Here is a 144,179-nt window from a genome sequence, read left to right as displayed (position 1 = left end):
TTGCTTAATGGGAATCACAGTTCCTATAATGCAAGGTAGACTTGGCAGGAAGAGAAAAAAATTTCCTAAATGCAGGGCATTCTGAGAATTGAAGTTATTCATATACTTATTATTATTATTTTTTATCCTAGTGTAGCATGGTTCCCGGAAATGAGTGAGTGAAGACCCCATGTTAATCCAACACAGATGCCAAAGAAGAAAGTCTTTTGGATGCACGGCATGGGCTGAGTCAGCAATTTCCCAAGTACATAAATTCTAAATAACTACTATACGTAGTAAATACTACACAAAAGTAATCAAATATAATACAAGATCCTGTGCTAGAGTGACTGAGAAAAAGAGGTTAGTTATTAAAAGCAGTTTTTTTAAACCCAAGATTTGTCCATTTTTAATACATTGATGTCCATTGTAATAAGGGCCATGGGGCAGCAAGCAGCATAGCTTGAAGCATTTACAAAAAAGTATACCATAAATGGCACCCCTTTCCACGACTAGAATTACCCCAAAGAGGAGACAGTTGTTAGAAACTACCTATGTCAGCCTGTCCTCAATCTTCAGATGTGAGAACCTGTGCAAGCCCGACTACCTAAACACGAGGAATTAATGCAAGTACGAGTGAAATGAAACAGGCAAGCCTTGGTAACCGGGGCAGACTGGGAACAAAACACTTGTTTTCATTGCCTGCAGTATCTCTGTTGATAACCCACTGTCTTCTCCCTACTAACTGGCCAACTCTTTCCCAACAGACTTGTCAGTCTCCTCTATTCCCTGGTTCAAATTCAGGATGAGCCAGTGTGTGTCACTTGATTAATTAGCATGCATATTAGGCAGAGCTCTTAGGCCTTGCCAGTTCACTGACCTCTGGGTGGAGTCACCTTTGGCACGAGGGTCTACCCAGTGTCCAGTTAGAGTGCAACTCAGCCTATAGTGTTTTCCTGACCAAGAGGGTACTGGAAAAGAAAACTGAGCAGGACCAAAACTCTGATGGACGATTCTATAATTATGAAATAAAATCACAGAATTAAGGTGGGGGAGGAGGACATCATTCTGAAAATACAGAGGAGAAGCACACCTCTAAAATTGACCTTCTGAAAAAAGCCAAGACAAGTAATGAAAAGCATTGGGCAATCTCAATAGATTCCAGAAGCCATTATTTATTGGTAAAAGCAGAAATCCTTAAGAAGTGAAAATGTCAAAACAGGGATAAAGCAGGATGAGTTAAAGAGAGAGGGTGTCAAGAAATAAAAAAATACAACAGGATAATTCAAATATACATTACAAGGAGTACAAAGCAGAATTAGTGTTATAGAAATTTAAATATTTGCTGTGACAGTCAAAAACATGCAATGATGAAAACAGAAAAAGATGATATTTATGTCAGAGAAACACTGGTTCAAGCCGAAGCCCTCTCAGATCTTCCCTTTCTGCCCTCTGGAATTCGTTGTTAATTACCAAAATCTTCCCTACATGTAGTCTTTACCGAAAATTTTCCCTAGGGCGACCCATAACTTACGAATCTCTCATGATGAGCCTGCTTTTAAAAAGAAAAATTTTATTGAATTTATTGGGGTGACGTTGGTTAATAAAATTATATAGGTTTCAAGTGTGCAATTCTATAATACATCATCTGTTTATTGTATTGTGCTCATCACACACAGGTAAGTCTCCTTCCAGCCTTTTTGTTTCCTATAACAAAAGTATCCCCATACCTAGAGATAAGCAAATTTGCACATTGCCATTTGCAAACAATATTTAGCTCTTTTTCTTTCATGAATCTCAACCTCTCTGTAAATCATGTTCTGCAACTCTGCCATTTACTACCCTTCCTTGTGTTCCATCTACCTCCATGTGAGAGAGACACATCGATTGGTTGCCTCCTGCACACGCCCAGACAGGGGCCAGGGATTGAACCTGCAACCCAGGTATGTGCCCTTGACTGGAGATAGAACCCAAGATCCTTCAGTGCACAGGCTGACGTTCCAGCCACTGAGTCACACCAGCCAGGGCTATGGGATTATTCTTGATGCTATGAAAACTCATTTGGATCATTTCTTCTGACCTTTCATTTTGTTGATCTTTTTTCTCTCTTTTTTAAAATCCCACATTGGCCAAGCACATGGTCATACACTTGATTTTGTTAAAATGACAACCACCTCAAATTCAAAATTACAGTAAGTATCCCTTTTGCTGATGAACACTTCTAATTCTTTCAGTTCACCCAACTTAGAATCTGCATGCCGCCAATCCTTCAAAAACGCGGAGAGTGCCAACCTGTTAGTCCAGCTACAAGTTCAGTTTCTCATCTCATCTCACCACTCCCCTCCATACTCTGTCCAGATTCCTGAACTCTTCATTCTCCATCCACCCAAACTTTTTCCTCCTAGCGCCTGCACTACCCACCCCTTTGCACAAATAAACAACCAACTATCAATATTTAATTCGTTTTTACTCACCTCCCACAGTCAATCTATCAGCAACAGATATCCCAAATCGATCCGCCGCTCTCTCTTCTCCACTGTCACCCAGGTTCAATCCACCATGACTCGTCATCGGAACTGCTGCAGGAGAGCCCTGACCAGACTGCCTGCTTTCATGCTTGCCTCTGTGATCATTTATGACATAGTAATCAAGGTAAATATTCAGAAAATGTGGACTGAATCACACCTTTCCACTCTGTAAATGTCTTCAAGGGCTTTCCATTTTTTCCACTTCAAACTCTCCAGGTCTCGTTAGATTCTCTGTGGACGGGACCCATCCTCCCTCTCTGACCTCAGGTCCCAGAACTTGTGGTTTTCTTTCATTTTCTTTGAACAGTCCACCACAAACCTCATATTTCCACTCAAATGTTACCTTTCAAAGAGAATTGTTCAAATGATTCTTTAAAATTAAGTGGATAAAAAATAAAATAATACAAAAACATCAGCAGTGAATAAAAAGTCAGGATCCAAAATACACACGCTTGCTTTTATTTTTTTAAACTTCACAAGCTCACTCGAACTACACGTTATTGGTGCATTCTATAGCTTTACAAAATATGGCTCAGAGTGCTTATATGAGCATCTTATCTTTTCCTATAACCTCTTTTGCATGTCAGAAAGTATGTATCTCATTCCACATGGTTTAGATTTCAAATGAAATATCGTGTCTACCTCAGTAACCAATTAAAACAGTAATTGGCTCCATTCAGTTTCAAACGCTGAAGTCTGTTTCCACTGTGACTGTGTTGGGAGCAGGCAAAGTGAAATCAATCTCCCACCCACCCTGCACTAAGAACAGTCATAGGACTTTACAACAGCAATTTCCATTACCTAAAAACTTAAGTAATAATGTTTATTATCTTTAAATGACCTCAAACACTAAGTTATTTTTAATTTTTTAACTCTATTTTTGTTTAAAGTATTATAGATATACCTCCATTGACCCCCACCCCAGGCCTTCACTATTGTCCGTGTCCATGGGCTATGCATATATGCATGTAAGTTCTTTGGCTAATTTCTTCTTGCCTCCCCCACACCCCTTCCTTCTGAGATTGCTCAGTCTGTTGCATGCTTCTGGATGCATGTCTCTGGATCTATTTTGCTTATCAGTTTATTTTGAGGTCATGTGGTACTTGTCTTTCTCTGACTGGCTTATTTTGTTTAGCATAATCTACGCCAGATGCCTCCATGTCATCTGTCTCAAAGGATAAGAGATCTTTCTTTCTTATAGCTGCATAGTGTTCCATTGTGTACATGTACCACAGCTGTTTTATCCACTCATCTATTGATAGACACTTGGGCTGTTTCCAGATCTTAGCTATTCTAAATAGTGCTGCTAAGAACATATGTGTGTGTGTGTGTGTGTGTGTGTGTGTGTGTGTGTATATTATTAATTTGTTTTTGTTACAGATGTTTCTCCTTTTTCTCCCATTGACACCCTTCTTCCCATTTCCTCCGCCTCATCCCCAGCTTTGATGTCTATGTCCATTGGTCATGCATATATGCATATAAGTTCTGTGGTTTATCTCTTCCTCCCCAACCCTCCTCCTCTGAGGCTTGACAGTCTGTACCACCACCTCTATGTCTCTGTGTCAATTTTGTTCATCAGTTTGTTTAGTTCATTATATTCCATAAATAAGTGAGATCAGGTAATATTTGTCTTTGTCTGCTTGGCTTGTTTAGCTTAGGATAATACTTTCTAGTTCCCTCTATGTCATCTCAAATTATAAGGGGTCTTTCTTTCCTATAGCTGCATAGTATTTCATTGTGCACATGTACCACAGCTTTTTTATCCACTCATCTACTGATGGTAACATGGGTTGTTTCCAGATCTTAGCAACCATAAATAGTGCTGCTGTGAACATAGGTATACATATGTTCTTTCTGATTGGTGCTTCAGGTCTCTTAGCGTATATTCCTAGAAGTCAGATCACAGTTTATATGGAACCAAAAAAGACCTCGAATAGCCACAGCAATCTTGAAAAAAAGAACAAAGTAGGAGGGATCACATTACCAGACTTCAGGTTACACTACAAAGTCACTATAATCAAAACAGCCTGGTACTAGCACAAGAACAGGCAGATAGATCAATGGAACAGAATAGAGAACCCAGAAGTAGACCCAAGACAATATGCTCAATTAATATTTGACAAAGGTGGCAAGAGCATACCATGGAGTCAAGACAGTCTCTTCAATAAATGGTGCTAGGAAAATTGGACAGCTACTTGCAAAAAAATAAAGTTAGAACACCAACTTACACCATACATGAGAATAAACTCAAAATGGATAAAAGACTTAAAAAGTAACTCATGAATCCATAAAAATTCTAGAAGAAAATGCAGGCAACAAAATTTTGGACATCATATGCAGCAGAATTTTCACTGATACAACACCTAAGGCAACAGAAACAAAGAAAAAAAAAATGAACACGTGGGACTACATCAAACTAAAAAGCTTTTGCACAGCAAAAGAAGCAACCATCAAAACAGAAAGGGATCCCACTATATGGAAGACCATAATCGCCAATGATGCATCAGATAAGGGGTTAATTTCCAAAATATATAGAGTGCTCATACAACTCAACAAAAGGAAGACGAAGAACCTAGGGCAGAGGACCTACATAAACACCTCTCCAACCAGGACATACAAATGGCCAAGAGACATATGAAGAAATGCTCAGCATCATTAATCATCAGAGAGATGCAAATTAAAACAACTATGAGGTATCACCTCACATTTGTCAGAATGGTCACCTGCCATCAACAAATCATCAAACAACAGGTGTTGGCGAGGGTGTGGAGAAAAGGGGACTCTAGTACACTGCTGGTGGTAATGCAGACTGGTGCAGCCACTGTGGAAAACCTTATGGTGTTACCTCAAAAAGTTAAAAATTGAACTGCCATATATTCTTTTTTTTTTTTTGTCCTCACCTTAGGACATTTTTTTTTTTGCATTTATCTTCAGATAGAGCGGGAGAGAGAGAGGGAGGGAGAGAGAGAGAGAGGGAGGGAGAGACAGAGAGAAACATCAATATGAGAGAGACACACTGACTGGCTACCACCAATTGACCCTAACCAGGGCTGGGGACAAACTTCAACCGATGTTTGTGCCCTTAGTGGGAACCAAACTCAGGTCTCTCTGGTTTGTGGGCCAGCACTCTAACCACTGAGAAAAACAGGCCAGGGCAGGGGTGTATATATTCTTTCTGATTAGTGTTTCAGGCTTCTTAGGATATATTCCTAGTAGTGGGATCACTGGATCAAATGGTAGTTCCATTTTTCACTTTTTAAGGAAAATCCAGTGTTTTCCATAGTGGCTGCACCAGTCTACGTTCCCACCAGCAGCATACTAGAGTCCCCTTTTCTCCACACCCTCGCCAGCACTTGTTTGATGATTTGTTGATGGCGGCCATTCTGGCAGGTGTGAAGTGATACCTCATTGTTGATTTAATTTGCACTATTTTTATTTTAACTTGGGAAGACCAATAAATCATTCTGTGTCAGATGTTAGCTATCATCAACCAGTCTTTCTTTATATCGCTTGCTATGTGTTTGATTATGAATATTCCTTCCTTGACAATACTGAATGAAAATGATCTCAGCCATGTTAAATATATAAGACAAAAAGGCTGCAAGAAAATCAGCTAAAATATATTACTGCTGAATAATAAGATTATGCATGATTTTCTTCTTTACATATTTCTGAATTTTTATATTCTATGACTAGAACAGTGTCTGATGAGTTGGAAGTCTTATATATGGTGTAATATATACTATTTGATCATAATCAGGTAGAAAAATGGATAGCAGGAGATTGAGAGAAAATGAACCAGTGTTAATGGTAGTCATCTCTGGCTATATATATGCTTTTTTTCTTCCTTTTAATCTAATACTTTTTTAAAAATCAAAATAAACATGTTTTAATTTTATAATAGGAATGATTAAACTTTGATTTTAAAATTCATGCATTCCTTAGAATAGTTAACATAAGTTGTAGTCAGCTGCTTTATAGTAGGGGTTGGGACATGGAAGTAACTATAATAAATATTTCCAGAGATACTTATTTTTACATACTTTTAAACACAGTTGAGCTATTTATCTACTTTGCAATTTTGCTTGTGACTGACTTAGCCCAGCCAGTGTGGCTCAGTGGATTGAGCATTGCCCCATGGACTGAGAGGTCCCAGTTTGGTTCCCGGGTTGTGGGTTCTATCCCCAGTGGGGGGGGGGGTGCAAGGGATGGCCAATCGATGTGTCTCTCTCACATCAATGTTTCTATCTCTTTCTCCATTCCTCCCTCTCTAAAAATTCAATAAAAACATATTTTAAAAAAAGAGAGACTGACTTAACTTTGAGTAAATCAAAACAACCTGAGCTGCAACATTGTCAGATTGATACGTTTGACATTAGAAGTAAATTTTAGAACAATCCATTATCTCATTCATCCATTCTTTTGATTGTTTATTTGCAATCTACTCCTAGGCACTAGAGCACAATACTGAACAGGACAGGTGCAGATGTGAAACACCAGTGCAAATGTGTGAGGGAGGGATGGGTAATAAAAGGTAAGCACCTAATCAAGATAATTTTAGATATTGATAAATGCTATGAAAAAATAAAACAGGTTTCCCTGGCCAGTTTGGCCCTGTATTTAGAGGTCAGCCTGTAGACCAGAGGGTCGCAGGTCGATTTCTGGTCACAGGCATACAGCAGGGTTGCAGGTTCAATCCCCAGCCCCGGTCAGGGTGATGTCTCTCTCACATCGGTGTTGTCTCTCTCTTTCTCTCTTTTTTTTTTCCTCCCTCCCTCCCTCCCTCCCTCTCTCCTTCCCTCCCTCTCTATCTGAAAATCAATGAAAAAAATATCCTCAGGTGAGGATAAACAAAAATGAATAAATAAATAAAATAAAAGAGGAGAAATTTTGGTTAGTAATTGATTTATTCAATCATTTCACAATGTTTTGGTGAGTATCTGTGCTGTGCCCGGGCTGGGCTGCAGGAGCACATGGGGTCCTCACTCTCAGTCTCCCATGTTGCTCGCAGACTTGCAGTGAGACAGAAGGGACCACTGAGTGTTTTCAGCCGTGGGATGGGCATGGTTTTATTGAGGGATGGAAGGTTAAGCTGACACCAAAGGGTGAAGTCCAGTTGGCCAGGTCAAGGAGGGTGGAATTAGGAGAGATACAAGTAGAAGGGCACCAGGGGCACAGACGAGGGGGATACATTCCAGAAACAGTGAAAAGGGTTCCCAAGTTTTCCTGGTATTTAAATTTCAGCTCTTTCCATGCAGTTGCCATTGAAGGACTGCTGGCATTAGAGAAGCAAAACCAAGCCTAAACTAAAACCAAAGATTTGCATCCAAAGTGAATCTGGAATGAACTGAATTCACAAGTAGAAATCTCATTGTCTCTCTCATTTTCACTGAATTACAGACTTAAGTAGGAAAGAGTGGGCAGGAAGCTCTGAACCCACCTGAACTGAAACTCATCTATATCCAGGCTTGTTCAGTGTGGAGCCTGAGGGTAAATCAGCGCAGAGTGTCGGGGTTCATGGCGTCGTGTTTGTATTGTATTATTGAAGTGACAGAGAAGAGGGTAACACGTTTCCACCACCAAGGGTTTGGGAACTCTCCCTGTGTTGAGGAGGAGATTGGCCTTGGGGAACTAAAAGTTTCTAACTCATTTTCTAAAATAAGAACATTAGACTAGTCTCAGAACTGAACTGTTGAACACAACTATTTTGTTACATCTGAGTACATCTCTCTCTCCCCCTCCCTGCCACTCTATCCTAAAAAAAAAAATCAGTGGAAACAATATCCTTGGGTGAGGATTAACAACAAAAACAAAACAGGTTAATATAATAGAGGCAAAATGGGGAAAATTGATTCTAGCCGGTGTGGCTTAGTGGATTGAGGTTGCCCCATGGACTGAGAGGTCCGAGTTCTATTTCCGGTCAGGGCCCATGCCTGGGTTTCGGGTTGGATCCCCAGTAGGGGGCATGCAGGAGGCAGCTGATGGATGTTTCTCACACGGATGTTTCTCTCTCTCTCTCTCTCTCTTAAAAATCAATAAAAACAGCCCTGGCCAGTTTGGCTCAGCGGTTAGAGCGTCGGCCTGCGGTCCGGAGAGACCCGGGTTCGGTTCCCGCTAAGGGCGCGTACCTCGGTTGCAGTTTGTCCCCGGCCCTGGTTGGTCGTGCGGGTGGCAGCCACTCGATGTGTCCCTTCGCGTCGATGTTTCTCTCTCTCTCTCTCCCTTCCTCTCTCTCCCTCCCACTCTATCTGTATAAAAAATGGAAAAATGTCCTCGGGTGAGGATAAAAAATAAAATAAAAAATCAGTAAAAACATATTTTAAAAAAATGATCTCACTTATATACGGAATATAATGAACATAACAGTCTGAGGAATACGGTAGACCCAGAAACATGGAAGTAGGGCACAGACTGACATTCGTCAGAAGAGAGAGGGGGGTGGGAATAGATAAACCACAGAACTTATATGCATGTATACATAACCAATAGACGTGGACAACAAAGCCGTGGACGGGGCAGGTGTGGGGTAGGGAGGGGGGTGCCATTGGGGTAAAAAAGGAGAAACATCTGTAACAAAAAAATAAATAAATAAATTTTTTTAATTGGGGGAAATTGTAATTTCATATGAATCTAGGGGTGACCCACATAACACCTCAATTACATGTTTAGTGAACATTGATTTATTGAGAATTTATGTTCAATACACTGTGTATAGTGATAAAAACACTGCTCTTTTGGGACCCACAATAGAGTTAGAAAGAGAGAGAAACATGGATGGATTGCTTCCCATACATACCCCAACCAGGGATTGAACCTGCAACCTAAGTATGTGCTCTGACCAGGAATCCAACCCTCAACGTTTTTTGGTGTAGGAGATTATGCTCAACCAACTGAGCCACACAGGCCAGAGCTATAGAGTGCCTACTTTGTCATGCAATGGTTCTCAAAATACGTTGCTCAGACCAGCAGCATCAGAATCACCAGGTATCTTTGAGAAATGTAATTCCTTAGACTCCCGAGTCAAAAAGTTTAGGGATAGCCCAGACATCTGTATTCTAACAGCCCTCCAGGAGATTCTGAGGCTTAAGTTTGACAACCACTACCTTCCTTTCTTCTCAGCTGAATCTGAACGTTAAAACCAATTTTCTCGGCTAACTGGAAATTACTAACAATTCAAACATGTGTTCTTTTCTCCCTCCTTGTCTAGGACTTCTCAGAAAGTCATGGATACTGCATATTGGCTCAAATAGTCTAAAAAAGCATAGTCTCTTGCCCAATTGGTGTGGTTTAGTGGATTGAGCATCCTCCCATGGACTGACAGGTGCTGGTTCGATTCCCAGTCAGGGCACATGTCCAAGTTGCAGGCTTGATCCCTGGTGCAGGGGGGTGGAGGCAGCAGCCAGGCCTTGATCCCTGGGGGGTGGGGGGGCATGTGGAGGCAGCAGATCGATGTTTCTCTCTCATGTCAATGTATCTATCTCTCTCTCTCTCTCCCTTCCTCTCTCTCTAAAAAATCAAAACATATTTTTATAAAATAGCATAGTTTCCTCTCTGAATCTATAGAGAACACTGACTTCCTCTCACAAATAACTCTGCAAAGTGACTGATTACCGTGCTGAAAGAGAAGCCCTGCAGGAGAGGCAACCCCACTTGGTCTCAACACACTGGGGGGAAAAAGAGGAGAATTATTTTGTTTTGTTTAAAGCCCCTAACCAAGGGGAAAGCATGCTCCTCTTTGTTCCTAAGAAAAAGTGTGGCTCATAGAATGTAGGTAAATTGATCTCAGGACAAATAGCTCATTCTTATAGTTTGTTAGCACTTTGTGAATAGCTATGGAAAAGAAAACTGTAAGAGACAATATAATTTTTGTGAGCACAAGTGACTATACCAGAAAAATCACTAAGATGTTGACACACCAGTCTCAAATATTCAACATTTATTATGCTGAATTCATATTGCACTTTCTCTGAAAAGACTTCTTTATGCTTTATATGTTATATAACCCATAGTGTATATGTTATGACAGGAACAGCTGGGAAGCTGCTAGTTCATCTGCAGAAATTCTCTTCCAGGTCACTAGAGCTACCATCAATTCTCTGTATCATAAACAAGGTTAGGTGGTATGTCTGCTCCCTAGCAACATATCTAACTATTTTAGAGAAAGAAAGAGAGGATGAGGGAAGAAGGAAAGAGAGAATATGATGTCATCCTCTCAGGTACAGGGCTTAATGAAACTTCCCTCAAAGCAAAATAAAAGTCAAGTTAAATATACTTTTCAGTGAAGAAAATAAGAACCAACCTCAATATTTTCTTCTTCTAGGTTTTTAGTTCTAAAAAGACATCTAAACTGCCCTGGCAGGTTTGGCTCAGCGGTTAGAGTGTCAGCCCGCAGACCAATGAGTCACAGGTTCAATTCCAGTCAAGGGCACACAGGTTCAATTCCAGTCAAGGGCACATATCTCGGTTGCAGTTCGTCCCCCAACCTGGTCGGGGTTGTGCGGGAGGCAACTAGTTTATGTGTCTCTCTCACATGAATGTTTCTCTCTCTCTCTCCATTTCTCTCCCTCCTGCTCAGTCTGAAAATAAATAGAAAAATATCCTCAGGTGAGGATTGAAAAAAAACAACAAAAAAGCCCTGGCTGATTTGGCTTCGTAGTTAGAGCATTGGCTTGCAAGAAAAAGGGTTGCAGATTTGATTCCAGTCAAGGGCATGTACCTCAGTTGTGGTTCATCCCTGGCCCTGGTCGGGGTCATGCAGAAGGCAACCAATTGATGTGTCTCTCTCACATGGATGTTTCTCTCTATCTCTCTCTCTCTCTCTCTTGCTCTCTCACCCCCTATCCCTCCCTTCCACTCTATCTAAAGATAAATGAAAAAAAAAAAAATATATATATATATCCTCAGCGAGGATTTTTAAAAAAAGACATTTAAACTAAAAGTCAAAGGGCTACAAATAATACAACTCTAGGAAACATATTCACCAGATATGAACACTGCAGTTGAATTTGCAAACCAATCATTAGTCCTCCAAAATAATGCTTTAAGATTTATTTACAAATTAAACTCAGCATCATGCTACTTTCTCATTCTATTATTTTCAACATCCACATAATTCTGAGCTGTTGTGTTTTGTTCCAGTTTTTAATATTATACCCGCTGTTCTTCCAAGTGGTAAGGAGCAGGACACTTAGCCAGAATTATCTTCGTTCTGCCCAACTGATAGGGCTGTCACAGACTTGTTATTACTCTTGGTGAGCTCTGTTCTTTCACGTCTAAAACGTGGCTGTGATGAAGCCAAGCTAATTACACAATTTCAATCCCAAATCATTCCAAATTTCTGGTAAATTAGAGTGTAGAGAGTGCACAAGTTTTATTCATTCACTCATGGATGTAGAATGTACTGCTAACACTACATGAAATCCACTTTAACAAAATGCAGTTATTCAGTCAAAAATAATAAGCAGATAATGAAAACACTTTTATCTTTAAAATATTTAGTACTTAAGACATACCAATTCATTTGGGGAACATATCTGTAAAATAATGCATCAGGATATATAGCAATTTGGGGCAAATTAACAATTATTACAATTCCATATTTTATACCATCTTATCGGATATCTTGATTCATTGACAAAGGTATCTTAAAATGGAACATAGTAAATAAACTCCAAATTATAAAAGGTGGGATTATTGTATTAAATAAAATAAAGTACATATAGAAAATGACAATGAGTGTATAAGGATCGCAAAAAGAAGGAAATATCATGAAAGTTTGGGTGAGAAAATAATGCTTTAAGTGGGTAGCTTGTGAAGAAAGCAAATAGAAAACTGTTACCTTAAAAGGAAGAAAGAAGAAGACGGGAAGGCCATTATAAGATCAGAAGCACTGTGAGGTCATGATTTCTAAGCTCTTTTCCAGCTCCCAGACTCAAGCTCAGGTTTCCTCCACAGTCCGAAAGCAGAGTGTGTCTCTGAGACCCTTAGACTGACACAGCATCAGGCAAGAAGTGCTCCTCACTTTCTGAAAGTTCTACTTAAGCCACTTCACTGTTACGAAGGACCCACATTAGCAGCTGTGTTTGCTACCCGAAGACATCCAGAGAGGACTTTGTTTTCAGGGGGAAAGCTGCCAAAGAACTAATGAAGGTCTTTCACCAAAGCCAAGTGGAGTAGGGCCGCCTCGCAGAAAGCAGGGATGCAATGTCACACTGCCTACCGATGGTATGACTGACAATTCTATCTGCACCCCTAACACCACTAAAAAAAGGAGAACAAAGGGAGAGGCTGAGCCCATGTCATGCTTCATGGAAAATTCAAGGTGGACCAGAAAAAGCAAGAATCTTTTCAGGGATCTCAAAGGTACTGCTGAAAGGGAAAGAAGCCATGTCACTCTTTCAGATTTTGACACTCAATGAAAAGGAGTAATTATAATGAAATGAAACAAGTGGAGTCTGTGAGAAGCCATTAATCCAAGAGGACACCCAAAGGGGGAATAAATGCCACATGTTTCAGCAATTATTTTTCATGCAAAAGAATGGCAACTCTTACCTGATTATATTAATTTTATTTGAGATGCTCCCTCTAATCCCCAAAGTCCATTGAAAAGTATATGCTGCCTATTAATCCCCAATTCCTAACTTTTCATTTCTGTAGATCTCTTATTCCCTACCTGATATCAATTAAGATTCTTGGGTGCAGACAACAGAAATTCTGGCTAACTTAGTTTCTAACAATTATTTTCTAACCATAGAAAAACCATACGCACGCGCGCGCGCGCACACACACACACACATACATGTATATATACATATAAATGTGTGTGTGTGTGTGTGTGTGTGTGTGTGTATACATATACAGGAGTAGACAAGTGTCAGAACCCAAGGGAGGTTATGCAGTGAGAACCATAACCCAAAGCCAAGGAAAGGGTTCGATGAGACAGCTCTGGTCCTGCCACCATGATGCTACAAGACTTCGCAGCCACCAAAGCAGAGACTTAAAATCATCATTTTATATATTTGATGCCACTACTGTTGCTATAAATTATATCTAAATTTCTGATACCTTTTCCTCCAATTCCAAACTCCTTGGCAAGACTGTTCTCTGGCTGTACCTAGGTTGCCTGCTCATGACCTTGATGTCAGGTATGGAAACAGAGACTATTACCCCTCTTTGGCTTCCCTAGTAAGAGGAAGCCATTGTGTCCCAACAAGTTTGAATTATCAAGTGTATACTGTGTGCCAGTTTAGGCACTGGGGTACAATAATGAACAAAGCAGGCAAAACCCTTGCCCTCGTAGACATGCAGGGTATGAGTTTAGGAATGTTTCTCACATGCCTTTCCCTGAAGCTTTTTTTCAGTGTTATGAATTAGTCTTGCAAAGATCCAAACTTGAGACAAATGCTTGACAAATTTTCTCAAGTGTTTGTTTCCTTAAGAATGTAGGTGAGCTTCAAGGTTAGAAAAACAATCTAATAATAGGTATGTCCTAAAAGTTTGTGATTCTGAAAGGCAGCTAAATCTCTATTTAATTTCTCAGATTGGCACTTTTTAAAATATGTTGATTTTAGACAGAGAGGAAAGGAGAAAGAGAGAGAGAAACATCAATTTTTAGTTATACTTAATTATTCATTCATTGGTTGATTCATTCATTAGTTGATTCTATGTGCCCTGACCAGGGACTGAACCCACAACCTTGGCATATATCAGCACAATGCTCTAAGCAACTGAGCTACCTGGCCAGGGCTCAGATCTGCACTTTAAACAAGCTTAGCCCCCTCAACTCCCTACTCCATGTCTCCCCCTGGCCCCATGTTTCTGTTCAACTTGTATGACACAATTAAAATTTGTACCAGTCAGTGTTACTCCTCTTGGATCTGTGACAATTTTTTTTTATTCTAATTTTATATGCATGGGCAAATCCTCAAATATTATACAAACAATGATTACTTATCTATGTAGGTTCAAATCTAGACCTTCCATCAAAGATACTCCCACCTGCAGCCATCTCTCACCCAATCTCCTAGTTGGGAATAAAAAATGTGATTGGTATATTAATTAATTTAGAACACCCAGTATTCTTTATACAGATATGAGGGATAAACACCTAAAATGTTTTATGCAAGAGTTTCTAATTCCAGCCCCCTGCAGCCCACATGAAGGAAGTTGAAGAGCTTGATACTGAAATTTATAATTAGCAACAAAATATCCCACAGAAGCAATATAATGAATGGGGTCAAGTAAACGTTAAAACATAGCCATAACGGGTCAGGTACTTAAGGATTAGGAGGGTTCTGGAGCCTGGGCTATGCACCTAATCAGCATGTTTATCTTGTCTATTTGGGGAAAAGTATTCCAGTTTTGAAACAACTCAATTTACAAATGAACTTTGTAAAGTCAGTCTTATATAATGCCACCATTCTTTGTTTCAAGACTGGTTTTACAAAATTCACTTTATTTTTTATCCTCACCCAAAGATATATTTTTATTGATTTTTAGAAAGAGAAGAAGGGATGAAGGGGAAGAGATACCAATGTGAGAGAGAAACATTGATTGGTTGCCTCCCCTACATGCCCCGATTCAGAATCAAACCTGCAACCTAGTTATGTGACCTGACTGGGGATTACACCCTCAACCTTTCTTGATGCATGGGATAACACTTCAACCAACAGAGCCACCTGGCCAGCGCAGTTCTCATTGTTACTAAACTCATGACCATTCCCTTCAGATTTTCAAATTCACGGGTTTTATGGAGGCAATGATTTGAAAAAAAAACACAAAACAATAAAAACCAATACAAGGGTTTATTGGTATTAGCACTCTGGGCTCCTCACTGTAAATAAGAACTGGACTGCCCAACCCTTAACAAGGAGAAAAGAACCTTTCCCAGGTCTAGAGGTCAAAATGACAGCAGACGCTCCAACTGCGATTCAACCACGTTGCTGAAGAAAAGACCAGTCTCCGGGGAAAGTGACAGGAACCAGAATCTGGGCACTCTTTCACGGCAGAAAATGTTCCTAGACGACTCACCAATGTTCACCTTGTAGTAAAATTGTACTTTCAAAACCCTAAAAATTAAAATTAAGTGATAGATTAAAATGAATATTGTAAATTATGAATATTTAGGTCTGGGGGGGGCAGACTTCAAGGATGAAGAGCTGTGAGTTGGGTCAGGCTAATTCCATTGGGTGGACCTGGAAGGTGACTCAGCAAATGAAACTAGAGCGAGACTCCTGCAGTGGAGGGAGTCAGGGAGCAAGCCCAGGGGGCATTTAAGGAGGACAAGTAGCAGGGCATGTGAAGGCTGCATGGCATGGCCCACGTGTTAGGTGGCAGGTGTAGTTTTAGCAGAGTGAGAGAGTGAGCAGGATGGAGGTATCAGCTCCACTGGAGAAGTAACAGGGTCAGAAAGGACTAAGTGAGATGAGAAATGAGTCAGGGGAGGGTCTGTTGAGCGAACAATCTGACTTTATTTTGAAATGAACCACACTAATGCTTCTGTGCAGGGATGCAAAAGATCTCTTACGATGTAAAAATATAAGAAATATTGCGTGATATCATTTATATGTAGAATCCAAAAAAGCCAAACTCATAGAAACAGTAGGATGTGGTTACCAGGGGCTGCTGTTTGGTTTGGGGGGTGGTCCCTGGGGAGATTTAGGTCAAAGGGTACAATCTTGAAGTTGGAAGATGAATAAATTCTTGAGACCTGCTGCTCAACTTGGTGATTATATTCCACAATACTGTATAATATGCTTCAGAGTTGCTAAGAGACAAGATCTTAAATGTTCTCACCGAAAAAAAAAAAAGAGAGAGAGAGAGAGAGATAATTATATGATATGATGGAAGTGTTAGCTATTACTGTGGTAGTAATCATAGTGAAATATATAAGTGTATCAAATCAATACATTGTACACCTTAAATGTACACAATATTATATGTCAATTATACATTAATACAAAGATTTAAGAATATGCCCATAGAACAATGTTTTTTGTTTTTGTTTTTCAAATCAGTGAGTTATCACTTCTGATTATTTAATTTTGTTAATCTTTCCATATAGATATTTTTAGCATGAGGGATCCTAAAGCTTATATGATATTCTATTGCATTTTTTCTAAAACTGCCACTCATATAATTATTTTTTACACTCCCAAAATTCTTGCATTTAAACTCTAGTCCTTAGCAATTTTTAAGAAAGCATCACAGAAAAAAAAATCATAAACAAAAATTTCTGTTCTATGAAAACCTTACCTCTAAATAGTATATACAACAAAGAACATCTTATTTTTTGCATTCAACTAGAAAAAGCATCAGAAATATTGGTAACTTTTGGTCTGAAAAGATAAAAATTAAAGATCAAGTAAAGAAGGTCTATTTTCTAAAACCCTCAGCCATCTTCTGATTAGTGCACATGGGAGAGGCACCTCTATTTTTTGTGTAAGATTCATCTTCAGCAATCAGTTCATCAAGTGTTCTGACGGGAACACTTCCTAGCTCAGCTCCCAGCATGGACTCTTGGGCCTGACTTAGCACTGAGTCCTTAGCATTCTGTGGCCATAATGATGGGTTCGGATATGGACTCATGATCCCAGTCAGAGCATCCAGAGCAGATCTCAGGGTTTATGGGAAGCTAAGCAAAAGGATGCTTTCTCTTTCCACTAGACATGGAGGAAGTGTGAGTTTGTATGATTAGACTTCCTGCAATGAGGCAGAGCCTCTTTGAGAAAGGAGCCAAGTCAGAAGAAATGAAACTGAAAGTGAGAAACTAGACTCCTGTTTCCACTGAAAACTTCGCTTTAGGCTACACCTGTAACACATCTTCCTCTCAAATCGTCCCTTTTTGTGAACTACAATACCCATTTTCTTTAAACTAGTTTCAGCTGGGTTTTTGTCACTTGAAACTAAAAATGTGGTAAGGGATATATTTTGAGTTCAAATAATCTTGAAATGTGCATGGATACTAAATTTAATAATATAGCACTAGATATCAGAATTTTGTTCTTCTAAATAGTAGGCAACATCTCTTCTCTCCTCATGAATGAAGATTTGTATATTAACATATAAAATCAAATGAGCAATCTCTGTCCAAACACGCAAAGAAATAGGAACTCAGAGACCCACTCTTGGGTTGGGGTGCTGGGTGGGACCTGAGCTGGACACAGAGGTGGGCTGGGATTGATATGGACTCTGGGCACAGAGCCGAGGAAGAACCTGAATGTCAAAGCCTAGGAGACAGTCAGCGGAAGCATCAAGTCACAGAGTCTAGTTAGTCAGTCAGAACCCAGGCAAGAGGCAAAAGACCACAAGGACCCCCAAACCAGGAAGAAGATTTAAAACTGGTACTAACAAGGCCAGACTCAGAGCGGTGCCTGATGACTTAGGGATTAAAAGCTGCCATGCTTTTTATAGGTCACCTTTCTAGTTAGCACAGGTGGAAAGGGAATTACCGAAGGCCCTGAATAGACACGAATACTCTTGACAAAATAAAATATTCAGTTATGCATCCAGGTCAAGTAAAATATTCAGAATTCAGTAGACCTTCAAATCCCCAAGGCAACATTAGTTTGAAAGGAAAAATATCTTCATGTAGAGAAACACTCCCTATTGATGAAATGGTAATTCTCTATGACCTGTAACTGAATCGCTGAAAGGAAAGTACAAGAATTCTCACCCACTCACCCACTCCCCCCAATTTCGAATGCGTTTGCCTCACAATAAAAAATCAAGGCATGAATTACACTTACTGTAAACGTATATGAGATTAAGGAAAGAGGTGAATATTTAAAGGTATAGCTGCATCGAGAGAACCTGGAGAGTCCACCTGCACCACAGCTGCAGGTCAAGGCTAGGCCCAGACAAAATAGTGAAATGAAAATCCTTACCCAGTGAGTTATCACAGCACCTCCTGGACCAGCAGTATCTCGGTGTCACCAGGGAACTGCTTAGGCTGACCTCCAGGATCAGAAACTCTGGGGAGTAGGCACAATGGGCTGTAGGTTAACAAGCACCCCAGGTGATTCTGATTTGCACTCAAGTTTATGACCCACTGCCTTAGCCCAGCCTCCCCTCAGCTGGAGTCACGGAAGCCTTTCTCAAGCAAGTCAACCAGGACCAGTGTGGTCTGAGCGCCCACTGACCACAAACGAAAAGATAGAGAAAAGGTTCTGGCTATTATACAAATGTCCTCAAGCACGTACAAATGAAAAACAAAAACAAAAACTAACATGAACAAATATGAAAAACAGAAAAAGAAGCAGAAGATGGATAGGGTCTTACTAAGAGAAGAAAAAAAAAACCTTTTTCCTGGTATCTTTTCTCTTTATGAAAAACGAATGTGCTGACAATCACAAAAGCTTTTGGCAATGTGGCTGTTCCAGTGCATCTGCCTACCTTGTGGAAAGATACCGGATCGCATTTGTTAGCATTTTTTATTTATTTTTAATTTTCTGGCAGAAATATATCTGAGACACGCATTGGTGATTACACTGGAAATGAATACTAACTACACTGAAAAACGATACTAATCATAGACTCTTCATTAAGGGAGGGATATTAATGGTCATGAAATTGAGTCTCTTAGCCAATGCAGGAACCTCTTTTCTAGCATCCATAGTAAGCAATCCTCAAGCCTCTGGTTGAATATTTATAGGAAGAAGAGACTAAGACTAATGATCGGGGGGGGGAAATTGTTGCACTTTTTTTAACTTTAGCTGATAGAGCGACCTTGATATATCATTTTGTCAGCATCAAGCCCCATTTTATGCACCTGTCAATGTCAGGTTACATGTGGAATTTCGTATAAGATGGTATTTAGACAAGGGGACTGTATGCACGCCCCATGTGGCTATGATTTACTCAACTCTCATGTAATTTAGCCACAAACGCTTGAGAGTTGCTGATATTTTGGAAGTTCTCATAAATCTCATGGCACTAACATTCTTGAACCCATATTTTAATGCAACAGTCATCTGGCATCAATAATATTAGTCATATATCAAATTCCAGATAAATAAAAAAAATTCCCTATTAGTAATAACACTGAAAAAGTTGTAGTGCAAACTTTTACACCCTGAAATTAGCAGCCCTCTTATAAAAAGCCATTGGCTTGCAGAGCTGATCTTTGGGGAAGAGATAGATCCATTTGCTGAGGCATTTTCGAAAAGTCCAAGACTTTGAGTCATGCTGTAAGATTCAGTATCAGTGAGTGCTAATTGAGTGAATTCATTCATGTATTCATTTATTCATTCTTCCATCTATTAAAGACCAAGCACAAATCTAGGTGCTAGGGACACAGCTGTAAATGATTTGCCTGCCATCAGCTCCTGGCCAAGTTGGCTGGCAGAGGATTCTGAGAATGTACTTGAAGAACAGCAAGTCTGAACTCTAAGGACCAAAGTGCACAGTAGGAGAGATGCCATTAGCACACCAGCCTCCTGGCATAGTGACTGTGTTTTATTGTTTTTGGAGCAATAACCAAGCATGGGAGTGGGAATAAAAAGGGTTTTAATTTTGGTACTCATTGTGGAACATCACTGTGGTGCTCTAGGGCCAACAGGAATATTTCTGCTGCTATGGAGCATCACCATCCCACGTATTATGTCATCCATCAGCTTCCATGCTGTTTGAGAGGAAGGAATGAATGGCAACTATCGATCGATTATTTTGCTGTCTACTTTGTGTCTGAAAATAGTACTAACCTTCTTTTGAATGGAATAAGCTCCTGGGTTTTTTGAACAATAGGAGTTGGTAGGCAGGTTTCTCAAGAGGGAGATAATGGATTTACGGCTAATGCATAAGCGAATGATTGAATGGCTAACTGGAAAAAAAAATCAAGTGGTTGTATACTTATAAAAGCAGAAAAATCAGGAAGGTTGGCCACAGAGGTGATTACTACAACAATAATGCCTGCGGTGTACATCACTGTACCCCGCAGCTACTTATATACATTATATCCAACCCTCCCAGCAATTATGCATTATAGAGGGTACTTTAATAACTTACACAACATCACACATCTATTTCATAGAAACTAAATAATATTATATACCACTGTTTGTATATCTTAAGAGTTCTCTTATTAAACCAAGAGGTTTATAATGCACATAGTGCAGCCTTATGAAATAGAAACTACCCAAAATAAAGCCTTGTCAACAACCTCATTGCAAAACCAATTAATATATAGAAGCATAATAATACCATATGAAGTTCATATACTCTAAGAGATTTGAAATTGTTTATGTTGATGGTCAGAAGATTTGATACTCTGTTCCCCCTGCCCCAAATTTCCTCTATATCTGTGTCTTAACTAGGAATCTATAGGAAACTGAATGGACTAGGGTGACCCACCATTTACATAATGATCTTTTTTGGTTCCACCACATTCTGCATTCTTATCTACAATGTTTATAGCTCTTTGGGGAAGTAATCTAGTCCCCCCTAGTATTTTAGGGGGTCCCACAGAGCCACCACCACCCCCTTTTCTTCCTGTTCACTCCATGAATGGAGACTAAGCAACAATACTCTGCCCTGAACCACCTTGTCCTAGTACTAGGATTACTGAGATGAATGAGACATAGCTCCTGACTTTCTCATGGGAAATAGACCAATAAACAGGCCATTCCAATCCTATATGATGGGGGAATGTATTTGCTTATTGGGACTGCCATAACAAATTATCAAAAATTTAGCTTAAAGCAACAGAAATGTATTCACTCACAGTTCTGGAGACTGTGCCAAAACCAAGGTGCCCTCAGGACTGAGTCCTCTCTGGAGGCTCCAGAAGAGGGTCCTTCCTTGCTATTCTAACATCTGGTGTTGCTGGCAGTCCTTGGCCTTCCTTGGTTTGTAGACACATCGCTCCAATCTCAAATGGCCTACTCCCTGAGTGGGCCTGCGTCTCCTCTCTCTTTCTTAGCAGGACATGACTCATAGAGGATTTAGAGTCAACCCTACCCCATTATGACCTCACTTAACTTGTTTACATCTACAAAGACCCTATTTCCAAGTAAGGTCATAGTCACAGGTACCAGGGTTTAGAACTTGAACATTTTTGGGGGGAGGAGGGGAGTGTGCAATTCAATTCATCACAGTGTAAGTACATGAGTGCTTAATGTTCTAGTTCATAGATTTCACCTTTCTCCCTAGTGTTTTTGATTAATGCCTTCTGAACATTGAAAGAACACACATGACATTAAAATATAAAATAGGGGAAGTTTGGAATATTGGAAGATCTTCATAATCCACATGACTCCCTTGGTCTGCCTTAGTCTAGAAAGTCAAAAAGAAGAAAGGGAGGCAGGGCCCCCAACTGACAACATTAGAAGCTTCTCCTATGACTTTCAGTTACAGTAATGTACCTTGGGATATAATTCTTTGTAGTAATGATAAATAACACAGAAAAGTCTTTTATATAGGAAAGGAATCATGTGTAAAATCATCTGTGAAAGACTATTTCCTTGAATTCACCTTGAAGTAGAGCAAAGGCTGTGTTTATAGAACAGCAGGCCATCATTAGAATAACAAGGTCCAAACTCTAGGACATAGAAGAAATTTTATGTTCATTTCCTATTCTAGGACCCTAAATGATCATGACTATAGAGAGGATTCAGCTACAAGTTAAAAAACAAATTAAAAATACTTTCCGCCCGGGTGGTGTTGCTCAGTGGTTGAGCATTGACGCATGCACCAAGAGGTTGCCAGTTTGATTCCCAGTCAAGGCACATGCCCAGGTTGTGGGCCTGATCCTCAGTGGGGAGCATGCTGAAGGCAACCAATAGATGTCCTCTTTCATCAACGTTTCTCTCTCTCTCTCCCTCTCTCCTTTTCCTCTCTCTCTTACATCAATAAAGAAAAAAATTTAAAAATTACTTTCCAACTTTTGTGTTAGACTATTTTTGAATATGTATAACTTGATTTTTTTAATATCTCATTTTTCAGTATCACTCAACATTTCTTCATCTGTTTACATTCTTTTCTTACACAGGTGCCTTGTTGTCTTAACCCACCATTACTCCCATCAGATAAACAACAAGCTTATTTAATGTGGGATCAAATTCAAAACATTGTAGGCAAGACCCCCAAGTAACTTCATATTTTCCCTGCAAAATAAACTTGATGATCTGTATGACAGTTACTTATTCAGTCTTTCCATTTACTTCTGAGAATTCAAAAGGAGAGTAACTAAGAATTTTCTAAATTCTAACCACCGTTTGGATGATATGTCACTGTACTGTGGGCCATCACACTTCTCATGAAAGCCTATTCCAGGGAAAAGACATAGAAAAAGGGATGCTAACCTAGAACACCCAGAGACCAAATACTAATGTGCTTACACACAGGCTTTAGTTCTGTAAATACTAAAAAGAATGACCAACAGATCTAACTGAAATATATTACCTTACAGTTTTAGAAGACTTCACCTACATTTTGTTAAAACATTATTTAACGAGTAGAATTTAAAACACAATATTTATGTGCAATGATACTATAATGTACTGGTGGGACAGCTATTTAATTCATTTCATAAATATTTAGTGAATACCTAATGTATATCAGGGATTATTTGTTTGTCTGAGGATATAGAATGAGTAAGAAAGGCAATGTCATTGAACTCAAGAAATTTATACTCTTTTGAAGCAAAACATTAGAAAAATTAATTAATTTAAAAATTTTAGGTTATGATAAGATGTATGAAGGAAATAAAAATGGATAAGAATATAGATAGGGACTAGACCTGCAATTAAGAGCCTATATGAATAAAGTTGTCAGAGAAAGCCTCTTTGAGGAAGTGTACCTTAGATCAGACCTGATTGCATGTTAAACTTTAAACTAGAATTTGGTGTGAACTAAAAACATTTTGGTAAAGAAAATCTTTAGAAAAAAACAGGGCATACAAAAGAGTTATCAAATTCAAAGGAAATAAAGGTAATTTATTTATTTATCTTTAATTTATCTTTACTGTTAAAAGTATTATAGATGTCCCCCCATAATTTAAAAGACATATTTATGTTGTGTAATAGTAAAAATTCAGGATTTGTTTTTTAAAGCAGATTTCAGTGTATTAATATGCATTCACTGGATGTGATTGAAAGCTCTGGTAAGTTATTACAGGAAGATACGCTCTCTGCACATTTAAATGATGGGAAGAAGATAAAAAGCCGAAGTCTTATTAAAAACCAGCTATCTCTATTTCTGCCCAGGATGGCACACATTTTCTGTTCAGAGCGCGTCCACGTAGGAAAAACGGATTTGTCATGCTGGATTAAAGAACTGCTCTATTACACGTGCAACGCTGATTCCGGCAAGAGCCATACAGTCCTGGTACCAAATGAAAGCAGAAACTTCCAAAGCAGGCTGGCATACTTGCTGTGCTTTCAACGGCAGCCACATTTCGTCAGGAGCTCCAATTTTAGATAGAAGTCATTTTATTCAAGAACTTTAATAATACTATATTGTATATCCGAAAGTGGCTAAGAAGGTAGGTCTTAAAGATTCTAATCACAAGAAAAAAAAATGTAATTATACACAAATGGAAACAAGTGTTAACCAGACTTACTGTGGTGATCATTTCACAATGTATACAGATATCAAATCATTATGTCATACACTGAAATTAATACAATGCTAAATGTCAATTATACCTCAATAAAAAATAAATGAACAAAATAGGAATTTAAGACACCTTATTTTATGAAGGTCTGCATAAATGTTAATATGGTCACATCTTCCAGCTTCCCTTCTCCTGGTCTAAAATAACTTCCCTTTTTCAACATGTGTACTCAAGTTCAGTGTCATGGAAGTTCAGGGAGACATGAGGGTAAAACCCTAGAGAGTTCCATGAGGGGTAGTTGAGGAAACCCCCATGGTCATCTTTTAGGCAGCTCTTTAGAGGTTTTCTTTTTTATTCAAACCAACTTCTTAATGTTTACTTTACTCTAGTGTACATCTATATATTTTAGTATAAGACACACAGAGTGTGATTTGCTGAGGCTCATGAGCCCATAGAAATGGCCTCATTACCATTCTTTAGAATCTACTCTGGCTGAAATGCCATAAAAGTCATGGTGGACCCAGATCCTGGACACAGATGGTTAATTATGCATAGATTCCTTTCATGCCTACTTTATAAAATATATCTTATACCTCCCTACAACCCAACTATGCTTGCCTTACCTTCCCTATTCTCTTGCACGTTGTAGGTTCTGTACTCAAAAAAAATTTTTTTCTTTTTATAACAGCCTGTCAAATTTGATTTCTCAGTTGAAGAGTTTAGGCCATTTACATTTATCAAGATTAACCAACATATTTGGTTTGCTGTATTATCTTATGTTGCATTTACTATGTCACTTTTCATTATTTGCCTTTTTCTGCATTTTTTTTGTCCTTTTACAGTTTTGTAAGTTTAAAATATCTTACTAGCCCTGACCGGTTTGGTTCAGCGGTTAGAGCGTCGGCCTGTGGTCCTGAGAGACCCGGGTTCAGTTCCCGCTAAGGGTGCGTGTCTCAGTTGCAGTTTGTCCCCGGCCCTGGTCGGCTGTGTGGGTGGCAGCCACTCGATGTGTTCCTTTCGCATCGATGTTTCACTCTCTCTCTCTGTTCCTCTCTCTCCCTCCCACTCAACCTGAGCAAAAAATGGAAAAATGTCCTCGGGGGAGGATAAAAAAATAAATAAACAAACAAACAAATAAATAAATAAATAAATAAAATATCTTACTATATTTTAGTGTTAATTTGAGAATTTTAATATTACATTTAAGTTTACAAAGTTTGAAGTCAGTTAATATTTTTACCTACAATCTAAACAGTACAAGGGCATTAGAATGCTGTAACTTCAATCACACATTCCCTCTTATATTCTAATAACTATTATTTTAGGTTTACCTTATTTAATGTTAACTTCAGAAATTAGACACAGTTATTAATGTATACATTCATTTTTTTTTTTTTTTTATTTACTCACATAGAGACCAGTTTTTGCTTACCATTTGTTCTTCCATTATAGGCCTTCCTTCTGGGATCCTTTACATTCTTCTTTAGCTTTTCTTTTAGTGACAATATGTGGATAACAAACTCGTTTTGGTTCATCTAAACTCCCTCAGTGTCTTAAAGTTGTTGTCCTATAGTTTTTTTGGCTTCTGTTATTTTGTTAAAAGGACCCCCATCATTCTAATCACCTCTCCTTTGTAGGTACTCTGTCTTTTCTCTTTGGCATTCTTTACAATTTTCTCTGTATAGGGGATATCCTGCAGGCTTACTCAGATCTATCTACATCTGGATTTCTTTGTATAGATCTTGTTAGAATTCCTTGGACTGCCTGAATCTGTGGATAGATCTAAATGAAATAGACAAATCTCCCCAGCCAGGGTAGTTCAGTGATTGAGCATTGACCCATGTACCAAGAGGTCACCGGTTGATTCCTGGTCAGGGCACATGCCCAGGTTGTGGGCCCAATCCCCAGTGGGTGCCATGCAGGAGGTGGCCAATCGATGTTCTTGCTCATTGATGTTTCTATCTCTCCCTTCCTCTCTCTCTCAAATCAATAAAGAAAGAAAAATTTTTTTAATAGACAAATCCTTTGAAAGACACAAATTTTCAAAACGGATACTGAAAGAAATAGAATATCAAAATATCCCTATGTCATTGAAGAAATTAGATTGTAATTGAAATTTCCTTCAAAGAGAAAACTGCAAGTCCAGATGGCCTCCCTGGCTATTAATTCTATTAAAAATCTAAGAAAGTTATAACAATCCAAAAAAACTATTTCTGAAATTAGGAAAGGAGGAAATACTCCCCAATGTATTTTATGAGGCCAGCATTACCCTAATATGAAAATCAGGCAAAGACTTTACAAGACAAAATAATCACAAACCAATATGCCCTATTAATTCTCTTTACTCTTATTATGTTCATTTTACTGATAAGAAAACTGTGGCTTATAGAAACTTGTCCATAACACATAACCAGTAAGTGGCTAAATTGGGGCTGGAACTCAAGCAGTCTGTACTTTTCATTACAAAACTCTTCCTCCTATAAGGAATTGCCTACATTTTCTAACAGAAGGTGTGATTTCTAGACCCTATCAGATTTTAGACCTAATATCCTGTAAAAGTACTGCTTCATCAAATATCTGGCTCCTTGATAAATTTTGCGGGATAATTATTTTTTACAGGAGTCATCTACCGCTACCCTGGACTGCGAGAAAGACAAACAAGTGGGTCCCAGAGTAAATTAAGCCTGAAACATTACTGGAGGCAAAAATGGCAAAATTGAAAGTGTCCTACTTCAGGTACATTATGAGAAGGCAAGATTCTTTGGAAAAGACAATAATGCTGGGGAAAAAATTGAAGGCAACAGAAAAAGAGGAAATCCAAACATGAGGTGGAGTCATTCTTTAAAAGAACCACAGGCATGAGTTTACAGGAGCTGAGCAGGGCTGTTGGACACAGGGCATTGTGAGCATCACTCTTTCATAGGGTTTCCAGGAGTAGGAGCTGACTCAGTGTCACTTAATACACACCTACAGGAGTGCCTTGAGTTCCCTCGAAATAAAAACAAAAATCTTATTATAAATATATATTTAATTGCATCTATAAATGCTAGCATCTCTTATTTTGGTTATCAGATTTTAAAGGAATTGAAAGATTACAAAGCTTTGCATGCAAAAACACGCACATATTTTAACAATACTTGACAAGAATCATAGAAACCAGAGCTGGAGAAAAATAGAGAGCAGTTATTTTATCCGCTCTACTCGATAATCCCTTCAGGCAGTTCTGCTATAACATTTACAGTAGGTCGTTTTGTTTCATCACTCTTGATTCTGAAAGTTTAATAAGAAATCACAGTTTCCATCAAAAAAGTAAAATTTGCTTGAATTGCTAGATTTGTCCCATTCTTGAATATGCCAACATGTTTGAACACCTGGTCTACACTCATGAAAAAGGAAAAGAAAAAGAAAACCTTTTATTTGTGAAACAAATATAATTTAGAACATTTTCTATACTTGTTATATCATTTGGTACTCAGGTCTGAATTATCCAGAATGGTCACAGTTGTTCTACTTTTCAGAAAAATAAACAGAGACCCAAGAAAATTAAATACTTGTTTAGGATCACATAACTAAGGAGCAAAAAACATGGCAGAAGCCAATCACTTTAATGTTCATTTTTTTTTTATTCTGTAGTGTATGCTTATTGTCTCTTAAATTGATAGAAACATTTCTCATGTTTTTCTTTTCAAACAATATAATTTAATCTGGGTATGGTTGTAGAGGGCTTATAGTTTAGATTTTAAATTCTGAACATGAAGTAAGGCATCAATGGGTCATCATGAAACACACTCTTTCCTTAGAATCCAAAACAGAGTTACAGCTATGGCAAATGTCTCAGTATTCTGGTCACAGCTCTCATATTTAGCAAAAGGCTCATCTATGATAATGCCGGCTACAGTGCTGCACTTCTGAATTTTAAGACTATGTATTATGAGCCAACTTTTGAGTGTGAGTTATGAGCAGTAGTTTATGTACTTTCTAATTGCTATCAACACTGAAGGAACAGACGTACAATTTTGCTGTGTCTGTGAAGACATCAGCACACAGCAAGAGCACACCTGGTGACAAAGAACTAACCCTTTCTCTATATGAAAAGGGCTATGAAATGGAAACATCTCTGCTATAGCCACATGCATGGGGAAAAAGTATTAGCATCATCTACTTAAAATTAGCTTCTACAACACGTCCTGAATAGATTGCGACACAATCTTTTCAAAAATTATTTAACCAAAGCTGGCTAGCTGAATTCAGTTTTGTTGATGCCCCATCCACAGTCTTTTTCTAATATTTCTGGAAGCAAGCTGGGAGAACCTATCTGGTTGCAGCTGAACTAATGAGCAAACTCTCTCAGAAATACCCAGGTGTCTATTTTTGAAAATCCAATCTATTTCAGACATATGAAACATTAAACATAGGTGTCAAATTCGTAGATCAAAAACTAGAAAAATTTATTTAATAACTTTATTTAGCTATTTATTAATTTATTAAAACAATAACCCATTCATTTACATATTAAGTATCTTTTAGGACAGTTATATAGAAGGCACAATAAAAGGATCGAAGATGTATAGGACACTTATCCTGGCCTCCAGAGTTTACAGAAGATTAAGAAATTTGTCAGTATACATCAATTACCATAATATAAGCTGATCCCATTAGAAGTGATGTGTACCAGTGCTGAGTAGGAAGGACTTGCTGTGGAAAGGGATATTTACACTGGGTCTTACAGGATAAGCAGCCTCATTGGGCAAAAATAGAAGGAAATCCAGGGAATGGCATAAAAAAATAAATAATTATTTTAAATGGCCTGAAGAGATGGGAGAGTATAAGGCATTTTTTTAAAAAAATTCTCATCTGAGGATGTTTTTAAATTGATTTTTAGAGAGATAGGAAGGGGGAGAAAAAGAGAGAGAAATATCCATGTTAGAGAAAAACACTGATTGGTTGCTTTCCTAAGCACCACGACCAAGGATCGAACCTGCAACGCAGGTAAGTGCCTTGACTGAGACTCAAACCTGAACACTTTTGGTGTATGGGACAATGCTCCAACTAACTGAGCCACCCAGCCAGGGCAGCATAAAACATTTCTGAGGAATGTTCAGCATAATATTATCTGAACCATTCTTTATGAAGTAATAAATATACTGTATTATTTAACATTATGCAATAATTTATTAAGCATATGATTTACCTGAAAAGATACTTTTTGACAAGTTTTACTAATTTAAAGTGATATCCTGATCCAACATTTTCATGAGCAGAGCAATTACATCTGTACCTAAAAAATATAATTATAATTTTAATTACAGAATTTTACTAAAATATTATGTGGATCACTATTGATGAAGTATGTATAAGCAATCCATGTGTCAAATCAATCTTTCTGCATTCCTGACAAAGTATTTTCAAACTTTGAAAGCTCCCAATTTCAATTTCCTTATAAATATGCTTAATTTAGAAGTATTTCAAAGACAGCAGCAATTTTATCAAGGATAAATAAATATGAATCAAGATGCACTCTATCTTCAATATACACAAAGCAAATATTTATCTTTTTTTTTTTTTTTTATCCTCACCACAGGACATTTTTCCATTTTTTGTTCAGATAGAGTAGGAGGGAGAGAGAGGAAGAGAGAGAGAGAGAAAAACATTGATGTGAAAGGGACACATCAAGTGACTGCCACCCGCACGACCAACCAGGGCCGGGGACAAACTGCAACCGAGGTACATGCCCTTAGCGGGAACCGAACCCGGGCCTGTCTGGACTACAGGCTGACGCTCTAACCGCTGAGCCAAACCGGCCAGAGCCAAATATTTATCTTGATTACAAACAACCAAACTGTACAGCCATTTTTATGGTGAAAATAAATATTCATATTAGATTTTGACATTATAGGAAAATAAAAATGTATGTATCAGGGACCATTTCTAGGCATGCAAGTGAATAGAAGATAGTTTAGATCTGAAACATTGTACAGTTCCTTTGGTACCTCCTGACCCTGCCGGGTGCAGTAGGTGCAGCACCGAATCCCATCCTGGCCTTCCTTGGCTCTAGGGAACCCCCTTCACATCAAGTTCATGAAGCTGGACTCCCTACCTCAAGACTCAACATTCCCCCATTCCACCCTCTCTCCCTTTCTCTACTAAAAGAAAATGGTAATGAGATCATACAGCCTCACACTCCTGAATTAGTCAATCTAAATAAAAATGCCTCAGACCTCAAGTTGAACTTTTTGTGCAATAGGACCCCCTAAGCATTCTGATGTATTCCATGAAACTTTTCCCAGAATAATGTTTTCATATGCACAAAATACAATTCAGAGTACTACGAGGAAGCTAGATAGATTGAGATTCTATTATTAAAATTAAAATGTGGTATAATAATGTTTCCTTATTAACCTATTAAATAGCAATGTTCACGCCATATTTTTGAAGTAAGGATGAGTATAAATGATATTTTTGCAATACTGAAATAATTTTAATTGCTATTAAAATATCTATACTTCTGATGATAAAGTCACAGGTATTGTTAATTCGACTTTGACTTGTTGCCTATATTAAATAACTAATTAACTAATGAAACTGCTAAATTTGAGTCATACGTTAGTAAAAGTTAAGATGTAGGTTTTTTTTTCCTTTATCCAAAATTTCCTTAGTCCTCTATGTAAAATGAGGAATTTGTGTACTACGACAGCTGTGAAGCAGCAACGTGCCTTTATGAAGAACCTGCGTTTCATAATCAATGAGACTCCAACTTCAATGCAGGACATGTCACTTACTTAGTTACAAACTCTGAACAGGTTACTTAAATTTCAGCTCACGTTCCTGTGCAGTGCTAGCAGCCATAACTACCTTGCAGTGTTGCTGAGTAAAGGCTGGCACCTAATGGTTGTCTCCTAGTCGTCCTGGGAAAGCCAACTCCTTCACATATACAAGGTGTCTACCAGAATTTCTTGAATCTCATTATATAAACCAATATAGACCACAACACAACAACTTTTAGAACACTCCCAGCTAAGTCTGAAGAACATTACTTTCCTTTTTGCTCCTTAATGAAATACCTTATATTTATATTTCTTCTTTGACACTTGCCATCTATGACTTGTGTTTGTATGTAGAGGTCAACATGCCCTTTAAAATGTAAGTAAATCTGGTATGTTATCATCTTGCATTCAGTGTGTGGGCTAATAACCCACGTGAAAACTTCTGTGTATTTTCCTAGGGCACATTCTCTGTCATTTCGGCCCAGTCTCTGTTTTTGGTGAACACTTAGCCCATGTGCATCTCTTCCTCTTTCTCCTTTTTCAGTGCGAATGCTAATGAGGGAATGAACCACTTTTCCATGATTCCCCTCTTTTGCGTACCCTCCTCAAAAATTATTTATATATATATATCAACAATGCACCCAGGACCTTTTCTAGGCAGACTTGCCTGATGTTTTAAGTGTCATGGAGGACTCCACACCTGCATGTCGCTTAGCTCGCTCTCTCTTCTCTCCTCACAGCTGTTTGCCCAGACATCAGCACCCTTGGGCTCTGCTATCAAACTCATTCCCTTTCTGCTACTGGGCTGAGTAATTCAGCTCTTCGCCACTTAAAGTGTGCATAGCTTACTTTGGTAGATCCAAAGACATTAATGTCTCCTCTAGAAAAGGAGCCATCTTTTCTTTTAGCAGCAAAGACTTGGCAGAGACATTTCTGGTCTCCTTTCACCACCTGTCTCCAAATAGGAAAGACAGTAAAAACAGAATTGATTTTCTCACTGATGCAAAATTCTCCACCCATCTTAGAAGTCAGAGAGAGGTAAAGTAAGTTCTAGTTTTAGACAATGGGTCCCTCTGTTGCCATCGCTTGGCAGTTATTTGGAATACCATTTTGTCTTTTTCACTGCAGTTCTAGCTCCTTGAGGAGAGGGTTACGGACTTGGCAATACACAACTCCTACTGCACAGCAAGGCATTTTGCACAAGTATTTCTTGAGGAGAAAATGACTGAATGGCTGAATGGATAAATAAGGAGAGAGATTCTGCAGACATATTCTCTGCATGCACTTATATATGTGATTACTGATCTGTGCAAGCCCTAAATTGCTGGGTGCAGGAACCAAGTGATTCTTATGCCAGCAATATGGTCAGTATGAGTTCCCCATGACATCACCTCTTAAATTATTATATTTAAATGGAAAATATGTATACAGAGCTACTAGGAGAAATAACGAAGATGTAAAAATCATACTAAACTTGGAAAGTATTATCCTAAGCGAAACAAGCCAAACAAAGACAAGTATCATATGATCTCACTTATTCGTGGAATATAATAAACATAACAGTCTGAGGAATGGGCTAGTCCCAGAGATGTGGAAGTGGGGTACAGACTGACAATCCCCAGAAGAGGAGGTGGCGGGAGAGAGATAAACCACAGAACTTATATGCATGTATGCATGAACAATGGACATGGACAACAAAGCTGGGGACAGGGCAGGGAGAGAGAGGGAGGGGGGAATCAGTGGGGGGAAAAGGAGAAACATCTGTAACAAAAATAAATTAATTTAAAAATATATATAAAAATAAATAAATAAAATTAAAAAAAATTCATACTAAACTCTCATAATACAAAAGATCTAAATAGAGTTGCCTACATCTGATTAGTATAACAAAGTGATTGAGTACATGTGTTTTAAAATAAAGCAAACCCTGGCCTGTCACATCGAAGCCATGTAACTTTGACAAATTACTTAGCCTCATTTCTCTCTTCAGTAAAATAGTTATTAAAGAAGAGGTGTTGTAAGAATTAAAAGAGAGTATATATAAAGCTCCTGGCTTATTTAACATAATGTTTGCTTCATAATCAGGAAATATAATAAGCTACTTACAATAATACCACGTCTGTTATTATTAAAAAGAAGCAACAGCCCAGCCTGTGTGGCTCAGTGGATTGAGCATTGTCCCATGGACAATTCCCTGGTTCAATTCCCAGTCAGGCCATTTGCCTGGGTTGTGGGGTCGATCCCCATTAGGGGGTGTGCAGGAGGCAACCCATTGATGTTTCTCACATAGATGTTTCTATCTCTTTCTCCCTTCCTCTCTCTCTAAAAAAAAAAAAAAAGTCAATAAAAACATATTCTAAAAAAGCAAAGAAGCAACAATAACTAAATCACTTGACGCTGACGAATGTTCTAGATTTTCTTCAGCTTCATTTTGCAGAATTTGTTGTTTTCTGGTAATTTTAAAGTCAAATGATATTTTATAATAGTCCCCCATTCCAATCAGTTTTAGCTGTGTTCAAGAGGTTCATATGAGATGTCTATAGTTCCGTAAAATCGTAAGGAAAAAAGTATTTCAGTATGTTATTAGCAAAAAGAAGTTGTCAGAGCAGTCCTAATGTAATCCAGCCCATGTACATTTTTACATGTTTTATTCTAAAGAGTGAGGGGAAGCCGGTTGTACGTCAGTTCATGGTAGCTTTTATTGCCCACCCTTGGAAAAATAGAGTATAGAGAAGTTATTTCAATGATGCATTTAACTATCTTAAAATTGTATCCAATAATCGTGGAAACTCTTTTAAGACTATTGTATTAAAAGGATTAAACTCAGTGAGTGGGCTGTTCTTTGATAGTGTGCTGTTCCCAGACTATCACTGGCTTTCAACATTGCCATGTCCATTTGAAGTGGGAACAGCATCTTTTCTATTTCAGTGTTTGTGACTGCCCATGCCATGGTGATTAGTGTTTGTGGGCCTGATTGTGGTTTCTCTGGTCTACTTTTTCCTTTTGTACTCAAGGCCTTATCAACAGCTGTGTGGACGTTTTAGCTCCACATAAATCCTGAGTCCTGTGAGAAACAGAACTTCATCAAAGGGCAAACAGGATCCCATGCTGTTCCCTCGCCTCACATTTATGGGTAATCAATGTCCATTTAGTTGTGTTCTCTAATGCATGGTGTTTGCCCTATTACCTGAAATGAATATTTTGTATGTATGTTAATTGCATTTATTGATCTGTTTCTGGTTTCACAAAGCTGGAAAGACTTTTTTTTTTTAAGTAACGCTTGTGATTGGTTTATTGCAGGAGGTGAGGACTCAAAGGGCCTAACACATGTGGTGTTGCCCCTTAGACACCCAAGACATTCCTGCTCGTGGGTCCCTCCGTGGCCCCACAGGGGGCACCTACATATCTCCACCCCTTCAGGGCATCCCTCTGCACAGCCCTTGTGCCAGGTCCCCTTCTTTTCACCTGGGTACCACTCCTGAGTAGAAGTGATGTACAGAAAGAGAAGATTTCTCTAATTGCTAATACATACAATTCCTTTCATGCCAGGAACATATAAAAATCTTATATTTCTAAATAAATGTAGTCTTAAGGCTATCAAATCCCTAGGAAATGTCTGTATTAGAGCTGAGGTGCAGAGGAGATGAAAGATAGGAAAGACACTGTCTTTGGAAGGGAGTGGAGACCTCTGTATGTAGTCAGCGGCTCCCAGTGAACAGCACATCTCTGGGGAGGGACTTCTGTATTTTTCTTTTCCTTGTAGGAACAATATGGAATATGACTCTTTTCTAGCCCAGTAGATGTCCCCGTACCCAGTTCAAGAGTAGAGAAATCCAGAACAAGATTTGAGGGATGGATTACAGAGAATGTGGGAAGAAATTGGCCTAACAACAAATGAGAAGAAATCGATCTACTAATGTGGCAGGTGGACAGGTAAGAAATAAAAGAGGATAAGAAACAATGAGAGTTCACACTTCCCTTCACACACTCTCCTATGAAGTATTCATGTTTTCATATGAACAATCAAGAAATGGCAAGTGGAAAACAGGTAAAACTGTATGGACACACATTAACATTGGTTATCTCGATTGCCAATAGAGTTTTATATACATTACTGAAGAAATACATCATGGTACCATGGTTTGTCAATAGATATAAATATTTTTATGAGAAGAGTCCAGATCAATTTCACCTAGGGTATAAATATTTGCTAAAATTAAATCTCCCTTGGTTGTTGAGAGAGTTCCTACCCACCCCATCCCCATGCTGCCTCTCTAAAAAGAATGTATTTGAATATTTAAATGAGACCCTTAGGGGCTTGGGAGTGAGGTGACTTGATCCATTTGGGAAATAAACTCAGATTTGTTTGAAACAGGCTCAGTTTCACCCCATAAACTTCAGTTGAGTTGGAAAAATACAGTCAATAGACTGAGGCAAAGACACAGAAATGAGTAGAGGTGGGAGTGGGTAGAGGCAAAAGTAGGCAAATAATTTACCTGTTGTTCCAACTTTGCTCTCTGTGACATCCTTCATTTGCTTGCCCCTCTTCATCCCCTTCTCAATCTGAGCACCTCCTACCATGTTTTTGTTTTTGTATTGTTTTGTTTTTAATCAATTCCCAGTTTGCATGTTTTCTCCATTGCTGGTCTGTCCTGAAAAAAAACCCATCCCACCCTAAAGGAAAATGATTTCTTTATTATAAACACAGAGAATTTTTTATATTCTGAACACTTAATATTTAGATGCAATTATTAGTTTTAATGCCAATTTTCACCTTCACTGGATCTTTAAGTACCTGGTACTTAGCATAAAGTAGTTATTTAATAAATATTCATTAAACAAAACAAATTAAAGCTGGAAGGGCGGGCGGCTGAGCAAGCAGTCTTTCCACCCTCTCATCGTGTTTCTTTTCCATTCCAGTCTCACTCAGCTCCCTCTTCTTCACGTTCAGTCTTTCCTTTCTTTTCTTCCTTCTGGAATCTTTCTTCTTTTGCTCCTTATCTCCTGTCATGTTCTTTCTCTTTTTTTCTGTTTTTCATTAGAGTTGTTTATTTTTTCATGAGTTCTATTAACTTGAGTTTTAAATTTACTATTTAAATTTTTTTTGAAATATGTTTTGACTTTTTTAGAGAGAGAGATAGAGACAGCCATATGAGAGAGGTACATCCATCAACTGCCTCCTGCACGCCCCCTACTGGAATCGAACTGGGACCTCTCAGTCTATGGGACAACGCTCAATCCACTGAACCACACCAGCTGAGCTCAAAACATTTTCAATTTAAAACCTTTAAATTTTTTATTTATATAGGAGAATTTTCTCTTTGATCTGAAAATTTTAAGGAATATAGACAAATGAATATTTTATATTTGTCTCTTTTTCCATTTTCCCTAATCCAGTCCATACTCCCAAGATTTGCTCACAAGAAAGTCTAACTAAAGTTATTTTAATTTGTTTTTAAATGCAACCAATTTTCATTGATGAGGATATAGCTATAAAAAAAAAAAAAAATCAAACAGCCTGAGCAGTGTGGCCAGTGGATTGAGCGAGCATTGTCTCATGGACTGAGAAGTCCCAGTCCGATTCCTGGTCTGGGCATGGGTTGCTGGCTGGGTCCCCAGTGGGGGGCACGCAGGAGGCAGCCAAGCGATGAGGTTCTCTCATATCAATGTTTCTTCTGTCTCTCTCTCTCCCTTCCTCTCTCTTTAAAAAAATCAATAAAAGCATATTTTTAAAAATCAAACAAACAAAAAACTCACAGGATTTCTTCTGCTTAGTGTGGAAGAATGTTTATTGTTGCGATCTATGACAGCTTTAAATTAAGTTGAAAATGTTTCATTCTTTATAGATTAATTGCATCTCTAAACAGAAGAATTTACCAGGAGCCAAGTATAATCCTAAATATATTTTTATCAGTTTGGCAGAAGAATAAAACATCAAATGGAATATTGTCAATTGGCAGTTTTTATTTTAACTTAAGACTTCAAAATTGAAATAAAATAGGATTATATAAAGAACTCTTCAAGTTTTTGTTTTTTCTCATAGGCTACTCAATTTTGCTTTTAATCAGTTTTTACATTCAAATGCACTGCAAAATAATTTCTTTTTTTATTTGATACAGATCATGTTCCCTCATCTTCATAAAAATTATTTAATTTTCAAAACACAATATGGGGTTTTTTCTTGCAGTTTGCTATTTATTATAATATAACAACCATTTCCTTGTTTGCTTTTTTTCTCTTTGAGAAATAGACTTTTGTTTCATGGAGGATGCATTCCTCAAACAAAAGGATAATTTACTTTTTGATACCATAAATATTTTTTAATTTATTGGGGTGACATTGATTATATAGGTTTCAGGTGTACGATTCTATAATATATAATCTGTATATCGTATTGTGTGTTCACCACCCAAGTCAAGTCTCCTTCCATCACCATTTATACCCACCTTTATGCTCTTTCTCCTCCTGCTAACTCCCTCTCTCTCTGGTAGTCTACTTACTGTTGTCTGTGTCAATGAGGCTTTCTGTTTTTTGCTTTTGCTTAATCCTTTCACCTTTTTCACCCAGCCTCCCAACGTGCCTCCCCTCTGACAGCTGCAGTCTGTTCTCTGTATCCATGAGTCTGTTTCTGTTTTGTTAGTTGATGGTGTTAATTAGATTGCACATATCAGTGAAATCATATGGTACCAAGTCCAGCCATGCTGTTGCAAAAGGTAAGATGTCCTTCTTTTTTAGGGCTGAGTAACATCCCATTGTGTAAATGGACCACAGCTCTTTTATCTACTAATCTACTGATGGGCAGTTGGGCTGCTTCCAAAATGGCTATTGTAAATAACTGCAATGAACATAAGGGTGCATATATTCTTTCAAATCAGTGTTTGGAGAATCTTCAGATAAATTCCCAGAAGTGGAATTGCTGGGCCATAATGCAGTTCAATTTTTAATGTTTTGAGGAAACTTCATACTGCTTTCCACAGTGGCTGTACCAATCTGATTCCCACCAACAGTGCACAAGGGTTCCCTTTTTTCCACATCCTCACCAATGCTTGTTTGTTGATTTATTGATGATAGCCATATACTTTGAAAGCCACTTCTCATAACAATGTTCTGATGTGATAGGAAAGAAAAAGAGCTCGGCCAGTGTGGCTCAGTGGATTGAGCATCATCCTATGGACTAAGAGCTCCTAGTTTGATTCCTGGTCAGGGCACATACTTGGGTTCTGCCCACTCTGGCCAACAGAGTTCATTTGCTGGCTTGCACATTTACACACTTGGAGTCTAGTTTGAATCTGTTACTAGAGGATGCATCTTGAACAAATCATTTAAACGTTATATCTTATATTTTCCACAGTGGTGAAAGGGAATCCTGATAGTACATGGCTCTTGCTCCCCAGAATGTTAATAAAACAGAAGAGCATCTATACATGTTTTTTGTCTCTTCCAAAAAATGTATAAGATAGATATTAAACTGTGGTCACCTTTGAGTGAGAGACGAAGGTTCTTCCTGCTGTGTTTCTGTCTACCTTGCATCCTTTCCCCCTTTATTAAGGTAACCTTCTTTGGGGGTATATTTGCTTTCCTTGCTTCACCGATAAGATTCTGGAGAAGCGGGCAAAGCCCTGGGTCAGAGTTATGAACATATACTTCAGGCCAAGCTCATTATAGTTCTCTACTTCTTTGCCTCCAGACATTTATTCAAAGGCTTGAAAGAGAGCATCTTTCCTTTCTTCAGGCTGTGGTTCTCTCAAATTTGAGCATACTTCAGAATCATTTGGAGGATATGTTAAGACACAGATTCAGGATGGGAATCCCAGGTCCAGAGACAACACTTTGAGAACCATGTCTCTTGGGTCACTATGTTACGGTGATGCAAGGCTAAAACCACCAATGACCAACTCCCATACTTTGTAGATAAATTCTGCTTACTATTTTTTTAATGGTATGTGATGAGGCCAAAGCTCAAAGAGGTGAAGAAAAGGAGAGCAATGAAGAGACATATGAGACAGAGAGGGAATGCTGAGGTCATCATTTAGGCTCTAGATCCTATACCTGGTTCCGTCTCTAATTTCCCAGCTATATGGATCAATAAATGTCCTATCTAGCTTCTTCTAATTTGAGATGGTTTTCCATTTTTTGAAAACAAAATATGGCATCCACTGAGTTTCTAAAAAATAAAAAATAAGGAAGCTTTAACAGCATCGTTCAGTGAAATAAGTTTTATTTAGGAAAGGTCCCATAAAAACATATGGTACTGTGCTCATGTTTGAGTCAATAGGAAGATATTCAGAGATCTTTTTTTTTTTTTTTTTTTAATCCTCATCCAAGCACATTTTTCCATTTTTTGTTCAGATAGAGTGGGAGGGAGAGAGAGAAAGAGAAAAAATCAACGTGAAAGGGATACATCGAGTGGCTGCCTCCTGCACAACCTAACCAGGTCCGGGAACAAATTGCAACAAGGTATGTGCCCTTAGAGGGAACCGAACCTGGGTCTCTCTGGACCTCAGGCCGACACTAACTGCTGAGCCAAACCTACCAGGGCTAAACATCTTTATATATAGCAATATTCAGTACCAAAATTTTTCAAACAGGTTGACAATTTCTGTGTCATAGATTGGAAGATACTAGATAGTACAGAGGATCAGTGCTTTGATGATTGGTTTAGTAAGATATAGATACACATAATTACTTTTAATTACCATTAAAGTTGATATTTAATTTCAGCACAGACTTTTCTCTGCTCATCATTCTCAGATGGGTTTTGAGAAAGCTCCTCAACAGAATTTAAATTATAATACTATAGAGGCAGCATAATATTGTACTTATCTACAAATATACTTCCAGTACTCTAGCTTAAGAAACATCCATAATGAAGGGAGAATTCATCATTTTGGGCACATTTGCACTATTTTACTAATTCTTGAGTGACTCTAACCACAAAATCTATTCAGAAGATTAAATTTATTTCCAAAAATGAAAGTAGAAGGACATAAGAGATGGCTGTAGGGAAGGTACAAGAGAAGAATGTTGATGATCCTGTCAGGTAATTAACACAATACGTAAATGCTTTCTTTGTATGAGCTTTCTATTCCCCCCCAGAGCCCAAATCAAAGTCTTTTCATCTTTTATTTCACTCCATTTTCTAAGGACTTTTTTCTTTCTACCTTGCCAAAAGGTCCTTCATTTCTCATTAATGTTTTAAGTACAAAGCTAGTTCTGGTGATGATATAATTTTTAAAGTCTAAACTGGATTTCATACAGAGCATGACAAAGTCAAAAGGCAGGCCTCCTGCTATGCTGCTTTTTACTCAGTGTTGACATGAATGAAGAAGCATGGAGTTTCAGAAGTTAGTTTTCTCTTGTCTTCTCTTTTAAATCAGAGTTTGTAGTTCACTTAGCATTTGTTAGACCAAAAATGGCAGAAGCAGTCAGTTTTGGTTATTCCTGTCATTAGAATGTTTACAGTTTCCCAATTTCAAAAGGGTACATGGAGTTTCATTCAACAGAGAATGTTTGTATATGTAGCCAAGGAGATTTTAGTACACGTGTTCTGTGTATTATCATCATATGCAACTTTATCAAACTTCCTGATGTGATGAAACCCAATTTTTATTGGTTTCCTATTTTCTTGATACTTTGATTAATCTGAATTATGTTATTTTATAGACATTACTGATACTAAACTTGGCCAAACACTGAAATGCTCACCAAAACTTTAAATCAGTTCACTTACATTGTCTGTGTTTTAAAATGTTGGCTATTCATCAGCAAGCATATATTAAATATTTGTTTGAAAACAACATTACATTAAGTCTAATTAAAGACACAAACAGTCCCTGTCAAAAAAATGTTAATCAATGATTAAGATAATGTACCCTAAACACATGCACACAAACTCTCTTTCTCTCTCTCTCTTTATATATATGATATATATGTACCATATATGTATACTATATATCACCCAGAGATACATATGTATGTATACATAAAATAAAAATTTGAATATTTTTACAATACTCTTTTATATATTTTTTAATTTTAATGTAATATTACCCATTTAATATTATGGGTAAATAATATTAGTCAATTCTTGATTAACACAGTCATTTCCATTTCAAAAATAGTTAACTGGGGACTTATCTCTTCCCTGATAGCTTCCTGGGAGGTAGCTAATCCTAGGATTTATTTAGCTTTCAGGGAACATTGCATGGTTGCGGAGAGGAAAACGTATGTTTGGACACATCATTTGCATCTGGTCATACTGGTACATGCTGACATAATGCTCATTCTCCTGTCTGACTTTGGACAAGGTCATCCCTCTGTTCACTGAGACATCCATTTCAGTGTCAATCCCCAGCTCATTCCCATTTTGTGTAATGCATTCACTTAGAGTCCACTCTTGCTATTTTGCTGTCCCTGCGGCAAATGGGAGGCTTGGTCTTTCGTATGTTACCTGAAGACCATGGGAGGCTTAGGGTCATATCAACTTAGCATGTTTTATCTCATCACCTGCTTTTCTTCATTCTTTCACATCTCAGAGAATGACCCTATGATAAACCCACTTGGTCAAGGGATAAAAGCTAAAAATCTTTCCTAATTACAGACCTAAGTCCTCTTTCTTCCCGCTTCTCTTTATCTCCCAGAGCTCAGTTACTGCCCAGATCTGAGCCTCGGTTACCTCTCACTTGAACTACTGCAATAACTTGCTCAGCAATTTTCTTCCCTAATCTTTAGTTCTCTCCAAACTATGTTGCACATAACATGGAAGGATAATAGTTGCCCAATGGCTTCACATTGCACTGAGAATAAAATCCGAGCTCCTTCCTGTGGCCTCCATGTGGATTGTCCTCTGATACTTCTCCAGAAATACCTTAGTCCATCCCCTACACAATCACTCCACCCCACCCAACTATGCTCTGGACATTAGTTCTTCTTTTCAGCTATTTTATCAAATACAGTTCTGCCTCCCTTTGCATAAAAGATTTCCTTTTCCTGAAATTAACTTCCCTCTTTTATTCACCTGGTAATTTACTAATAATTTTAATGTAATTCGCCCCCTCAAAAAAAGAAAAAGAAAAAAAAAAGCCTTCCATTCATGCCCATCCTATCTGGGTGGATCCTCCTTCCTCCATGTCCATTACTTTCCTTATTCTAGCCTGTTTCCTTTATAGCTCTGAACTGTTGAATATACTTGTTTATTTGTTTGTCTTCCCACTAGGCTGACAATAAAATCTATGTCCTTTTTTTTATTTATTGTTATATGACTAGAAGTGTTCTAAATACTCTGCAATAGACTAGGCAATCAAAAGTGTCTGTTGAGCCCTGGCCGGTTTGACTCAGCGGTTAGAGCATCAGCCTGCAGTCCGGAGAGACCGGGGTTCGGTTCCCGCTAAGGGCATGTACCTCGGTTGCAGTTTGTCCCCGGCCCTGGTTGGTTGTGTGGGTGGCAGCCACTCGATGTGTCCCTTTGACGTCGATGTTTCTCTCTCTCTCTCTCTCTCTTCCTCTCTCTCCCTCCCACTCTATCTGTACAAAAAATGGAAAAATGTCCTCAGGTGAGGTTAAAAAAAAAAAAAAAAAAAAAAAGTGTCTGTTGAATTAGATACCAAATAATGAATGCAGAAAAATTACATCCAGCATGTTAACATTCTCCTTAAAGCAGTATTTCAAGTACAAGTTTATGATATCCTGGAGGGTCACTCTGAACATTCTTAAGCTCTAACTCTTTTTAGTTACCAAAACTCTGAAGTCATTCTGGATTCCTCCCTCTCCCCTACTCGTCACCCTTAGTGCTAAATCAAGTCCTGATAATCTTATAATGGAAACACTTTACAAACTTAGACATTTCTCTTCTCCACTTCTTTAGTCCAAATGACTGCCATCTCTCACCTCAAGAGATACAATAGACTGCTAGAAAGTATTCTTTCTCTAGTCTTGCCCACCTCAAATTTACTCTCCAACCAGCAGCCAGAGAGACTTTCCTAATCCTTCCGTAGCTCCCATTGCTTTGGGGATAACAGCAAAACTCTTTAAGTTTCCAAGGCCTCTGCAATCTGCTTGTTGCCTGTATTTCTAGCACCCTCCCCGTTATGCCGTCTCACTTTATAAAGGAACCTGTATAGGATACTCTGCCCTCCGGGTCTCCAGAGAGCATCATTATCCACTACCTAGCTTTTTCTTCCCCTGGGCCAATCCTACTTTTCCTTCAGGTATCAACCTAACCCTTTCGCCTATAGAAGCCTTCACCAACATGCTGAATTCTCCTAATTTCTCCTGCAACAACTTCTAGTCATGTGAACTTCTCCATCAAAATATCTCTCACAATTTATTGCAATTATTTGTCCATTTATTATGCCAGACTGAAAATTATATGAAAGTAGGGCTGATGTCTGACCTTTTGCCCCACATGTCTTCAGTACCCAGCAGAGTCTAACATAGAGCAAGCTCAATCTAAATAAATGTCTATTCAAATAACTTCCAAACTTTGACTCCTACATCCACAGTCCCAAAGTCTGTATGTGCACCTATGTATACGCATGTGCACAAGTGTGTGTATGCGTGTGTGTCCTCACCAGAGAAGCCATCAGATTATTAAAACCACTGGCAACAAATGAGTGGTGTGGCCCTGTTCCCATCAAGCTCTGAGGATCCTGGAAGACGGAGACTTCCATTCCCAGCTCCTAAAATGAGATTATAACTGTTTACTTCCAGATTCTAGCTGCCAATTGGGAACCCTCCGTTTTCTCCCCCTGCCCCGGCAGTCCTTGGAGAAGAACTTGAAAACCCGAGAATTGATTTTATTTATAGGCCTTTCTGCACACAGAAAGGGGCCTAAGTTTTCCAGAGAAGTCATAACATCCAATAGAACGTCCTACTACTTCCCTGACTATATCTGAATTGCAGAATTCCAGCCAGGCATCTTGAAGTTGGTTCAGAAAATATGCACACTGGTCTACACAGAACTACCCTGAGAGCGAGCTGCTTACTCTAACCACTTGTAGACCCAGCTCATCAGGAGAGAGACAGCACCTAGAGCTTGTTTCAAGTTCTGTTCTCTTCCGCCTGCCTCCACCACACCCTGTTACCATGTCAGGACTGGGAGAAGGGTGTCATTAAAGGGGCTGTAATGCTGTCCCCTAAAATGTTACCTTCTTCAGCTGTGCACATCACTTCTGGATTGAGTGAGAGACTGCATCAACAGAGCGTGCCGTACCACTTTACACTTGGCAAAGGCTCCATAAACATTAGTATGATTAGTATGCTAATTTAGTTGAATTTGAACAAATTAAACGACAGAGGTTTAGTGACTTCCCACAGGTCTTAAAGCCACTCGACTTGATCATTTAATATTCATAAGGAGGATTGAGACCTTGTTTTACTGTATTTCATGGGTTTCTTTAACACTATATTAAAATAGTAGAAATGAAATTCTTATTACTTTAAACGTCATCATCTTAATCATTATATAATCCTATTACATACTATTCATATACATGTCAATATGTAAAATATCCTCACAAATAATCAAAATGGGGCTTTTTCTATTTTCAACTATAAAACAGTTTCAATTTTAAACTAATATTTATTCTCGGGGAAAGATATTCATTAAAGATTAATTAATGAATCAAAAGCATAAATTAGACAGAGCTGATTAAATGTTATAGAGATTGTAAATAAGGTAATTGCAATGATAAGAATAAAGCTTACTGCCTTTGAACAAATATCTTTTTTCTTTACTGGGAATGTACCTGTGAATTCAACATACCAAATACTAAAATACCTTAAAGAGAAATATATAGCAAACTACAAAATTGAAAACAGATGTTTAAAGGCCAAAATAATTTATATCTTGGCTAAAGTGTTGTGCTATTTTCTTTTCTTAGTCTCTGTAGAAAACTAGGGGGTTAAAAATGGAATGATCTATAGTTTGTAGTTCTTGAAAAAGAAAATGTTATCACCTGAAATCCAAGAACACTTAACGGCCTGGCCACAGACAGCCCCTTTCCCTGGAAACATGGCTTTCATGAGTAAATGCACCTGTGAAGTAGCCTGTTACAGATTTTCCAATTTCAAATATGTATGAGAGACCTAAGTGACTAAAACATGCTTCCTGCGTCACAGAGTACATCAGTACAGCTAGTTAGTTATCAAATCACATAGTTGGCATATTATGCTATTATATTATTTCTTATTGTATTTGTAAACATTGTACTTGAATAGATATGATCTAAGAAAGTATAATGGTCCTCCCTTATTCATGATTTCATGCTCCTCACTTTCACTTTCCTACAGTCAACCAGTCAGAAAATATGAAATGGTACATTTCAGAAATAAACAATTCATAGGTTTTAAATTGCATACCATTCTGAGTAGCATAATAAATCTCATGTCATCCTGTTTCATCCTGACCAGGATGTAAAACATCCCTTTGTCCATGCCCAGCCAGTGTGGCTCAGTGGTTGAGCATCCACCCATGCATGAAGAGGTCACCAGTTCGATTCCCGGTCAGGACACACACCCAGGTTTTGGCCCGATCCCCAGTGGGGTGCATGCAGGGGGCAGCCAATCAATGTTCTCTCTCATCAATGTTTCTATCTCTCTGTCCTTCTCCCTTCCTCTCTCTCTAAAATCAATAAATACAAAATTTTTTTTTAAAATAAAATAAAAAAATATCCCTTTGTCCAGAGTTTCTCCTTTGTTATCACATCCACTGTAGAGGTATTGCAGTACTTGTAATCAAGGGATCATGATTTTACTTAATAATGACCCAAAGAGCAAGAGTAATGTTGCTGGCTGGCAATTTGAATATGCCAAATAGCAGCCATAAATACTTGCATGTGTATATATAGGAGAGAGGGAGAAAAAAAACATATTCCATACCTATCTGTTCCCTGTATCAATGAGTTTCTCTGTTTTTTAGATTTCATAGGTAAGTGAGATCATCCAGCATTTGTCTTTCTTTGCTTGACTAATGTGACTTAGCATAATTCTCTCAAGGTCCATTCATGTTGTGGCAAACAACAGAATTTCCTTCTTTCTCATGGCCAAATAATATATATACATTATTCATCCTTCAGAAACCCCATATTCTGCCAATTAGAGAAACTGGCCTCTGTCTGAATTCAGAAACATCCTCATGACATTTTCAATGGGTCAGATCTGAATTCTTAACATCCATTGTAGCTTTGCTGCGCAAAGGGGGTGAAGGCCGCTGCACCTGCCCTGTGAACCCAGGACTGTCCTCTGTTGCTTGGCCTGACATTTCAAACAGAGGTGGGGAGGGTGGGGAAAACGGGTGAAGGTGGTCAAAAGATACAAACGTCAAGGTATAAGATAAATAAGTTCTGAGGATTTAATGTATAGAAAGGTGACTATAGTCGTTAATACTATATTGTATTTGAGGTTGCTAAGACAGATCTTAAAAGTTCTCATCACAAGGAAAATAACGTGTAACTAGGTGAGGTTATGAATGTTAACTAAACGTACTATGGTACTCATTTCATAATATATACATTTATCAAATCAATGTTGTACACTTTAAACTAATACAGTGTTACATGACAATTATATCTCAATAAAACTGGAATATTTTTTTAAAAACAGTATGTACAAAGTTTGGGACTCTCCATGGTTTCAGGCATCCATAGGGGTCTTGAAACATATCCCCTCTATGAATAAAAGTGGACTACTATGCATGAGAAATAAACTATAACTAAAATTGATACAATTTTTCTTTTAGTTTTAACTATTTAGAAAACGTGTTTTTTTGTTGTTGTTTTTTTTTTTTTTTTTTTTTACAGCTTTAACTAATTACAACTATGAAGAGCTAAAGGAAGCAATAATTATACTGAGAAATATTATTGAGAAAGTAGTCTACATAAATGCTTCAATTAGAACAGGAAAAAAAAAAGCTCAAAATTAATGAGCTGTGGGTACAATTTAAGAAGTTAGAAAAATATCAAAATAAATTCAAGGAAATTAGAAGTAAATAATTAAGATGAGAGTAGTCATTAGTTAAATAGAAAACAAAAGTATATTAAAGAGTATCAATAAAACCAATCTTTTTCTTTGAAAGGAAAATAAAATAGGAAATTTCTGGTGACATTTTTCAAGAAATTAAAAAAAAAAAATGCACATGTTAAAGAGTAAATAATATTAGGAAGGAAAAGTGAGAAATAAATGCAGACCAAGAAAGATGAAGCTAAAACATTAGTAGTAATAATATGAATAATATAAACTAATATATTTCAATAACATAAAAATAATTATACTGAGAAATATTATTGAGAGAGTAGTATACATAAATGCTTCAATTATAACATACACACACACACACACACACACACACACATATATGTATTGCTATATATGCTACAAATCTTTTCTCCTCATTTGCCCTATTATCTCACTTTTTTTATGTGTTTTTTGATGAACAATGTTCTAAATTTTATGTAGCAAAATTTAGCACAGATTTGTTTCATGGTTAATACTTTGTGTGTCACTATCTAGTCCTTCTTGGGTCACTATATACATATACACACACACATACATACACATATTTGTATATAACTATATATTTACGCATCATGTAATTTACACAACTATATATTATATATTTTATAAAGAACATCTTTACATATATGATTAATGTAATATATCAATGTGAAGGTAAATATATAAAATGTATATGCAGTAGTCAAAGACATAATAAGGAAAGTGAATAGACAAGACAATTAATTCAGTAAACTGAGTAAATAAGGAACTAAATTCCACTAATTTCCAAAAGCTTTACTATGATTAATGACTTTAGCAAATCATTTGTGGCTTACTAAAAGAAAACTATACACTTCTTAATGAGAAAAATTTTAACGTATTTTGTAACTTTTTTTTAAAGCTTCCTCAAAATTTGTCAGCAGAAATGATTTTTTCCAGACTCTGCTTGGACTAGTCATTACAAGACCACATTCCATGCCCCTCAGGAGATGGCATTCTAGTGACAGGTACAGGACAGCGGAGTCTTAATGGCAGTGTGGCATGATAAGTCAAAGCAGTCTTGTTCAGAAATGATGCATCAATATTCATTCACTTGATATTTACCAAATATCTATTGCGCATAAACAGCATTTGTTACTGGGGGTAGAAATACTGAGGAATGAGACATAATCTTCACCTTAGAACAGCTTACAGTTTACTACATATCATCTTGCCAAGCCCTAATGGGTATAAACAGAAAATATGAACCTAATATTGTAGGATTTAAAGTTTGTGGTTTTATAGGTCAATGACTTGTACAATTTTAATATTCCTGATGCTGGGACTTAAATACTGCACACTATGCGCCTGCTGTAGGAGTAACTGTCACTTATGTACTAAAAGAAAGCCACCTACTGATGTTCACCTATAAAATGGGGTGACCAAGAGGAGGACCTAGCTATGTGAGGTATAACTGACTTAAAGAAAAAGGGAACAGTCTAGAAAGGACAGCTCTCAGTCATTAGTCAAAAGCTGTCTATAACTTACACAGCTGAGGATTTGGAATTATCGGTAGCTTTGAGACATGACAAGAATCTTTCCAACATAAGGATCATGAAGTCAATGATGATGTTCTTGATGATAATAGCTGTCATCTATTTACAGTTTACTCTTTGCCAAGATAGTGTAAACAGTTTGCATACTCTTAATTATTACTCATAATAGTCAAAGTTATAAGTATTTATAACTTTAGCTTACAGATTCAGACGTTGAGTCTCAATGACTAATTTGCTGACATGAAACTTCCAGTAGCCATCTTTTGGCCACATACAGAAAATGTACCTGGAAAGAGGTCATATGGAGTCAAAAGGAGCTTAATCCTTGAGAAAAAGGCATTGAACTGATGGGCTCATTTAAACCTCTGGATCAGCCATGCTTAGAACTAAATACCCTTTTGATCACTCCAATATTCCAGGTCAAAGTCATTCATTTCTGGCTTAAGCTAATTTGTCTTGGGGTTCTGTACTATACTATTAAACAAGATCTGTTATGAATGGATGGATGCTCACAAAATTCTTGAGATGTATCCCTCACTGATAATATTTGTCCTTCATAGAATAAGTTCAGGCCATCTTTGAAACAAGCATCACTGAAATGTCGGGCTCTTTTTGAAACACACTTCACTGAAGCATTAAAGCACAGTACCCTGACATACTTTAACAGCACTCATACACAAAACTCTTTGACTTTGTGCCCCAGGGCACTATCATAAGACATTTCAGACTGGCCCCAGAGACTTCCAGCTGTGGCTGCATTCTGACAGTGGCACTGATGTTGATTTGTACATAAAGATAAATCAATGCTCCCTGCAATATCAGAAGTCACAGGTTACAGTAAGAGCTCATTATGGGCCTTCTTATTCAAAATTGTATCTAAGTTAGTATCTGCTGAAGTGTGTTTTACAAAAGAATAATGTGTGAGATAAGACAAGGCAAGCACTGTCTCTTCTATGGGTCCATTTCTCTAGCTAGTGCCTAGCACAGTGTCTAACTGCACGTGGTAGCGTATAAAAAATATTAAATAGATATGTAATTTAATGGGAATATTTTAGGATAAAAAGGTCTTTGGTCATATGTGGAACCACTGTACATAATTGTACCTGTTGATCACCACAGAATAGTACCTACTCCAGATAAGAGAGGATTGAAATCCAGGAAGTGCTTTGCCAAACTGCATTGCAGGACTTCTCAGCAGCCTGAGAAATGTGGATATTTAATATGGTGGAAGTAATACCAGATATATCTTAAATGCTATACAACTAGATACCTTTTCTTCTATAATATCAGGAGAAACCTAGAATTAAGCAGCTTTCCTCACAGGGAGTAGAGGTAACAGTTCTTTGCCAATTCTTTTTCTAACTCATGAGCTTCTTAGTGATAGTGTCTCTGAGGAGAAAGTATATTCACTTTACTGAATAAACCTGTCAGTAATTTTTTGTATGTTTCTATTGATATGTTTCTATTGGTTTTTTAGAGAGAAAGGGAGAGAGAGATAGAAACATCAGTGTGAGAGAGAGAGAGAGATCAATCAGCAGCCTCCTGCATGCCCTCTAGTGGGAGTCAAGCCCACAAGCTGGGCATGTGCCCTGATCCAGAATCCATCTGGAACCTCTCAGTCCATGGGACAATGCTCAACCCACTGAGCCACCTGTCAATAATTTTTAAAGTATTTTTATCAGATATGGTAGCAAAATGATGTATAGCAGTGTTCATGACTGAAGATGGAGAAGCATCTCCCTGCATTCAATCACCCCATGCTTGAGAGTGTCAGATTTTCTCCTTCTTTACTGACATCTCTGAAGGGAGGTCTGTGAGTTCTTTAGAAGCATCCATTCACATACAATAGTATCTAATGAACTGATGCTATTTCTCCCTTAAAATGTTTTATAAAACAGTCATATGTGACATACTATGCTCTTTTTTATTCTTTTGTCTTTTTAAAATAAACTTTCACTCTCCCCCAAAAAATAAAAGTCCTGAGATCACATCATCACAATCCTTTTGATAGATAGTGATGATAAAACATGAGTTTCTGGAAACTACTGTGAATAAAGGAGGAAATGTATTTTTCTATGTAGAGTATAATGCATTCCCTATAGGTCAAAAGACTTTTTATATCTTTATTTATTGATTGATTGATTGAGTGAGTGATTGATTGATTCTTTATTGATTTTAGAGAGAAAGGAAGGGAGAGGGAGAGAGAGATAGAAACATCGATGAGAGAGAACATCAATTGGCCACCTCCTGCATGCCCCCCCCCACTGGGGATTTGGCCCACAACCTGGGCATATGCCCTGACCAGTAATTTAACCAGCAGCCTCTTGGTGCATGAGTCAATGCTCAACCACTGAGCCACACTGCCCAGGCTGGGTCAAAAGACTTTTAATCCCTATCCCCAAAAGGACATGTAATAGCAAACACTGAAGTACTTAAGACATGTGTTAACCCAGGGACTGAGTTCATCAGCTAATCAACCATTGAGAAACTATTCATTTACATACACTTAATTTCCAGAATCTATTTGGGATGAATCAAAAATTTATTTTCTGTGTTTGCCCTCTTATGTAATCCTTGTCTTTATCCTATTATCCTCTGTATCAGATAAAGGGTGGAGGCTGACCCAAACAGCTTAATTTCATAACCTCCTGAATCCATCACCTTTCAGCAGATCAGCCAAAGAGAGGCACTGATGAGAGTGTGTAGGGCATGAGGAAAGAAGAAGCCTCAATATGTCTTCACCTTCCTCTCTGACTCAGTTGGCAAATTCGACAGCACCATGGCTTTTCATGACATCCTCTACCCGACAGGCCACTCATGCTTCCAGCTACCACAGGAAAACACCAGCTCTGATGGCCCAGTAGCCCACCTTTTGACTTCATCCCTTCAGTCTTGATATGATGACAGCTTCCTACTACTGCTCATCTTTGGACCGTTTGACCACTCTCTATTGCTTCTGCACCATCACCTAAGTAGCCAGTTCCTTTCCATACATTCCTTCTGTTGAAAACACTTAAAATGTTTTCTTATTTTCTGGCTGAATACCAACTAACTTCATTCTAGTGTATGCACTTTTAAGAGGATTTGTGAATATGCATTGCAAAAACCTTGGGAAGCATTTTCGTTGTTTGGAATAGAATAAGAAAGAGGAACATTGTACAGCGGGAAAGGGCAGGAGCTCTATCGTCAAGGTCTTTCTATACCTTTCTCATGTACGTTTCCTAAGGACACCTGAAGAAAGAAGCATTCTTCAACAACAAAGTAGTGTGGTCAAGCTTTGATTCAGTGGGCTATATTGGGACTATTGTCTCTTTTCCCAGGAAAAGCTACATACAATAACCGGTTTAAACTGGAACCCATCAAAAGCACGTAAATGGCACATACTTTTGATTGAAAAGGAAGAAAACCAATGTTAGGATTTACAAGGCAATATAATTCTTAACAGCCATTTTGTAGGTTTCCCCACCATGGGAGAACAAAGACCAGAAAGGCTTGTTGAAGCTTCCTGCCTCAGAAGAACAAAGATCAGGAGGATTTGTCAGAAAGAAAATGCCGGACACCAGGAATCAAACCTTGTAAGGAACTACAACAGCCAAAGTAGCACTGGATCACACATCTGCATTTCTGCAGACCCAACCCCATTGCCCAAGCCCATCAACCAAACCCTCAAAACCCATGACTGACAATAGTTTCCGGCCAGTGGATACATATAAGGAAGAAACTTCAGCTCCTAGGGACTGCCATCACCCATCATCCAGCCAATACCCCATGGCTTAGTGCTGTGTAGCCCTTCCCTTTAGATATCCCCATCCCCCATCCTCTTTTCTTGAAATAAATCCAATTTTCCATTATTCATTATCTGAGATTGCTATTTAGTCTGCCCAAGTACCACCAACTTTAACCTTTCACCAAATCTTAGTGCTTACAGCATTGTCCAATTTGAGACACATTGTCCTGGCTGAGTTAAAAAAAAAAAAAAACTGTATAGACAGTTTTGCTTGTATATTCTTAACACAAAACACTAAAATCCCACACATGCAAACAGAGACAGGAACTCTGAAGACATATGCACCAATTGTACAGTCCTTCCCATTGCTCGGCCCAAGCTGAGGTGAGTAGGGCACATGTAAACTAAAAAAATCCACAGTAGGAAGAGACCATCTAGTTATCAGTCGAACTGTTGTGGCAGAAATTTGGATAGAGGGAAGAGATAGACTAGAAAATGACTGTTTAGTGTGCACCGGTGCTGGCCCAGTGGAGTCACCTCCAAAGGCTAAGTCCCAAGCCCGGGTTCCAGTAGCCTTTTATACATGATAAGCTTCCCGGTATTTGGGGGTCTTCTAGTTCCACTGTAAGTTTAGGCAGTTGGCGGAGGTAAGGGGATTACAAAAGCCAGGGGCAGGGTCTCTGCACTGCCTAAGGGGGTTGTCTGCAGAATGCTTGCCTTCTCAGAATCAGTTCTACAAATAGTTACTTAGTCCCTAGAGTGGGCAAAGGAATATGCCAATTAGTATGTCCTGAAGTTTGACAACTCAGGGTCATTGAATAAGGAGAACCAAACATGCTCTTCAAAGTTGTGCAAATAAAAAGCAACATCATTCAAAGGAAGATACCTACCTACTCAACAAGCCAACAGCCTGAATATTTTTCTTATTTCCTTAGACTCTGTCCCAACTAGTCTCTGTCTCTCCTTTAGCTCTTAGTCTGCAATTACTAAACTAACATAGCTTGTGCCTTCCCATGGAGCTTACTATTGTTATATTTTCTTTCTTTTTTCTTCAAATCATTGGGATCCATTTCTTCACCAGTTGGCTAGTTGCAATGGTAAGAAATTTTAAAACAGCAGAATCTAGGCCTACAACCTAGAGCCACACACCGCAATGTGAAAATTAATTTCAACAACTTTTGTCTATTTACATAACACAGACAGGTTGGATCAACCTAATCCCATTAAGTGTTTTTTAAAGCAATGTTAGTCATCTGACATTTTAGTACATTATTATTTATTGCTTCTTCAGTCTTCAGCATCTATGGCATGTTCTGAAAGTGTTTTCACACCTTTAGCAGACACAATGTTGGTACCCTATCCGTATCACCTCACCTGCTCCAGTCGGTGGGCATCAACCTGAAACCAACAACCAGACCTGATTTTCTTTGCCTGTGGGTCTTTTTCATGACACTGGAACCTGCTCTTCCTACCCTATACCAGATCAAACCAACCAGGGAATTCAGGGACTTCTGCAGCAGGCCTCAACCAATAAACTTCTTTCCTGGGTGGCATATACCTGAGGAATGTATGAACAGTCCCCAGAGAGATAAGAACTAGTCACCTGTGGTGGTGCTTTGCTTATTAATGCACCTTTACTGTCCACCTTCACTACCCTGTATCACTGCCCTCCTCCCTTCTCAGTGTTCCCTTCACCCACAATTTGCATTCAAAATCTTATCTCAGGGGCTACTTCTAAAGGAATGCAAACGGAAGCAAAACCAAATTTTTTCTCAACTCTCTGGAGGATCATCAGCCAGTCTCAACAAAGTGAATCAGCCTCCTGTGTATTTTCCAGGGAGGAACCACGTGACTAAAGCTGCCGTGATTAAGGCAGAAAATAACAGTTGCAGCAACACTTCTTCTTCCCGTGCTCGGCCTTCTCCCCTGTGCAGCAGGTCTGGCCTATTTGATCAGGGCACCTTGGGGTACAATGACATAGAAAAGCCCCATATCGAAAATTAAGATGAAAACGTACTCAGAAACAAAGGCCATGGATATCCTGCCCTTGTAATTACAGTTGGCCATGCACACTTACTGATCAGCTTTGTTTCTTCACTTATCAGTTTGCCATTTGAGATGCCAGTGGATGATAAAAACATGATATCCTTTTTCTGACCATTGTGATGACTCTATTTTTGTTTCTCTGACTATATAAAACTAAAAGTTAGGTGCAAATTAGTGCCAATTTAGTTGACTTTAGAATCTCAAGCAGTGAACTGGGAAAGGATCATGATAAAGTGTATCTATTCTGTCTGACTCATGGTATCATGTTGTTGTTTGGGGTGATAAATATGTTATCTTTCCAAATACAATGTAATAGACTTTACACAAAGTCTGGCTTCCAAAATAAGGGGTGTCTATGAGTCAAGACCGTACTTCTATTGTTAGCCTCTAAGATTTTCCATTACTTAGTAACTTCTCCACATTATACACCATTACACAGAACCATAAAGAGTAGTTATTTGCTGTGGAGAGTTCCGTTCCTTTAGTGTTCAGATTTCAAATTAGGTTTAGGCAAATAAAAAGAAACAAAATGTTAGCTTATTGAGAGAAGCAATTAATAATCTATTTCCATTGCTTTAGGCAAAACAAAACAAGCTCTAAATTAAGGAGGCATTATTTGGTTGGTTGAAAAAATCGCAAAGATGGTAAATTGGTGTTTCCATTGTTTTTGTTGTCTAAAGTCCTCATTGGCCAAAGAGAGAAACCATATGGTTTACAAATGAATGCAATGAACTTTCCAGACAAGTGTTGACACACTGTGAACTGTCAAAGTCAAAAAGGACATTGTCAGGAGAGAAAAGCAAAGACAAGCTGAGAACTTGAAAGGCATATAGCTACTCTGCTGTCCTCGCTCAGGGTTGCCATGCACTCAGGGATGTCAAGAAAACAGAAGCATAGAGCCTGGGATAAAACAAGGAAAGAGGCAGATTATAATAACAAGGTGAAGAGGCAAAGAACCCACTGTCACAGAGAACCTCCCATTGCTTAATTTCAATTTAAGGGGTTATTTCAATGCATGGCCTATGGAAATTTAATGATATGTTATGGTTCATCAGAACTTGTCAGTTGGCCCCAAGCTGCGATAATCAACTTTTCAATGTCAGATTCATTTACTCCTCGAAGAATCCTGAAATAGCCGTTCTCTCCCCATGAATGTCCCCAGGAATTGGCAGCAATCTGCAGGAAAACAAAAAAATAAAAAAGCTGAGTAACACACTTTGATATTTTAAAATTCTGCCTATAAATACAAAGGGAATGCATATGTGGTTTGAAATGCGTTTAGACTTATTATCAATTGTAAGTTGTTAAGAATCTAAATACGTTCTAAATGAGAATAAAATGGTTACATTGTTCATCAGTTAAATGAATATGCATGTATATTCACGTTGACAATAACAGAATTGGTGTAACACCTCTGAGTCCCTCAGAAGACAACAGTAACATGCACAAGAGCTCAAAATGTTGCATCAGAAGACACAGCTACAGTCATACTGTCTCCTATGTGACTGGCCCACTGCTAGGCACTTGAGGAACAAGGACAAATAATGCACCATCCTGTGTTCAGGGACCTTGTGATCTAATGAAATGCGACCACATAAAGCGAGTGCTAGGGTAGAAATATGCAGAGGGTGCTTCTGAAGTCAGCAGAGGGGAATCTCACTTATTTCAATGGTTCAGGGAAGTTGTCATTAGTGAAGATAATGTCAAGGTTTTGAGTTGTGTTCAGTGTAAGAACAAGCTGGAAAAAAACTGTATTTTGATTGCATTATTTTGTAGGAAATGAGATGGCTAGATTTAAGAAGGTAGGCAAAAAAGGAAACGAAAATAGTGAACTTGTTATAATTCAGTTGGAAGGCTTAATAGGGGCAGGGAAAATAGGGCAAGGAACAGAGAAATGTTCAGAAAATAAAATCAATAAGAGTGAGAAAATTTCTTGCATATTTTTTATTTTTATTCTTTATAAAAATGAGGATGTTTAGCGAGAGAGCTGAGATAGGTTCAGGATGTCTCCTGGGTTTAGAGCTTGAGGGAATAAGTGTACAGGAAAGCAAAAACATCACTGCAGTGTACAAAGAACAACATGAAGGCGAGGGGCACACAGAAGGGAGTCAGCTGACCACAACTAACGCAACACAACAGCCCAGTAAGATGGCTGAAATTATTCATGGGATTTGGTAAATTAGACACTTCACAACAAGAGCCTCTACACTTGCCTCACACTCGTTACACACTGGGCCTAAGATGGAAAATGTTCTCAGATGTGATCTGCAGTGACTGCAGTGATATTCTCAAGGCGTATAATGTTGCAGTGAACTTTGTCTGTAAACCAGGCAAGAGGGCAGATTCACTCAGCACCGAAACTGTCAGCTCCAAGACAAAACTGACTCATTATTTCTTCTAATATTTGACTTTTTTGCTTTCTTTTTTCCCCTGGCTTTATTGAGATATTATTGAAATAGAAAACACGTAAATTTAAGGTGTACATGTGACTAGACACACATATATATTGCAAAATAATTACCCTAATGATGTTAGTTAACAACTCGGTTTCTTTATATGTTTATGCCTTGTGTTTGTATGTGGTGCTAACACGACCTACTCTCTTATCAACTTCCAAATATATAATACAGTACTGATAATTACAGTTGCTATGCTGTGCATTAGATCCTCCATTCTTATTTATACTAAAGCTGGGAGTTTGTACCCTTTGACTAACATCTCCCCAATTCCCTTAACCCCAAGCCCCTGGCCACTATCATTCTCTTCTCTATTTCTATGAGTTCACCTTTTTTAAATTCTGCATGTAAGTGAGAATATATATTTTCTTTGTCTTTCTAATTTCACTCAGTATAATATCCTCAAAGCCCATTCATGTTGTCAAAACAAAAACAAAAACAGAATTGTCTTCTTTAAGGCCGAATAATATTTTATTGTACAATATACAATAGGTATATTGGGTGTGGCAAAAGTAAGTTTATAGGTGTTCATATGGAAAATAATATAATAATTCATAAATAATACGAGGATAAAGTCTATGTTTCATGTACATATAACTATAAACCTACTTTTGCCCCATCCTGCATATAATACATCTTAATCCACTCATTTATTTATAGACACTTAGGGTGTTCCCATGTTTTGGTTATTGTGAATAATGCTACAATAAACAGGGGAGTACAGACATGTCTTCAACATTACTTTTTTATTTCCTTTAGATATATACTCAAGAAGTGGGATTTTGTCTCACCATGTGGTAGTTCTATTTTTAATTCGATGAGCCTCCATGTTTTTCTTTGTAGCTGCACCAATTTACATCCCAATTGTGCACAAGGGTTCCCCTTTTTCCAGTCTCACCAGCACTTGTTTTGTGTCTTTTTGATAACAGCCATCCTAATAGGTGTGAGGTGATATCTCATTATGTTTTTGATTTCCATTTCCCCGACTGTTAGTGATGCTGAGCACCTTTTCACATACCTGTTGGCAATTTTTATTTCTTCTTTGGAAAACTATCTTCAAATTCTTTGATCATTTTTTAAATGGATTGTTTGATTTTTTTTTGGCTATTGAGTTGTATGAGTTCCTTAAATATTTTGAATATTAACCCTTACTAGATATATGGTTTGCAAACATTTTCTCCCATTTGATAGGTTGCCTTTTTATTTTGCTGGTTGATTCTTTGGTTGTGAAAAGCCTTTTAGTTAGATGTAGTCTCACTTGTTGAATTTTGCATTTGTTGCTTATGTTTTTGTTATCATATCAAAAATGTTTTCGTCAAGACCAATGGCAAGGAGATACGTTTTTCTACATTTTCTTCTGGGAGTCTTATGGTTTCCAGTCCTACAATTAATACTTTATTTCACTTCAGGATAATTGTCGAGGGTATTATAAGATAGGTGTCCAAGTTCATTCTTCTGTATATGATAAAGCAGTTTCCCCAAAATCACTTACTGAAGAGACTATACTTTCTCCATGCATCTTCTTGACTTCCTTGTCAAGTATTAGTTGATTCTATGTCAGGGGGTTTATTCTGGGTTCTCATTCTCTTCCATTGGTCTATGTATCTATTTTTATGCAAGTATCACAATTTTGATTACTATAGCTTTATAACAATGTTTGCAATCAGAAAGTGCGATGCCTTTAACTCCGTTGCTCTTTCTCAGGATTGCTTTGGCTCTTCCAGGTATTTTGTGGTTTTATATGAATTTTAACATTGTTTTATCAATTTCTGTGAAAAATGTCATTGAAATTCTTATAAGAATACATTAAATATATAGATGGCTTTGGGTTGTATGGACATTTTAACAGTACTAATTCTTCCAATCTATGAACATGGGGTAGCCTTTGATTTATTTGCATCTTCTTCAACTTATTTTTATCAATTTCTTATAATTTTGAGTATAACTTCTTGGTTAAATTTAATCCTAAGTATCCTTTTATGCTATTGTAAATAGGATTCCTTTTTTTCATTAATTTTAGAGAGAGAGGAAGGGAGAGGGAGAGAGAGATAGAAACATCAATGAGAGAGAACATTGATTGGCCACCTCCTGCATGCTCCCCCCTGGGGATCAGGCCCACAACCCATGTTGTGCCCTGACTGGGAATCGAACTCGCCACCTTTTGGCACATGGGTCGATGCTCAATCACTGAGCCACACCAGCCAGGTAGATTTTATTATTTCATTATTACATCATTTGTTGTTAATGTGTAGAAATGCAATTGATTTTTGTATGTTTATTTTGTATCCTGCAACTTTACTGAACTCATTTATCAGTTCTAATAGATTGTTGATGAAATCTTTAGAGTTTTTTACATATAAAATCATATCATTTGCAAACAGAGACTGTTGCACGTCTTCCTTTCCAATTTGGATGCTTTTTATTTCTTCTCCTTGCCTGATTGCTTGTTGGGACTTTCATTACTATAGCGAATAGGAAAAGTAAGAGTAGGCATCCTTGTTTTGTTCTTGACCTTAGCAGAAAAGCTTTCAACCTTTCATTATTGATTACAATGTTTGCTGTGGGTTTGTCACATATGGCATTTATTGTTTTAAGGTATTTTTTTTCTATACCCAATTTTCTGAGTATTTTTATCACAAAAGGATGCTGAATTTTGTCAAATGCTTTTTTTTATATCAATTGAAATGATCATATAAATTTTAGCTTTCATTTTATTAGTATGGTATATCACATTTATTGATTTGTAGCTGTCAAACTATCTTTGCATCCCAGAGATAAATCTAATTTGATAATGATATATGAGCTTTCAATGTACTGCTGAAGTCATTTTGCTAGTATTTTATTGACAATTTTTGCATCTATGTTCATCAGGGATATTGGTCTATAGTTTCCTTGGTTTGTAGTGTTCTTATCTGACTTTGTATCAGATTAGTTCTGGCCTCATAAAAGAAATTTGGGAGTGTGCTCTGCTCTAATTTCCTTTTTTGGAAGAGCATGAGAAAAAGTGGCTTTAATTCTTCATTTACTGTTTGGTAGACTTTACCAGTGAAACCATCTGGTCCTGGGCTTTTCTTTATTAGAAAGTTTTGAATGCTGATTCAATCTTCTCACTTACTATTCTGTTCAGGTTTTCTGTTTCTTCATGATTCAGGCTTGGTACATTATATGTTCTAGAAACATATATTTCATCTATGTTATCCAATTTTGGGAGAAAATGTTGGTCAAAGGGTGCAAACTTCTAATTATAAGATGAATAACTTCTGAGGATTTAATATACAGCAAGATGATTATAGTTAACAATAGTGTATTGTAACTTTGAAAGATGCTGAGAGAGTATATCTTGAACATTTTTACCACACACACACACAATGATAACTATATGATGTGATAGATGTGTTAACATGTCTTATTTTGGTGTGCATTTGGCAATACTTAATTTATATAAAATCATCACTTTATGCACATTAAACTTAAACTTATTTCAAACTTAGTCTCTTGACACACACATTTTGCATATGATATAAAGATGGGAAATGTTTGCTTTCAACTCTCCCAGAAATACTTTATCTTCACATACCATGAGAACTCTCTCTGTAGCCATTTGTCTAGTTAAGTGATCTTATCCCAAAGGATAATAAAATTTCTCTTATCTCCCCAAGAAGGCCAAAATGTCAGAGACCAGACAAGGTCCTAAATTAAGAACCAGGGTGCCAGGAGTACTGGAACATTATCTTCCTCCATATTTACACGTCAAAAAGTTGAAGCTCATGTTTTGAAGACATTATCTGATATTTAATTTATCTGGCCCTTGAAAAGATATATTTATATTCCTAAGGGCAAGGGTAAGAATAAAGTACCTTTTCCAGCTCATCTTAATGGAATAAAAGGTTTTTGGTTTTTTCTCTCCTTCTGGGAAAGGAGGAAGTTGCCTGTCTCTCTCCTCTGTTTAAATAGAGAAAATCCATTGGTGTCTGTCCTTTATTTATGGAGTATAAAATGCTGCCTCTATAGAAAAATCCCATTGGCTCTTGGGCTCTTATCACAGCAGCTGCATGACTCAAGGCTGTGACATCTGGCTGTTGACCTCATTTTGTCAATTAGAAACTTTCCTTCTGACCCAAGTGCCTTAATGCAAGTTGGACAACATCTCAGGCTCTTCACAATTCTTGCAACACAGTTCAACCATGCTTAAAGATTTTATAGTTTAAATAAAGCAATATTAAGTTTTATAGAAAAGAAAATAATTTCAGTGATGACTAAACACATAGATTAATGTTGTTATTCATTCACTCACTCAATAAATATTGTTTATGTTCCGACCGTGTACCAGTAACTTTGCTTTGCCCTTTGGATACATTGGTAAATAAAGCATATATGATTCTGGCCCAAAATAAATATATAGTTTAATGGAAGAAAAGTCAACCAAAGTGTTTATAGTAAAACAAAATATGATAAATCTTCAGTCTGATTCTTGTATTCCTACAACTTATGTTAAACAGTGTATCTAACAGAGTCACATAAGAAAGAAATCCTGCCCCTGTACCCATGACATAACTTGTCTTTAACATTTTGTGATAAGCCTGGCCGGTGTGGTTGAGTGGATTAGGCATCATTCTATGGAATGAGAGGTCCCGGTTCAATTCCCCGTCAGGGCACATACTCAGGTTGTGGGCTCGTTCCCCAGTAGGGGGTGTGCAGGAGGTGGCTGATTGATGTTTCTCTCTCATATTGATGTTGCCATCTCTCTCTCCCTACCTCTCTCTCTAAAACATCAATAAAAACACATTAAAAAAGTAATAAAATAAAAAATTTTGTAGTAAGTTCAGAATTGATTACAACAAAAAATGGTTTAAAAGAATAGATGCATGTTTTGAATATATTAGTGTGAGGGTGTATGTGTGTGCGTACTTTGTGTGTGTGTGTGTGTGTATGTGTGTGTGCACGCACCACCCATGGCACTCTAGGATGGAAATGATGAATCACAGAGTTTTATTTTTGCACTTAACATTATATTTTTATTTAATCAACATATTCATATTTACTCAACAAAGACTTATCGAGTGCTGTATGCTAAGAACTGTTGTGAGATAAATATATTAATCAAAAAACAAAATAGTTTTGTCTTTAAATACTATATTATTATGAGAATTTGAATAACTGTTCAAATTCACTTAATAAAAATCTCATTCAGAAACTAAGTTGTAGGTATTCAAATAATATATTTTTCACATATTATGAATTTTTAACTCTTGAACATTATTGTTACTATTGGCTAGTTGAAGCTTTATTTTAATGAGAAAAATGAAATCTAAGAAAGCTGAGTTTAAGTATAAAGACACATTATTCTGACACCATTATAAGTAACCTGGTTATTAATTAACAGGGAAGGAGCAAAGGAAAGAAAAAATAGATGCATGTCCAGTAAAGTCTGGGTGCTATGGGAAGGTACTTGCCTATCACTCACACTTGGAAACAGGTCATTGGCCAGAATAGGCATGGCCACTGCAAGGGCACAAAATCTGAGATATTTAAACTCTTAACAAAGGGGTCCTCTCTCTCTTGCATGCTGGGATCCTGGCTTTCTCGTTAGAGGGGGCACACACCCTGCATTCCCCAACATGACCCATAGCCACATGGACCCCACACAATAGACTAATGGACTGCAACTAGCCTGATGGTATGCAGGACTCAACTCCACATGGAATGGAAATTTTGGACATTGGCTTTGCTTTTAGCTCTGCTGAATCCCCAGCTACACCTCTTCTGGAATTGGATTAAGGGAAAAGGGACTCCAGAAATCAAGGGCTATAACTCCACACAAATAAAAATCACTCATTCTCCCATGTGAGTCATAGAAAATTCTTTTTCTCAAGATATCATAAGAACCTGAATCCCAGTTCCCAGTGGGGAAAGGAATACCCCACTTCCATTGGTAGACACATCATTTCTACCAATAACAATTCTACTTAAAAGCTCTCATATATCTATTGAACAAGATAATTTGATGAACAAAATAGATCCAGGGACATAGAAGTAGGGAACAGACTGACAAACCTCAGAGGGAAGGGGGGTAAGGGGGCAGGAAGAGATAAACCAAAGAACTTATACGCATATCTGCACAACCAATGGACACAGACAACAGTGTGGTGAAGGCAGGGGTGGGTGGGAGCAGGGTTGAAGTTGTCAATGGGAAATAAAGGAAAGACATCTGTAATACTTTCAACAATAAAGATAAATTTATTTAAAAAACAAAACAAAAATCTCCCATGCATCAAGACAGATTCAAGTATGACCATATATTTGTGTGATTGATTTTTGTGAGTGCCTTGTGGAGAAACCTAAATAACAAGAGTCTCTGGTGAGTACAGTCCCACTATTCAGTGTTTTATAAGTTATAATAAGCCCTCTAATGCATGCATTCAAATTCAAACAAATATTATCACCTAAATGTACAATATTTCTAAAAAAACTAAAAGTATCTAATATAAGGACTTGAGACATTTCATCATTGTTAATTGTAATCAACTGCATATTTTAGGAAATATATTGTAATCCTTTTCAAACTATTTTTTACATGTAACTTTCTACTATTTTTTAGACTAGATATTTGCTCTTTCTTCATAAAGAAACCTGTATATGTTATAATTGTCAAAAACAAAAACACTTTACCCCTATATTTAAATAATTGACACAAATGTTACAAAAGCATCATCCAGAGCAAAAATACTGCAAGAATACAAAGTTGATTTAAATGTGTGTGAGAAGTCTAACCATTATAGTAAGTTTAATATAGATGATAGTAGAAAAAAATGTTCCTGTTGATTCTCATTTTGAAAAACACTAGTGTTTTGTTTTACAATTTGAAATAAAAGTAGTTGAGAAAAACTATTACTATAATATTCATGATTGCCATCAGTTTTCTGTTGGAGAAAATATCAATATTACAAACAGTAGTTCAGTGACTTAGGGTGAGACTAAATAATACAGAGCAGGTAGGAGACACAGATGATTCTAAAATATTCACTCCACAGTAGAAATTCAAGTAAAGTTACATACCCAAAATTTTTCTTTCTGCCCCTGGGCTCCTCTCAGCATGCCCCATCTACAAATAATAATAATTATAATAAATATTGGTATGATTAATAATGTTTGACTTGCATCTTGATAAATGTAAATTATTTTCAGGATTGTATCTTTATTTTCCTTTGCCCCACCTTGTTTTACTATGAAACTGTCATCGTTGCCCTATTGAAATGTACTTGGATAGTTTTCTTTTTCACTATAACATTATGTACATTGTACTCATCTATATCCAAAGGTTTGAAATCAAACTCACTGACCAAAAGAGATAAGTCTTAGGGAAACTGGGGTAAGGAGGTTTATTTATTTATTTATTTAAATTTTTTTTGTTGTTTATTAATTTTAGAGAGAGGAAGTGAGAGAGAAAGAGCTAGAAACATCGATGAGAGAGAACATCCATTGTCCGCCTCCTGCATGACCCTGCATGGGGATTTGGTCCACAACCTAGGCATGTGCCCTGACCAGGAATTTAACTGATGACCTCTGGGTTCATTGGTCAATGCTCAACCACTGAGCCACACCAGCTAGGAGGTTTATTTTTTGTTTTTATTTTATTTATTATTTTTTATTAAAGTACAGTTGGCATAAAATAGTATGTTAGTTTCTGATTTAAAACAGAGACTTGATAGATGAATGGATAAAGATGTAGTATACATATACAATGAAACATTATTCAGCTATTAAAAAAAAGCTGACCATGTGTAACAACACAGATAAATCTACACAGTATTATGTTAGTGGAATAAGTTATAAAGAGAAAGAGAAATGCTTTATGATTTTACAGAGGTTTTAAAGTACTTAAAGATTTTTCCTTTCTTAATGCCTGGCCTTCTGAAACTCTACATAATGACATAAATTGCAAGCCTCTAAGACTAGTGATTAAGAACAAGTCAAATACAGATCATTGTTGTAGATAAGAGAATTTATGTAAAAATATTTATATGTATATATAATTGTATAAAGTGGCTATGCGTTTAATATGGAGTTGCTCTATATATGTGTATATATGGAAATAAAATAATATAATCATATGTATATATAATTTTATAAAGAGGCTATGCATTTAACATGGAGTTGCTCTATATATGTGTATATATGGAAATAAAATCCTATGTTCCCATTACTTGCTCATTTTCTGTAGCCTGTAACAGTTCACTAAGAACCCAAACCTACGATTTTTCCTTTTTTTTTCTCTTGACTAAACCCAGGGAGGCAGATGATACTAACATGTTCTATTTACTAATGAAATAACAAGATTTGTCCAAGATCACAGAGTGGGAAATGTTGAACCAGGACTCCTAATCACAAGCTCTTTTAAATATGTGATATTGCTTTTCTTATAAATATAGAGTCCCCAACTGCAGCGTGTCCTGAACAACATCAGCTTACTGTTGAGAAAGTATCCTGACTACCACTTCCATGGGATTTAACGGATTGTGAGAACACAGTCCTGCCTACATATCACCTCATTGACCCATCCCTAATATCCCAAATCCCAACAGCAGAACTCCTCCTAGCTAAATCATGCTGTGCCATAACATAACAAACATTCCTGGAAGAGATACAAATGTGTTGTTCAAATATTTTCAACATTTCAGTTTGCAGAAAGCTATTTTTCATAGGGTAGAGAACAAAATAATGGTACCATGGCATGGAGGTGTTGCCTAAAGATGACAGGTTTACGGTACAGACCTCGAGGCATTCAGAAAAATGTATTGATGGATTTGGATCCTTTGGCATCAGAAGGGGAGGGAAAAGTGATTCAGGGATAGGAAAACACTAAAGAACAATTTTTCTTTCTATTGTTCCCAATAGAGGTTAGGAGGGGGCAATTGCACTGTTTGTCATCTTTCTGTTAGTTCTTTGCTACACGCAAGAATAGAGTGCATCACTTTGAGGTTTCCAATATTTGGACAGTGTAATGGGTGAGTTTAAACTGGTCAATTTCCAAAACCATTTCTGTAGTTTTCTAATTACATTTATATCCTTTTAACTTTTCTTAAAAAAAAAAAAATCACTACTGAAAAATATTACCAGTCCTACACATGCTTCCAAATCTTTAGAGGACACTATGTACTTGAAGTAGTTATCATATCTGATACTTTAAGACATTCATTTCTACTCACTTTTTTATCATGACTATCAAAACAATTTCAGAAACATTTACCACTCAATCAAATTTGCTTTTAGACGGTCTGGTGACTAGTTGCTTAACATAAAATACAAAACTAAATCAGAAGAATCTAAGAAACAATCCAACTCCCAAATTATACAGGAAGCAGGGAACCCCATAGCTGAGACTCCACTAGATTTGTAAGAAGCTGGGGGCAGACTTGCTTGAGGTCCTAGGACCCTCCAGGAAAGAACTCCCAAACAAGAAGTAGGTATTCAGCCCTGCTGACCGGCCCATGTGGTTCAGTGGAATGAGTATTGTCTCATGCACCAAGAGGTCACTGGTATGATTATGGTCAGGGTACATGCCTGGGTTGTGGCCTCAATCCCCATTAGAGGGCATGCAGGAGGCAGCTGATCAATGTTTCTCTCTCATCAATGTTTCTATTTCTCTCTCCCTATCCCTTACTCTCTAACAACATCAATAATAATGATATCATTGTAATTAACCTAGTTATACATAACAGGAAAGGAGCAAAGGGAAGGTCAAATATAATAGGCATGTTATTTGTTCAGCTTTGCCAGGAAGCTGCAACACTCCCCAGGAAGCAACCAGTCTATTCCCCACAGTTTGCTGGAGGAAGGGACTGGACAGAGGGAAGAACAGGCACATGCCCAGTAAAGTCTGGGTGAAATAGGGAAAGTACTTGCCCATCAGTCGCACCTGGGAACAGATCATTGGCCAGAATAGGTGGGACCACTGCAAGCATGGGAAGATTTGCAATAATCTCTTAAGCAAAGGAGTTTGCACTCTTGTGCTCTTGGCTTCTGGCTCTCTTGTTGCAGGGGGTGTGTTCTCTTGGATCCCCTGCATTCACCCACATGGCCCTCAGCTTATGGACCCCACATGCAAGGGACCAATGGACTGCAACTAGCCTGGTGCTGTACTGGACCTAATTCCAACATGGAATGGAAATATTGGTCACTGGCTTCTAGCTCCTCTGAATTCCTAGCTGCTTATCTTCCAGGACTGGATGAAGGGACATGGGACTTCAGTAATGCAAAGATGTAATTCAATGAAAATAAAGCTTTCTACCACATCTCATCTTCCCTTGCATATTCCAAAATGTTTATTGCAGGGGTTCCCCAAGAACCCACTTCCACTAGCAACAGAGGAAGACCATCTATGCTTTTCTCTGATAACAGAAACACATTTTTTTAAATGAAAGAAATAGGCATTCAGATATGGCAAGCTTGATCTAGTAATTAAGCCTTGATCTAATGAGAGGAGGAGCAATTGAGACTATAACTTGTTCCCTGATACTCAAATCTATCCATATTCAGCTCTGACACTGGACTCAAAAAAGTTCAGAATTGGAGAAGGGGAAAGTCAGACTTATTATTAAAACTCAAAAGAGCTTTTTTTTTATTAAAAACTTTGTATATTCTATAAAATACTTTAATAACACTCAAACAGAAGATAACACCATAGTGAGTAAAAGTTTCTTTATCACTTTGTAAGATCTTTCAAACTTCTTGGGCTCCAATGCATTGAGGATGATGTATAGGAAAACAAAGAAATATTCAAGAGAGGGGATAGAAAAAACATACAAGAAAAATGCACCATGAAATAAATATTGTTTTTATTAATAAGACCATTTAAATTTGCCTGGGGACTCTCAGAAATACTGAGACAATGTTTGGGGGCATGAAAATTTACAATTGTATATAGACTTAAGATTTAGCAAAATAAGGACTACCCATTATTCTATTTCCAACAGATCAGAGACCAACTAATTCTAAAAAAACGGACTTTTTCCTCACAAAGGAAAAGAGGCACTTCAGATAGTAGTTGTATAATTTTTTTTGCTAGCGTCACCAAATAATTTATAAGTAAAATAATCTACCTTAGTTTGGAGACATCTAAGTAATATAAACTATCACATCTACTTTTATTCAATTGCATATATTTTTCATATGTTCCTATAAATTTTGTATAACTATCTAAGTAAAATTTTCAATGATATAACAGATAGCAATAATTCCATTCTTGCAAATCTATCAACTCTTTGGAGTGCTATAAATTTTTCTTTCAAGAAACATTGCTGTTTATTATCAACTTAAAAAGCATTATTTAAAATACCAGTCATGTTTAACCCAGAGAGAATACCAGCATTCAGATTATTATAAAACATCTCAAAATGGAGAGAAATACAAATGAACTCTTCAAATAAGGTGAGGGGGGGTGGAAAGTAAAGACAGTCTGCTGAATCTGATAGTTACAGAGACTAGGATGCTTGGGAAAGAAAATTGTAAAAAAAAAAGATGTTAAGTTTTATGCAAAATTCAGATGGGAAGAAAACATCACACTTTACCATAGAAGCTATGGTGCACCCCGCCCCCATGTTACATCCTTCATGTCAAGTAACAAACCAAGTCCATCCATCACAAAATCTAACACTGGCACTGTGACCTTCAGTTAACTTTTCTCTCCACAACTTCTTCAGACAGTCAGACAGTTCCTAAAATAGCAATCAAATAGCCCCGAGTTGCAACCGGGTGTTGTAGAAAAATAGATCTGTGGGTTATTTTCTAAATATCCCATGCTTTGCAAGATTAGGAAAAATCACTTTGCCCTCGATGATTTCCCATTGGTATCATAGCAAACACATGTACTAAAAATCACTGTGAGGGTCTAGAATGAGTCACCACAAGATGTGCCTCTATGGTATGTAGATTATTTTGAGCTAAAGGCAACTTTAGCCTCAGGCTCAAGAGAAACATCTGCCTCCTACACGAACTACCTAGAAAAACGTGAATTAGAGGCCTTGCCCATGAGGTTACCAGAGATAACTTTTTTTGACCTATCTACAGCGCAGGGCAAACTTCTATTTACTAAAGCTCTGCACTTTTTATCATTCTGCAATGACTCTTTGAAGCCCCCAAAGCACCTTACCTCATTTCTAGCTCATGATGTTCTTTCTCTATCTCTGACCTCTCTTGCATATGGGGTCTCTCAAAATGTAGTGATATCTGGGGAAATGCCCATTTAAAAAAAAAAAAAAAAAAAAACCCCGGGCAAGTCTTAGCCCATGTATCCGAGGGAACTGGTGGTTCCCCACACTGAGTTCATTCTTACCTCAGACACATTGTCACCTACACTCCTCCTCTGGATTGTTCTTATATGCTCACTTTTAGATAGTTCTGGAAACACTTTTTTTTTTTTTGCATAACATCAAAAGTTTTAATGGAGAGATCCTAAATTCTGCAGAGTAAAGCATGAACAACCATGAAAGAATAATATAAGATTTTGTATTGCTAAGGTTGTGAATATCTTTTTAAAAAAATTTATTGCATTTATTGAGATGACATTGGTTAATAAAGTTATATAGGTTTCAGGTGAATAATCCTATTATACACTATCTGTATATTCTATTGTGTGTTTACCACCCCAAGTCAAGTCTCCTTCCATCACCATTTATCCCCCTTTACCCTCTTCTACCTCCCCCATCCTCCTTTCTCTCTGGTAATCACCAAACAGGTTATGAATATCTTTATGCATGTTTCCTTTAAAAAGAATATTGTTCTTTTCAGATAGCCATGCTAAACAATACTAGATTTCTTAAAACTCTATTTTAAGATATGTCTATCTAGATAGCAAAATTATTGGAACCAAATAACTACTTCTTTTTTTTTTTTTTTTTAATTTTAAATATTTTTTTCTCCCTTGGTTTTGATTTTGCCATTGAGGTCCATGTATCCAGTGATTATCATATTTGACGTGGTAAAAAGAGAGAATAAAGGTAAAACTTTTTAAAGTAATGTATATATTCCCATGAATATCTCTTTTTTGAAGAAAAGCACAGAATTTCTTGTGTCCTTCATTTATTTCTGCTTTTATGTAGCAAACAACCATTTAGTATGAAGAAGATACATCGTCTGTCTTCCAGATGCTGATAATCTAACAAAAGTGGTGTTGGGAAATAAAAAACAAAGTATAAAAGTATTTGAATTCTTTAATTGCTACTTTTATAAAAGCATGTTTTAAATTTTCCTATGGGTTACAGATGAAGAAATTACCTGTCTGTGGGAGGCAAAGACAACTCCCTTACAGAACTTAGTTGAAATTCTTCAGGTAGAAATGGGAGTATAGAATGTTAGGCACAATAAATAAGTGTGAATTCACAAGAGAGCCATGAAAAGCTGATCTCTGCCTTGTTTAAGAGCAGCCCTTGGTCCAGGGCTACTAGAGAACAGCAATGGGAGACAGGAAATAAAGTGGGAAAAAACAGATTTGGCCCAGGCTGCCCAGAGTACTCATGACCACCATCTTGACATTTACAAAGTTGGTGACGGTCATTTGAGTACAGGACATGACATAATCCAGATTGCCCTTCAGACGAACAACTCTGGTGTTTATTTGAGAGCTAGATTCCAGGGTGGGGAGGCTGAAAACATGAGATGAATGTGACAGGGAAAACAAGAAATAATGAAATCCCAAATAAAAATGTAAGACCCATAAAGCAAATACTGTTTATTCTTTTAACAGCTGTATCTCCAACACCTAGAATAGAGACCATCACATAGTTCAACCCTAATGAGATATTTGCCGAGCAAGCGCTTTGAAGTACACAGGCAGTGGGAATGAGCAGGAGGGCACAGATTTGAGATCTACCTTGGAGTTAAAGCTAATGAAATTTCTGGGCCAATTCATGTTGACAGAGAGGGAGAAGAAAGAGACAAGGTTAACTCCGGGATTTCAAGGTTGAATGGTTAGGCACATCAAATGTGGCATTGCATGCGGTGCATTTCACATTACACAGAGAGGTGTTCCTGATGATCAGGTTGACTTATCATTGCTGAAGACTGTTTTTACAGAGTGGCTTCCTCCTCTTTGAATTCTCTCTACTGATAGTGGTTCTGCATATTCACCTTTAAATGCATGGCCCTCCAGGGTTTCTGACAGTGAGAACACTGTAAGAACCACGGAAAGCTGATTATAAAAAGAAATTGGGGAAGGGCCTTTCTGCACCGTGAGGAATTCTTCTATGATGAGAATAATTATCTCCTAACTCACATGTCAAGATCACATGTGTGTAGGAATCCAGTTCTTTAAATCAGGCCTTATATCCACCTAAGAATCTGGAGTTATAAGAACAAAATAATTTAGTTTATAATGATGGCAGGTGTACCACACTGGAACAGTGTACCACAGCTGGTCTACAATGTTGCAAGGCTTCTGATGATTTGCTGCTTCTGGGGTGCCCTGTGCCCAGTACACTTGACAAGTAGAATTGAAACTCATGTTTTCTAGGCAGACCAATTCTCTATTAGTGAATATAGATCCAGACAGATAAAAACAAAGTTTCTAAACAGTGAACGTGTGAAAAAAAACATTTATGTAATACAGCCTACTAGAACACAAAATTTTGGAGGAAAACAAAGAACAAATATATAAGATAGCTCAATATAGAACTCCAAACTTTCTTATTAAGGAAATGAAAGTCTGATAGGATACAAGTATAAAGAAATTACCAAATAAGCCTCCTGTCAATAACAATGATATTACTACTCTGAATATAGAATTTTGTGTTTAAAGGTGAGACGGCAGACAAACTCTCAGCTCCCTTTAGACAAAGATTTGAAAGATAACTGCAGGAACAGTGAAGCAAAGATATGCAGGTTTTTGTTGTCTTATGAATGTTCTACCAGAGACACCTTTAGTAATGATATTGAAAAAAAAAAAAGATACCCAGGCCTAGTGAGTGTGGCAGTGTTGAATATGATTGAGAACTATCGGAAAGTGCTAGTTAATGCTACACCAAAGGTGACAGAAAACAAACTGCATGGGAAAACACAATAAAATGAAGGTGCCACCCCCCACCCCCACACACAATTTATTTCTTACTAAAATAAAATGTAAATCAAGCCAGGGTTCAATCTGAGATCAGGTACTTTTTAAAAAGAATTTTAAATAGATTTTTAGAGAGAGAGAAAGGGAGAAGGAGAGAGAGAAACATTCATGTGAGTGAGAAACATGTATCAGCTACAAGCCTGCAACCTGGGCATGTGCCCTGACCAGGAATCAAACAGGCAACCTTTCGGTGCACAGGACATCCCCCAACCAGCTGAGTCACACTGGTCAGGGCTAAGATCCGGTACTTTTATTGATATGTTATGCAAAGAAGCTATAAATTTTATCAATGATTAGAGGAGCAGAGGGAGATTTCCAAAAGCTATTTTTCTGTATGAAAACATCAGAGATAATTGTGTACTCCTAATATTAATTAATCATCAAATCAATGATATTTATTGAGTTGCTGACATATCACTAATCCTACCCTATCCCAATATTTCAGGAAGCAAATATATTATAAGTATAATATCACATGTAATTTGGCCAATAAAAGAAAAGTATGCAGGAAATAGACAACAAGGTTGTGTCCAGTGTATGCTCCAGTCAAAATGATCTTCTGTCAAACTGCAGTCACTACATTGACAGAATATAAGATATCCACAACCATGGGAAATGAACCGGGGAGAGAGTACAAGGCTAAAACCAGCTGTTATCATCGATGACAATTAACAAGGTAATGTATTATGAAGTTGTACTTTGCGGAAAAATTTCAGTCCTTTGATGTTAGCAATAGAAATGGCTTTTTATCATCTCATAAAATCTTAGCACTGGAAGGAGACTCCAAAATGATAGTATACTCCAGGGTTCGGCCAACTTTGACTCAGGCTAAATCTGGCCCACTGCCTGTTTTCGTAAATTAAGTTTTATGGAACAGTCAAGTTCATTCATTTAAATACTACCTGTGTCTGCTCACAGCAGAGTTGAACAGTCAAGACCATATGGCCCCCCAAATTAATCTAACTTGAATCAGTTTCTTCCCTTCATAAATAAGGCAACTGAGGCCCAAAAGGGTTAAGTAACATTTCAAATGTATATAAGTGGCTAAATTGTCACTAATGTCCAAGTAGAAATTAATAACAATAACGATACAAAGTAGGATGAGGAGAAGGCAGAAATGGGTGGCATCGTTTTCAGCAATGATGAAGGAAGGCATGGTGGGCCTCAAATGATTTGCAGAAGAGGCCAGGAGGAACTGAGGACATACCTGAGAGAAGAGCATGCAGTAATGCCAGGAGCCACCATTTGTGCATTCGCAGAGCAGTCATGAAAGGTTTGGAGGGAATAGGATTGTAGGCAGCCATAGAAAAATAAATCTAGTGATGATTAACAAGATCAACTAAAACGGAAAAGTGTGAGGTTGGAGGCAGGTAGAACAGCTTGGTCATTATAACAATATTCCAGTCAGGGTTGCATTCATCATATCCAACCAACTCATTTGTGCCCAGAAATGCAATGAACGTAATTATTACAATGATGGGATTAACAAAGAGTTTTTGATGCGTTTCTTTTTGACGATCGAAATACATAAAAGTTGTCACTTAATACGACAAATAGTACTTATTGATCATCTGCAAAATTTGTTTTTCTGCAGTCTTTCTCTCGTATTGCAACATAGAATTGACCTGACCTTCTCTTTGGTCTTATTGAAGTTATCAGTAATATTTTACATGTGTTTGTTCAGAGAAGACATTATAAATCACCATAGCAACACACATCTTTGAACAAAATCTCCCAGTTGGTTCATTCATCAGAATGGTCATATATATCATATTCCTGGAGCACAGGCAAAATTCTATTACTAAATTTTGAAATGATAAGCTTGCATTATATATATATATATATATATATATATATATATATTTTTTATGTACAGTGATTACCTGTAAGTACACTCTCAAGGACAAGCAAGTCACACTCTAGTTGACAAGCAAGTCACACTCTAGTTGACAGAACACACTTCCTTCTAGTAGGAAGCCACTATACTTCCTACTCCTGATGTCCCCTCCCCCACCCAATCTCTTGGGTCACTTGACCCAATCTCCATGTCAACTCGATCACATTAGGAATTTTAGGGCAACACCTATCATAGAAGGTATTAGGTTATAAAGCAAAACCTCCAAAAAGAATTAATTGAATTTAGAAGGTAGCAGTATATCAGGAACTAATACAATTTCATCACACAGGCCCCCAAAATATGAAGTAGCCTCAGACATAAAAACTCATCTCAGCAAGAGGTAATGTATACTTTCCCAATAATTGAAAGCAATTCTTAGCCTTAGTGTAACCCGCTACTTCCTGTTCTCTATAAATCTAAGGGCATTACCTACACTCGCCTTCCTCCATCGGACCATTTGTCATGTATGTACCACATCTTTCCTTGATGTTTATCAACTAGGAAACTGTTATTTCAACCCCACCGATTTCACACAATTCAGTAGAGTACAAATGTATGTGACCAAACTCCTACTACTTATCTAGCTTTTTCAGTACAAATAGAATCATTATCTAATTTCATGAAAGTTTTCTTTTCTTTACCAAAGAAATTAATCATTTCCTCTTACAGTCACATTTCTCCTTTCCTTCTCATCTTTATTCATCTACTTGTATTCTCAGAGTAAGCTGGATGAAAAAAAAAAAGCTTTAAACAATAATATATTGAAATAGTATGTATATAAGAGTATACCATAGATAGGACATATGAATGCCATAGTTAGAATCATCTTCAAATTATACTTTAAAAAAAATAACTCTGAAAGCAGATTCAGAGTAATACAGTCTAAATTTAAAGTATAAATTTGTATAAGATTAAAGGAAGTGTAAAGCAGTGTATTAGGTGGCACACTGTCTCATCTAACCCTCATGACAAGACAGTAAGGAAACGATTTATTATCCAAAAGTAACAGATGAGAAAACTGAGATATAGAGAGATTAAATAGCCTTCCTGAGATCACCCAGGGAGAAGGGCAGAACTAACATTTGAACCTAAGCTTGACTTCAAAATTCATGTTCCTTAGGTTCCATTGATAGTATTGCCTCCTCATTCAAGATGAGTCCTGCATTGTCCTGAAACAAAAAATCCTAGAGACCTGTGTGTGCACATACGCATATATTTTATATATGCTCTATGTGTGTATATAAACTAGAAGAATGTCAAGAGAGCCTTCTAAGAATTCTGAACAACTTATACCATGGCTTCACCTAAAGAAAAATAAAGCTCTTCTTTTTTGCTATCATTCTTCTGTTTTGTAAAAGGCCAGTTTGTAACAATGGCAATTACAGAGCAGAATGAACCTGGTCAGTGTTTGAGATGACAAATCAATGAAAGACCAATGTCAAACAGGAGAAGACAAATGCACAAACTGTCCTGTCAATGTGATTCAGGGCTGACAGAGAGGGCAGCATGACTCCATTGGCACTAAAAATGCAAAAAAATAAAACCCATTCATCAGTTTCACCATCGCCAGGTCCCTCTCTACCTATACTCATTTGTCAAGGAGTTCAGTTCTAAAGATCCCAAAGGTCCATGGAACCTCCCAGTGGCTTCTCTGGACAGTTGATTAATAGCTTTCCATAGCTGTATCAGACCAGTGGGTCTTTTTTATTTTATTTATTTTATTTTATTTTATTTATAAAGGTTTCTTATATTATTCATCTCAGTATCTCTAGCACCTACCAAGGTACCTAGTACATGATCATGGCTTAATAAAATTTGTTGAGTTGAGAGTAAATTTAGGGAGTATCTATATCAACAAAATAATTGCATTATTCATTTTCTAATTAAGGTTCAAATATTTTTGGAAGTCATTCAATATAATAGCCAAAGGATTCTCTCAGCTTTCATATAATTTTAACTAGTTTTTTTTTATAATTCATCAAGTTTAATAGACACATATATGAAAATATATGAACACCAAGTAAACTCACATAAGAGGAATAAAATTTGACAGAACTTAAGATGGAGATAAAAGAATATTCTAATGTAATTTAAATCTACAATTATAACAACAGATACAAATGCAAAGATTCAGCAAAAAGAAACAACTTTCTTTTAATCTTTCTTTTTCCATGGATTTTGATATCTATTTTCTGTAACCTCTAGGCAACATTTCACACTAACCATTCCTGCCTTCTGGGAACCCTCTCTCTCCCAGGTCCCTGTGGCACCAAGCATGGTTCTCTCTCTCGCACCAACTCTTTTATCCCTCCTCCATATGTGACCTTTAAATGTTGGGGTTCTTCAGGTTTTAGTCTGTAATCCTCCTTTCTACTCTCATGGCTTTAGCTACCATCTAATGCTGATGATTTTAAATGGTTTCTTTTTAGACATATAAAATTCTATGGTTTTACTCCAGAAACATTATATATATATATATATAATTGCTTATTTGACATTTCCATTGGGAAGTCTTCAGAAATCTCCAACTTAGTATATCTAGATTAAACCCTTGGCTTCCCTTCTATGTGTATCTGCATCTCTCCCATTGTTCTCCAATTAGCAAATAGGATATCTGTGCAACGTGTTGCTCGCAACATACTTGGTACCTACCCTTGACACCTTCCTCTCCAAACATGATCGCTTCCAACAAATTACCACATCTTGACAATTCTACCAAAAATATACCTCATCTATTTACTCATATCCAAAACTACCAACTTAGTCCCAGCTACTATGATTTCTTGATCAGAACTTCCCACATTACTTTCCTAATTGTTCTTCCCATTCCATCTTCAACCCCATAATTTCATTCTCTAAGGATCATGTAAAGTGATATTTTTAAAACATACAAAATAGGTAATTTTGCTGCTGAAATTCCTCGAAAATAACTTCCCTAAAGCTTGGGATGAGGTTCAAAACCCTAACTGGAACTAACAAGTCCCTGAAAGTTGTGTCCTACGCCTACTTTATTTCTTGGTTTTCAACTCCATTATTCATACTTCTGTTTCTTCTAATACCTTCCTAATAACTCCCAGAAAATACCAAAACACTAACTATGAGGAGACAGTATAGAATATTTGGGGCAAGATAGTTGACTGTGGAACAGGAATATTTGCCAGTAGTGATGAAAACTGATTGGCACTTAGCATCATATCCCATCTCAATGCAGCAGAGTTTGAACAGAATGTGCAATATACCGTGGCAATGGAGCTAGCAGCGATACACATCAATGTGAACTTGAATTGTGCCCAAGACCAAGAAGATGGTGAGGGAAGCTAAGAACAATCTACAACGCTGTCTGTTGGCAACCACAGAGTCTGGATAGAGTTCTTTTTGTTCATGCAGGAGGTAAAAGAGGGAAACACTTTTTAATTTGTTGGGTGTTTTTGTTTGTTTCTCTAGTAAGTCACCAACAGTTGATTTTCTTTCTTAATCTGTTATGAAACACTTTATCATTTTTTTAAAAAAACTTCTGAAAAATAAGGATATTAATGCATCAGAAAATCATATACATCTGTTATTAGAATAATAGTAAATATGCCAAGTATTGTAATATTATATAATTTCATATTATCAAAATCAAAAAGGAGATACAAAAAATTAGTATCTTCCAATGTAAAATGAACAACGTTCCATATTGTGTGTTTATTCCTTCTGCACTCCTACATACAACTTTGTAAAATATACCACACACACATATAGTGATCTCCATATGTACATTATACAATTAAATATGTACATAAATGTAGACAAATTTAACCGATGGTTTCTGAGTGAAAATATCAGAATCCTATTATTAAAGTGCTTTTTTATTTATGCATATTTAAAGAATGTTTTTAACTATATCAGGAGTAGAAGTGTGGTGGTGAGTTTATGTATGTGAAGAACTTAAAACAGTGGAGTTAGCAACAACTGCTACTGCTTTACTGCTTGTGAGCATGCGAGAGGGGGCGGGGAGCCCATGGTCCACAGCGGCCTGGGCTGGGACCAGCAGACTCAGCTCGGACCAGGGAACTCTGCCACCTTGGCTGCGTCCAGAGACCGGGGCTAAGTCCTTCGAACTTGGTTGGGTGCCAAGCCCTCAACTGGTGCCTCAGACTCGGCTGCCCTTAGCCGGGAGCAGCGCCCTCGGGTTAAAAGTCCCAGGCGGCTCCAGGACGCATAGTCTGGACAGAAGCTAACTTGGCAGCAGCCACTCACCTTGGGCTCTGGCAGAGGGAAGGCAGACTGGACTGGAACTGTGTGGGGACACTCAGGATTTGGAGGGTGCTCAGAGCTTTTGCTGAGTGTAGCCACACAGGACTGTGGTCATCTTACTCCTTCCCAGGGCCCTGGGGAGAGGTGGAGGCCCCTCCCTTGGAGATTGAACCCCACCTGGCGGCCATTGAAATGCTAATTGAGGCCCATTAACAACCAGCATCTGCCCCACCCTCAGGAAATTCTCTTTTACTGAGCACCTGAGGGAGTTTTTCAGGCAACTCAGAAACCAAGGTTCTTCAGGTGACCTCTACTAAGAGCCTCCAGGCAAAAAAAGCTAGAGGATAACTACCATTCTCTGAGCTAGCAACTCTAACCAGGAAAGTTAAGACTTGACATTGGTGTTTAAAGTGGGTCCTTCCTGGCTCATCCAAACCCAGGAGAGGGAGCCACAAACAGCAGAACACCAACACCCACAGGGAAAATTTGGCAGACTCCAAAGCCCACTGTGATAGCCAAAATGGTGAAAAACAGAAACAAAAGCCAAATGAAAGAAAAGAGACCTCTACTGAAGATGAGATAAATGAGGTGCAGTTAAGCAAGTTAACAGAACTAGAATTCAGAGCCATGATCTTGAGGAAGCTCAACAGCATGTGTAAGGACATAGAGATGCTGAAAATAAGCCAATTGAAAATTAAAAACCACCAAGAAGAGATAAAAAATGACATATCAGAAATGAAAAACACATTGGAAGGTCTATAATTATGATTTTATTGATCATAATTAACCTTTATGGAATGCTCCCTGAATCATGCATAAAACTACTGTGTCTGCAGGACCTCATTCATTTCTTACAAACACCTTTTCATGCTCAACTTACAAGAGACAAAACCCAGTTATCTAAATGGCAGCAATAGGTTTATGAGATAGGACTTCAATACATATACTCTTAACACTGTTTTGTGTCCCAGTGGTTTAACAAACTGGATTAGTGGTGAAGTGGTTTGAGTTGAGTGTTGATTCAACAACTAACCAGCATGTAAGCTCGAAAAATCTTTATCACTATGTCTTCTTTTACATTAGGTTATTGTTGACAAAATCCATGGTCCTTTACAGATCTTAGGTAGATGAAATATTTCAAGTTTGAAAAATGGTAAATTCTTTACTCAGTTGAATCAAACTACCATTTTAATTTTTTTTTTCATTTTTAATATTATTTACTATAAAATACATTAACCTGGTATTAAATTGAAATAAAATACATTAGCAAATAGCTTCAACTTTGAAAGTTTCATTTCAGAAAGATATAAAGATCTTAGCATATAGAAAAGATTAAAAATATATTACAGAAACAAAATCCTTAAAAAATAAATGCAGAGTAGTGAATAGTCTTCAAAAGATTTTTTTTCTAGTTATTTTATTTTTTTTGTAAATAAAACATGCAGGCTCCAATTTATGTTTTTCTGAGTTTTGTTTTGTTTTTAGTATCAGAAAAATAAACAGTAAAAATAACTGGACAAATAGTGAAAAAAACAGAGAAATGAAACAGTGCAAACACCATCTAGTAAAGTGGTAGAAGTTGAATAATAGAGAATATTTTAAATAAGACACCCCAGAATCAAACCATAATGGATTTATATAAGTATTTAATAAGCAACAAAAAATGCATTAAAAAGAGTAAGGAAGGGGTGGACTATTCATTATGTGACCCTGGTGCTTTTAAACTCAGATTTTGGAGGAAAAAATCTGATATGTAGATTGTCACTACACATCATTTACCCAAATATCTTTCAGGTATATTGTTGACTTAATTATTTTAAAAAATAGAACGTTAAAATCTCAATTAAAAGTTAAAATATCGTTTGGGTCAAAAATCATTAAAAATAAATTTATAAAAGCCAACCATAAACTGAGATTTAGTCAATATTATAAAAGAGTTAATGCTTCCAATACATCAAAATTTTAAAAACTAAGACTCTATTAGAAAAACAAATAAAGGAAAAGAATAAAGGGTTCACAGTAGAGGAAATACAAAGAAATTAGTAATACATTCACCTTTATTCTAGGGTCATTTCCTTCTCTCCTCCTTACCTGTTCCATCTCTGATACACTGCACACTCTTAGGTGAGGTTCCCCTCCTCTGGGCTTCCATACTGTTTCACCCCATCCATTTCAAAACCAATGACTTACGTTATATGTTTACGAGGCTGTCTCTACTATTAGATTTTAAACAGGCAAGTGTTTGTATGTATTTCCCAGAGCTCAGATCTGCCAGCGTGTCAGGGAAAGAAAGATTTCTTTTTCCATTTTGAAAGTTATTTAGTTTCTGCTACCTGTCTTGTAGCAGAAACTGAATTTCAGTTTATTGAAATCCCATTTCTTTCTTACAACAATTTTTGATCTCAATATATTTCATCTCAAAGTAGAATGATTCTGAACTAGGATGTGGAACTGAACTGCTTGCAAATGTGAAAGTCTATTTGGTCTCTTTATTGGGGACATCACTTCACAGGATTAGGGGTAGAGAGGTGTCACACAGACACTTCCTGGAACTCTCCCTGTAAAGCAAATTATGTTGTGGCAAAGACACATAAGTTAATATAGACGTAATGAAAGGATGTGAAGCAAACACAGAGATAGTGAAGGAGTCAGTCAGGCTCGGCTCCAGGATAAGTCATTCAATAGGAGAACAACCCCTACTTGGACACCTATTACTGTTTTTGTTTTTGTTTTTTTGTTTTTTGTTTTGTTTTTTATCCTCACCCAAGGATATTTTTCCATTTTTTTTTTTTTTTTTTTATCCTCACCTGAGGACATTTTTTTTTTTTTCATTTTTTGTTCAGATAGAGCGGGAGGGAGAGAGAGTAAGAGAGAGAGAGAGAAACATCGATGTGAAGGGACACATCGAGTGGCTGCCACCCGCACGACCAACCAGGGCCGGGGACAAACTGCAACCGAGGTACATGCCCTTAGCGGGAACCGAACCCGGGTCTCTCTGTACCGCAGGCCAACGCTCCAACCGCTGAGCCAAACCGGCCAGGGCTATTTTTCCATTTTTTGTACAGATAGAGTGGGAGGGAGAGAGAGGAAGGGAGAGAGAGAGAGAAACATCAATGTGAAGGGACACATCGAGTGGCTGCCACCCGCACGACCAACCAGGGCCGGGGACAAACTGCAACCGAAGTACGTGCCCTTAGCGGGAACCGAACCCGGGTCTCTCCAGACCGCAGGCCGACGCTCTAACCGCTGAGCCAAACTGGCCAGGGCTGTTTTTGTTTTTTTTTATATTTGTTATTAATTTGTTTTTGTTACAGATGTTTCTCCTTTTTCCCTCATTGACACCCTCCTCCCCATCCCCCCCCCCACCCTATTCCCAGCTTTGTTGTCTATGTCCATTGGTTATGCATATATGCATATAGGTTCTATGGTTGATCTCTTTCCCCCAACATCTCCTCTTCTGAGGTTTATCAGTCTGTACCCTACCTCATTATCTCTGGGTCAATTTTGTTCATCAGTTTGTTTGGTTCGTTATATTCTACAAATAAATGAGATCATGTGATATTTGTCTTTCTCTGCTTGGCTTGTTTCACTTAGCAAAATACTCTCCAGATTCTTCCATGTCATCTCAAAAGAAAAGAGATCTTTCTTTCTTACAGCTGCATAGTATTTCATTGTGTATATGTACCACTGCTTTTTTATCCATTTGTCGACTGATGGACACTTGGGCTGTTTGTAGATCTTAACTATTGAAATAGTGCTGCTATGAACATGGGAGTACATATATTCATTCTGATTGGTGTTTCAGGTTTCTTAGGGTATATTTCTAGAAGTGGAATCACTAGGTCAAATGGCAGTTCAATTTTTAACTTTTTGAGGTAACACCATAGTGTTTTCCACAGTGGCTGCAACAGTCTGCATTCCCACCAGCAGTATACTAGAGTCCCTTTTTCTCTACACCCTCACCAACACTTGTTGTTTGATGATTTGTTGATGGTGGGCCATTCTGACAGGTGTGAGGTGATACCTCATTGTTGTTTTAATTTGCATCTGTCTGATGATTAGTGATGTTGAGCATTTCTTCATATGTCTCTTGGCCATTTGTATGTCCTGTTTGGAGAGGTGTCTATTTAGTTCCTCTGCCCATTTTTTAATTGGGTTCTTTGTCTTCCTTTTGTTGAGTCATATGAGTACTCTATATATTTTGGAAATTAATCCCTTATCTGATACATCATTGGCAATTATGGTCTCCCATATAGTGGGTTCCCTTTTCATTTTGATGACTGTTTCTTTTATTGTGCAGAAGCTTTTTAGTTTCACAGAACTAGAACAACACTTCAAAAGTTTGTATGGAATTTAAAAAGACCCCAAATAGCTACAGCAATCTTGAAGAAAAAGAACACAGTAGGAGGGATCACATTACCAGATATCAGGTTATACTACAAAGCCACTGTAATCAAAACAGCCTGGTACTGGCACAAGAACAGGCAGATAGATCAATGGAACAATACAGAAAACCCAGAAATTGACCCAAGACAATATGTTCAATTAATATTTGACAAAGGTGGCAAGAGCATACAGTGGAATTAAGACTGTCTCTTCAATCAATGGTATTGGAAAAATTAGACAGCCACTTGCAAAAAAATGAAGCTAGACCACCAACTTACACCATACACAAGAATAAACTCAAAATGGATAAAAGGCTTAAATGTAACTTGTGAATCCATAAAAATTCTAGAAGAAAATGTAGGTAACAAAATTTCAGACAACATACACAGAATTTTCACTGATACAACACCTAAGGCAAGAGAAACAAAGAAAAAAATGAACACGTCTTTTTTTTTTTAATCCTCACCAAGGATATTTTTTCATTTACCTTCAGATAGAGTGGGAGGGAGAGAGAGAGAGAGAGAGAGAGAAGGAGAGAAAAAGAGAGGAGGAGAAAGAGAAACATTGGTGTGAGAGAGAGACATCAAAGGGTTGCCTCTTGCACGACCTCATCAGGGTCGGGGACCGAATCGCAACCAAGGTACATGCCCTTTACTGGAGTCAAACTCATGACTCTTTGGTCCTTGGGCCGATGCTCTATTACTGAGCCAAACTGGCCAGGGCAGTCTCATTTTTTACTAGGCAAAAGTCTATATGTACAGATTAAAGATGTGTGGCTAAAGCAAGTGAGAAGATAATTTTAGATAGGATAAAAGAATATCTTTAGTTTTTTCCAAAGTAAACTTTTATTAAATGAGAAACATTAAGAAAATATTATCCTAAGCGAAACAAGCCAAGCAGAGAAAGACAACTATCATATGATCTCACTTATTTGTGGAATACAATGAATATAACAGTCTAAAGAACAGGGTAGTCCCAGAGACGTGGAAGTAGGGGTACAGACTGACAATCCCCAGAAGAGGAGGTGGGGGAGTGAAGAGATAAACCACAGAACTTATATGCATGTACGCATAACCAATGGACATGGACAAAAAAGCTGGGAATGGGGTGGGGAGGGGGGGGAGGAGGGTGTCAATGGGGGAAAAAGAAGAAACATCTGTAACAAAAATAAATGAATAAAAGAAAAATTAAGCAACTGCTTAAGAAAACCTATGTAGTAAACAGACATTGAATAGGTCTGGACACTGGACCTTCCTTGTTCACATATATGTAAATGTAGCATTGAAGAATACTAATTTTGAAGTTAGAAGGACTTAAAAGTTTTCTAAAATACTCCCAGTTTCAGTACTACTCAACTGTAAGAAAGATCTCTTATCCTTTGAGACGACATGGAGGGACCTGGAAAGTATTATCCTAAGCGAAACAAGCCAAACAGAAAAAGACAAGTATCATATGATCTCACTTATTTGTGGAATATAATGAACATAACAGTCTGAGGAATGGGGTAGTCCCAGAGATGTGGAAGTGGGGTACAGACTGACAATCCCAAGAAGAAGGGGTGGTGGGGGAGAAATAAACCACAGAACTTATCTGCATGTATGCATGAACAATGGACATGGACAACAAAGCTGGGGACCGGACAGGGAGGGAGGGTGAGAGGGGAATCAGTGGGGGGAAAAGGAGAAACATCTGTAACAAAAATAAATTAAATAATTAATTTAAAATAAAATAAAATAAAATACTCCCAGTTTCTTGTTTCTGGTAAAATGAAATAATAATTTCTATCTTATAAGGATTTTAAGTATGAGGACTGTGTGGTAGTGCAACCTCAGTGACAATGACTGTACTTCTTATCAAATATATTTACTAATTTAATAAAAATTTCTCTATAAACAGAACACATAGTCACAGAGGGCCTGGGATATGCTGACCAAGTCAGCTCTTCACAAATGCAAAAGTTGAATCTCTGTTGTTTTGTTTTCTTTACATATATATGCAAATTTGAAATTCTACCCCAATATTTAGCTCTATTTGTTCTCATACTAAAAGGTTCCTGCCAGGCCCTGGCCGGTTTGGCTCAGTAGTTAGAGCGTCAGCCCACGGGCCAAGAGTCATGAATTTGATTCCAGTCAAGGGCATGTACCTTTTCTTTTTTTTTGCTTTTTATTTTATTTTTTTTTATTAATTAATTGTTGTTACAAGTGTTTCTCCTTTATCCCCCACTGATTCCCCCCTCCTCTTCCCTCCCTGCCCTTTCCCGAGTTTGTTGTCCATGTCCACTGTTCATGCATACATGCATATAAGTTCTGTGGTTTATCTCTCCCCTACCACCCCCTCTTCTGAGGACTGTCAGTCTGTACCCCACTTCCACGTCTCTGGGACTACCCCATTCCTCAGACTGTTATGTTCATTATATTCCACAAATAAGTGAGATTATATGAAACTTGTCTTTCTCTGTTTGGCTTGTTTCACTTAGGATGATACTTTCCAGGTCCCTTAGTTGAGGTTTGGTCCCTGGCCCTAGTGGGTCATGCTGGAGGCAACCAGTAGATGCGTCTCTCTTGCAATGATCTCTCTCTCTCTCTCTCCCTCCCACTCTATCTGAAGTTAAAGAGAAAAATATCTTCCAGTGAGGATTTAAAAAAATATATATATATACAATCCTGCCAAACCTTTTATATTTCCCTGATACCTTTGCAACTGGGCCAGAGCCATGTGAATAAGTGTCAGCCAAAGGCATGGGAATGGAGTGATAAGAGCCATTTCTGTCAGGCTTTTAAAAAAGTGAGTGTAAGAAACCTTCCTCATGCTCTTCATTTTTAAAAGACTGGAGGAGATCACAGCATGGAATCCTAAGAGGTGGCAGAGCAGCAAAGTAGAAAGGGCTTGGGGTCCCTGAAACCCTGTGAAGAACTACCCCAAAACGAGGATCACATGTCTTGAACTATTATTTTAACGAGCGATAAACCTCGATTAATATATTTGAAGTATGAGTTATATTGAATTTATCTGCTACAGCAGCTACTCAAACCAGGGCACCCTCACCCCTAAAAGAGAAAAAGCTAAGCACTTTGCAGTTGAAATATATCCTAACATCCAAATTAAATGTTTTTGTATTGTTTACTAATTAGTACACATTTATTTTCATTTCCTAAACAAGCATAGTTGAAATGTTTATTCAACTGTCTTAGACCTTGCCATGCATTCTAACCTCTAATTAAAACATCTGCTCAGAACTGATCACTTTGCTTGGGGTTAAACATAATGCAGCATGAAAATTCGGGCTTAACATTCAGTGTATTCAGAAAGAAAGATGAGGGCGGGGATGAACAGGGAAATATAAGTGGTGACCCTAATAAAGTTATATCAAATAATTTTTAATGGCACTAATTAATGGTTTATGCCCTGGAATCCTTGCTATTTATGATATGTATAAAAAATATAGGAAAAATATATTAGAAATTTTACTTCAAAGTATTATTTTTATATTCTCCTAGAGGATATATTTTATATTCTCCTTTAACTAGACAGATGGATATCAAAGATTTATGACTCTAAAGTAGACAGTTTTCAACATAATTAGGCTCTAACAGAAAAGTATGAATTTAGTCACTCTATAACACTATATTCATAATCTTTAAAATATCACTTTTATTATTACATGATTACTTTTTTCTCATAACAACAATCTAAAAGATAAAAAATAATTTAGAGAATTATAAAATCACTGAGATTAGAATTATCATAGCTTCTATGCCAATGATTATTCTATTTTCTCCAAATCCATCAACCTGCTCTTCCCGTCAGTCTTATCAAGCTTTTTGCCATTTAGCAACACTACATTCATACTCATATCTTAATGAAGAGTTTTTCTGACTCTTCATTGCACCCATCTGGAAAATTAAACCAGGTGAATTCAACTCCCCATTGCTCTTGGTACACCCGAGCTGCTGACTACACCCGCAAAAGGCACATGCAAGAGGGAAGTGTGTGTGAGCTCTGTTTCAAATCCACATCATGTCTGCAGCTCTTCTCTCAAAATGTTTGATCCATTCACGTCTCCCCAACTCTTCCACAACCTTAGACTAGACAACAAGTCTAGACTATTATCTTTCAGTTAGATTACTACAGTGTGCCTTTCTATATCACATTTTTATAGTAAAGCAATCTTTGAAAGTAATACAAAGATCATGCCGCCTTTCTATTTGAAGAACCTCAGTGACTTCCCTTTGCTCTTAAAATCCTAAAGCAAATGCTTAACATGCTTGACTAAATTCTGTAAAATGGGTCCTAGTCGGTTTGGCTCAGTGGTTAGAGCGTCAGCCTGCGGTCTGGAGAGACCTAGGTTCAATTCCCACTAAGGGCACATACCTTGGTTGCAGTTTGTCCCCGGCCCTGGTTGGGACATGTGGGTGGCAACCACTCGATGTGTCCCTTTCACATTCATGTTTCTCTCTTTCTCTCTCCCTCCCACTCTATCTGAACAAAAAATGTCCTCGGGTGAGAATAAAAAAAAAAAAAAAAAAAGTTCTGTAAAATGGCCTACAAGTCCTTGCTCTCTGAAATTCAGCAATCATAGCATTGTGTCCATGCAATGTTTTGCATCCTTCTGACCATAGGTTTTTTACACAAGCTGTTCCCTTTGCCTGTTCCTAAACAACCCATAAATCTCAGCTCTGACTCTCTTCCTCAGGGAGATCTCCCAGATTCTAAAGTCTAGATGAAGTACTGCATGCCCTCTTACCACTTTGAACCCTGCTTTGGTAAAATGTATCATAACTTTATATTTTTATGTGTTTTTGTTTAATATCTAGTTGCACTGTGAGGTCAAGGACTGTCGTTTGGTTTTTCTCACTTTGCCTGTTACCACAGTATGAGGAACAACATGGGTTCTATTTTAATATTTGTAAAATACAGAAAAAAAGAAACTGAGAGATCATTCTATTTGTGCCCAATTTTAAGTCATATAAAAGCTTTGCATCAAAGTTTACAGAAATCTCTGACTTGATTTTTGGATGACTCACTCAAACCAGATGTCTTCACAGTCACTTACTGGAAACATGTTTAATTCCTATCACTCTGCAGCATGTTTAAATGTATTATGGGGTGTTCAATTTAATTTTAAAAACTAGAAATTATCATTCATAATCGACTTGAAAAAATCATTGTTATTTTTTTATCGGTTGTTCCTGGACTATTTTCATGTTTGCTTTCCTGTCAGCCTCCATTTCACAACGGTTTATCTCCTCTTTGAGTCACTACAAAATATTTATACGTGAAAAGGTTGATATTGTTGACATTGGACACACACACACACACACAAAGTTTAGCACCCAAACTCTGGTCCTTTATAAAACACAATTTTAATTACCTAACAGCTGTGCATCAATTAGTAGAATAAAAGTTTGATGAGAAGCAGAATCTGTGTCTATTTTTTTCACTGATACATCTCTAGCACCTATAACAGCACCTGTCACGCACAGGCACTCAACAAAAACTTGCTAAACACATAAACTGTAACATAAAATATTATCAAATAATAACAAAAATATGTCCTAAAATTATTTTATTATCCTCTTTTGGTGATATATAGACTATATCCTATATAAAATTCTGTACCACAGGCAGGGGTAACAATATGAATAATATTCAATGTTTATTCTTATTATTTATTTTAATTTTCTAAAATTTATAACTGATAGATTTTTAAAATTCACGTTCTGGTGATGATTCCTGAAAATCATTTACAAAAGGTAATGACAATAAAGCACTACATTATCAACTTCTAACTTATGGATTAAAAATATCCTCAGAACTTTTTGAGGACAGGGACACTGGATAAACTGATAGATACGGAGAGGGATACTGATGGAATAGAACCATGGTATAGAAAACACTGGCCAGAATAAATATCTCAAACACCATATTGTTGTTTATTGCAAGACACACTTTTTTAATATCTCTAAAATTGAGAGCCATCTAAAAATCAATGGAGTTCTTAGTTTAATTGGTAATATTTTCTTATTTATTGGGATATAAAATAATGCCAGTCTCATAATATGACATTTTTTATTCAATTAAATGCTTTTATAACTACACTATCTATAATGGGGATAAAGAGAGGTTTTAGAAAGAGAAGAGAGAGGAGTAAAATAAGATTGTTAGCAGCAAAGAAAAACTTTGTTTTTATTTTTATTTATTTGTTTATTTTAGAGAGAAAGGAAGGGAGAGAGAGAGAGAAACATCTATGTGAGAGAGAAACATGAATCAGCTGCCTCCTACATGCCCCCTACTGGGGATCAAGGCCGCAACCTGCAACCCGGGCATGTGCCCTGGCAGGGAATTGAACCAGGACCTCTCAGTCCATGGGAGGATGTTCAGTCCACTGAGTAGCAACAGTGGGGCAAAAACTTTGTTTTTGTAAGTTTTTTCTACCCACCACAATCTTGTTCTTTATATGTATCGAAATGTGGAGTGTTTATCACTTCATGCCAGAGCCAGTTGTGAATCCATCAACCTCAGTCCCTAGACTCCTTGACAGCAGGACTTTGTAGTCATCCTCTTCTGTTCCTCAGTGCTGGGCACATGAGAGAAGTTAAATTCATTTGTTCAAGTAAGTTCCATCTAACAGCTTTGTCTTCTATAGAAAAGGCAGCAACTAGAATGTATGTGTTGCAATAAATTTATAAGGTACTTATAAAAGTATACTAAGCTCTCTGATAAGGAACAATAACTTACTTGGGCTATTTGATTACTCTCTAATTTACTGATGCATTAATTTTCTGCATGCAGTGTTTACCAAATCAGGAGTTACTAATGGGAAAATGAATTAAAATCTACTGCTCCAGGGCACCTAACAATGCCCAGGCCAACTAAAGCATTTCTGAAAAATAAACATATGCACCACAAATAATCTGTCAGAATTAGCCTTGTTAATTGTCACGCATGTGATATATATTTATAAATGTCCCAATTTTCTAGGAGTTTATAAAAGCGAGCACATGACTGCAACTGACACATTGAATGTGGAAAACAAGGGAAGAGTGTCAGAGTGATTAAATGTAAACACATTCATATCTTGTAAAAACCCAGCATGAACAAATTTAGGAGTAGACTAAAGATAACATAACCAGCATAGCTAAATAGGTGGTAGAGATGATAAATGATCTGTTCTAATACATCAAGGAAGACTCCATCCACATCAGTGTTGGCATTTTCAATGTTCTTTGAATGATAGCATAAAGTATTTCAATCACCAAGTATATAGTTGTAAAATTTTTCCAATCAAGGACATCACTAGAAAAGACAAAAACTGATAATGAAAAATTAAACATACTTAAGAAAGTGAGGTTTAGAAGGAATGAGACTTCCAAAGTGAAGGAAAATGAAATACAGCTGAATTTCTAGTTACAGTGGCAGAATAAAGGCATTTTTATTCCATTTGTCTTCCTGAAAAGTCACTAAACAATTAAGAACTTACAAAATAAAAGTAAAATCAATTTTAAAACCTCAGTACTTTCTATCTTTAGTGAACCAAGCAAACAGCTGTAATCCCAATAATAACCTTAAGGAATAAAAGAAAAACACATTTTGTTCTCTACCAAAGCAAGAGCAGATGCTGAGGAATAGCACTCACTACAACCCTCCCCATCCACTTCCAACCTGAACAGGAAAAGTTTGCCCTTAAAAGTATATAAGACAGTCCAGAAATATCCCCTTAGGATCTTTACAATGAGGGCCATAGCAGGCCAGGGCAACTGAACTACGTCAGTCTGTTCTCATGGAACGTCTGCTGAAGAAGTCACACTAGAAGCCCACTGGGCTGCCAAAGTCTCCAAGGGCGATGGTTGAATGAGAAAGCAAGCTGAAACAAAGAAAAAAGGCAAAGAACAGCACACGACAGCAACAACACCTACAAGGGATGTACTGTTAGTCCTACCCAATGCTCCAGGCTATTCACTGAGGGCAGGGTTGATTTGGTGAGCATAGGTCCAAGAATTGTGCACTTTAGTCAAAGCTGAGGCATGCTTCAGCTCTGTCCTCCAACATCTCCTTATTCTATTTTTCAGCAAAAACATAACCCATTTAAAGATGAGTACCATATGAGAACTAGCATAGAGCATGTGCTAAAAAATTATTCTTTGACAAGAGAAAGCATGAAGTATTTTATAGACCAGCATTGCATTAGGTGGTTTGGCTATATCAGTAAATAATACAGACACCTACTCTCATGGAGTGTCATTCCAGTAGGGGAGACAGACAATATACAATGAACATACAAAGCTATTTAAATTTAATATATGATAGGAAGTAATAATTGTTATAAAAAATTAATAGATCATGTAAAAGGGATCAGAAATGCTGGAGGAGAGGGCAGAGAGCAAATTAGACAGTCAGGGAAGCTACATTGAACAGATGACATCTGAGCAAATACTCAGTGGAGGAACAGAAATTAAGACATCAGATATCTGAAAGAGCATTTTAGGCAGAGAGAAGACCCTGAGGTGTGGGTTTCTGAAACAATGAAGGACTACTAGAGCAGAAAGAACAGGCACAGATGAACAGAAACTGAGATCAGAAAGTTGATGAGGGTACAGGCAGGCAGATGAGGGTGTCCTCAGATCATGTCGGCCTTTGCAGGCCATTAGAAGGATCTTGGGTTTTACTCCCAGGGAAATGGTAGTGTAGGGTTCTGAGTAAAGGAGCAACAAGATCTGACTAGTGTTATAAAAAGAACACTCTTATATCTCTTTTGAGAACAGACTTCTGAGAGCAAATATATATGCAGGAAGACCACTTAGAAGAAATTTAAATAATCTATGTACAAAATATTGAGTAATGGTCAGATTCCAAAATGGCTACAGAGTGAATGGAAGCTACACAGACCATCTCGAAGGACCAAACTGGAATTACAACTAAAATAAAGATAAATCATCAGAAAAAAAAGCAACAGAAAAGCAGCTTGCAAGAGCCATATAACCAGGGACACTGAATCAATCCTGGTAGGATTACAGAGGCATGAGAAGGGGGCTGGGAGCACACGAACAGCAGTGGCCTTAGCTGTGAGCAATGCCCTCGGAGTTAAAATCTCAAGTATGCTCCACAGTGCAGAGGGCTGAGGCAGAGTACTAAAATAGCCACTGCCACTCACCTTGGGCTCCAGCAGAGGGAGGGTAGACTGGACTGAAATAATATGGAGACACTCAAGATTTGGAGGGTGCTCAGAGCTTTTGCTAAGGTGCGGCCACACAGGAGAGTGGCCATCTTACTCCTCCCCCAGGGCTCTGGGGAGAGGCAGCAGCCCCTCCCTTGGAGATTCAACCACACCAAGGTGGGCCATTAAAATGCAAATTGAGGCTCATTAACAACTAGCATCTGCCCCACCCTCAGAAAAGCCCCTTACACTGAACACCTGAGAAAATTTTTCATTCAAATGGGAACCCAAGGCTGTTCAAGTAACCTCAACTAATAGCCTCCAGGCACAAAACTAGAGGATAATTGAACCATTCCTGGGATTGCAACTCTACCCAGGAAAATAAGACTTGATAGTGGTGTTGAATGTGGGTCCTCCCACACTCATCTAAACCCAGTAGAGGGAGCCACAAATAGCAGAACACCAATACCCACAGGAAAAAATTGGCAGGCTCCAAAACCCACTGAGATGAAACAAAGAAACAAATCTCAAATGAAAGATCAAGAGACCTCTACCAAAGATGAGATAAATGAAATGCAGTTAAGCAAGTTATCAGAGGTAGAATTCAGAGCCATGATCTTGAGGAAGATCAACAGCATGAGTAAGGACATCAACACCATGAGTAAAGACATAGAAACATTGAAAATCAACCAATTGGAAATGAAAATCGCCAAGAAGAAATGAAGAATAACATAGCAGAAATAAAGAACACATTGGAAGGACTAAACAGCAGAGTAGAGGAAGCTGAGGACTAGATTGGTAAATTAGAAGACAGAGTAGAAAAAAAAATCGACCAATCAGAAAACCAACAAAAAAACAATTAAAAAACAGGAAGAAGGGAGAAAAAATGGCAGCGGAGTGAATGGAAGCTACACAGACCATCTCCCAGAACCAAACTGGATTTACAACGAAAATAAAGACAAATCGTCAGAAAGGGGCAACCGAAAAACTCCTTGGAGGACCACATAACCAGGGACACTGACTCAATTCTGGTAAGCTTGCAAGGACACGAAAGGGGGCCGGGAGCCCATGGTCCGCAGCGGCCTGGGCTAGGACCAGTGGACTCAGTTGGGACCAGGGGACTCAGCTGGAAGCTGCTGCCTCCTCAGCTGCGTCCCGCTACTGCAGCTGAGTCCTGCGAACTCGGCTGGGTGCTACGCCCTTGACTGGTGCCGCACAGACTCGGCTGGAACCAGGGGACCCGGCTAGAAGCTGCTGTCGAATCGCCTGCTTCCGGCGACCGCAACTGGGTCCTGTGGCTTCGGCTGAGTGCTACGCTGTCGGGTGAGTCCTGAGAACTCGGCTGGGTGCCACAGCCTCAATCGCCATTGGCTGGAAGCAGCACCTCGGGTTAAAAGTCCCAGGCGGCTTCATGACACAGAGTCTAGACAGAGGCTAACTTGGCAACAGCCACTCACCTTGGGCTCCGGCAGAGGGAAGGCAGACTGGACTGGAACTGTGTGGGGACACTTGGGTTTTGGAGGGTGCTCAGAGCTTTTGCTGAGTGCAGCCACACAGGACTGTGGTCATCTTATTCCTTTCCAGGGCCCTTGGCAGAGGTGGAGGCCCCTCCCAAGGAGATTCAACCCCACTTGGTGGCCATTGAAATGCTTATTGAGGCCCATTAACAACCAGCATCTGCCCCACCCTCGGGAAATCCTCTTTTACTGAGCACCTGAGGGAGTTTTTCAGGCAACTCAGAAACCAAGGTTCTTCAGGTGACCTCTACTAAGAGCCTCCAGGCAAAAATAAATAGAGGTAACTACCATTCCCTGGGCTAGCAACACTAACAAGGAAAGCTAAGACTTGACATTGGTGTTTAAAGTGGGTCTTCCCTGGCTAATCCAAACCCAGGAGAGGGAGCCACAAACAGCAGAACACCAACACCCACAGAAAAATTTGGCAGACTCCAAAGCCCACTATGATAGCCAAAATGGTGAAAAACAGAAACAAAAGCCAAATGAAAGAACAAGAGACCTCTACCAAAGATGAGATAAATGAGGTGCAGTTAAGCAAGTTAACAGAATTAGAATTCAGAGCCATGATCTTGAGGAAGCTCAACAGCATGTGCAAGGACATGAGCACCATGACTAAAGACATAGAAGTGCTGAAAATCAACCAGTCGGAAATTAAAAACCACCAAGAAGAAATGAAGAATGACATATCAGAAATGAAAAACACATTAGAAAGGCTGAAAAGCAGAGTAGAGGAAGCTGAGTACCGGATCAATGAATTAGAAGACAGGGTAGAAAAAATCAACCAATCAGAAAACCAAAGGGAAAAAACGATTAAAAAATAGGAAGACAGCTTAAGAGAACTGTGGGACAACTGGAAACGTAGTAACATTTGCATCATAGGAGTCCCCAAAAAAGAAGAAAATGAGCAAGGGTTAGAGAATATATTCAAAGAAATAGTGACAGAAAACTTCCCTAATTTGGTAAAGGAAGAAGGCATTCAAGTTCGAGAAGCACAGAGAGCCCCAAGTAACAAGAGCTCAAACAGGCCCACACCAAGACACATAGTAATCAAACTGTCAAAAATTAAAGACAAAGAGAAAATCCTAAAACCAGCAAGAGATAAGCAACAGGTTACCTACAAAGGAAACCCCATAAGGCTCTCAGCTGACTTCTCACAAGAAACACTACAGGCCAGAACGGAATTGCATGAAGTAATGAAGATCATGAAAAACAAGGATCTGAATCCAAGACTACTCTACCCAGTAAGGCTATCATTCAAAATAGAAGGTCAAATAAAGAGCTTCCCAGACAAAAAAAAAAAGGCTAAGGGAATACACTAGCACCAAACCAGGACTGCGAGAAATGTTAAAAGAACTGCTGTAATTAGCAGTTGAAATAGGAAGAAATATATAACCACACTAAACAAAAATGACAATAAATAAGTACATATCAATAATCACCTTAAATGTAAATGGATTGAATGCTCCCATAAAAAGACAGAGTAGCTGATTGGATAAGAAAGCATGACTTATCTATATGTTGTTTACAAGAGACCCACCTCACAACAAAAGACTCACATAGATAGAAAGTGAAGGGATGGAGAAAAATCTTCCAAGCAAACGGAAAGGAAAAAAAGGTGGGGTAGCAATACTCATATCTGATAAAATAGATTTCAAAATGAAGGCCATAACTAGAGACAAAGAAGGCCACTACATAATATTGAAAGGATCTATACAACAGGAAGATATAACCTTGATAAACATATATGCACCCAATATAGCAGCACCAAAATATATTAAAAATCTTCTGGAGGACTTCAAAGGAGAAATTGATAGCAATACAATCATTGCAGGGGACTTCAACACCCAGCTGACATTACCAGATAGATCCTCTAGACAAAAAATTAGCAAGGAAACAGAGACTCTAAATGAAGCACTAGACCAAATGGATTTAATATATATCTACAGAGAATTACACCCCAAAACGGCAGAATTCACATTCTTCTCAAGTGCACATGGGACATTCTCAAAGATAGACCACATGTTAGGGCACAAACTAAGTCTATACAAGTTCAAGAAGACTGAAATCATATCAAGCATCTTCTCAGATCACAATGGCATGAAACTAGAAATCAATTGCAAAAAGAACACACAAAGACATTTGAACACATGGAAGCTAAATAGCATGTTATTAAACAATGAATGTGTCACCGAGGAGATCAAGGAAGAAATCAAAAACTTCCTGGAAACCAATGAAAATGAACACACAACAACACAAAATTTATGGGATGCAGCGAAAGCAGTTCTGAGAGGGAAGTTCATAACACTAGAGGCCTACCTCAAGAAACAAGAAAAACATCTAATAGACTATCTAACCTCACAACTTAAAGAACTAGAGAGCAAACAAAAATAAAACCCCAGAGCAAGTAAAAGTTAGGAAATAGTAAAGATCAGAGCAGAAATAAATGACATAGAGTCCAAAAAAACAATTCAAAGGATCAATGGAACAAAGACCTGGTGTTTTGAAAAGATAAACAAGATTGATGGACCCTTAGCTAGACTCAACAAGAAACAAAGAGAGAGAACCCAAATACACAAAGTCAGAAATGAAAGAGGAAAAGTAACAACTAACACCACAGAAATACAAAAGATTGTTTACAACTACTGTGAACAATTATATGGCAACAAATTCGACAATCTAAGGGAAATGGACAAATTTCTAGAAATACATGGTCTCCAAAAACTGAACTGGGATAGAAAACGTGAACAGACCAGTAACAACAGAAGAAATTGAAGATGTAATCAAGACTCTCCTAGCAAACAAAAGCCTATGCCCGGATGGCTTCATGGGGGAGTCTTACCAAACATTCAAAAAAGAACTAACACCGATTCTCCTCAAACTATTTCAAAAAATTCAAGAAGAAGGAAGACTTCTAAACACGTTATACGAGGCCAGCATAATTCTAATTCCAAAACCAGAAAGAGACACTACAAAGAAAGAAACTACAGGCCAATATACCTGATGAAGATAGATGCCAAAATCTTGAACAAAATACTAGCAAATCGGATCCAGAAATACAACAAAAAAATTATGCACCATGAACAAGTAGGATTCATCCCAGGGATTTAAGGCTCATACAATATTTGCAAATCAATAAATGTGATACTCCACATAAACAAAATGAAAGAGAAAAACCACATGATCATATTAGTAGATGCTGAAAAAGCATTTGACAAAATTCAGCACCCATTTCTAATAAAAACACTGAGTAAAGTGGGAATAGAAGGATCATATTTTGACATAGTACCGGCCATATACAAAAGGCCCACAGCATCCTACTCAATGTGCAAAAACTAAAAACATTTCCCTTAAGAACAGGAATAAGACAGGTATGCCCACTTTTGCCCCTCTTATTTACCATAGTACTAGAAGTCTAAGCCACAGCAATTAGACATGAAGAAAAAATAAAATGGATCCAAATTGGAAAGGAGGAAGTGAAATTGTCTTTATTTGCAGATGACATGATATCATACATAGAAAACCCTAAAGACTCCATCAAAAATCTACTAGACTTAATAAATGAAATTGGCAAAGTAGCAGGATACAAAATAATGTCAAGAAATCGATGGCATTCTTATACACCAATGATGAACTCACAGAAAGAGAAACTAAGAAAACAATCCCATTTAGCATTATGGCAAAAAAAAATTAAGATAACTAGGAATAAACTTAACCAAAGACGTAAAGTACCTATTTGTAGAAAACTACAGGACATTGAAAAAAGAAATAGAGGAAGATATAAAAAAGTGGAAGCACATACCTTGTTCATGGATTGGAACAATTAACATCATTCAAATGTCCATATTACCCAAAGCAATCTATAGATTCAATGCAATTCTCATCAAAATACCAATGACATATTTCACAGAACTAGAACAAATACTTCAAAGGTTCATATGGAACCAAAAGAGACCCCAAATAGCCACAGCAATCTTGAAAAAGGACAAAGTAGGTGGGATCACAATACCGGATAGCAGGTTATACTACAAAGCTACTGTAATCAAAACAACCTGGTACTGGCACAAGAACACTCATATAGACCATTGGAACAGAACAGAGAATCCTGAAATTGACACAAGACGTTATGCTCAATTAATATTTGATAAAGGAGGCAAGAATGTACAATAAATTAAAAACAGCCTCTTTAATAAATTGTGTTGGGATAATTGGGCAGCTACACGCAAAAAAAAAAAAAAAAATTAACTAGACCATCAACTTACACCATACACAAGAATAAATTCAAAATGGATAAAAGACTTAAATGTGATTCGTGAATCCATAAAAATCCTAGAAAATGTAGGCAACAAAATTTCGTACATTTTAGGCAGCAGAATTTTTCCTGATACATCACCTAAGGCAACAGAAACAAAGGAAAAAAAGTGAACACATGGGACTACCTCAAACTAAAAAGCTTTTACACAGCAAAAGAAATAAACAAACATCAAAATGGAAATGAAACCCACTATATGGAATACAGCAATTGCCAATAATACATCAGATAAGGGATTAATTTCCAAAATATATAGAGTACTCATATGACTCAACAAAAGGAAGACAAAGAACCCAGTTAAAAAATGGACAGAGGAGCTAAATAGACACCTCTCCAAAAAGGACATACAAACGGCTAAAAAACATATGAAGAAATGCTCAACATCACTAATTATCAGAGAGATGCAAATTAAAACAACAATGAGGTATCACCTCACACCTGTCAGAATGGCTGCCATCAACAAATCATCAAACAACAAGTGTTGGTGAGGGTGTGGAGAAAAGGGGACTCTAGTACACTGCTGGTGGGAATGCAGACTGATGAAGCCACTATGGAAAACACAATGGTGTTACCTCAAAAAATTAAAAATTGAATTGCCATTTGACCCAGTGATCCCACTTCTAGGAATATACCCTAAGAAGCCTAAAACACCAATCAGAAACAATATATGTATCTCCATTTTCACAGCAGCACTATTTATAATAGCTAAGATCTGGAAACAGCCCAAGTGTCCATTAGTAGAAAAGTGGATCAGAAAGCTGTGGTACATATACACAATAGAGTACTATGCAGCTGTAGGAAAGAAAGATCTCTTATCCTTTGAGACAACATGGAGAGACCTGGAGAGTATTATCCTAAGCAAATCAAGCCAAGCAGAGAAAGACAAATATCACATGATCTCACTTATTTGTGGAATATAATGAACATAACAGTTTGAAGAACAGGGTAGACCTGGAGACATGGAAGCGGGGTATAGACTGACAGCCCTCAGAACAAGGGTGGGAGGTAGGGAAGAGATAAACCACAGAACTTATATGCATGTACGCATAAGCAATGGACATGGAAAACAAAGCTGGGGATGGGGTCGGGGGGATGGGAAGGAGGGTGTCAATGGGGAAAAAGGAGAAACATCTGTAACAAAAATTATTAATAAAAAAAAAATTGAGTAATGGTGGTTCATGCAAAAATGTTGGTAGTTCAGATACTAAAAAGAGGTTAGGCCCTTGCCAGTTTGGCTCAGCATTTGGAACATTGGCCTGCGGACTAGAGTCCCGGATTTTGGTTAGGGGCACATACCAAATAAATAAATAAATAAATAAATAAATAAATAAATAAATAAATAAATAAATAAATAGTGGTTAGATTCTGGATATAAGTTGAAACAATAGTTTCTGACGCACTGAAATTGAATTCCAAGGAAAGGAATTTCAAGGTCTCCAGCCAGAGTCTATACAAGGATGTTGTCATTGACTAAGGTGGAGAAGGTTGTGCTGTTCAGCATGTATAAAGGCAGGAATTAGATCAGTTTGGAAGTGGTGAATTTGAGCCATCTATTAGGTATCCAAGTAGACCATGGAATGTATGAGTCTGCAGTTCAGAAGAGAGAGCTGGACTGGAGATATAAATTCAGTCAGTGTCAGGTTAAAATGGTTCTCAAAGCCAGGATGAGTTCAGAGACTGATGAGTTCATCAGAGAATGCATGAGAATAGATGAGAGAAAAGACCTAGAACTGAGTATGGAATACTCCAACATTAAGAAGTATAGAAGTACAGGGAGAAAAAAATAAATAAATAAACTAGCAAAGAACACTGAAAAGTCACAGCCAGAAAGGAAAAACCAGCTGGAAATGATGGGCAGATCTGCCTTCTGACTGATGAATATAGCAATGTGGAAGTCATTAATAACTTTGAAATAAATATTTTTTTTATGGACAGGAATGGGCAAATTAATGTGATTAGAAAGATTTAAGAAAAAATGGGCAGAAAACATCGAAGAGAGTAAGGACAGACTAATTTTGCAAGGAGTTTTCTATGAAGGAAAGACCATAAATGGAGTATGGAGAAAGTGGAGTCAGGAGAAAATTTTTATTTTCATAATAGCTGAGAAATAATGGCATGTATGTATGTTGGCAGAAAAGGCCGATTACAAAGAATGAAAGGGAAAATTGCTCCTGCAATTCTCAAATAGTGGACAGGGTTGGTGTCTACACTATAGCAACAGAGATTTAAGTAGGGCATGGATGCTTTATCTATGTAACAAGTGGAAGGAAGAATATGAGAGAGTGCATGCTGAGAGGCGGCATATGTGATACTGGGAGGCATTTCTGATTGCTTTAATATTTTTGGTGAAACAGAAGTCAAGATTATCAACTAAGAGCTTGACAGAAGAGTTACTGGGTATTCCAGACAAGAGAAAAGGTTTTGAGATAATCACCAGGAGTGGGCCAGTAAACAGAATAAAAATCCAGAATATAATCGCCTGGCAGTATTAAATAACTACTTGAAATTTGTGATTATAAATAAAAGTGAAACCAGCATAGTTATGAATTTTTCTGGCTGTGTTCAGATGCATACCTGTAGGTACAAAATAGGCTATTTATAATTTAACCAGATTTGAGATTTTGCTAAGCCAATATGATGAATCAAACAAGGGCAGAAGAATCTAGGGTGTGTGTGAATGATTATAATGAATCACCATGGAATCTTAACTAAATAATAAAGAGTGTGGGCATCAAGGAGAAGAGAGACTGTTAAATGGTGGTCAGATTGAATAGAATAATTTGTTGAAAGTATTTATGGGGCTGAATGACAGTTGGGTTCAGGGAAATAGAGGGAGTGGACTGGAAAGAGGAAGTGATAGAGGGTGAAATGCATAGATTAGAGATTAAAAATTTTAAAAGAAGTTAGGCAAAAGACATATGAAGACTCTATAGCTTGCCTGGCCAGTGTGGCTCAGTGATTGAGCATCAACCCATGCATCGAAAGGTCACCAGTTCAATTCCTGATAGGGGCACATGCCCAGGTTGTGGGCCCAATCCCCAGTGGGGGATGTGCAGGAGGTGGCCAGTCGATGTTCTCTCTCATCAATGTTTCTATCTTTCTTTTCCTCTCCTTTCCTCTCTCTCTAAAATCAATAAAGAAAAAAAAATTTTTTAAATAAAGAAGACTGTAGCTCATAAAGAACTACTCAAAGAAATAGGAGAAGTCAGATATAGACACAAAGAATTCACAGACATGAGGTCTCTAAATACAGGTCAAAGAACACATGAAAAGACAACCAGAAGAAAGGGAAGAGAAAAAATTAAAACACATTTCAAAGGCAAAAGGCCTTTGGAAAATGAGCATCAAATACTATGATAACTATTTATGGATATATGGGACAGAGTGAAGAACATCATATACAATGAAATAATAAAGAATTATAATATACCCAGGCAGTGTTGCTCAGTGGTTGAGCATCAACCCATGCACCAAGAGGTTGCCGGTTCGATTCTGGGTGAGGGCACATGCCCAGGTCATGGGCCAAATCCACAATGTGGGGGCATGCAGGAGACAGCCAGTCGATGTTCTCTTTCATAGATGTTTCCATCTCGCTCTCCCTCTCCCTTTCTCTCTCTCTAAAATCAATAAAGAACATTTTTTAATTCTAAAAAAAAAGAATTATAATATAAATATTATTAAAATATAAAAGCAGATATAGAAGATCTAGTGTATGTATAATATATATTTTTAAAAGGTGAAGATAGCTAATTCAACAATAAAAGAAAGGTTAGTATGAGTCTTTGAGTAGAAAAGGTCATGTCACTTATAAGGAGACAAAACATCTGGTTGGCCAAAGAATTTTCTGCAGGAAAACTAATGCCAGGAACTTTGGAGCCCTATCTACAAAGTTTGAAAAGTTCTATAGTTCTAGGATTTTATACTTATCAAAATTATTCCTGAATAGAAGAGAAAACAAATACTTTCTCAAACATGCAAGAAATGAAAGACTATAGACATCAGAGCCCTTCTGAATAAAAGTAAAATTCACCCAATAACATAATTAATACAAATTAAATTTAAGAACAGAAAAACCAGCATCCGTATTTGCTTATCATTGACTCCATTAACATATACAAAATTATAAACTATGTATATTATGGTTTCAGAGAAGAATGCAAATTTGTTAACCCTTAATATGTAAAAATAATATTGCTAATATATTTAAGGTGTATGAGAGAAGGTGAGGTGGAAAAAGGTATAAGACTAATAAATTTCCTCATCTTGTCTTTTAACAAATCAATATAATCTCAAATTGAAATACAAAGTTAAAAATGGATTATTATTCTAATCACTAGTTATTTTAATATATTTTCTCTTAAGTATAAAGTGTTCTTTTAGAAACTAGCATCTCTTTTGTTAAAGAATCAAAAATATCTCATTTCACATTATTTCATTAAATTCAAGTAAAATAAACCTGAATATTAGTATTTTAAAATGATGCTATCCCTATTACATTTCTGTTTTTGTTTGTCTCTCTAACTTTTCAGCAACAGAGAGAAAGACTTTTTTTTTTTTTTGTCCTTACCCCAGGACATTTTTCCACTTTTTGTTCAGATAGAGTGGGAGGGAGAGAGAGAGAGAGAAACATCGACGTGAAAGGGACACATCAAGTGGTTGCCAACCACATGACCCAACTGGGGCTGGAGACAAACTGCAACCGAGGTATGTGCCCTTGGCAGGAACCGAACCGGGGTCTCTCTGGACCGCAGGCCGACGCTCTAACTGCTGAGCCAAACCGGCCAGGGCAAGAGAGAAAGACCTGCATGACATGCTTTCACCAAATGTTAATAATGATTTGGGGAATTTAATATGACTACATGAAAATCTAAAATACCCAGTGTTTAAAAGCGTATTGAGAAATTGGCATTCTTCTACACTGCTAATAAAAATTCTAGGAAAATTTTTCTTGTCATTAAAAATTTTTAAGTACTTTTGCATCTCATTTCCTATAAAATAAATTTAGCGATCTTTCTCTATAGCTATATATTTAGGAGATACATAAAACTACACTAACCCTCAAGAGAAGTTATCACTGAATTGTGAAATTATCTCTACATTTTTTCTCATCTCAACCCCCACCCCCTTTGTTGATTTTAGAGAGAGAAGAAGGGAGAAGTAGGGAGAAATAGAAACATTGATGAGAGAAAACATAGATTGGCTGCCTCCAGCATGCCCCTCACTGGGTATCAGGCCTCACAACCTGGGCATGCACTCTGACTGGGAATGGAGCTGGTGACCTTTTGGTGCACGGGTCAATGCTCAACCACTGAGCCACACTGGCCAGGCATCATCTGTTGTTTTAATATCCTACATTAATTTGAAATTTATTTCAATTCTAAGATGCACATATGTTCACATCCTTGAAATCAAGCAAAGCCATAAAATCTGTAGTATCTTAGACTCAAACAAATGTAGTAATTGTATAATGGAAATATCAGAGTATTTCAAATGAAAGAGACATGATAATTAGACTTCGCAATGGGTAACTGGTCTACATACCTTAGAACTGACTGAGAGGGCTTCCAAGGTCAGTAAGAAGAAGGTAGCAAGTTGATTGCAGCAGAGGTTGATTTGGTTCAGGTTCAATCAAATTTAAACAGAAAGGACATATTCAACAGGAATGAAGTTATTTACCATAAGAGGCAGATGAGAAAAGTGAAGGTTTGCGATGGAAACAAACAGAAAATCCTGCACAATCTTTTTCACAGCATTTAATTTGAACTGGAGTGAGACATCGTGAGAAAAGACTAGCAAACTGGGCAGAGTCAGAATAAGACTGAGAAGACCCTGGGAAAGTGGTCTCTGATGACTACCCACTCTTTCCGAGTAGGCTCTATTTATGAAATACTACCACATTTTAAACCCTTTTCTTGCCCTTGCAGGGCTGAATGTACGTTATTCACAAATTTGATAAATATTCATTCCACAATTCTCATATAAATGTTAAAAGTAATCTTATATTGACTGAAAGGTGACATTCCCTTCCTGCTTAATCTCTACCATTTGCAATTTCATTCAAAACCTCTTCACCAAATCCTAATACATTTTGGGTTGGCACCCTTGCCTCAGTTATGCCGTAGGTAAAATGTATTATTGAAATAATATATTTCCTTTGCCCTTGGCACAGATTCTTAGGACATATTTACAAGTAAATGAGAGATAGGAAACGGTCATTTTACCCAGAATTTTAAGTTTCCCTTTTACTCAACTTTAAAATGACTAAGGATTGTTAAGGCTCAGATAGTTTTTAATTTGTATCAGACTCTCTCCATACAAAGGGGAATTTTTGTACCTAAATGCAATACATAACACTTTTTTGGGTTTCATTTTTCAAAAGCATTAAATGAAGAATTGCCTTACCCAGTGAGTTTGACTGCATGTGTCCGAAGCTTTCGATATTTTTCTGATACTTCATTTGTGCTGGTCACATGTCTATATATCCCTGACTTATACTGGAAGAAATCTTCATGGACTTGCATTATGGCTAAAATAAAACCAAACAGAAAAAATGACAGTTAAAAATATTATCTTTAAAAAGCCCCAGAAATTCTCATAAAACAATCGATGGGTAAATTGCCAGGGGTAGAATATAAGAAGGGATTCTGCAATATAACTGACTTTTGATTTCTGCTCAATTTAATTTAATTGATTGCAATATTTTCTTTTTTTTTTTAATTTCACTTATTGAGGAGACATTGGTTAATAAAATTATATAGGTTTCAGGTGCACAGTTCTTATAATACATCATCTGTATATTGTTTTGTGTGTTCACCACCCTGAGAGACTTGACTTTTACACCATTTATCCCCCACTTCAGCCTCTTCTTCCACCCTCTTTCCCTCTGGTAATCACCATACTGTTGTCTGTGTCTACAAATTTTGTTTTGTTTTGATTAATCCCTTCTTCACTTTTTTTACCCAGCCCCCAGAGCGGAGGGGGGCTCTAACAGCTGTCAGTTTGTTCTCTGTATCTATGAGTCTGTTTCTATTTTGTTTGTTAGTTTATTTGGAGAGTATTATGCTAAGTGAAATAAGCCAGTTAGAGAAAGACAAGTACCACGTTATTTCAATTACCTGTGACTAAAATATTTTCTTGTTCTCTTATAAGTACAACTTTTAGCTCTTTGAGTGTTACTTAAGTATACATTTTACTTTTGAAACACCATCTCTTCTTAATTAATAGAGGCACTATTATCAGGAATTGAGTCTCTTGCAGTGATGGGCCACTACTTTTGGCTAGTAATTTGCGATTTCTCCATTAAGCTTATGCTTCACCACAAGTCTCTTGAAACTCTAATTAAGCTAGCAGTGAAGGGTGAGCCTAGCAAATTGTCCTTAATCCTTAGAAATAAATACAAATCTTTCCTTGGTGAGCTTGAATAAAAAGCAAACCTTTGGCAAAAGAATATTCTGACAAGATTTCATCTCCCAGCTCTAGAGAGCTAAGCCAATGCTATATTCTTTAGAAAGTAAAGCTTATACTTTATAAAGCTCTCCTTCATTCCCTCACCTAGATTATGCCTTTTCTGTATTGTGTGCTGGTTGAAGGGCTTGGGCAATTCGGGGTGAAGACTTAAAACTTACCTTCTAGGAGATGTGAACTGAAAATATTTTTATTTGGGACAAGATAAGCATCCTTCATAACTGTGTATAGACAAGCATTATAAATAAAATAAGGTCACTGGCATTTGATAGATACTAAAATGAAGCTTCTACTCCAAAGTCAAATAGAACTTTTTAATGTTTCATTTCTTTTATTTTATTTTTAATGTCCCAATGCTTTTCTGATGCCGTTCAAACTTCTCAAAAGAAGCTGTTTTCTTTATCGACTTTAAAACATATTCTCATAGTTTTTTAAGAATTTATATAACTGTACTCTATGCATATCTTTGCTTTTGTTCTCTTTCCATAACCTAAACTTATTTTTAATCCTACGTATTTTAGAAGGATGCACACAGTGTTATTTATTCAACATTCTGTTGCCTTTTACATCCTTTTGTATTGAGACTAGGGAAATTGCAACGTTAGCCAGGCAACAATGGGCAGCCAATCACATTGCATCCACAGCAAAGAGTCAATCAGCATTTATAAAACGGGGAGGATATTGTGAGTGGTTTTCCTCTTCTATAAACCACTGGCTTCTTTAGCTTTTCTCAACTCTCTCTTAACCACCATGAATAAAATAGCTGAAAAACACTGCCAACTAAAGAAACACGAGTGAGAAGCCATCACAATGAACTTGAAGGTGACTCCTTCCTTCAGTTTCTGACACCAAAGCAGACTTGATGAACCCACAAACATCTAACTCTATAAGCTACTGTAGTGCAATTTTATTGTGGGAAACTGCTGCAAACATATACAGAACTAGTGTACACTGGGGGGCAGGGTGAAGCTCGCCTTCACCGCAGCTCTGCCTTCCACACCTGGCTCCGCATGGCTGCAGACGGGCTCTCCATGGTTTGTTTGATGGATGTTGAATACTTTGCATTTCAACTTTATTATTTTGGAATTTTATATCTTTATCTTCTATTTGTTGTGTGAAATTCATGAGCATTTAACTACATAACCATAAGAGAAAACTAAGGTGTTCTGTTTGAAATAATTAAGATCCAACTTTCTTTTGACAGAGAGAGAGAGGGAGAGAACTTATAACAGTAGCAATCATCTGAAGGTTCAGACAAGGTTAAGTAATGTGCCCAAAGTCATTTAAGTAGCCAATATCAAAGTTGGATTTTTAAATTTATTCTTGAGTTCAAATGCCTGTGTACCTTCAAATTCGCCACACAAACTCCACTTATTTGAAGCATGTATTTAAATTACACATGCATTGCCCTTCTCTTATAAAAGCCAACAAAAATGACAATTGTAGCCCTGTCCATTTTGGCTCAGTGATTAGAGCATCGGCCTGTGGTCCAGAGAGACCTGGGTTCGGGTCCTGCTAAGGGCACGTACCTCGGTTGTAGTTTGTCCCTGGCCCTGGTTGGGTCATGTGGGTGGCAACCACTTGATGTGTCCCTTTCATGTCGATGTTTCTCTCTCTCTCTCTCTCTCCCTCCTACTGTCTCTGAACAAAATATGGAAAAATATCCTCAGGTAAGAATTTAAAAAAAAAAGACAATTGTAAAGAAAAAAAATTTATTCATTTGTTTCAGGTTTAAGGCCCAAGGATTTTAAAAAATTAAATATGTCCCAGGATATGTTTAGTGTAAGCTTCAGCTTCTCAATAAATATTAAATGGTAATAACAACCAATATAAATTACTCCAACACAATTTTAAAATCCATGATTCCTGCTAGAAGAGGAAATCAATACTAATTAGGTCAGCATTCAGAAAAATGAAAACAAAAACTGTCCAATACTTCCTTGAGTGTATATCAAATATTTTAAATTTAAGTTTTGGTTTATTTGAATTTGTTTGGTTAGTTTAAATGTAGTTGGTTCATCCCATCACATCGATAATATATTTTGGGCCTTTCAGTGTTCACAACCTGTATTTCTACTTTAGACCTCACTATATTTGTTCTCTCATGCCCTTCAAGGCAGTGTTCAGTACAGAGAATAAACACTGTAGCTATATCTTTAGCAATGCCTCTGGTGCAAAATAAAATTCAATAGGTAAGCAGAGAAACTATGTATCAGATGATATCTTAAAACTCAAAGTCAATGTACAGCAAGTTAGTATACTATTGTCTTATTTACTGGTTACCATCCATAACACAAAATTGATCAAAATAGAAAGCCTTTTATGTAAAACACAAAAATCATACTGGTTTATTTGATTTGTTTTGAGTTTATAGAAAAAGAAAAGTATCTACTATATTTCTACTGCTAAACCTTGATTTTTTTTCAATCCATTTAAACTGAAGGTGAGAAAATTTCTAACACTATGTATGAATTTTAAATATGATTAAACAATTAAATGAGCTCTACTGCTTAGCATTTTATGTTTGACTGTTTGGTTCATGATATCTTTGAAAAGATTTAACAGACTTCCATCAAATGTGTCATTAATATTTAAGAATTAAATTTATAGATGAATCTATTTTTTTAATAAAATGACACCTAATGAAGTTGTTATGTAAGTGTGTTTCCATTGATTGCACTGATCTTAGAACTGTTGAACCCTTATGAGCACTCAAAAAGTAAACATTTTCTTTCTTTTATTAAGTTCCTTTTAGATGAGCTAAAATATAATTGTTTATTAAAGGAATAAATAACACACAACCATATTTTATTCAAACTTACCTTGAACTGGTCCATTATGCATGATTTCTTTCATTATTTCAATTTCCTAGAGGAAATAATATCAATGAACATTGTTATTGTTATCAGAGTATAGTAACTCCATTGTCTGGCATATAATGTTAGGTGTTGTGCAATCCATTTAGGTGTTATACAACTCAATGTGCCTTAGCCACATGCCATTAATCATGCTTTGAAATACCCCATTGTGAAGTGCCCCATTGATGAAGGTGCTAAAAACAATAAGCACCCGTTTATTTCATTGACTTTAACACTGACAATACTTTTGTAATGGAGAAAAGATATAATAACTTTATTTGATTAAAAAAAATTAAGTTAAAAACATGTTTAATCATTGGTGATTAGTACCATCTCCATTCTTTTTAATCATAGGAGCAATTCCAGATGCATGTTTAGTGGAGTTTCTCAGTGTAGATTTAGCACACAAATGTTGCTACCCAATGTGTAATGCAGCCCTTAGTAAAGAGCCAAGGTCTTCATTCATTTGTTCATCTAAGCACATGTATCACAGAGTAAATATCACCAGAAACCAGGATAGAAACAGATGCTGACCCAGAACTTATCCTCAGTGTATTTACATGTTGGTGGAATAGACAAACAATAACACAACTAATTACATTACAGAATGATAAGTTCTGTTATAGAGATAAGTTCAAAGGACCACAGATGCAAATATGAAAAGGAAAATAATCCTACTTAGGAGTCAAGAAAACCTCACAGAAAAGATAAAGTTTTGACCTGAACCTTGACACATATGTGTGATTTTACTAGGTGAAAATAGGTGGGATACCATTTAGGTAAGAGGAATAATTCCTTGGCTAAATAGAGAAGCATAAAAGAGCATGGTGTATCTAGAAAGCGACAATTGTCCTTTTATCAGGAGAAGTATAGGTCAGAGGAGGGGTAGATACTGGCCAGACGAGAGTCTGTAAAAGCAGCAGGTGAGAACCAAATCATGAAAGCCTGTATGTCATGGTCAGAATATTGGACTGTCTTCTGCAGGGAAGGTTGAGATATTCTGAAAGTCAGAAGGTTGATGTGATGGAGTAAAATTTGCCGGTGCTTTTAACATTAGAAACCAGAATCTAAGGACATCAATTTCTCATTACAGCTATGTCTACTTTAATTATCTAATTGTGTGGAATAAGGCAAAGAAAGGATTGATAAAATGAGCTACTACCACAAATAAAAAGTCATTTAAAAAGGGTTTGATTTAAATTTTTTAATTTTTAATTTTTTGAGGTAACACCATATTGTTTTCCATAGTGGCTGCATCAGTCTGCATTCCCACCAACAATTGAACTTCCATTTGACCTAGTGATCCCACTTCTAGGAATATACCCTAAGAAGCCTGAAACACCAATCAGGAAGAATATATGTACCCCCATGTTCACAGCAGCACTATTTACAATAGTTAAGACCTAGAAACAGACCAAGTGTCCATCAGTAGATGAATGGATAAAAAAGCAGTGGTACATATACACAATGGAGTACTATGGAGCTGTAAGAAAGAAAGATCTCTTATTCTTTGAGATGACATGGAGGGACCTGGAAAGTATTATCCTAAGTCAAATAAGCCAAGCGGAAAAAGACAAATATCACATGATCTCACTTATATACAGCATATAATGAACATAACAGTCTGAGGAATACGGTAGACCCAGAAACATGGAAGTAGGGCACAGACTGACATCCCTCAGAAGAGGGGGTGGGGTGGGGGATAAACCACAGAACTTATATGCATGTATGCATAACCAATGGACATGGACAACAAAGCCAGGGATGGGGCAGGGGGGGATGGGGAGGGGGTGCCAATGGGGTAAAAAAGGAGAAACATCTATAACAAAAAATAAATAAATAATTTAAAAAAAATAAAAAAGGGTTTGATTTAGTTATTTGTCAAGTATAATAAGTAATTAAAATATAATTTAAAAATTCTATTTCCATGGACACTAAATGGAAGTCAATCATTTATACTGCTATTATTACAAAGATCAGAAATCTTACCCAAACTGGAAATTGTTAATGGACACTATAAGAATATCAAAAGTTATACCTGAAAACATAGCCTTATCTTATAATGTAATAGTTTTAACGTTTTTAAATAGTGTTAATAACAGCAGAGTTATATATTTTTGAGTAAGTTAACCACTGTTAATTCTTGCCATTTAGACTTACATTGGAAGAGACTCTGTATGGAGGAGAACACTGGTAGATCCTGTTAGATTTCTCGATGTTGTTGGGACATGGCTTGGTGGCATGCCGTTTTCCCCGCCCATCAGACCTACTTGCCATGGCACAGACGTTATTGGTAGCATTTTGGTCCTTGAAAAATGGATAGCATGCATGGGATACCAGTCTATGAAGAACAAGCAAAAGAGTAAAAGCAATACTTGGGAAAATGCCATGGTATCCTATCTATATGCAATTTTACTGAATTAAACATTCTGTTTATTTACACGTGTAACTTTCAAAAGGTTGACAGATTCTAAAAAATCAGTTCACTGATGTTACACTCTCCCTTGCCTCCCTCTTATTTCTTCATTATAATTTTTAAAATCTAGCTTCAATCCACTTTAATAAGTAATTCAATCTACATTATAGAATTTCCTGAAGATGAAATGTGACTGTCAATAAAATCTGCGGTACTATTAATAAGGGAAGCACATTTTCATTGTGCATCTATAATTACAATGTAGAAGAGCTGAATTAATGTAAAGAAGACGATGAATTTTATTATATTTAGTAGGGTAGTCTGATAAATTATATAGCCTGGCCAGTGTAGCTCAGTAGATTGAACATCCTCCCATGGACCGAGAGGTCACAGTTTGATTCCCAGTAGAAGCACATGCCCAAGTTTCGGGCTTGATCTCCAGCAGGGGGCGTGCAGGAGGCAGCCGATAACTATTTCTCTCTTACATCACTGTTTCTCTCTCTCTCTCCCTTCCTCTCTCTAAAACATACGTGTGTGTGTGTGTGTGTGTGTGTGTAACATATATATTAAAGTATACATGTTTTAGAATTAAAGGTATTTTTTACTTTTTTTATTAAGTTATAGATATCTTCTTATAAGACTTCAATTATTCTGTGTCTGTAGTGCATGATACTTTGGAGAAATAGTATGTGCTAATATAACATTTAAAGTTACTAAAAAAGAAAGTTATCTGACATTACACAAAAGATAAAGAAAACTATTTTAATCTGTAATTTTGATACTGAACATAGAAAAATACAATTTGGCTCTAAATTTAACATAATTTGTTGAATAGAGCAGCAGAAGATAAGAAAAATAAAACAATGGAATTGGTTTTACAGCTATTTAATGTTGAATTGGCTATAGTATACCATAGGACTGGTTCAAGAAAATTCAATAGTGTTAAAAGTAAGAAAAAATGGGCAAAGAGCATAATGAAAGCAAAGCCATTAGAAACCTAATCACTTCAAAAAGAAGTCTTGCATTAAATGGGATATTGAGTGCAATCCATTGAATAGTGTCACCCCAAATTCACATGTTAAAGTCCTAATCTTCAAAGTGACGGTATTTGGAGATGGGGCCTTTAAGAGATAACTAGCTGTAAATGAGGCATTGAGGGTGGGGCTCATAATGGGTCAGTGTTCTAATGAAAAGGAAGAGACAGAACTCTCTCTCTCTCTGCCCTGTGAGACCATAGTGAGAAGGTAAGCCAGGAAGAGGGCTCTCTCCAAAAACTGAATGGGCTACACCTTGATCTTGGGCGTCTCCATCTCCAGAACTGTGAGAAATCAATGCTCATTGTTTAGAACATCCAACCTATGGTATTTTGTTATGTTAACCTAAACAGACTAATACAATAAGATTTAGTTGGGTCCCATTGATTATTTATATTTTTAATCTCCGAAAGGGCTTTAATTCTTATCATAGTACAAAACAAAAACCAAACAAGTACTAATACCCCAGAAAGGTATCAGCCTAAGTAGTCCATTCTAAACACTACCTTATTAGCAAAACAGGTAAAAAAAAAATTTATTGCCATCCATCAATATCTGACCCCCACTCTTTCATAGCAGGTCAGAGGGCACTCTGTGAGCAGTGGAAATAAAAGGTGAGCAGCACATATGTATACTACTAGTTATCACCTGCAGTTTACTCAGCCAAATAACTCAGCTCTTAAGTGGATGAGCTCTCAAAGTAGACACGAGAGTGCTGTGTGGGTATCAGAGTACATGAGAGTCAAGAAATGCAACCTGCTTTTTCTCATCAAACAGGATGGGGACAATTAATGACACTAATGAAATGAGGCAATTATAAATTACTTCTTTATATTATTCATCTGATTCCTAGCCTAATTTACCTGACACTATCTATTCATCTACCTGGGTAACTGAAAGGTTCAACAGAGTATTAGTGATATCAATTACTCTGTTCACTCCATGGGGATTCAGTGGAGATATTTGGCTCAGAGAAACAAGAAGTCAGTGCTTAGTTGAGTCTTCCTATTAGTTTAGCTAGAAAGTATGCTTCAAATAATTGTTTCCAATAGCTCAGTAGACACCAAATAGAGCATATATTTATGTAGATATAGCGTTTATATCTGTACATTTATTTTGGTAAAAATTTTGAAATATATTTTTTTCCCTTATTCTAACTCTAAGCAGCCCTCATAAGAATCCTAGAAATACATGTTGGGCAGCTATTTACCCACGTTTTCTCAGGTACCACCAAGCCCTATCGATGCTTCCACTGTTGCATCCATGACGGTTCTTGGCACAGCAAGAAATCAGATTCTGAGGAGACAGGTTGGCTGTGTAGCGACCCTTAGACTGAATTGCTATTCGGTCAGCAGCCACACCTGTTTCAAATAAAATAGTGATTAGTATTCAAATGGCACATGGTATTTCTAATAATTTACATACCCCTTTTGATTTGAACACTAAACTAGTCTTCTAAACTTTATGTAATTTAAGATGAAGGCAACAGATCATTAATATGTGTATGTATTCCAATAAGCTAACTATGTCATAATGTCAGTCATAATTTTTGTCTGATTTTGGGATTTCCCCATTGTCTTATTGAGGTCAACTTCTTGTTTCTTTCATATTCTATATATTCTGATGAATTCTTCATTAAGAAATCTGTCAAATGAAACTCCTTTCAGGCCGGGCCCCTATGTACTTATATTTGTATCTCCAGCACCTAGAACAGTATCTTACATATAGTTATGGGTAAATATAATTTTTAAATGAATGTAACTAAACTAAGAAAATATGAAAAACTGTTTATAGAAATATAAATTGGAAAAATATCTCTATTAATTTGATATATTGGAATAAATAAAATTTTTGGTTTTCAAACTGGTATCTAGTTTAACTGCCGAACAGACCATTCTTAAGTTTATCCATACTAACATGACTATCTTATAAAATATCTAAAAACCACATAGCACATTTCTTTGCTTATAGTATTCTTGAAAATCATGATCCTAATCTTATTTCAGTAGATATGGAATATATATATATATATATATATACACACACACACACACACACACACATACCTTTTATGATTGAAACTTATATTCTTCTATTTAAATAATTTTCTTACATCCTTATTGTTAATCAATTTATCCTTTTTCCCAACACATATTTACTGACCACCTACTAGATGACAACTGTGCTAAGCACTAGAAATTATAATAAACAAGAAACAAGAGAGTCATCACTAATCAACCATTAGCAGAAAACTATACATGTTTTCATTTTGATCATGCTACCATAATAAACTAATATGAGTAATGAGATCATGAAAAAACTTGGGGTGAGTGCCATCTTGGTACAGATTGTTGTTGGCTGGCATAGTCTCAGTTTCAATGTTTAATCTCTTAATTAAAGGCAACAAAGTCATAACCTTTCTTCTATTGTCTGGGTACTGGAACCCCTCAAAGTGCTAATTTAGAATTATTCTAAAGTAATTGATTTCAGAATAGTTCATTTACATATGCGTTTCTCTATATACATGTTTTTCATGTAACTACAGCATATGTACATTTCCATAGTACAATTGCTGGCACATTTTAGATGCTCAGTAAGTGCTGAATCTATAACCTCCTACTTCCTTCTCAATTCCCAACTATTACTGTGCTAAGATATATTTCATAGCAGCAAATGACATTATACTGCCACCTCTGCTATTCTCAAGAAAATTATTTTCTATTCATAAAAGAAAATAGAAATCCTTTGATGCTTTGACTTTTAGTACAAGGGTTCAGAATCAAATATAAATTTCTGAAATGTTATTGTAACTATTCTTTGGCTCAGAATACACTTTACAATGTAGAGATTCAAGGAGTCAGAAACCTAACTTCCAGGATCATTTCTGATACGGCTTTGGCTCTGGGTAAGTCCCTTTCCCTATATGTGCCTCATTTATAAAATCAAAGACTTGGAAAAGGTGACCTCTAAGATCTCTTCTAGCCCCATAAATCTGAATATTTTCACTAAAGGACAAATATTTTAAATTCTGATGCTATGCAATATGTTGTTCTTATACAGACATTTCTGAATCTCAGGGAAGGTTTAATCCAAATTCACTAGAAACACTTGGAAAAGGTCAGAAGATTAAAGAATGACTCAGTTCAGCAAATTGTTTTTCATTCTCTTTTTGAAAACTTGTATTGGGCTTTACCTCTGAGACACACTGTGTTATTTTCTCTGCTTATTTTATTCTGTCTCCAACTTTGCTCTGTGGCTTGTCTCATTCCCCCCGTTTTCAGCTTGCACCTCCAGCTTTCTGATGTTTTGCTGGAATTTAATTTGACTGAATGACTATTGATCTATGTATGCATGTATATATTTCAATGTATTATTTATTCCATTTTATAGCTTTTGGCTCCTTCGAAAGACAACTTTTGTTATTTTAACTACTACTTCGTGATGTGATTTTCTAGAGCTTTACAAGAACCTAGTTTCTTTTTTTTCTTTACCTAACACATTTTTTAAAATAGCATCAGCCCAATTTTCCATGCTGAACACACAGGACACAAAACCGTATCCTCTGAAACCCTGAAAGTGTTGAAAACTCTCTCTATTGGGGTACAAATGCAGACTTAGGCCTATGCTGAGGCCTTCTATGGGCCTATGACCTAGGGACCCCAGAACACACTGTTCTAATTGCCTAGCAAGTTTACTCTCACCATTTCACCACCACCATCTTTCCTAAGACATCTTCAGAAATACTGGTCTAGCGCAAAGTTAAGGCAAATGCTTATATATCACCTAGGAGGTGTAATATATTAATCACATGAATATAAAATGACTGATTAAAAATATCTGATTAAATCTCTCTCCACCCATCTGGAACAGGGCTCAAAGAGTTCCCCCTGTAAACCCCTAATGCAGTGAGGACAAATATCAGAGAGTCAGGGAAGATTTATATGGAGGGAGTAGGCAGTAGCATCAAGTTAACAGCAGACGCCACTCCAGAGCTGACCTTGGCTATTGGCATTATTTCTAGAACAAACTAACTGATACTATAAAGTAATAATATTTACACAAAGATGTCAGCACTTCTCTGTCCGAAGGAATGCCCCCCCTTCAGAGTTGGCTCCTCTAAGAGCCTATGTACTTATTTCATAATGCTTTCAGTGCTTAGACTGTATTTGAGTACTCTTTTGCAATTACCTTCAAAGCTTAGGGCATAGTTTTATGAAGATTTTTGATAGCAGCCAATAAATATTGTGTTAGTGTCAATGTAATAGCTGGAATACAACAAACACTCCTTTGAGGATAATTTGGAGACCAACTCTTGCTATTAACTTGAGTATTGATTTACTGGACTTGAGAACTTATACAAAAATAGCTGTAAAAGATGTACTGTTATACTTCTAAATGATTGGCAACACTCATTTGGAAATTAGTCTTATTAAAAGACCAGTTATATTACTTTGGACTCAGATTCTATATATTTGTTTTTATCTAAAATGAGATTAAATCCTTTTAATCCATTATCAGTTAATTCTGGTCTTACTTTATATCAAATCAGTTTACCAATTTATTTTTTTAAGTATTTTTAAAAGAAAAGAATTTATGTATCTTAGTATTATATAAAGAATGAAAAGGAAAATTAAACTCTTGTTATCTGTCCTTGACTCTCAAAGGACAAACAAATTTGGCAACTTTTTTTCATTGCTCTCTTTTAATTTACTCTCTATTTAAGATTAAGCCCTACAAACCAATGTGCAGAGTAAAATAGATTTTTATATAATCTTTAGGTTGCTTTCTCTGAAGAATAAAATTTTATTTTAATTAACCAAATGTTAATATTTAAATATTCTTTATTTTAAAACCTTTTCATTACTGTCCCAGGACCTAGAGTCAAAGGGAGAATTTATAAGGAAGTAATTAAAATGACTTTATTACTTGCAGTGGAAAAAGCCCATGATGCAGCACAATTTTTTTGATCCAATGGGCCGTGAGTCCATCCAGGCCATTTGTAAGAAGCAACAAAAAACTCTGGAAGATCTGTTACTGCAGGTAAAGGAGCCTAAAAAAGCAGAAGAGACAGATGTGTCAGATTTTTTCAAATGTATCCCAATAGCCATTATAAGACAATTCCATGTCCTTTTATGATGTTTATCATTTTTAAAATTTTGTACATTCAAGTTTTCTCAATGATATCCCCAAAAAGCATTAGTTGTGTACGATTTCTAATTCACATATGTTTAAAAATGGCAATTCAATGTGGGGAATTATAACTTAGTACAAAATAATAACAGTAATACACAGAATGCTTTTTCTGGGTTATCGCACAGTACATTAATTTCAGCCAATGTGTGCCATCTTAAATCAGAATTTTGGTCATCCTTGTGAAAGACCGAATGCTGTTATTTAAATCTGGCCTCATAAATTAATGTTTAGATTTATGTCTCTCCTACATTGGAGAATGTGTATGATTCTACATGAAATTAATTTTGAAACAATGCATTTGTGGCAATTTGTGTTAACACACTTGAAGTCCCAAGGAACACCAAATTTTCACCAATTATTGGGAAACAAAACTGGGGCAAATTGGTTGACATTTATAAAATCTTTGAAGATTAAAAAGGACTTCAGGAAGTGTGTAATGCCAAATATACAATACCATTATGTCTTAAGAGCCCATGTTAAAGTCCTGACGGAGTCAATTTTCAGCTGCTTTCTTTCCAAGAAAGTAAATTAAATGCTATAGACCTTGTTCTGTTCATGTCACTCAAAGAAAATCTAAAACACAATGTCCTGTTCTTTCCCAAACTTTTCTAAAGAGTGATAACTTTCACTTCCATAAATAACCAGAACTCAAACCAAATAAGGATCTATTATTTTTATCACATGTATACATACATATTCACAGACACATGAATAAGTTTTGAGACTGTTTTAAAGTTTTTAAAGTATTTTAATACTCAATATTTTATTTTGTCTTCCCAATAGCTCTAATATAATCAGGGTAATTAATCACGCTATATTTTTAATATGTAAACAAATTTCTAAAACTAAAATAATATGCTAAGGCCTCTCTGTTAAATAAGAAATAACAATGAAACTAGATCCAGGTTTTAAAATTCTTAACACTAATTTCCATTTATCATTCCTCTATTTTATCAGGAATACACAAATACTTTGCAACAGAGGTAAAATGTCTGTGAAACCTAAATTCTGCTTATTTAAAAGTTTTTAATTGTTTGGCTCAGCGGTTAGAGCGTCAGCCTGCAGTCCCGAGAGACCCGGGTTCGGTTCCCGCTAAGGGTATGTACCTCGGTTGCAGTTTGTCCCCGGCTGTGGTTGGGTCGTGCGGGTGGCAGCCACTCGATGTGTCCCTTTCACATTGATGTTTCTCTCTCTCTTCCTCTCTTTCCCTTCTACTCTATCTGAACAAAAATAAATAAATAAATATGTTTTAAATTGTGCATTGAAGAAGTCAGGTTACTGAGCCAATATTCTGCAAGCAAAATTACTCCTGATAAGTATGTAATATCTTTAAAGACTAAAGTAAAGTGGAGAATTTACATGTCTGTTTCAAAAGGTGTTCCTTCAAAATATTTATAAGTTTGAGCTATCAGAAAACAAAAAATGACTATAGGGAATTCTCACACATCAATAATTACCCCAAGTGTAAATAGACTGAATTCACCAATAAAGAGGCACAGAGTAGCAGATTGGCCCCATGTACAAAAATTAATTCAAAATGTATCAAAGACACGAATATAAGATCTGAAACAATAAATTACCTAGAAGAAAACATAGGTAGTAAACTTATAGACTTTCATCTTAGAGAACATTTTATGAATTTGACCCCAAAGTCAAGAGAAGTAAAGGCAAAAATAAATGAATGGGACCATATCAAACTAAAAAGCTTCTTCACAGAACCAACAACAAAACAAAAAGGCAGCCAACCAAAATGGGAGATGATATTTGCAAACAACAGGTTCAACAAGGGGTTAATATCTAAAATATAAAGAACCCATACAACTCAACACTAAACAAACAGTCCAATTAAAAAAATGGTCGGAGGACCTAAATAAACACTTCTCCCAAGAACACATACAAATATATGGAAAGGTGTTCAACTTCACTAACTATTAAGAATATGCAAATCAAACTACAATGAGATACCATCTCACACCTGTTAGAATGGCTATTATCAACAAGACAGATAATAACAAGTGTTGGAAAGGGTGTGGAGAAAAAGGAACCCTCATTCACTGCTGGTGGGAATGTAAGCTGGTACTGCCACTATGGAAAAGAGTATGGAGATTCCTCAAAAAATTAAGAATAAATATATCATATGACCCAGCAATCCTTCTTCTGGGTATTCACCCCCAAAAATTTGAAAACACTTATTCACAAAGATACACACATCCCTGTGTTCACTGCAGCATTATTATGGTGGACAAGATATGGAGACAACCCAGATGTTTTTTGATAGAGGATTGGATACAGAATATGTGGTACATATATACTATGGAATACTATTCATCCATAAGAAAAGATAAAATACTGCCCTTTGCAACAACATTGATGGACCTTAAGAATATAATGCTAAGCAAAGTGAGTTATAAAAAGCTAAGAACCATATGATTTCACTCATATGTGGGATATAAAACTGAAACTCATAGACATAGAAAACAGTATGGTGGTTACCATGGAGAAGGGGCTGGGAAGGCAGTGAAAGGTAAAGGGGGGCAAATACATGGTGATGGAAGATTATTTGACTTTGGGTGGTGGACACACAGTGCAATATACAGATCATGTATCACAGAGGTTTACACTCGCAACCTATATAATCTTGTTAACTAATGTCACCCCAATAAATTTAGTTTACAAAAAGAAAGAAAATATTTATAAATTTGAAATTTAATGAGAAAGTTCCATCTTTATTTAAATAATTATCACCTGATGAAAAAGTTATTAAGTCCTGATTTCCATTACTAAAGACACTGCTGTTAAAGGATGGAATAAAAGTACAGAAAACATTAAGCAGATCACAGTAGGCTGTCTGCACGATAGCCTGAAGAGCAGTATCATAGGAATCCAGGAGTTTTTGTATAATTAGCCATTATTTTGACCACATTGCTAAAACTTATAGTTGGACCAGAATAAATTTACTGCTCTGAGTAGGCAGTTTCAGAGACATAGCGTCACTCTCCAAAGGAGTCTTTCTAACTGAGAAAGAAATAGCCCCTCCTTGTCAGTGGTTTTGCTTTCTGCAGTTTCAGTTACCCAAGGTTAACCATGGTTTGAAAATATTACATGGTTACCTGAGATTAACTACGGTCCAAAAAAATTCCAGAAATAAACAACTCATAAGTTTTGGTTTGCATGCTCTTCTGAATAGGGCCATGAAATCCTGTACTGCCCTGCTCCATTCCACCCGTGATGTGCATCATCCCTTTGTGCAGTGTCTCTACGCAGTATATGCTCCCCACCTGTTTAGTCACTTAGTAGCCATCCTGGTAATCAGATCAGTTATCAGAGAGAAGACAGAGATCACATTCACAAAAGTTTTGTTACAGTACATTGCTATAAATTGTTCTATCTTGTTAGTTATTTTTGTTAATCTCTTGCTGTGCCTAATTTATAAATTAAATTTTATCAAGGGAATTTTTGTATAGCAAAAATATAGCATATACAAGGTCCGGTACTATTCATGCTTTTAGGCATCCACAAGGGGTCTTAGAACATATTCCTGGTGGGTAAAGGGGGACTACTGTCCACATTTCTTATGCAATCCTATCTTCCAGTTTTATTATTGGCTTATGAATGTACTTTTAAACATTTATAATACTAAGTTGCCTCAAGTTTCCCTAAAAAAGTATCAGTTATTTTAATTTATCACTTCAAAATTTCTATTTAACAACAGAGCTAGGATATTTCCCTTCTCTGTTGAGGCAATAAAAATATAACCATTACTTCAAACATACATCAGCAGGGTTGAGTTATTTAGAATTTGACTCCCACATTCCAAAGCCTAGCAGAGAGCTCTGTGCATGGGAAGTAGTCAATACACACCTGGTAATAAGAAGATACCTATCTATATGGTAAATTAATATTTTTAAAAAAATTAGTTTTCTCCCTGTGGGCTCATTAAGTTAAATAATAATAATAATAATTTTTTGTTTGTTTGTTTGCTTTCATGATGTATTGTTCAAAAATAAAAAATATAATCAACTAGTTCTTCTCAATAATCTAAGGCAATAGAAAAACAAACAAAATAACATTTTTTTTTTAATCTTTTTTTTTAATCCTCGCCCGAGGACGAGGAGTTTTCCATTTTTTGTTCAGATAGAGTGGGAGGGAGAGAGAGAGAAACATTGACGTGAAAGGGACACATTGAGTGGTTGCCTCCCACACAACCCAACCAGGGCCGGGGACAAACTGCAACCGAGGTACATGCCCTTAGTGGGAACCGAACCCTGGTCTCTCTGGACCGCAGGCTGATGCTCTAACCGCTGAGCCAAACTGGCCAGGGCCAAAACAACATTTTTATTAAAAACATTTTTAACAATCCACTAAGCCAGATCAATTCATGAAGCTTGCATATTAGATCTTTCAAGATTTTTTTTTTTATCCTCACTCCGAGGATATTTTTGCCTTTTGTTTTTTGGTTTTTGTTCAGATGAAGTGGGAGGGAGAGAGAGGAAGAGAGAGAGAAAGAAAGAGAAAAATCGATATGAAAGGGACACATCGAGTGGTTGCCACCCTCAGGGAGGGAGCAAACTGCAACCGAGGTATATGCCCTTAGCAGGAACCGAACCTGGGTCTCTCTGGACCACAGGCCGACGCTCTAACCGCTGAGCCAAACCAGCCAGGGCATCTTTCAAGATTTTTTATTTTTTTATCACACATTTAATATTGCTTTTCCTAAAAATAAGCCCATAAGATTTGAGGTCCAATGGATATATATTAGCTTTCAATTTTATTTGACTTACAATATTTGATAATCTGATATAGTGAACACAGAGGAAATTTTATATCTCACTATCACTACTATAATTATATAATTACTATTATTTTATTAATTATTACATAATTTTCCTCTAAAGTGAATAGTTTGTTGTTTGTTTTTTTACATTGGAAAAGAGAAATGTTTTAATAGACTGCAGATAACTGGATATCTTTCTTTAATACTACACCAAAATTCCACAAGTAGTAGTTTGGTTTGTTTTGTGTAAGCTACTTTATTTTTTATTGATTTATTTATTTTATTTTTGTTACAAATGTTTCTCCTTTTTTACCCCATTGACACCCTCCTCCCTATGCCCTCCCACCCCATTCCCGGCTTTGTTGTCCATGTCCATTGGTTATGTTTACATGCATATAAGTTCTGTGGTTTATATCTTCACTCCCCCCACCACTCCCTCTTCTGAGGGTTGTCAGTCTGTACCCTACTTCCACGTCTCTCGGTCTACCCTATTCCTCAGACTGTTATGTTCATTATATTCCACAAATAAGTGAGATCATGTGATATTTGTCTTTTTCTGCTTGGCTTCTTTCACTTAGGATAATACTGTCCAGGTCCCTCCATGTCGTCTCAAAGGATAAGAGATCTTTCTTTCTTACAGCTGCATAGACCTCCATTGTGTATATGTACCACAGCTTTTTTATCCATTTGTCTACTGATGGACACTTGGGCTGTTTTCAGATCTTAGCTATTGTAAATAGTGCTGCTATGAACATGGGGGTACATATATTCTTTCTGATTGGTGTTTCAGGTTTCTTAGGGTATATTCCTAGAAGTGGGATCACTAGGTCAAATGGCAAATCAATTTTTAACTTTTTGAGGTAACACCATAGTGTTTTCCATAGTGGCTGCACCAGTCTGCATTCCCACCAGCAGTATACTAGAGTCACCTTTTCTCCACACCCTCACCAACACTTGTTGTTTGATGATTTGTTGATGGCAGCCATTCTGACAGGTGTGAGGTGATACCTCATTGTTGTTTTAATTTGCATCTCTCTGATGATTAGTGATGTTGAGCATTTCTTCATATGTCTCTTGGCCATTTGTATGTCCTGTTTGGAGAGGTGTCTATTTAGCTCCTCTGCCCATTTTTTAATTGGGTTCTTTGTCTTTCTTTTGTTGAGTTGTATGAGTACTCTATATATTTTGGAAATTAACCCTTATTTGATGTGTCATTGGCAATGATGCTCTCCCATACAGTGGGTTGCCTTTCCATTTTGATGGTTGTTTCTTTTGCTGTGCAGAAACTTTTGAGTTTGATGTAGTCCCATGTGTTCATTTTTTCCTTTGTTTCTATTGCCTTAGGTGATGTATCAGTGAAAATTCTGCTGCATATGATGTCCAAAATTTTGTTGCCTACATTTTCTTCTAGGATTTGTATAGATTCATGAGTCACATTTAAGTCTTTTATTCATTTTGAACTTATTTTTGTGTATGGTGTAAGTTGATGGTCTAGTTTCATTTTTTTGCATGTAGCTGTCCAATTTTCCCAACACCATTTATTAAAGAGGCTGTCTTTACGCCATTGTATGCTCTTGCCAACTTTGTCAAATATTAATTGAGCATAATGTCTTGTGTCAATTTCAGGATTCTCTGTTCTGTTCCACTGGTCTATATGCCTGTTCTTATGCCAGTACCATTCTGTTTTGATTATAGTAGCTTTGTAGTATAACCTGTTAACTGGTATTGTGATCCTACCTTCTTTGTTCTTTTTTTTTCAAGATTGCTGTGGCTATTCAGGGTCTTTTTTGGTTTCATATGAACTTTTGAAGTATTTGTTCTAGTTCTGTGAAATATGTCGCTGGTATTTTGATGGGGATTGCATTGAATCTATAGATTGCTTTGGGTAATGTGGACATTTGAATGATGTTAATTCTTCCAATCCATGAACAAGGTATGTGCTTCCACTTTTTAATATATTCCTCTATTTTTTTTCAATGCCCTATAGTTTTCTGCATATAGGTCCTTTACTTCTTTGGTTAAATTTATTCCTAGGTATCTTAATTTTTTTGCCACGATGGTAAATGGGATTTTTTTTTCAGTTTCTCTTTCTGTGAATTCATCATTGGTGTATAAGAATGCCATCGATTTCTTGACATTTAAAGAGAATAGTTTTAAGAGCTTATAAATAACAGCTTTCAGAAACTGGTAATAGAAGTCTGGCATCATTGAGTAATATGTGTGTTTGATTATTTGTTTTTGGTTAAAGGATAGCTTAATAAGGCATAAGGATCAAGAGGATCAGCTGAGAGTGACAAAAATTCCAAATGACAGTAGCATAAATAGATAACGTATTTTAACAAGATTCACATGATTACATATGGACATTTTTAATTATTTTAATTGTAATGTTGGGGGGGATTTAGTTATAATCTAATTATATTTGCAAATAAACAGTACTCAAATTTGAGGTTAAATTTGAACAATCTTCCTACTTCAATATTTCCATTTAGAAATTAGTGATTAAAGATATATTGGGAACAAATATAAAAATTAAATGCAATGGTTAAGATGAGAATATTTTACAGTAATTCCTGCATTAATTCTATCAAAATCTCTGAAAGAGAATGGAAATAATCACAGAGCAGCTTGAGTACAAACTAATCAAATTCTGGACATTCTGGAAGCTCTTGCTACAAGCCCATAACTACACAATATCGACTGTGAATCATTCCCTGTATCCCTGGTTGCATTTTCCACTACTGAAATCTGGATAATCAGAATGAATGGAGAAACAAAGGGAGGCAACAGAGAATACCATTCTGTTCTGACCCTCACAATCCAAAGCCGTGCACACCAAGACATTTCTTCTGAACTACTTGATTTTGGAGAGAAAAGGGCTAACTTTCTGGCTGCAAATGACAAAATGAGTATTTCATCTTTCACAAAGTTGTCTTCCTGCCTTAACTCTGAAAGTGTTGTGCTTTGCTATATCTCTAGTTTCTATTTATAGTCATTTTTTTAATGATCTACTTCTTGTAAATATTGATATTCAGGGATCGCACTGCAGCAGGTAGAGCTAGCTCTCCAGTCCTTCTCCCTTCATATGCTTTCCCTTCATTAATTGCAATAACAATGTTAGTTCAGCACATGCAAGCTTAGAAAAATGACTCCATGCTCTAGCCCCCCTTGGCTACTAGGTGTGGCCATACTACTAACTTCTGGCCTATCATTGGAAGTACCTGAGAACTTCCTTTACTGCTTTGTTGTTATTGTTAATTCTCATCTGAAGATATTTTTCCATTGATTTTTAGAGAGAGTAGAAGAGAGGGGGAGAGGGGAGAGGGGAGAGGGGGAGAGAGAGAGAGAAAAACATCGATGTGAGAGAGACACATCAATTGGTTGTGTCCTGTACAACCCTACCAGGGCCGGGGATTGAACCTGCAACACAGGCACATGCCCTTGACCAGAAATTGAACCCAGAACGCTTCAGTCTGTGGGCTGACGCTCTAACTGCTGAGCCAAACAGGCCAGGGCCTTTTACTACTTTTCATTAATCTTTTTTACTTTCACTGCTGGTAGGAATTTGGGTATTATAGATAAACAGAGAGAAGCCTTCTTGAACCATTGCATGACCTTGGACATGAAGGCATCGGAAAATAGAACAAGAAGGAAGAAGCCTGGTATCCAACACCAAGAAATGCAACTCTAATGGAGGAATACCTACCTCCAGATTTGTTGGTAAAAGATCAATTTCTATGTTAGTTTGGATATTTGTCACTCTCAGATGAGCCTAATCATAGCTAAAACAGCACACATAGCTGACATGAAAGTTGCTAGGGCAATCTACATTTCATGAACAAAGGACACCATCAAATGTAAGACATCCCAATTTCAGAGGGTAAATAAGTGAAGAAAGTGTGCATCTAGAAATTGAGGAACTATGATATTTCCTAAAATGATTTTCTTAGAATGCCAATTTTTGCAGGATTGTAAACAATAATTACAAAAGGAGTTAATTATTCCAACAGTTCTGAGAAACTCTGGTTTTGAAAATTAAATAGATTTTTGTCCTCTCTGCAATATATTTTATAAGCTACCTAAGAGTTGTGAGGCTAAAAGAATTGAAATAATGTTCATGTTAGTAAACGTTTATGACCCAATGCAAAGCACTTTATTTTATTTCACATCATTCTTATTGTGAAGCAGATCAAAGGACTAGTGTTTCAGGGAATAAACTTGGAGAAGAACCATGGAATGGACTAGATAGACCAGGCCTTGGGGAGGCCAGAGAGTAGGGGGCTGCAATATCAACACAACAAATCAGCTCAGGAATCTAATTTTAGCAGCCCTTAAATATTTACTAAAGAAAGAAAAATAATATATTTTAACTTTTTTAAAAAAAATGTGTCTTGTGGGGATTCATGCAGCTCTCAGTGTTGTTCACATGGTGTTTGATTATTTGACAATGTTGTGCATCAGACTGGGACTAATACAGAAAGATAAAGCAGAAAACTCAGAAATGGATTTGAGAGAGAGGACATTCATTCTGCCACAAGTTCAGCAGAAAAAAAAAAGTGAGGCTGGGTGTGTATGTACTGAAGGGTCTGAGATTCCATTCTGAGAAGGAGGGAAAGAAAGAAAAGACGGAAACTTGAGAAGGCATAAGTAATTCGTTGATGCTCTTTGGGTTCCAAAACTCATAGAGACATCAAGAACAACCGGCTTTCACCTACACAGATGAGATGATTCTGAGATGAGATGAAGAAAATAAAGACTTGACGATTCCATCATGGTGTCTGGCCATAGCCCTGTTCTGCAGCATCCTGGACACCTGCTGCCCTTTATGAAATTATTATAAAAGCCTAATGTGATTTGCCTTATGTATGTGGGAGTTAAATATCAACTTTATGGGGAAAACAGTCATTCTGTTCAAAATTACATAAAGAACATAATGATATAACTGTGTTTTTCACTTTTCTAGGCAGGGTTCTGGTTTCTGCACAGGCCATGGTTTACACAGGTGACAAACAAACATTAATAGGATCAAGTGGAATATGTTTGTTCAGGCAGGGTTCTTCCTAGTCACATTAAAATGTTCAAGAACCTATGAAAGGTAAAACAATGACTTCATAATCATTCACTTTGATATTTTCCAAAGGTATTTCTCATCCCTCAGTTTTTGCTATCATTGAAATGTATTTCAGAAAGGAAAAAACAGAGCCCCCTATTATAACTAAAGACTAGAGAAATAAACCTAGTTAATCAAATGCTATTTGTATCCAGCTTATTAAATAAATTTGTATTTCTAACCTCACTGATCAATGGCTTTAAAAGTTATTACATAATACATAAAATATTATTTTACCTTAACTTTCAACATGTCATAGAACAAAACATTATTTTTCCTTTGTTAGTAATGCCACTAAAACACACTGAAGTCATTTCTATTGGGTGAGCTATGAGGTTGATAAAATATTTTAGAACATTTTACATACATCAATCTCATACCATATAATATAGTACAGTAACATTATTATTCCAGGCTTCTTCATGTTTTCTTAGTGTCCAAATAGCCTCACCTTAGATGTGATGCTTATCTGTAATAGCTTTTATTAACATTTATGTTCTCCCTGGAGAATCAGCACCAACAGAACTATTTTGAAAGTTTTTTAAGTGACTAAGTACAGAAAAAAAAACCTCTTAATTTCCCCACTTTTATTTGAAAATAGCATTTTTATTCAAAATACTTATAATATTTATAATAGAACATAACACAGTGAAGTTTTTTTGTGTGTTTTTTTTAATTCTTACCCACGGACATACCTATTGATGTTAGAGAGTATGGGAGAGAGACAGAAAAAGAAACATTGATGTGAGAGAGAAACATCAGTCAGGTGCCTTGCCTTCCCACACATGCCCCAACCAGGATTCAGGGATCAAGCTTACAACATGGGTTTGTGCCCTGACTAGAAATTGAACCTGCAGCCCCTTCAGTGTATAGGATGATGCTCCAACCAACTGAGCCACACCGACCAGGGCCACATAGTGAAGCTCTCTGAAGTTATTTCCTAAATTAAAAAGTGCTTGAATATTATACATGAAAAAAATATTCATGTACAGAGTTGATTTGATTAGATTTGCTTTGCTATGATTTGATTTTATTTGATTTGCGGCATAGAAGAACTTTCAGGTTCACCAGAAATATGTAAACTCCATCAGGGCCAATAAATCCAGAGCTTTACCTCTCTTTATCAAATAAAATGCTCCAAATGATAAAGCTTTGGATCATGTAGTGCTTAGAGAATTGGCCTATTTTAGAATCCTGCTATTCTCCTAAGGCTAATCCAAGACATAAAGAACAACTTTCATCTAAGTGCTGTGCTGAGCACTCCTCATTTCGTGTTTCATGAAAATCTTGCTACCCTAAGAACTAGGAACTACTGCTATCATCATTTCACAGAGGAGGAAACTGAGGCAATAAGTGGAGAACCCAATTGAAACCTAAGCACACTGGCTGTCCAGTATATGAAATGGTGCCACATGGGTAAACACACTGTCTTACACATGCCTATTAACAGGCTTCAACTATGATGTGTCTGCTGGCTGAAGAGGACCTCAGTCAATGCCAGTTTTGCACACAGTCATAATAACTAGTTGGCTCCATTGTTTTCTTTCTGAAACACTGAGAATATTCTATTTTATATGAATATGCTTTTGCTCCCTCCAATGTTCTTATTTCAATAGTCTAGCTAAAATTAGCATTTCCTAAAGTGTATTTTATGGAGCCTAAATCTCTGGGAAGATTAATAATCATTATAAACAAACAAACAAACAAAAAAGATTCTCAGATCCATGAATTTAGGAAACACTAGGTTAAAAAAAAAAGGTTGGAATAAGGATTCTCAGTGTGTTCAACATACTAATGAATAGTGTGAATCTTCAGAAGGAAGATATAATGTACAACCATGTCATAGCCTTCTTTTACCATAAGGAGACAAAAGGCTCAATGAGCAGAATTCGAAGTTCTGGTGGGGAGCTCTAGTTCTTGAAGGACTGCTCCCAGTCAGTCCCTTTGTGAATCTAACCATACAACATACAAAGTTCCATTGGACTGAGGCAGAATGCTGATTCATTCCATTGTTCCTAACATTTATAGTGTAGAACAATTTGAATTGAGCTGGACAATCAAGACATGATTTTGAACAATCTCAAGACAACCCTTTCAGGAAAATTTTAAGCATGAAGCAATCGGCCAGCATTTGTAGGCCTGATACTAGACATAACCCTAAAGTGGGTGAAGTGCGTCTTCATACACAGAAAGAAGCTCGGCAGGGTCCCTCTCAGGCTTCTTTCTCTCCCTTTTTTTTCAAACTGTTTTCATCCGCTCTGCTTGCATCCAGAGAGAACAGTAAGTTTGTGTTTCCTTTTGTCTGTCTTCATTTAGGACTGCCGTCCAGGAAGGGCTTTCTAAAATCCTTAAATTACCTGTTTTGGATCTGCTGCAATCAACACCTTTCTATTCCTCATTATTACTAAGCACACGTTACAAAAATGTATTTCAAGTAAACTGATTCCTACAGATGAAACAGACTTTCCGTATGTATATGACCGTGGAGCTCTCTGTACAATACCTATTGATATTCCTCTTACTCATCCTCAGCAAGCACATTCTGGGAACAGTGACCGAAGCCAAGGGATGAATCCAGGAAACCAGGCAGGGAAGACAAGAGCTTTCAGAGGAACCAGTGATGACTCATCGCTGATCTTTCCCACCCAGGATGAAAGGATGTCATGAAACCCAGCTTGCAACCACGTAATGGGGTCAAGGAAAGGGAGATGTTTTGGGGTAGGGACACGGTGAATTTTCTCAGCAAAATCATTACCACTATTGTAAACTGCCTACCCTAACTGTACATATAGACCATCTTATGCTGAAAATGGTATAAAAAAAAATTGGAAACAGTTGGAGGCTGGGGAGAGAGTTATGCAGAAACATATAGAAAAATAATTCATTTTCAATGTACTCAGAGGCAATTGGATGTACTGGAGGTATTTTCGATGTAGTCACCAGACTAAGAACTAACTTGTTTTTTTAGCTCTTCCTGTAGTTACCAGTGTACTTCAGTTCATATTAACTTCATGTTCTCCCTAGAAGTAATTATATTTCTGATTTTCTTATATCTGACCAGATATAAGGACAATGCCAACACTAAAAAACTTTTGTAAGACCCCTCAGTCTTCAAGCCACTGTGCCCTAGAAAGAAAAAGCTACTTCCTTGCCTTACATCATAAGTAGATAATGGAGCTCTTACAGATCAACCAAATTTTCCTTATTACTTTCCTGGAATTACTAGGCTGCTATATTACATTAATTCATAGCATTAGGTTAGTTAAATTCTCCCAAACTACTGATTACTAAGATTTTTTTTTAATATCACCACAGTGACTTTTTGCCAACAAACCCCAGCAGTCAATAATGATTTAGAATTAAATATTTTTTTCTGTGATACGGTAGATAGCAACTTGGGAAAGAAATGCACCCATTTTCTCTAGAATATAAAATATTCCAAATTGCAAAAATTAAAACTTAAAAAGAAAATGTTAGAAATAGTGCAGAGAAAATGTAGTATAGACACTCAATATGTGACCAGGACCCTCAATAAAAGCAGGGGAAAGAGAAATCCTTATAAAGATATAAATTTATTATTTTCTTAAACGATTCTGTTTTTCTTTTTTCTTTTTTTTCCCAGATGAGGACAAAAGGGGGGGAAAAAAAAACAGGGAAAAAAATAGCTTTTACAACCCATGACACACTTTACTAAAATTCATGAATCTGAGTCACACCTCTAAAGATTTTATATCTTACCGATTACAGGAAAGATCCAAAAATACATCTAAGCTCATCATTTCTTAAAGTTAGCGTTAGATCAAAGATTAAAAGGCTTTTTGCTATTTTGGATTTTGGTAGGCCAGAACTTCCTGATGCTACCGGAACTCTGGGGACTTATTTTGGGGGCAGATCTTTTAAGATGTCTTGGCTCTGTAATTGAAGTAATTTTGTGGTGGCTTTTCACTTCTCAGTCTCAGTGTGACTTAACTGCTCTCAATCTCCATTTCCTTGTCTTGAAAATGTGAATAATTATAGAACCCACTACACCAAGCTGCTGCGGGAATTAGATGAGATGATGTGCGAAAGTGCTTGTAAGAGTGCTTAACACACAACTCCTCGATAAATGGCAGCTATTACTATCTTTTTTGATACCAGTTATAATTTAGAAGGCCCTGCTAGTGGAATGTGAATTGGAATAACAACTCAGGGAATTACATCTCTCAAAAGCAAAGCACATTAAATGTCTAATAAGAAACCCGTGGCTTTACAATTTATCCAACAGCAAACAACAGCCCTGTTTACTCTCAGATGCTGAGAGCATGCAGGAAGCCAGGAACAGGTATCTTTACTGCACAGTGAAGAAGCCTCATTTCAGCACTCTGGGAGCCCAGCCTGCCCTGGGCACTTGCTCGTAGGCCTTGAATACCATCACACCTCAGCTGCAAAGTGTGTGTGCCTGAGAGATGCCTCATATCTCCGACCTCAAACTGCAGTTCTAGCAGTTATAGTCTGTGATAATCACAGAGGTAGATGTCTCTTTAGGCAAGATACCTATTGTCAGATGAAAACACCTCTTAAAAATGAAAGGGAAGACCAATACAATAGTACAAAGCGTAAGAGCATTAGGAAACGAAATCTCACAAAGGTGTGTGCCAGGCCAGCAGGCAAAATTTGAAGATGTTCTTTCAATGGAAATACTGAGGATTTTTTGAGGATAAACTTATTAATCATCAGAGCATACATGTCTGCAGTTATTGGCATTTATTTTATCCTCATGTGATAATGGAGAGTTCAAGAGACTAATTCACAGAATAACTTTGCTTATTGTTTAAAAAGACATAAGGACCCTTTCTTAAGCACTGAGTCACTAAACAGCCAATAATCAGAAACATGAATTTCTATGAAATCATTGGCAATGCAAATGAACACACAATTGTTCTTGAAGATAGGAGACTATATCTAATTGATATGAATAAACTTTAAAACTCTAAATGCAATTTTGAGGGCTGTAACAACCATTTTGGGAAAGGTTTTTTATTAATATGACAAAATTATAAATCTGAAAGCTCAGAACTCAATATTTTTTATTTCTTAAAATCACTTGAAATGCACACACATGCACACCTGTACACACACAAACAGGCACACACACACACATACACAAGTTCCAGAGGAAAACACTTACTGTCACTTCGTTCATGCTCAGAAGCACGGGGCTGGGCGGCAAGGTGCCTAGACGATGTTTGAAACCTTCTTCTAAAGTCATTCCCCAGAATTGACTATAGTTCTGGGCTGTCCATCTGCCTTACAAATGAGAGAAAGAAATATATACAGGTAATATAATAACTCTTTTATAAATACATGTTCATTTATATTTCTGAAATTATACAAAAGCAAATCTCACAAATTTGGAACAATTACTGCAAGGTAGATTTTTTTTATAAAAGTGATGCATTATTGATCACGCCAGTAGTGGAGCAGATGAGATACTCTTCCTAAACAAGGTCTGTCTCCATTACTTTAATGAACATGTGAGGAACCAAAAGATACATCAATATAGACTAAATTTAATAATATAAAATCTTTACAAACTGCAAAGTGATTAAATGGTAATAAGGCATTCAATATATGCAATTTTAATGTCATTAGACACATGTTACATAGAATTTTGAATGTATAGAAATGTAGATATAGATTAAATATGGTAATCCATTTTATTTATAATCTAGATTTAAAAAGAATTTGGCCATATATAAAGAAGTATCCATGAAAACCTGAGAATAAAATAGGTATTCTTTAAAACATTACATCAGTGCTAATTAATTTTATTGAAATATTCTATCATGGTATAAAGTAACAACAACAACAAAAAAATATATATATATATATATTATATTATATTATATATATATATCTTTCTAGAGACATATTTTGTGCCCTTACATAGAAAAAGAAACTTTGTATTCAAATTCTAATATTGAAATTTGAAGACAAAAATAATCCCTTAATGTTAGGAGATAAAAAATGAGACAGAGGAAAGTAATTTAATCATTGCTTGTTTGAATTCTACAAATTGAGGGTAATATATTTTCAGTACTTAAATCTAAACTTTATCCTTTTGTGTTATTACCAAATTGTTTATAATGTGATAGGCTACTATGACTGATGAAAGATAAAACTCAATTTTCAATAACATGCTTAGCAAGTTAATGCTTTTCTTTTATAAGATCTGCTAGTTCATAAAACCTTAAGCAACTTTAAGACATCATTTTAAAGTGTAATCCCCATCACCCGAGGAATTTCAATATGAAATCCTCTGACTGTATTGAGTATTGCAGCATTATTGAAGAGACTAACAGGACCAGCCTTAGGCAAAATTATATCATCAGTGAAGTATGTTTTTGGTGCCCTACACTAGTAGTTTCTAAACATTCAGAGACATTTTGGGGTCATTTATTTAATCACTAAATTTAAGAGCAAGGGTCAGTATTTAAAAAAATAAAATACTGTGTAGGAAAAATAATAGAAAATATTAGGGTTTACTACACATAGTGAGAAGTGCTGTTTGTAAATATCTAGGTGTGTGTGTACAGGTGAGTTCCCACAGGTGTGTGTATGCAGGTGTGTTTACAAGTGTGTGTGTGTGTGTACCAGGTCACAAAGTTAAATATATGTTTTGATGTGACTTAAACCCAAAAAATATGTTAAAGACATATGTCCTACACCATCTTCTTTTGACCCAGACTCATCCATTCCTTCTCATCCAAGTTAGCGTTTACTAAACATTCTCAATTTATCTATCAGATTCTCTTGTAAGCACTGGAAACACTAAAATAAATAAATGTATTTACCCTTAAGGAGCGCATACCTAAAAAGACAACAAAGATAGAAATGACTTCAGTATGTGTCATTTATTAGCAGTAGGAGAAAGGACGATTAGAGTACAGGATTCATGACATAACTCTGCCTGAAGGAGTAGCTATCGTTTTCACAGACAGTGACTTTAGTGCTCAGCCCGGAAGGATGAGAATGAGTTTGGTAGTCAGATGTAAAAGAAGAGAATATTTATTCTGAATAAAGGCAACTCTGGAAATAAAACCACAGGTTTGAAATTAGGTAAAACACTGATGAGAGAGCAGATAAATTAAATGCTTAAATTACGAGAGGAACAAGGGAGACAGAGGCTGGAAAAAGTGTCAACAATGAGGCAGTACAGAGGCATTTGGGTCAGATGGTCACTAAGGAGTATAATTTTATTTTATAAGCAATAGGGTGTCATTGAGGATTTTTAAGAACATGAGCAGCAAACATTTGTTTTAGAAGGATAACCATGAAAGAATAAAGAATTGGTTAACCTGAAAACAGAGAGATACGGTTGGGTCATTTAAAACTAGGTTCCATAAAGAAATGCACTAGAACATAGCAAAGGAATAGAGAAAGTAAATATTAAAAGACATATGAGAATTATAAGAGCCATGGTGACTGAGAATGAAGAGAAAAGAAGAATCAAACTAACTTCAAATATTCTGGGCTGGTTATCAAGGTGGAGGAGGACACCAATAACCAAGGAGAAATCAAAGAGGTAATCCTTGCAGTCTGGGAATGTTGATTTTGCAAAACGAGTGAAAAATCAAGGCCAACTTGTCCAACGGACTAGATTTTGAGTTCATAAGAAAAATCAATTTTAGAGGTGTGATCAATTTAACATGGCCTCAAAATTTTTGCAGCTCTTTCCATCAAGAAGGCTAGCAGACACATGGACCCACCAACCACCAGCACCAACCACCAGACAAGGGAGAGAGGCCCTCTTAGACAATTCAGGCCCAGCTGAGGTTCCAGATGTCTGTAGTTACATAAAACCCCAAGAGAAACCAGCAAAGAGCCTCAACTAAGTCCACCCAAACTGCTGAAGTGAACAAATGAAAAGCCTGTGGTTTTAAGCTGCCACATTCTGGAGAGGTTTTTTGTGTAGCATCAGGCAACTGGAACAGTTATCAATACCCCTTTGTTCCACAAACAAGATGATTATTACTTAAGCCAATAATTTAGTACTTATGTACTTCCCTATCATTAGAAATCCATCTATAAAGTATGACATGTTGACTCCGCTAGATTATAAATTCCTTTAAGACAGAAATGATTTATTGGTATCCTTAGCAGTGCCACAAAAGAAATAAATTATGTTAATATTAATTGATTGCATTAAAATAATACAGGGAATAAGTAAGCACTAGAGTGGGTTACGTAGAATGAATCGAGACTTGGATCTAATACACTACCAAGATGTAAGAAATAAATGTTTTAAAGCAAAGGTTGTACATATTGGTATGTAGGTTATTTTAAAAAACATTTAATAAATAATGAATGATATGTAATTCTGTTTTCACACATGAAAATAGTTTGACCAGAAGCCACAGAAAATAGAACTTTTTTTGAAATTCAAGGACTTCCTTTCCCCAGTAATTAAGTTTAATTTTACTCCTTTTCTTCATAGCTTATGTGTTTTACTTTCTCCCCACACACACCCACTTAGGTCCATGTATATTTTATTTTGCTCCAATTATACTTCATATTTTATTCTTGTAAAGTCTTCTATGTTTGCTACTAAAAGGCAAAGTCCATGCCACTTAAATAGTCCCAGAGTACTCTGTCAATAAACAAATGATGTAATGAAATTTCTTCTTCCCAAAGAAAGCAGCATTCCCAACAATTTTTTTTACTGTTACATATACTTTCTTTCCACATTGGATTAGACTGTGGTTTCTCATGGGTCTATAGAAAGGTGGGCTACTTATTATGGTTTCTTGGAAGTGTGTGTACAATTGTAGGCTAAGCATTTGAATCCTTTTATGAATCCAATTCAGATTATGTTTCATGATGACACATACTCTTATGTTCTTTTAATAATTTGAATATCAACCACAGAAAATTATGAGTTTTTCTTAGAAATACTTAAAATATATTATCACCTAAAATATTGATTAAACACATGCGAGCACGCGCGCACACACACAAGAATTGAGAATTGTTTTAAGAATATTAATGTCAACAAATGCAACTTTCTATATTTTATATATTCCAAGAAAATACCTTAGGTACATTGAAATAATGTCCCCATTGTGCTGGGAAGCATATGTTTTAAGTATGCAAGGAAATGATATTTTTAATTTTTAAAAATATATTTCAGGGTTACTCTACTTTTAGGGTTGCTTGACAATAAATCATCTTATGTGAAATCATTTTCAAAATGTGATTAATGGCAGTCGAGAAGTCCTGAGACAGACACCTACCAGCCTATCCCTCTTCCTTTCGGTTCAATAGAGACAGATAGTGTTAGCACCAACATCTTAATTTCCTCTTTGTAAATGGAGAAGCCAACGAATTTACTGATCTTTGGAAGAGCATCAAACAGTCATCTGCTATGTTTAAGTGTCAGTCAGCCCTGTCTTTTTTGTTGTTGTTAATCCTTGCCTGAGGAGATTTTTCCATTGATTTTAGATAGAGTAGAAGGGAGAGAAGGAGAGAGAGAAAGAAACATCAGTGTGAGAGAGGCACACCCATTGGTTGCCTTATGCAAGACTCCTACTGGGGCTGGGGAATCAAACCTGCAACTTAGGCACATGCGCTTGACTGGAAATCAAACCTGAGACCCTTCCATCTGAGGGCCACAGCTCCAACCTCTGAGCCAAGCTGGCTAGGGCTCAATCAGCCCTGTCTTTAGTAAAATGGCTCAATCTCTCTTTGGACTCTACTGCAAGTAAAATTGACTAGATATCAGCCATTTCAGTGAAATTGTCTAGATGGGTTGGTTATTTGGGGGATCATCAAGATCTACTGCCCTCATAAAGCTCGGCTATGCCCAGGACAGCTGAGCATGTGATTGGCTGAGCAGCAGAGGGAAAGATGGTAAACATGAATAACTCACATATGCCTACTTCCTGATTTTGCCTGAATAGTTATCCAAACTGAAGCTCCCCCTACACTCCTTGCTCATACCATGACACTGCTCCTCTCTAGATAATTTAAGACCATCCCTTATAATTCTTCGCCATGCATTTTTATTTTTAATTACTTAATATTCACCTCTGTGAATCCCAATTTTACATATCTTCCTACCTACCTCCCCATTTCTTCTCCACTCTTTCTTTTGAAATGACTATTTTTAGGAGTAAATGATAGGAAATACATTGTCTGAACCCTGAGGAGTAACTGGGAATGCTGAAAGCCTATAAAGCAAGATTCCACTCACCCGTAGTCTCCTTTATTGACATGTTCAATTAATTCTGGTTCAATAAGGCATACATGCTTGGAACATTGCCATTGCTGTCCTGAACATGTGCTGCAAAGATACAAAAATTACAACAGTGTTCAGGCCTTGATGGAGTACATTTACAAAATTAGTAACCAGAGCTGCATATTCTTAAGGCATAAAATGAATTTTGATTAATGTTAGCCATATGCCTATTTGACTTTTGGCAAAAAAAAAAAAAAAAAATATATATATATATATATATATATATATATATATATATATATATTTACACATATGTATATATATGTATGTATATGTGTATATATATGTATGTATGTATATGTATATGTATGTGTGTATATATAACATATGTATTTAGCTACCAATGTGCTCCTCTCTTGTTTTCCAGGCAATTCATAAATAAAATGACCACATTCATTGAAACAGTTTAAAACCACAAAGTTTTAAAACACAAATCAAGCCCTGGCCGGTTTGGCTCAGCGGTTAGAGCATCAGCCTGCGGTCCACAGAGACCCGGGTTCGGTTCCCGCTAAGGGCATGTACCTTGGCTGCAGTTTGTCCCCGGCCCTGGTTAGGTCGTGTGGGTGGTGGCCACTCGATGTGTCCCTTTCACATTGATGTTTCTCTCTCTTCCTCTCTCCTTCCCGCTCTATCTGAGTAAAAAATGGAAAAATGTCCTCGGGTGAGGATAAAAAAATAAATAAATAAAACACAAATCAATTTAGACAGTAGATTCAAGGTATTTGTCTTTGGAAACCTTCTATAAGACCATCCTGTCAAGGCAGGCTGTTTTGATATATAATTACTATGTTTGAAGAAAGATGATGTACCTGTAGTATATCATGTTTGTAATTTAGAGATGTATTTAAAGCAGCCCTGATGTATGACGAAGTCTCATTGTCATGAATATCAAACTCAAGCAATAAAAAACATATTCATGATTAGATAATTAACATTCACTAAAATTAAATATGCTTTACAAACTATAGATATGTGATATCTTATTACTTATGATTGTTTCTATCTGTGTTTAAATGTATGCTTTGTTTCACAGATGTCCATTTATTTAAAGAAAACACACACACGGTAGATTTCATTTTAGTGTTATTTAAATTCATTACCAGGAGTTGCAGTTTTCTTTCATGACTGATCCTTCTTTATAATGCTGACCATTTCTGAGGCAACCTGTCAATATAACATGTCAACAAATAAAAATTCTAAATTGAGTAATAAACTGTTATCTAAAATTGTATTTAGTTTTTCAATTATGCAAAAATATGTGGTGCCAATCTGATGTAAATTTACATCTGGTTTGTGTCAAGGTTTATAAATCAAATTCTTCTGGGCTTATTTCATGAGCTTTTATCTTTACACTGCATATTATATTCCAACAGAGAGGAGTTGTGAAATTTGAAAACTAGATTACTAAGGAATTAATCACTAACCACACTAAAAAAATAACTGTTTTAATAGGTAAGCAATAAAATCATTTAAATAAACATGTCATTTCCCACTTTTTAAAATCTAATTAAGTTTCATATGTGAATGTGATTAATTGCATATGACTAGAGTAAGGAGCTCAAAATTTTGGACAAAATATGAAACTATGTTATTGAATTTACCTGACAGAAATAAATTCTATTTTTTCTTCAGGATTTGAATCAGGAGAAAAATTCATGAAACCAATAAGATTACTACTATTTGTGTTCCAAACACATTTTTTTCAACTATATACTAGTTGTTAGCTAGTTTACCAGATTATATAAACTACTCAAAAGAGACCAGTGTTGAATTATCATCATATAAAAACCATCAGTAAGATATTGTGAAAATGGTACACTGATTATATATTAAATCCCTTTTGAGAAAATAGTTTATTCAAACTTAAAATGTATGTTCAATAAGCATAGCAAAATCTAGTACTTGATCACGTGAAAACTTTTTTGACAGAAACATGTAATTGATAGATCACTTCAATGGCTCCTAATTAAACAAAATAAATTCTACTGCTTAGTCATTCAATCTTGGGGGAAAATCTATATGTTTAGGCAACATTTTAAGGGATCTAGTGTAACTACCAATCACAATATCACAACAGCCACTATGGAATTAACTGTCCTCTGATTTTTAAATTGTTTTGTAGGAAACATTTCAAAATTGCTTCTCTTCAGCATGTATGAATGAATCTCTAATCTCTATGTAATTGCATCAATTCACTTCTTTCCCATGAATTTTTGACATTTTATAATCATGGAAAAGGGAAGAAAACCACCTCTCTCCTGACCACAGATTTCTTGATATAAGAAAGAAGAGGGGAAAGATTCAACTTTAAATCAAGTTCAAAGTTTTAATTGCCACCCAGGATTACACACTTTTAATAAATGAATGTACACTGTTTTTAACTTAAAGAGACCCTAGAACTTTTTTATTATCTAGGAGCAGCAGAAAATTCATGCAATAATTCACGTTAATTCAGTCAAGAGAAGTACTTCTCTTATTAATTTTAAAGGGTGAGTGAATGGTAAAATCAAAGACGATTTTTAAAAAATATGTTTTTATTGATTTTTTAGAGAGAGAGAGAAACATCGATGTGAGAGAGAAACATCAATCAGCTGCCTCCTGCACGCCCCCTACTGGGATTGAGCCCACAACCTGGGTATGTGCCCTGACTGGGAATCAAACTGGAAACTGATTGGGATGATGCTCAATCCACTGAGCACACTGTCTGGGCTCAAAGCTGATTTTTATCATTCCCCATGAATCTTGCTTGTCCATCTTACCAGTTACATAGATAAAGGGAAAAGAAATCATAAAGGTGCTAAGGGGAAAGGACTGCCCCTTCTCTGACCTGTACTTCATCAAATTTAGAATAGAATCAAGTGTTTTAGAATGATTTTTAAGGTCTTTCACAAAATGCCTCTGCCCACGTTACTCCTGTTGTGCTGGGTGGGATGGGGTTCCCAGGAGCTGAAGAATGTGCATGATAGGACACAGAGAAAGAAATAGGCATAGTTTGGAGATAAAGCAAATGGGACATAGATCGAGTTTGGGGAATGAGGAAAAAAGGAATCAAGCATGTCTCACTGGGATTCTGACTTCAATAATGCAGGGACAGTGAAGCTTTTACTAAAATAAAGAACAGGCTTGTGGCAAGAAATCACAAGGTCTGCTTTTCCTACTTTAGGTTTGAATTGAATCTAGGTTAGACATCCTATTGGAGAATGTCAAGCAGAGTAGTTTATGAAAATGCAGAGTTAAGTCAAGGCTGAAGCATGAGTTTGAGAGACAGCAACATACCTATTTTTTAAAGCCTTAAGATTAAATACAAGTCCATTGAAAAGATTGTATATAATTAAGAGAAAGAGGTCCAGAACCGAGTTTAAAACACTCCAGCCAACCAACATTCAGAAGAAACTGGGAAAGTGTGTCCTGTGAGGAAGGAGCAACTTCGAGAGAGAGTAGAATCTTGGAAAGCAAGAGAAGAAAGTGTTTCAGAGAAGCGTGAATGGTCTATCATGTAGAGTAGCAGAGGGAGGCCAAGGAAATGAGACCAGACATCTGAATGTTGTATTTAGTAATGTGAAAGTGGCCAATAACCCTGCCAAGAGAGATTTCATTGAAGTAGCTGGAAATGACATCCTGTAGAAATGAGTTGGAGAGAGAATCAGAAGTCAGGAAGCAAAATGTTTCTTAGATATGTTGCCATGGAAAGAAAGAAGGAAATGGTATAATGGCTGGTTAAGAACATGGACTCCAGGGTTCTTTTTCAAAGTTGGGAGCTACAAAAACATATATTGTAAATTGATAGTTGGTCAGGATGGAAGGGGGAAAATGATGTTTTAGGAAAGAGAGAGGGACCAGAAAGAGAGATATAAAGAGAGGAAGGGAGGGGGAAGAAGAGAGAGAGACAATTGTAAGGGTGAAGATCTTGAAAACACGAGAGTATGGGATTCAGCAGTCAAGAAGGGGAATTGACTCAAAGTAAGCAGTAACCGAGATGAAAGTAGGTTTACAATTACGATGATGGAGAGGTAAGATAATTCCTGGTGGCACTATTTTCACAGTGATATATGTATAAAGCACCTCAGAGTGAGTTAATTGAATTTGTTACACACAGAGCATTTCAACAACAACAAAAAGTAATGACTATTGAAATTAAGTGAGTTTTACAACATTAACAGCCATTAATACAAAATACTTGGAGAGCAAAACAATTGTGTACTGATATGAGAAGAGATGAAAGATGTTTGTAATTTATTTTAAAGTACTTCATCATAATGTATTATAATATCTGTGTAGATTAGATAAAATATTTTAAAGTTACATTCTATTTTTGTAATGTATATGTCAAAAGCCTTTGCTCTTAGACCTGGTGCCCTGGTGTTGATCTGTAATATGTCCTATGTCCTGCCACTGGTAAGAAGATTTCTCATTCCCTGATATCCACTGTAAGGATAAGAGTACTACCTCTGTAATATAATCATATGTCCCTCCAATAAATTTTTTTCATGCAAGTTAGATGTGGGAACATCTAAAAGGCAAGGACTTGAGACTTCATGAAGCTTACAGAGGTTGTATGAATTGGTTTATGTCTTCCTACCAATATATATTTTTGTAAGGCAGAGTGTTGACTGTGACTTATCTTCATTATAATGTGGTTAAGGAGATTGCAGAGGAGTAAATAACTCTCATCCAATTCAAGTGTGTCAGTGGCTTACACACAGTTTTTACCGACATGAACATGAGTTGTGCATAATCAAATTAGCTTCGGCCTGCTCACAACAGATGGTATACTAGACTCTTCCCCTAGGATCTGCTACACCAAAAGATTCTGTCTGGAAAGTCCACACTGGTTCTGTTTCAGACTCTATCACTTGTTTCTGTATTTGACATTTGAGATCCTCCAATTACTGAACATTTCCACCAGAGACGAGGAAAACAACACAGAAGGAAGATATTTACCAATATGCCCTACTTCCAGGTTATACAAAAAGGATGTCATTTTGAGCTCCTGGAACAGCTGTGGTACAAAGAACTAGACAATACCATGTTACTAGATAACTGAAAAATAATATTTAATAGATCAATGAGTTAACAAGTTCACATCTCAGAGGGAAATGACTGTATACATGCAAAAAAATAGTATGAATAATATGCCATTATCTTTAAATTTTAGTTAATGTTGCATAATTTTTTAATATTGTATGGGACTATTTTCTTCTTACCAGCTACCATAAGCAAAATAAAACAAAAGGAAAAAATTACCTTAATGAGAGCAATTATAGTCTAATGTGAACTTTTTGCTACTAAATAAAATGATTAATTTCTTTCCTCCATAAAAAAAAATGGAATTAAAACCATATCTACATAAATTCTACCTAAAACATTATCTTAAATTAAAGTCTTAGCAAAATTCTAGCTCTCAAGAAAAATGAGCATTGAAGAAGTAGCAATTACTTTTCTAAAGAGGCTATATGATCCAAATAAGAAAAGCTAAAATACATTTTAGCACATCAAAAGCAGTGCAGCTTATATATAATATTTAGAGTCAACACCTATGAAGCCAACTCTGTTCCTACTTAACATCTTTCCATGAGTTCTTAGAGCAGAATGGATTCTTAAATCCTTAATGTGACCTATAAATGCTGTCATAATCTGACCTCGACTCACCCCCAACCCTCTAGTAATCATTACCTTCCAGAAACAGTGGCTGCTTTCAGTTCCAGGGCCAAACTCCTCAGTCTCATATCGGAAACAGCCCTCAGATCTTTGGGTCAGATCCTTTCTCCTCACTCCTCGAGTCTCAGCTTAAATGTCTTCCTTTGCTTCCTCCTTCCCCAGGCTAAATGTATATATTACTTTCTATATTAATGTTATATTCTGATAGACTTTTCACAGCACCCTGAATGTTTCCTTTAGAGACTTTATCAGCATTAATTGTACAGTGAATTTGTTGACTATCTTACACACATACACACCAACTGGACTGACACTTCAGGGAGAATAAGATCTTGCCCTTTTTCTTCCTCATTGTTGCCCTAGAACTAAGCTCTATGTCTGGCCCAGAGGAGACATTCAATGAATAATTTTTGATGTACAACTAAATCTACCATTTCTGGTACAGCATCTGCCACTTTTTAGGGTTAAATAAATGTTTGCTGAGCTGTTCACTGATAAAGGCAAAGGCTTAGAATAAAGGACAATTCTGTGAAATTTTTAAGGAGCATTTCCTCAATTTTTAGAAGCAAGATGAAGGCCACAGCATCTGTATTTTGAAACAAGTTCTTGATTCTGAAGGATACCAAATTTTAGTTTATACTAAATTTTCTTCCAACTGTAATTTCTAGTCACAATACCCATTTATAGTAGTAAGACAGAGCTTTGATTTAAACTGTATTCCTGCTGAGATTTGACAAGATGAATGACAGAGAAATAGGGCCTCATACAAGTATAACTGGTGTTTTGTTTTTGTGTTTTGTTGCAAACCTTGGATATATTGATTGTTCAAAATCTATAGCCATTCTCCTATAATTGGACCAAAACAATAAATACCATCAGTCTTGTTATAAATTATTTGTATGTATCCACTCATTTTAGACTTTTATAATTACCCTATAGAAAGTCCTCTTTTGTTTTAATAGTTTAAACATCCCATATTGGCAAAACAAAACAAAAATATACATGAACAATCTATTTGGTAGTAGGCAGGGTGGGTGGCTGACTTTATTTTGCTCTTCTACTAGTTGTAATGTCATTGCAATACCACAGGTGCTAATGGTAGGAAGTCCATTAATCCCATGAAATAGTAAGTAAAATATTACATGAATCTGTAGATAATCATGGGACTTTCATGAGATTCTTTAGAGGTTACACTGTTGTCAGTACATTTTACAAAGAAAGAAAAATGAATTTCAAGTAACTTTTACCTAAGTTGAATCTGTGTTCAAAACAGGATTCAGACCTGCCTTTACAACGGTCACACCAGAATGCTCCTGAGGGTGCTCATATGATCCACGGGCCCGGCATGTAAGCCCAAACACTAATAATCCAAAGAAATTTATCCTGATGATCACAATATTCCTTTTCTTAAAATTGTTTTTATGTTAAAGAAGAAAAGGGAAGGAAGGAAGGAAGGAAGAGGAAAGAAAGAGAAAAAAAGTTTTGACAGATCTTTTTATAAACTAGTAAAATGCGTAAACATATTCCCAAAGCCTACCTTCTGGATGCCAAGGCTCTTTCTCATCCTGGCAAAATGACTTGTAATCAGGACAGCAATCAGAATTTTTCCTTTCGCAGAATTTATCACAATAACATAGTGCATTCGCCTCATAGAACTGAGTGACACAGTCATCATCTCTGTCTTCACAACAACCAAAACTTCTACAGTATTGCCCTTTGAAAATGGCTCTTTTGAATCGAGTAACTTCCACAACAGTGAGATTTCTAGTGAAATCAGCTCCTGGGTCCACTTCTCTTTCAGATACATACTGTTTTTCCATCCAAATTTCTGTAACAAGATAAGAGAAGATTAAGATCTTATATCGGGTCCACATTATATCAGGTCAGGTATGGCTCCCACTTTCTGTTATATCCAATAGATAACTTCTTGGGGTTTCTCCTTGGAGCCTGAATTCTAATCATCAACACAACTCTGCCTGATACTGATCCTTCACTTGAATTGAGTATACTTCTTGTGGTTAAACATTAATCAAGAATTTAAATGTTTGCCCAAGATAATGTAAGTGTTATAAAGAGACCATTGTAATTCCTCCAAAGCTAAAAATGTTTAATATTTCATATCATGTAAAATATATTCACCACAAAAAAATACATCAATGAAACACTGAATATTACTTGCCCCCCCCCCCAAAAAAAATATATAAATTCTTATG

General features: G+C 36.8%; 1 protein-coding gene across 1 annotated transcript; it reads right to left on the bottom strand.

The window, feature by feature from the left end:
• Positions 1-54,945: 54,945 nt before the first annotated feature.
• TINAG (tubulointerstitial nephritis antigen) lies at positions 54,946-143,978 on the bottom strand. Its single transcript, XM_036248951.1, has 11 exons — positions 143,504-143,978; positions 137,409-137,472; positions 136,264-136,353; positions 131,200-131,314; positions 115,882-116,005; positions 112,166-112,316; positions 109,666-109,846; positions 107,470-107,515; positions 103,586-103,709; positions 63,632-63,677; positions 54,946-55,295 (listed from the first exon to the last, which is right to left on the bottom strand). Exons 1-11 carry the CDS (start codon positions 143,838-143,840, stop codon positions 55,161-55,163), a joined length of 1,413 nt encoding a protein of 470 aa, XP_036104844.1. The 5' UTR covers positions 143,841-143,978; the 3' UTR covers positions 54,946-55,160.
• Between the last annotated feature and the right edge of the window lie 201 nt (positions 143,979-144,179).

This window comes from Molossus molossus, unplaced genomic scaffold (genome assembly GCF_014108415.1).
Source record: "Molossus molossus isolate mMolMol1 unplaced genomic scaffold, mMolMol1.p scaffold_m16_p_8, whole genome shotgun sequence".
Classification (NCBI taxonomy): domain Eukaryota; kingdom Metazoa; phylum Chordata; class Mammalia; order Chiroptera; family Molossidae; genus Molossus; species Molossus molossus.
Note: the sequence above shows the minus strand (reverse complement) of the source record. Positions and strands in the feature narration are given on the sequence as shown.

Bases quoted from the DNA above. Each gene is read 5' to 3' on its own strand.
- TINAG (XM_036248951.1), bottom strand. From the start codon at position 143,840: ATGTGGACCCGATATAAGATCTTAATCTTCTCTTATCTTGTTACAGAA. The intron at 136,354-137,408 runs GTAATGAATTTA...GTATCTTTGCAG, and splicing joins AAAGAAAACTGCAACTCCTG to CACATGTTCAGGACAGCAAT. The intron at 63,678-103,585 runs GTAAGGCAATTC...TATTATTTGTAG, and splicing joins CATGCAGTCAAACTCACTGG to ATGGGGCATGCTGAGAGGAG.